The sequence below is a fragment of the Chlorocebus sabaeus genome, chromosome 13 (genome assembly GCF_047675955.1).
Source record: "Chlorocebus sabaeus isolate Y175 chromosome 13, mChlSab1.0.hap1, whole genome shotgun sequence".
Taxonomy (NCBI): domain Eukaryota; kingdom Metazoa; phylum Chordata; class Mammalia; order Primates; family Cercopithecidae; genus Chlorocebus; species Chlorocebus sabaeus.
This window is the reverse complement of record NC_132916.1, coordinates 96,026,468-96,170,646: the sequence shown is the minus strand read 5'-3', so window position 1 is coordinate 96,170,646 and position 144,179 is coordinate 96,026,468. Positions and strand designations below refer to the sequence as shown.

The 144,179-nt window shown below is 39.6% G+C and overlaps 1 protein-coding gene across 5 annotated transcripts; it reads left to right on the top strand.

The window, feature by feature from the left end:
• Positions 1-45,897: 45,897 nt before the first annotated feature.
• On the top strand, positions 45,898-115,753 carry SH3BGRL2 (SH3 domain binding glutamate rich protein like 2). Of its 5 annotated transcripts, XM_073022630.1 has the most exons (6): positions 82,784-82,905; positions 83,062-83,186; positions 86,806-86,921; positions 88,729-88,914; positions 108,565-108,645; positions 111,565-115,753. In XM_073022630.1, the coding sequence occupies exons 3-6, from the start codon at positions 86,832-86,834 to the stop codon at positions 111,574-111,576; spliced, it is 369 nt and encodes a 122-aa protein (XP_072878731.1). In that variant the 5' UTR covers positions 82,784-82,905; positions 83,062-83,186; positions 86,806-86,831; the 3' UTR covers positions 111,577-115,753. The 5 variants fall into 5 exon arrangements, with proteins under 5 accessions (XP_037858115.1, XP_037858112.1, XP_072878731.1 ...); XM_038002184.2 differs by having other exon boundaries at positions 82,779-83,186; XM_073022631.1 differs by lacking the exon at positions 83,062-83,186.
• The last annotated feature ends 28,426 nt before the right edge of the window (positions 115,754-144,179 follow it).

Below are 144,179 nucleotides of genomic sequence, written 5' to 3'. Positions count from 1 at the left end.
TATGAATTCAAATATTGCTCACTCTCTAAGGTCTAGGCTAAGTCCCTAAGAAGTATTTCTTAAGTGTTATACTTCACATTCATCTCTTCCTACCTTATATCATTGGGAAAGATGTAATTTGATTTTTTGCTTTTTTCTTTTTTTCCTTTTTTTTTTAATCAAGATATAGCTGTAAAGCAAGTTTGTCTGACCTGTGGCCCACAAGCCACATGTGGCCCAGGACAGCTCTGAATGCAGCCCAACACAAATTCATAAACTTTCTTAAAATGTTATAAGATTTGGCCAGGTGCCATGGTTCACGCCTGTAATCCCAGCACTTTGGGAGGCTGAGGCAGGCAGATCACCTGATGTCAGGAGTTCGAGACCAGCCTGACCAAAATGGAAAAACCCCATCTCTACTAAAAAATACAAAATTAGCCGGGCGTGGTGGTGCATGCCTGTAATCCCAGCTACTCGGGAGGCTGAGGCAGGAGAATTGCTTGAACCCGGGAGGCAGAGGTTGTGGTTAGCCAAGATTGCGCCATTGCACTCCAGCCTGGGCAACAAGAGCAAAATGCTGTCTCAAAAAATAAATAAATAAATAAATAATTATAAGATTTATGTGTGGACTTTTTTTTTTTCCCGCTCGTTAGCTATTGTTAATGTTAGTGTATTTTACATGTGGCCCAAGACAATTCTTCTTCCAATATGGCCCAGGGAAGCTAAAAGCAGAAACACTTCTGCTCTAAAGACATTCGTATCAGAATCATCATTTATTTTGAAAATTATTATCTTTACCTTTTACATATGAATAGGTTTACTAAATAAAACACAGAATTTATAAGTCATACTTTTAACAAGTTCTAATATGCATTAATCTCTTTTTGCATTAAAATAAATAAAATGGCTTTCTGAGATTATAAAACAGATTAACACTTAAGGCAATATAAATTTGTAATCATTTCTATGTCTACAGCAACTCTGACAATGAAGTAATGTCATGAGAAGAGGAAATCATATGGAATTATTACACTTTTCTTTCCACATGAATAGACTGGCTGTTCTCTGCCCTTCTCTACTAAGGCCCATCGTCTGGAATCATAGGCCTGGAAGCCTCAAAAGGAAATTCTCCTTTGTGGTCAGAAGGAGGAAATGCTCTCTTCCATCACCCTTCTTCACACTGCAAATGTGACTTGGAATAGAGTCCACACAGAAACAGTTTTATGCTTCTGAAAGGGTGCAGGGCAAAAAAGGTGTGGTGTGGGCCAATGGTGTCTATAACTGCAAGTTCTACCAGTTCTCAAATTATAGAATGTTTCAGAAATGCCAGGGAGCAGATTAAAAATGTAACTTAAATCTGACTCAGTTCTGGGGGATAATCCAAAAGACACATTTTTAATCTAGACCCCCAGGTGGTCCTGACATAGGTGGCTGAATGAACCCCCCGCAATGTGTTGTCATTGTACTTTCTACCTGTCTTCAACATTTTCCTACATATTCAACTGTATTATGATTATAGTAATCTCTTTCCAATTTTAGCTTATCTGGCAGAAAATTATAAATCAGAACTTTTTTCTCTATATTTTTTCTAAAACTTGGAGAATTTTTTATATAAAAGGAGTTACTCATTTGAAAATATTCAGAAAAAAAGATAATGCAGAAATAGAAAGTAGAGGGTGCCTAGCCACCACAGAGAACCTGAAGATGTGAAGTAACTGTGGACCTTAGAATGACAGTCCTGAAGCTGTTACTCCAATGGACACTGAGGACAGTTCTGGTGCCCCTAAGAACCTACCTCTGGAGTCCAAAAAGCCTAATCATGAGGCTGCAAGGGTCAGTGAAGACAAAAAGTACAAAATAAGCATGGGAAAATGATACATTTTTAATACATATGTTAATTTCAACAAAGTAGAACAATTTACCCTGCCAAAATTTTGGAGGAAGGAAATTCCAAAATTTGTTGATAAGTATGTGTTAATAAAAGGGTATTCTTTGTATTAGATATTACCATTGTAGGGCAGGAAAGACTTTCTTCTACTCTCTTAAGTTCTATGGCTGGTCTGAGAATTAAACTGATAAAAGATAAATTAACAGGAGAAAAGCATACACATTTTATTTGATGTCAATATTTTTATGTGTATATAGAGGGCTTCGTGTGTCAGAAATGAGGATCTGAAAAAGCAGTTAGATCTGACAGCCTATATGCAATTTTAACAAAGAATGATAAATTCTGGAGTTGCAATAAGACAAGGAAAAAAGAAGTTTGGGCTGGGTGTGGTGGCTCATGCCTATAATCCCAGCACTTTGGGAGGCTGAGGCAGGCGGATCACCTGAGAACAGGAATTCAAGACCAGCCTGGCCAATATGATGAAACCCTGTCTACTGGCTGGGCACGGTGGCTCATCCCTGTAATCCCAGAACTTTGGGAGGCCGAGGCAGGTGGATCACAAGGTCAGGAGATCGAGACCATTCTGGCTAACACAGTAAAACCCTGTCTGTACTAAAAATACAAAAAATTAGCCGGGCGTGATAGCACACGCCTGTAGTCCCAGCTACTCGGGAGGCTGAGGCAGGAGAATCGCTTGAACTCAGGAGACAGAGGTTGCAGTGAGCTGAGATTGCACCACTGCACTCCAGCCTGCGTGACAGAGCAAGACTCTGTCTCGAAAAAAAAAAAAAAAAGAAGTTTGGGCTAGAGCAGTAAATCATGGGAAAGCAACTAGGAAATATATGGAGGAAACTAATGGAAGAGAAGGGTTATTTTAGTAAGTTGGTACAGATTCATCTCGCTGTTAACTCCCCATCTCAGGTGATAAAAATGTTCTGCTCTTCCTGGTACAGGAAAGGCACTTTCATTCTGGGAAATGTATGCCCTGCTTTTAGGTAGAAGAGGGAAGGTCAGAGAGCCCTTCCTGCATCTGCTGCTTCTCAATTGCCTTCAGCTCAAAATAACTAATACACCAAAGTGTCATAATTGGAGGCAGCATGTTCTGATCCCCTTAACCATTTATTAATTATTTAAAGTGTATAAAATTATCAATGATATGTCCTTATTTAAGGAAGAAAAGAACAAATGATTTGCTTCCACATAGGTATTATTAACAATAATTAATAAAGTGACTGTATCATAAAGAAAGAAAAGATTAAGACATTGAACCTGAGCACTTCCCAGGAGTATATTTGGGATGGAACCAGGATCAGAATTTGGCAGCTGAAGCAATTAGGTATTAATTCTTATGTCCAAAGTCATATAGCCACTGTACCAAGGGCTGATTAGCTGCTCACAGGTTTCAGAAATGTTTGAGAATTTAAAAAGAGTTATAGTCATCCCTCAGTATCTCTAGGGGTTTGGTTCCAGGACCCCCTGCAGATACCAAAATCCAAGGATATTCAAGTTCCTTATATAAAATGATGTAGTATTTTCATGTAACCTGTACTTTAAATCATCTCTAGATTACTTAAAATATCTAATACAATGTAAATGTTATGTAGATAGTTGTTTTACTCTATTGTTTAGGGAATAATGACAAGAAAAAAGGTCCATACATGTTCAGTACAGATGAAATTATCCTCTATATATATATATACACACACACACACACACTTTTTTTTTTTTTTTTTTTTGATTCATGGTTGGTTGAATCTGTGGATGTGAAACCCATGGTTATGAGAGGCCAAGTATAATTGATTCCAAAACAGAAAAACAAACTACTAAAGATACACTAATGAACGATTCATTTAATGGTTACAAAATATAAAATACACTGATTTTATTAATTTACTATTAATAAAATTTCATTCCATTTGTAACTTAGATTTAGTTACTTGGCAAAAATTCCCAAGTATGTTTGATGATGTGTGGTAAATTAGTCGATCATTCTACAGTACCAAATCATAATCAGATCATTTAAGAGCAAAATTTATTAATGTTCCAAAATTTAAAGAAAAAAGTGTTTATTATGGTTTATGGATGCAATAGTTTCATTTAAATATATTTGCTAAGTTGAAGAGATTGGGTCTTCAGAGAAAGAGTGCCTGGGTCGCCAGAGAACTTAAAATGGCCATGCTAGGTTCAATATCGTTTAGTGCTTTTATGGTGGAAAGCATAATTGTAGTACAAAAGAGTGGAATGAAAAAGAACTACAACATTGGAATAATATATATTTATTTGGTTTTGTTTTTTGTTTGTTTGTTTTTGGGACAGGGTCTTGCTCTGTTGCCAGGCTGGAGTGCAGTGGCAATCTCAGCTCACTGCAGCCTCAACCTCCTGGCTCAAGTGATCCTCCAACCTCAGCCTTCCAAGTGGCTGGTACTACAGGCGTGTACCACTGTGCCCCACACTTTCTATACTTTCCTATTCTACCTTCTCTTCTTTTTATTCAAATTATCTTCTGTTTTTTTTTTTTTTTTTTTTGAGGCGGAGTCTAGCTCTGCGCCAGGCTGGAGTGCAGTGGTGCAATCCGGCTCATTGCAACCTCCGCCTCCCGGGTTCAAGCGATTCCCCTGCCTCAGCCTTCCTAGCAGCTGGGACTACAGGCATGCACCACTACGCCTTGCTAATTTTGTGTATTTTAGTGGAGACGGGGTTTCACCATATTGGCCAGGATGGTCTCAATCTCCTGACTTTGTGATCCGCCCCCCTTGACTTCCCAAAGTGCTGAGATTAACAGGAGTGAGCCACTGCGCCCGGCCCTATCATCTGAATTTTTTCATACCAAAGGAGTTGGTTGAAATTGGATATTTAATCTATTTGAGCAGATGTACGTATACTTCACTTTAGCCAAGAGCTACTGCTCAGAATTCTATCTCAGATTCATGAACAACCAAAATAACAACACAACTAAACACCCTGCTGACACCTGTCTAATCCTCACACTGGTATTATTATATAATGATGACGCTGAAAGATTTAAAAATATACATTTAAGAAGAGAAACTCATGACCTCATAGGTCTTTCATGTCTCTAAGTATTTTTTTATGCACAGCCCGAGAAAGTGCTGCCTTTCAGAGATAAAGATAACAATACTGATTCTACTTTATTTCTTCAGTTACCTCTGTAATAGAGATGATAAAAGATATGAAAACGAAAATGTTAGCACAATCTTGGTGTACATATGTCTATTAATATGAACACATTAAGAGGCTTTCGATGCCAGAAGGCCATATCTGAATGATTGTACCTTATTTTGATGTTGCGCTTGAAGGGGAGCGTTGACAAGGCAGTGTGATAATACCAGCTCCATTTATCTGATTCAATCCCATAAACCTTTATTGAGGACCTGCTCTGTGCCAGTCCTTGACTGGCCCTCAGTAATAAAAGGATGAACAAGACAAATATGGATCCTGTATTCAAAAAGCTCACATTTCAACAGGAGAAATAGATATAAAACAAGAAACTGTGAGTGTGATATATATTACAAAGTGAAAGTAGGAGCTTATATATAGGGGATTTAGCCTACTTTTAAGACGGTGAGGAGGTACCCATGAGGAATTAAAGTTAAGTGGAATCTCGAAGTATGAATGGATATTAGCCTGGGGTGTGGGAGGAGGCAGTATTCTAGGCAGAGGTGACAGCATATATAAATACAAAAAGTCAAGATAAAAATGAAAAGATTTATCATTTGCTTGAGCATAGAATAAAAGGGAGAGCATAGAAATGAGGCTGGAGAAGTTGGCAGGATCAGATTCTGGGGACACCATATAAGCCAATTTAAAAATTTCAAACTTAGAATTGAAAGACATGCATAACGTCCTTTAATACTTACCTTACATATATGAGGTAGGTACTATTACTATTTCCATTTTAGATATGAGGACACTGAGATTCCAAGAGTTATGTGAATTTTCTGAGCTTATGTAGCCAGTAAGCAGCAGAGCTCAGAATAAAATTCAGTATGTCTAGGTCTAGTCCACTCTCTCAATTGCATGGATCACAAACTCAAATACCTTCTGCTGGGTGTAGAACAATAAGCAGTGATTGAGATGTTTACAAATGGGTGAATTTAAACCCTCTCAATGGGTACCAGATACTACTTTATTCCAGCTCTCTGGGCAAATGAGCCCAGTGTTGCCAGACATTATGATTTTTCAAGAGAAGTTGGAAAATCTGTATTATCATGGAAATCTTAGTTTAAAATGTTGTTAACTAATGACAATTTTTAAACAACTGTATACCTTCATTGAAGGCAGTGTGGCGGACTACAAACAATACACGACTTTTCCAATTAAAATAGTGAAAATGCTAGAGATATATAAGAACTATCTTTTATGGTACATTGTGTGTTTATACAAGAAGCAGAAACTCATAGAGGCCACAAATGAAATTAAAGCAGAAACCCTACCTAGTGGTGTCAGGGGTGAGGGACAAGGTAACATGGGCCAGCTTTTCTCTATAGGATTCTGCCCAGTCCCAGATATTTTGAAATTCTACCTTGACAGCTTCAGAGGCAGGGCTGAGGAAACAGAAGGTAAAGCCTAGTCTATTTGGATGAAGAGTCTAAAAAGAGACACTTGCATAAACATGGGACCTCTAAGGACCCTTCATTGAATGGTGAGTAGGCAATAAGATAGCAGGAGACCATGAGGAAACCAGTCAATTTCCATCCTGGTGTGGGGAGGAAAAAGATACATTGCATATTAGAAAATACAGTTCAGTCTTCAGGGAGGTTTGTAGTCATTTTCCATGGAAGCTGTGTGTTCTGAAAAACCTCAAGAGGAAAATTTAAAGTAGTGCCAATTTATATTGCCCCAGGTAACTAGCAGATATAAACACAAATCCTTCAACAAAATCTCAAAATATTCAATATAGACAAAGCCATTTACAATTAACCACCTCAAATGCCAATGAAATTAAGACATGACAGCAAACAGTGACAAGAGATGGCAGAATTAGGCCTGAAAACTTCATCAGGAGGCTGAGGCAGAAGAATAGCTTTAACCCAGGAGGCGGAGTTGCAGTGAGCTGACATAGTGCCACTGCACTCCAGCCTGGGTGACAAGAGCCAGACTCTGTCTCAAAAAAGCAAAACAAAACAAAACAAAACAAAACAAACCCAAAATCTTCAGACACTGGAATTATCAAACACAGATGATAAAATAATGTTTAATGTATTCAAAGAATAGAGAAGCTTGACTATATTAACAGAAATAGTAAATATTGTAATTTAAAATGTCTTCATTTTGGAATAAAATATAGAATTTAGTAAAGCTGAAAACTATATTGTTGAATTAGAAGACAAATTTCAAGATATTATTTAGAACTGCTTTCCTTTGTCCTGTCATTTCTCTACAAAGTTATTGTTCTTGGTTGAAGATGCTATATGAGCAGGAGTTTTAAGCTATTACTTAGAGTTACTCTTTGTTGAGGCTTCTCCTGCATGATATGCACTGCAAGTATTAATAATAATGATAATTAATTATCTTGTGAATCTGTCTTTTACCATGAGGTTCTGTCCCAACTAAGTACTAAGAGAGGTACATGTAAATTTTTGCCTCCCCTACAGTGGGCAGTGGCATAGGGAGCCAGAGACACTATGTGTTCCTTTCACTTGGGCGTGGGTGCCAGATCCACTGGTGCTCCCACAGCAATGGGTAGATGGGGGCTGTGCAGGAGCTGGTACTCTCTATGGGAAAGGTCAAGACAGTTGGCAGTGTTGGTAGATGAGGCAGCAGCTTCGGTAGCCATGGAGTTATCAGGAGCTCCCCAAGAGCCATCAACTGAGGACCCTGGAGGAGTCTTAGCAAATCTGAGGAACTACATTAATCATGTCAAAAACAACTGGATACTCACATGGGAAAACAGGACATCTGATCCTACCTCACATCTTAACATAAAAAAATTAATTCCAGATTAAGTAGAGGTCTAACCATGAACAGCAAAACTTTACAAGACAATTTAGGATCATGTGCTTATCTTGGGAAGTGAAGGATTTTGTAAATAGATCTCCAAGATACAAACCACAGAGCAAAGATTTCAAAATTTTATAACACTGAGGTTAAGAATCTACTGTTCAGGCCAGGCATGGTGGCCCATGCCTGTAATTCCAACATTTTGGGAGGCTGAAGCAGGCAGATCACTTGAGATCAGGAATTTGAGACCAGCCTCATGAAGAGGGAGAAACCCTGTCTCTACTAAAACACAAAAATTAGCCGGCCATGGTAGCTCATGCCTATAATCCCAGCTACTCAGGAGGCCGAGGCAGGAGAATGGCTTGAACCCAGGAGGTGGAGGTTGCGGTGAGCCAAGATTGCGCCATTGCACTCCAGCCTGGGCAACAAGAGAGAAACTTCATCTTAAAAAAAAATAAAAAGAATCTACTGTTCATCAGGAGACGTCATTAAAAGAGAGAAAGAACGAACTACAAATTTGGAGGAAATATTGGCTACACAAGTAACTGATAAAGATATTTGGCTATATTAAAAGTTTTTACAAGTCAGTTAGAAAAAGACAAATAATCCAGTAGAAAATGGGAAAATGATATTAACAGTATTTAAGAGAAGAAAACAAATGGCCTGTGAATGTATTTTAAAATGACCAAACAATATCTGAAATCCATTAATATAAGAGACCAAAGAAAAACCATATGATCATTTCAATAGACACAGAAAATGCATTTGACAAAATTCAACACCCTTTATGACAAAAACTCTCAATCAACTAGAAGTAGAAGGGAAATTCCTCAATCTGATTAAGGGCATCTATGAAAAACAGCTTTCATCATACTTAATGATAAAAGATTGGTTGTATTCCCCTTAACATCAGGAACAAGAAAAGAATGTCTGTTTTTGCTACTTCTATTTAACTTTGTACTGGATATTCTAGCCAGGTCAGTTAGGCAAGAAAATAAAATAAATGGCATCCAGTTGGAAAAGGAAGAAGTAAAACTAGCTCTATTTGCAGATGACATAATCTTGTATTTAGAAAATCCTATGGGTTCCACTAAAAAACTATTAGAACTAATAATAAGTGAGTTCAGCTAGGTTGCAGGACATAGATCAACATACAAAAATCAACTGTATTTATAGATAGTAATAATAAACAAACAAAATAAAATTAAGTGAACAATTCCATTTAAAATAGCATCAAAGGAACAAAATATTTAAGATGAAAATACTTGTACATTAATAGAAGTACAAAATTTATACTCTGATATTACAAAACCTTGGAGAGTTTTTTGGTGGAAAGGTGGCCAAGATCTCGCTCTGTCACCCAGGATAGAGTGCAGTGGTGTGATCACAGATTACTGCAGCTTCGACTTGCTGGGCTCAAACGATCCTCCCACCTCAGCACCTCCAAGTAGCTGGGACTACAGGCACGTGCCACTATGCTGATGTGTTAAAAAAATTTTTTGTAGAGATGGGTTCTCACTATATTGCCCAGGCTGGTCTTGAACCCCTGAGCTCAAGCAATCCTCCCACCTTGAACTCCCAAAGGCATGGACCATTGCAATGTGCCACAAAACCTTATTGAAAAACATTAAAGAATATCTAAATAAAAGAAAAGACATTCTGTGTTCACAGAATGGAAGACTTAATATTGTAAAGGTGGCAGACTGTAATCCCAAATTGATTTACAGATTCAGTACAATCCTTATCAAAATTCCAGCTGGTTTCTTTACAGAAATTGACAAGCTGAACCTAAAATTCATATGGAAATTCAAAGGACCTTGGATAGTCAAAACAATCTTGAAAAAGAAGATTCCAGATGAAAATGGAAATCTGGAAAATTCATACCTCCCAATTACAAAACTTACTACGATGCTGCAGTAGTCAAAACAGTTTGGTACTGGCATAAAGAAAAACATATAGGCCAGGCTCAGTGCCTCATGTCTGTAATCCCAGAACTTTGGGAGGCCAAGGCGGGTGGAACACCTGAGGTCAAGAATTTGAGACCAGCCTAGCCAACATGGCAAAACCCTGTCTTTACTAAAAATACAAAAATTAGCCAGGCGTGGTGGTGGGCGCCTATAATCCCAGCTTCTCAGAAAGCTGAGGCACAAGAATTGCTTGAACCAGGTAAGTGGAGGTTGCAGTGAGCCAAGATCACACCACTGCAATCCAGCCTGGGCACAGAGCAAGACTCTGTGAAAAAAGAAAGAAGAGGATGGAAGGAAGGAAGGAAGGAAGGAAGGAAGGAAGGAAGGAAGGAAGGAAGGAAGGAAGGAAGGAAGGAAGGAAGGAAGGAAGAAGGAAGGGAGGGAGAGAAAGAAGGAAGGAAGGCAGGGAGGGAGGGAAAAGAAAGACATATAGATCAGTGGAATAGAATTGAGAGTCCAGAAATAAGTCCTCACGTTTAGGGTCAATTGATTTTCAACAAATGTGCTAAGATAATTCAACAAGAAAAAAATAGTCTTTTCAAGAAATGGTGCTGGGACAACTGGAGATCCATATGCAGAAGAATGAAGTTCATACCTAACACTATATACAAAATTTAAGTCAAAATAAATCTAACCTGAGAGCTGAAATTATAAAATTCTAGAAAGAAAACATAAGCAAAAATCTTCATGACTTTGAAGATGGCAATGATTTCTTAGATATGACACCAAAACGACAAGCACCAGAAGAGAAGAGATAAATTGGACATCCTTGAAATTTAAAACTTTTGTCTTTCAAAGAATACCATCAAGAAAGTGTAAAGACAACCCACCAAATGGCAGAAAATGTTTGCGAATTCTGTATCTGATGAAACATGTATGTAGGACATATTACAAACTCTTACTATTTGACAATAAAGAGACAACCCAATTTAAAAATGGGCAAAGGATCTGAATAGGCATATTTCCAAAGAAGAGGTATAAATGGCCCATAATCACATAAAAGGATGCTCAACATCACTAGCCATAAAGGAAATGTAAATCAAAACCAAACTGAGCTATCACTTCACATGGAATTACTATAATCAAAAGACAGATAAATTGGTAAAGATATGGAGAAACTGAAGCCCTCATACACCACTGGTGGGTATATGAAGTGGTGCAGCGACTTTGGAAAATAGTCTGGCAGTTCCCCGAAAGGTTCAACATAGAGTCATGACATGACTCAGCAATTCCATTCCTAAGTATATAACCAGAAGGAATAAAAATATATATCCACACAAAAATATGTACATGAATGTTCATGGCAACACTATTCATTAGAGCTAAAAGAAGAAACAATCTATATGTTGTATTTCTTTACAACATTCAAATGATGAATGGATAAATAAAATGTGACATATCTGTACAATGGAAGATTATTCAGCAGTAAAGAGGAAGGAAGTAATGGTATGTGCTAAAACACGAATAAACCTTAAAAACTTTATAGTAAGTTGAAGAAGCCATTTACAAACAATCATATCTGATATGATTCCAGTTATAGGAAATGTCCACAGTAAGTAATCTATAGAGACATAAAGTCATCAGGGCAGAGGAACTTGAGGGGGACTGAGAAATAACTGCTAACGGGTACAGTGTTGCTTTTGGGCATGACAAAAATATTCTAAAATTGTTTGTGATGGTTGCACAGCTCTGCATAAACTAAAAGTCATTGAACTGTATGCTTGAAATGAGTGAATTATAAGGTAGATTAATTATATCTTAATGAAGTTATAAAAAATAAAAAATAAAAAGTGCTCAACCTCATTCAATATCAGATAAATGCAAATTAAAAACAACGTCGTATTATTTTACTGTAGACAGGTGGGGACAATTAAGATTTTGGAAAATACTAAGTGTTAGCATGATCACAGAACAATAAGAACTCTCATCCACTTCTTAGGGAAGTGCAAATTAGAAACACCACTATGGAAAATAGTAACAACTTGTATACTCTGTGACCCAGCAAATACCCTCTCTTGCACTAAACATGAAGAGACATGTAATAATATTTATAACAGATCTGTGTTTTTTTTTTTTTTTTGAGATGGAGTCTCCCTCTTGTCACCCAGGCTAGAGTGCAGTGGCGCGATATCAGCTCACTGAAACCTCCACCTCCCGGGTCAAGGGATTCTCCTGCCTCCCCAGTAGCTGGGATTACAGGCGCCTGCTGCCATGCCTGGCTAATTTTTGTATTTTTAGTAGAGATATAGTTTCACCATGTTGGCCAGGCTGGTCTCGAACTCCTGGCCTCAGGTGATCGGCCCTATAGCAGGTCTTTTAATGACAGCAAAACACTGAGTACAACCCAAATGTCTGTCAGCTGTGGAAGGGATTCAATTGGCTAGGACAGGGAAGACATCTCATTAATTGTTCCATCAAAACTGCCTACAACAGGGGAGTTAAATGTCCTCTCCGGACATTCTGCAAATAGAAATTGAATGCTATTCACGCAGGGCAATGGCTGGAAAGAAACACCACCACAACAAACCAAATACTCTTTACACACCAGCTTTTGTTTTCACTTAGTTGGTTCAGAATCCACAGGAAATATGGGTATGATTACTCAGTATGGAGTCCTAATTAGGGAAAAGGAGTTAGGCTGGTGGGACTGAGGAGAAAGCAAAAGGAGAAAGCAGGTAAGCTATGTCCGCCTTTCTTCACGGCCCAGGACACATGGCCCTCCTCAGCAAATAACTCACAGTCGTCCTGCACCCATCTTATCACCAGACACCTGCAAGTTAGCTCATTGCAACCTTGGCACTATCAGTACTGCTGAAAGCTCTCCTCAGCACAAGCACCGTTCTATAAAATCCCCAGCAAGCCTTGGTTTCTTTGCAATCTGCTCCTCTTGTGCTGATTCTGCCCATTGCAACCTTGCAACATATTTTCTTACTTTCACTAATGAATCTGCCTTTCTTTACCTACAACTGTCTTGTAATTTTTTTTTTTTTTTTTTTTTTTTTTGAGACGGAGTCTCGCTCTGTCGCCCAGGCTGGAGTGCAGTGGCCGGATCTCAGCTCACTGCAAGCTCCGCCTCCCGGGTTCACGCCATTCTCCTGCCTCAGCCTCCCGAGTAGCTGGGACTACAGGCGCCGCCACCTCGCCCGGCTAGTTTTTTGTATTTTTTAGTAGAGACGGGGTTTCACCGGGTTAGGCAGGATGGTCTCGATCTCCTGACCTCGTGATCCGCCTGCCTCGGCCTCCCAAAGTGCTGGGATTACAGGCTTGAGCCACCACGCCCGGCCTTTTTAGCACTTTGGGAGGCCGAGATGGGTGGATCACAAGGTCAGGAGATCGAGACCATCCTGGCTAACACGGTGAAACCCCGTCTCTACTAAAAATACAAAAAATTAGCCGGGCGAGGTGGCGGGCGCCTGTAGTCCCAGCTACTCGGGAGGCTGAGGCAAGAGAATGGCGTAAACCCGGGAGGCGGAGCTTGCAGTGAGCTGACATTCGGCCACTGCACTCCAGCCCGGGTGACAGAGCAAGACTCCGTCTCAAAAAAAAAAAAAAAAAAAAAAAAATTTTTAACTCTCTTGCCACTGGCCCAGATAATTGCCATTCACCCGCAATATTTAACTCCTGAAAAACAATGCACCCTGGCCGGGCGCGGTGGCTCACGCCTGTAATCCCAGCACTTTGGGGGGCTGAGGCGGGCGGATCACAAGGTCAGGAGATCGAGACCATCCTGGTTAACATGGTGAAACCTCGTCTCTACTAAAAAATACAAAAAACTAGCCGGGCGCCTGTAGTCCCAGCTACTCGGGAGGCTGAGGCAGGAGAATGGCGTGAACCCGGGAGGCGGAGCTTGCAGTGAGCCGAGATCCGGCCACTGCACTCCAGCCTGGGCGACAGAGTGAGACTCCGTCTCAAAACGAAAACAAAAACAAAAAAACAATGCACCCTATTGTTAGCTTAGCCATGAGCCCAGATTCACAGAAAGAAAGTGAAGGTAGGGCAAAATAGGGGCTTGACAGTTGAGTGTTTTCCAGGTACAGCATGTGACTCTGTGTGGTTAAGAACACTCTGCCCCTTGCTCTGCAGAGACGAAAAAGTCACAGTAGGCAGAAGGCAGATCAGTCTCCACTTGCCCCTCACTACAGTCTCCTGCCCCACAGAACCAGGTATAGGGACAGAGGAAGCCACTGGACGCTCCATTCTCAATCTGGTTCAGAACCTGCATTATCCACATTAACCAGCCCCCACCAGCTTACCTGGAAGTGGGGAGAAAACCAAACTGATTCTTCTCATTTTCATTCCCGTCCCTTTAGGCACAGAATATAGACACTGTCTATCTTCCTTACTGCTGAGAAAAGCACTTCTTTCCTTCACCTGAAGTAGGTTCCCAGCTTCTTTTGCCACTAAATCATTTATTTTTTAAGTGTGACATTTACCCAGTTGCCCTTTCTATTAATAAATCCTCACTGTCGCACCATCTTCCCAGGTGACACTGATGTCATTGATTTGCTCCCTCACTACAGCTTCCTCTTCTAGCCGTGATACTTAAAATCGTCTCAGGAGTCCCCCCTCAAGCTCTCTCTCTTTTCTCACCATCAACTCTAAACAACTCTCAGTGTCAGTTGAAGGATTTCATGTCCTGAGTCTGCAAACCAGGATCATCTGGCAGCACTGTTTACCTAAAGTGGTTAAACCCATGAATCATGATTTTTATACAAGTTTTTCTTCCTTATAAAAAGGCAGCAGGGAACGCTACAGACCACAGATGGAAGGAGTTTTTTGTTTTTGGAAACTAAATCTTATTCTGTGCCCTAGGCTGGAGGGCAGTGGCACAATCATGGCTCACTGCAGCCTTGACGTCCCCAGGCTCAGGTGATCCTCCTGCCTCAGCCTCCCAAGTAGCTGGGACTAGGGGCATGCACCACCACACCCAGCTAATATTTTTTTAAAAAATGTTTTTGTAGAGACAGGGTTTCACCATGTTGCCCTGGCTGGTCTCCCACTCCTGGGCTCAAGTGATCCACTTGCCTTGGCCTCCCAAAGTGCTGGGATTACAGGCATGAGCAATGTTGCCTGGTGAGAAGGACTTTTAAGTGTGTCTGCAGAAATATGTATTTTTAATCTAGTAAAGTAATGCTTCAGCAATTCAAGTGGATTTCACTCTTTAAAACAAAGTTAAACCATTTTGTTGGTAAATGTGATCAGTTTAACGTATAATACATACTTATTCTCACTTGATACATTCTTCAGTTGGTTCAGCTAAAGAGGAAAAAACCCTTTTAATTTCCTACCACTTAAAGTTTATTTGGTCACCATTCATGTCCGTATTTAAGAGTTAACCTCTCATAATATACATCATTCTCTCTGGGGGAATCCCTGAAAATTCATTTTTACTATGAAGGTTATTATATTTATTTTATTTATTATGCATTGCTTGCTTTTAAGAAGTAGTTTAGATGGCTTAAAAAATGCAACTACAATAGTAAAGAAAAAAATCAAGTTCCCCACCCCCCCACCAAAAAAAACAGGAAACAAATATGCTAGCTTAGTAGCTACACTGAGCAACAGCTTTAGCTCTGAGCTTCCTAGCCTCCAAAGTAAAAAGGGAAACAGAAACCATACCAACACTTCGAATTTAAAAAACCAATTCGGTTTTATTTTGCAACAAAATTCTAAAATGAGTTTATCAAAAAGGAAACATTCATTCATTTGAAAATCTCTTTAATGCTTACAATGAGCCAAATTGTTTATAAAATACTGGGAACACAATATTAAGCATTTCAAAAATGGTCTGTGCCCTCATAGACCTTACAGTCCACTGGATGAGACAGAGAATAAACAAGTCATCAAATAAAAAATATATAATTTACAATTATAGGAGTGTACAGGGAGCTAAGAGAATAACCAGGGTCCAGGAAGACCTCCCTGAGGGGTGACATTCTGAAAACAAGAGATAAAATGTAGTTTCTACCCATAGATAAGATTCAGGGAGAACAAAAGATGTGATTTTCAAGTGCAGAAATCCGAAATGCACTTGTCAGATAATCTGCTTAGGAATGTTACAGAGGGGCAAACTGGAATGCAGGCTCCAGATTTGTAATTACTGTGCTTAAGTAAGAGCCCACCGAGATAGGGTCAAGGAAGGCACTTAATGTGAGAGTGGCTAAAGTTAGTTTTACCTAAAGAAGTATCAGAATCTGTTCCAGGAGTCCTTAAGGATACATGCCTACCTATTTGGGCTTATGTGATCTTGTCTCAATTCCGAGGTTAAGAAAAATGGTCTCATTTCGGTAACTTTCAGCCTTATAATTGCCGCATCCTCCTATGTAAGTAAACGAGAGACATGTAAGTAATGCAGTTTTATGTTGGAAACAAAGTTTATTCAGAGTCATATTTAAACTTTGAATAATTTAAAGACTGAAAACCCAGAAGAAAGTTTTCTGACATGTCTTTATTCTTTTCTAGTCTTCTGAGACAGACTGCTTAGAAGAGGAGATTGCAAGAGGAGAGGCCGAAAAGGAGGAAAACTGGGAGAGGGAGAAGGGTGAGAGACAGAGAGCTTCTGCTTAAAAGGAATATGATGTTGAAAAAAACTGACAGGCAGAAAACAAGTCTAAGTGCTGTTGCTATGGAAACACTGTACCATCTGTGTTCTTGCCTACCCTACACCAAAGGGTTATATAACCTAGTAACCAGCTAAAAATTAAAATGGACCTTACAGTGAAACCAGTTATTATTATTATTTTTTAAAAGGGTGACTCTAAGTAAAAATAAAACACTGCACAACTGTTCTTTATATCTACCTCCAGGAGAAGCTTTCTAGGATGCAAGAACAATTTCCTTTGAGGGTATCAAGAAATATCTGAAGAACTGCAATTGCCCTGATTTTTAATCCTCGAGAGGCTATTGTTTTTATTTAATTTATAACTAGGCAGTGTCACAGAAGTTGATACATGCTTTCAATTGCAATCGATTTACAATTAAACCAAAGGTAGACTAAAACACAAGGTCTGTCCTCCACAGAGACTTTTCACTTACCAAAAATAAATCTAATTTTTCTCAAGTGTAGGCCTTTGCAATCTCCCTTGCACAGAGGTGAGAATATTCTAAATTCATATCACTCACCAGAAGTAGAGCTTTTTTGTGTCACATCACAGGATCTGGCATAAGAATTGTGGTATCGCAACTGGCAGAAAAATCAGCCCTGAATCATCCCACCTACCTGTGGGCCGCAATGATACATTAGAAATGCCAGGTCATAGATAAGCAACTTTCAACTACGACAAGCAAGAATTAGGCAGGTACTGGGTTTTGCCAGCATTTCATTCCCAGGCCACTTTTGTTTTTTCTTTTTCTTTTTCTTTTTTTTTTTTGAGACAGAGTCTTGCTCTGTTGCCCAGGCTAGAGTACAGTAGTACAATTTCGGCTCACTGCAACCTCCACCTCCTGGGTTCAAGTGATTCTCCTGCCTCACCTTCCCGAGTAGTCGGGATTACAGGTGTGCATCACCACATCTGGCCAATTTTTGTATTTTTAGTAGAGATGGATTATCGCCATGTTGGTCAGGCTGGTCTGAACTCCTGACCTCAGGTGTTCCACCTGCGTCAGCCTCCCAAAGTGCTGGGATTACAGGTGTGAGCCACTGTGCCTGGCCTGACCACTTTTCAATGTTTGTAGAGAAATACTGTTAGAGTCCCCTGAATGCCAATCTAAGTCTGTATTTTCAGTTCTTCTCTGTAAATATCCTGCAAGCACCTCAAAATCCACATGGACAAAGATTAATTCAACTTTCCCACATTCTATATTACATGTTCTGCTTTCCCTACTACAGTTAAAACCCAAGCTAGGAAGTTCAAAGCCACCTTCCACTTTCTCACCTCCAAACACTTTAGCCATACAGCTTATGTGAGTTGTCTAACTTTAGCTTGCTTTTCTCTCAATTATCAGGTAGGTACCTTTCTTTAAATTTGTGGTGAAGGTCAAATGAGAAAGCATGTGGAGAGTGTTCCAAACCAGAGCCTTGACAGGAGCAAACGCTCAGGAAATGGTGGCGATTTCATGATGATCCCTTGCCAGAAGGCTGCATGAACTCCTAATCCATCTTTCTGAGGGCGGTACTTCCCCATTCTTTCCCCATGGTTATTTTCTTCTCTCTTCAGGGCCCCAGTTGTGCACAGTATATAATCACTTGTCTGCAGAAGTTTTCCTGTCCTTCCCTCATCATTGTGTGTTGAGTGTCGGGGGGCAGATAACTTGTCTTTTTAGTTCACTGGTTTCCCGATGGAGAGAAAGCACATCTGAGCACACACAGGAACACAGGGAACCGTATCCCACTACAATAGCAGCTGACTGAGATGACTAGACCTTGAACTTTGAGCAGATGCCATAATAGGATGTACCCGTGGAGGCAGGTGATGATTAGTACAATTTACATGTGAGAGGAATGTAAATTATTTTAGGTAGGAGGTGGAGTGTACTAGATGGTTTCCAAAAATGGCTGCATCAGTATCTCCCATCCCACAACTCTTTGCAAGGTGATTTTGCCACTTCTGTCCTTAAGAGGTGGAGCCTAATTCCTCTTCCCTTGAATTTGGGGTGACTTTGTTTCTTGTTTTAACCAATAAAATATGGCAGGTCTTATAGCTTCTGCTGAAAGGTTTTAAAGTTCTGTTTTCACACTCTTGAAATGCTGCCTCTAAGAATGCTGCCTTGAGACTACCACACTGTAAGAAAGCCCAAGCTGGCTATGCGGAGTAGCCACAGGCTGTAAGACCACTGTGCTATGGTTGACAGCTCCAGGTGAACCCAGCCCGCAACCCATCTGCCCTAGGTGTGTAGCCACTTGAGTGATGTCAGAAGAGATCACAGAAGAACCACCCCGGCAACCCACACAATTGTGAGGAAAAAAAAAATAAATTATTGAACTATTAATCATATAAATGAATACCTTCATAATTGGGTTTTATTGCAGTTTAGTTTCCCACTCCCTGTTCTTGAAGTTGCTTCAGGAACTATTTAGACAAAGATTAAGATCATAACTTTCTTCAGAGTATTATCCAAAACTATCTTGAATTTTTAAAGTTGTGGTAAATCTATAGTACATTTTTAAATGTGGAGAATGAATTCAATGAATGCCTAGATTCAAATTTTAAGTGCCAATATGAAATCTGTAGCATGGGAATTCAATAAGTTGGACAAACATTTTTATTATCAATTGACTGCTAGTGCAGTATTCAATATATGAGAGTCAAAATGTGAGTTTTGCAAAGAAAACTTTGAACATGTGCTGTTGCTCTAGTCAGTTTGATTAAACGCATTCAAAAGAAAAATTATCCCTGCTGAATGTATCAGGAAACAAACACAAGCGACTGAAGGCATTATGGCAGAGTTAGATACCAGGAAGCAAATTTTGTCTGGAAAATAACAATCTTGGTAGGAATTTTTACTTTGCTCATTTCTTTCTGAGCATTCAATTGTCAACTTAATTACATTGTAATTTCCAGTGAAAATAATCCAGAGGTTTCTAACTTAAAATAATATAATGAAATTGTCATGCATGTCCGTGTGAAGAGACCACCAAACAGGCTTTGTGTGAGCAATAAAGCTTTTTAATCGCCTGGGTGCAGGCGGGCTGAGTCCGAAAAGAGAGTCAGCGAAGGGAGATAAGGGTGGGGCCGTTTTATAGGATTTGGGTAGGTAAAGGAAAATTACAGTCAAAGGGCGGTTGTTCTCTGGCGGGCAGAAGTAGGGGTCACAAGTTGCTCAGTGGGGGAGCTTTTTGAGCCAGAATGAGCCAGGAAAAGGAATTTCACAAGATAATATCATCGCTTAAGGCAAGGACCGGCCATTTTCACTTCTTTTGTGGTGGAATGTCATCGGTTAAGGCGAGGCAGGGCATTTGCACTTCTTTTGTGATTCTTCAGTTACTTCAGGCCATCTGGGCATATATGTGCAAGTCACAGGGGATGCGATGGCTTGGCTTGGGCTCAGAGGCCTGACATTCCTGCCTTCTTATATTAATAAGAAAAATAAAACAAAATAGTGTGAAGTGTTGGGGTGGCAAAAATTTTTCGGGGGGTGGTATGGAGAGAGAATGGGCGGTGTTTCTCAGGGCTGCTTCAAGCGGGATTAGGGGCGGCGTGGGAACCTAGAGTGGGAGAGATTAAGCTGAAGGAAGATTTTGTGGTAAGGGGTGATATTGTGGGGTCGTTAGAAGAAACATTTGTTGCATAGAATGATTGGTGATGGCCTGGATACGGTTTTGGATGAATTGAGAAACTAAACGGAGGGGCAGGGCATTTGCACTTCTTTTGCGATTCTTCAGTTACTTCAGGCCATCTGGGCATATAGGTGCAAGTCACAGGGGATGCGATGGCTTGGCCTGGGCTCAGAGGCCTGACAGAAATTTTACAGTACTAGTAGATTAGTCATCTAAACCTGGCTCTGCAAGTTGGGAAACTGACACTAAGGGGCAAAAGGGCTCTTTCCAGAGGTGGGACATGGCCAGATGAAGTGACTGATTAAGGAAGCGCTCCCAAGCCACCTGGCACCCTGTTGATCTCTGGTGGGAATTGCAAGGCATCCAGCAGAAAAGGACTAGTTGGCCCTGCTTAGGCTTTGTGAATGCCTGAAGTCTTAGGGCAATACTTATATGAGATTTTTAGGTTTGGGTGGTGGGACATGCATGACTAACCCTTCTTAGTCATAAACACACCTATAGCTACCTTCTCTTGTATTCTCATGCCTCTGAAAAATGTATTTTCTCCATATTGAGAGTTAGATACCCTTCCTGGAAGAATTTAGATTATTCAACTATGCTTACATTAAATTTCTCGTACTATGGTGAACACTGCTGGGTAGTTACAACTGGGACTAACACAGGTACCTCAGAAAAACTGTTGAGCCCTTGGTGCCTGCCTGGCTGGCTGGCACACCCTTTAGAAGCCGCGTGCTTTTTGGTTAAAATGTCACAGGTTACTGTGCCAAGGAAATTTGATCTTCGGCATTTTAGAAATCAAAAACCCACATTTGTACTTGACACAATATTTTTTGTCATGTAAATTCAGGATAATTTCCTTTTTCAGGTGAGTTTATATAAATTCACAACTTTTGTGATTTATTCATACACTAAGATCTGGATGGAAAGTCCCGCTAATAATATACATTGTATGAGTAATGCTATTACCTACCAGTGCATTCTTTCTTTTTTTTTTAGAAAACAATTTCAGCTTTAGACATTCATTATTTTCAAAACTAAACTTTGGGCTCCAGTTTTGAGATAGACATAAATATTTTTCTCCTGGTTGTTTAAAAGGAAAACACATTTTGCTTCTTTATTAGAATAGAAACACTCCTCCCAGTACATTTTTAGAATTCTTCAGACCTTTTAAGGGATGTTACTGCTGACTTTACTACCAGAACCCCATTCGCCTTTTCCCCCAGCAATGGTTTTATGAGAATATAAATAACCTGTTTCACAACGTACCCTTTCCCACATAAGCCTTGGTTGCTTCCCAGGTCATTGTGATTTCAGTAAATGTAGTTTGGTTCAGCTGGTCCTACAATTTTCTGCAGTTTGGAGCTTCCTATCTCCCACTGATTCCCTGTAGCTTCAAAACCGCAGCCTTGCAATAGAGAATGAACAAATAAGAAAACTAGCAGTGTAGTGGCCAGATCCAGGGATGGAAAGCAGAGCCCTGGACTATTACACTCAAAACGCACAGCTGGGGAAACCACACATGCTGAGCTCCCAATGTACCAGGCAGAAAGCAGAATTCTGGGCTCTTGTTACTTCCTTTTCTTCTATTTTCATTATCACCATCTCCCTCCCTTCTTTTAACCTACAGTCCTATTGCGTACTTACCCCATAGATCTATGGCCTTCTCAGATGTTACAGCCTTTCTTCAATTCTTCCCCTCCATGCTGCCACATCCTAATCTTATGGGGACAGCCGTACCCACTGCAGATGCACTGCGCCTGTATTAGTCTGTTCTCATGTTGCTATAACTACTTGAGACGGGGTAATTTATAAAGAAAAGAGGCCAGATGCAGTGGCTCATGACTGTAATCCCAGCACTTTGGGAGGCTGAGGAGGGCAGATCACCTGAGGTCAGGAGTTCAAGACCAGTCTTGCTGACATGGTGAAACCCCGTCTCTACCAAATATACAAAAATTAGTCGCGCATGGTGGTGGGCATCTGTAATCCCATCTGCTCCAGAGACTGAGGTAGGAGAATTGCTTGAACCTCAGGAGATGGAGGTTGCAGTGAGCCGAGATCGCGCCATTGCACTCCAGCCTGGACGACAGAGCGAGACTCCATCTCAAAATAAGAAAAAGAAAAGAGGTTTAATCAGCTCATGGTTCCTCAGGCTGTACAGGAAGCATGGCTGGTGAGGCCTCAGGAAACACAATCATGGAGGAGGGTGAAGGGGAAGCAGGCACGTCTTACATGGCAGGAACAGGAGGAAGAGAGCTAAGGGGAAAGCGATACACACTTTTAGACAACTAGGTCTTGTGAGAACTCACTCACTATCGTGAAAACTGAAAGGTGGTAGTCAGCCCCCATGATCCACTCACCTCCTCCAACATTTAGGATTACAATTTAACATGAGCCTTGGGTGGGGACACAGAGCCAAACCATATCAGCACCCTCAGGTGTTTCTTCAATTGGGAGGAAGAGAAGTAGCAGGAGAGGCCTCCCTGGCCTCCTAGAGGGACAGTCCCCAACAGCACCTGGACCAAGATGTACCAGGATCATCCCTTCAGTACATCTTGCTCCTTTAATCTAGATTCCTATCTAATTGTTCATATATGAAAGTGCTATTTTCCACAGTGTAGATTCAGCATTAGCTTTCTGTAGACAAGAAACATGTTTAACCCACTGTGTTGTACAAAGGGCTTGGCACATGGTAACTGTTCCAAGAAGTTCTGACTTAATAGGATGCAGAACTTCCTCCAAAAAGATTACAGTTCAACTGAGGGCAGTAACATGGGGCATTCTAGTTTTATAAAGATTCCTAGAATGCCTCAGCGATTATTATTCAGAGGCAAAAGTGACATATGAAATCTCTGTTGCATGTTTTTCAGACTTCAACCCAGGAAGCTGGCTTCTCATCCTGCCTGTAGATGAGAACCCCCTGGCATGGTTTTTGAAACTACATGTGTCCCACCTGCTTCATTCCCCTTACCACCAATTTTGATTCATTAGATATAGGACACAGTTGGAAACTATGCAATTAAGTTGCCCAAGTGACTGTCTCATGCCGAGCAAGAGTACTCTGGGTACACTGCCCCCACAGAATGCTGAAATGCAGAGCTCTATACTAACAGTGTGGCAAAACCAATCCTTCCACACCCTGCAAAACTGCTGGGGAGGCTGTGGGTGTAGCACTCCATGGTCTTAACACATTGCCTCACAGCAGAACTGGAACCAGGCAGGATGGAGATTAAAGTTGATCATTTACACTAAACATACATTGACTGTTGGTGTTAGAGGTGCCTCCTCATTGGTAAGCAACATAATTTTCCCTTGTGTGATAAGCTCCTTTTCCATGCATGACATTGGACACTGAGATATGTATTTGAGGCTGGCGTGCTGATAGTCAAAGTAATTAGGTATCATTGGCTGCAAAATGAATTTTTCTTAAGAGGAAAATGTATGTAAAGGGAAGTAAGAAAGTACTATTTGAAAGATCTATGTTTGCCTATCTATTAGACAAACATCCAGATGAGTTTGACTGGAAAAGGAGGGATGATCATGCCTGATGTTGGCTTTGATGCAAGAATGTACCCTATCTTTCCAGACTCAGGGTCCTGACCTGTACCAGCCCTGCCCTCTTCCCTGCTGACAGGGGGCTCTCTCAATTAGAGAAGTGTCTTTCTTTCATTCCTCAGCTCCTTGTGTGTCTGGCCTCACTCATCCCCAGCCCCACAGCATGGGTAAGTCAATAGAACTATCTGAGTTCTGTTGAGCTCAGACAGTTTTGAGTTCAAAAGAAGTACTGCCACAGTTCTTATCCAGTGGCAATTTTTATTTATTCATACACAGTAGATACAATAGCCATACTGATCCAAGCAATGCATAGCTATATTCCCATTAGTTGTCAGGATTCTAAAACACCGAATCAGTCCTGTTTCAGCCTGGTTACCTTTATTATAAAGACAGTCATATTTTTAACTAATGCAGAAAATAGGCTTGTGAACACAGAGTTAGATGAGGCTGGCTAAGAGCCATTGCGTTTAACTGACCAAAGAAGGCAGGCCATTCAAATCTCATTTTTCATGTATCCTAACAAATAGATTTATTATGGCATTTTTGCATATGGAAGGCATATTTTTAATGTCAAATTGAAAAATTTTAGAAATATCATTCTTCAACCTGTTATAGTTTTAGAGAGATGCTGCTTGAGATAATGCCTGCTTTTCCACACACTGCCTTTTACGTTTGCTTCTTCAAATATTGCAAGACATTTTGCTGACATTCTTATCTGGAGAAAAGGAAGGCACACTATTACTATCCTATTTGATAGTGGTGAAAGATTCCAAAAAGGCAAATTGGGAGAATGAAATAGAAATTAGATGGAGGCCTCAGGTCCGTGGTTCCCACTAATTAGTCATATAACCTTGCATAGCCTCTGAACTCATTGAGCTCACTTTTTCTCAGTCATACTTTTTTTTGTTGTTCAACATAATTTTTGGAATTATGTGCCAATGTTTAGAGTAGAGTCAAAAGAGTCTCATAAACAAATTGCTTCAGGAGCTCATGCTTTTGGCTTGGAAAGACAGAGAGGTCTCATACCCTTGAAGCCAAAAGGAAGCTGCACATGTGCCTGCGTTACGCACAATATGGCCTGCTCTTATCTTCATAAATACTCATAGCAGTTCATAAGTCACTAACATGATGAATATGGCCCTTTGTTATAGAAACAGATGTTTCTCATTATTCTTATTAGCTGCATTAAAATAAATCACCCTAGGGTTCAGTGACGATCAAATCAAGAAGCTTGGACTTCACTTCATGGAAGACAAGCCACTCCAAAAGTAATTCAAAACGGTAGTTTCAACATTCACATTTAGGGTCAAGTTATACCTGATGCTCCGGCTCTGGCTCCTCCCCTCTTGCCGCAGAGCAGGTTGAACATTTTGGTCCATAACTGTGGTCAGTCCCATAACTTACTTGAACATCCTGGCTGCACAGTCCCCATCCTTGTCCTTCCTGTTGCACGACATCTGACAGAATAAAGCCCTGAGTTTGGGAGATAGAGACACGGTCATGTATGGCACATAGTAGGAACTCAAGACAAAATTGATTCATTGAATTGAGCCCGTATTCCAGTCTTGGATTTGGTGTGTGGTTCTGGGGAGGCAGGGGTCTAAACCTAAGTTTTCCCACATATAAAAGTAAGAAAGTTAGACTTTATCATTTTGACTATCCCTTTTGGCTCTAAAATTCTATGATTTTATTATTTTTATACATCAGCTTTACCCTAAACTTGGATCCATACTCTAATCTTCCTATGTGGGACCCAGTATACCCTGGTCCATAAAAGTGAAACTCTCGGAGTTTTGTTGTCATTTATAAACATGTACAGTATATAGGGATGTTTTGTGGCTTAAATGAAATAAGAATGTAGGTGCCTAGCAATATTTCTGACACGAGGAAGGTACCCAAAAAATGATAGTTGTTGCTATTTTCAGTGTTAATGACAGCTTTTCCTTTTAGCTAATGAAGGTTAAATCAATTGGTCTTAAGTTAACTACAGTATATAACTTTTTTTTTTTTTTTTTTTGAGGTGGGGTCTTACTCTGTCGCCCAGGCTGGAGTGCAGTGGCGCAATCTCAGCTCACTGCAGCAACCTCCGCCTCCTGGGTTCAAGCAATTCTCCCTGCCTCAGTCTCCTGAGTAGCTGGGATTACAGGAGCCCAGCACCATGCACAGCTAATTTCTGTATTTTTTAGTAGAGGTGGGGTTTCGCCATGTTGGCCAGGCTGGTCTTGAACTCTTGACCTCAAGTGATCCGCCTGCCTCGGCCTCCCAAAGTGCTGGGATTACAGGCGTGAGCCACCACGCCTGACCCTACATATATAACTGAAGTCTCTAGTTTGAAAATTTTCAGTCATAGACTCCAGTGTTGGGCAAATCCAGATTCCAGTAGCAGCTCACCCATTAACTACCTGTGTTACCTTGGATGGGTCACTTAATCACTTAGAGCCTCAGTCTTCTTTTCTGTAAAACAGGTAACACTAAGCCTCTCTTACTGGTTTTCTATGAGGATTAATTGTATTTAAAGAGCCTGGTTTAGGAATGGCTTGATAAATACCAGCTATAATGGCAAGTCCGTGATGTTAGACAAGGCTGGACCCAGACTTTTAAAACTTCACTGCCAGGCGCAGTGGCTCACACCTATAATCTCAGCACTTTGGGAGGCCAAGGCGGGATAATCATGAGGTCAGAGTTCGAGACCAGCCTGGCCAACAGGGTGAAACCCTGTCTCTACTAAAAATACTAAAAATTAGCTGGGCGCAGTGGGAGGTGCCTGTAATCCCAGCTACTTGAGAAGCTAAGGCAGAAGAATCGCTTGAACCCGGGAGGCGGAGGTTGCAGTGAGCTGAGACGGCACCACTGCACTCCAGCCCAGGTAACAGCGTGAGACTCTATCTCAAAACAAAAACCAAAAACCAAAAAACTTCGCCATGCATGGGAGAGAACAAACATGTGCAGTCAATTAAATTCTATTCTCTCAATTATAGCCTACACTGATTTCTGCCAGCATTCCCCATGATGGTTTTATTTTCCCTACCTCACCTTTATCTGGGAACTTCCAGATTATTATCACAGATCTGACAACAAGTGGGTAAGAAAATTTTAACGGATTCCAAAGATAAGAATAGTTAAGGCTACCTACTTTCTGATACAGTGCTGCTAAAATACAAACCTGGAGCATCTATGCAATCCGAACCAGTGACTAATACAAAAATCATTTTGATTTGACTTTGAAATGAAGCTTGGGGTGTTTTGGCAACAATCTTCCTCTCTAATTAAGTCCTGCCTAGGATAAAATCAATTCCCATTTCCTGAGCTCACATCAACTGAAAGCAGAAAGAGGCAGCTCAAAAACCTACTTGGTTTCAGAGAAGCCCACTTTGCTCAATGTTTAGTATTTGCCACAAAAATCCTTCAGCTATCCACAAAATGCACAGAACCAGACTATGTCTACTGATTAAGTGGGATGTGCACAGAATATTGATTTAATGAATTCAGCAGGCACTGCCCAATCTCGTTCACATGCATCTGTATCCGTCCTGGCCGCATAAAGGTCAGGGAGCAGCCCTCAGAGACACTCGACTACTGACCCTGCCTCCAGCAGCTTGTGGAAGGAGGCTTTCCCCAGGGCTCCTCGGGTTGTCCACTGTGGAAGGCCAGTCTTCCTGGGACTTTCATTCCCTGAGGGCGGGTGTGGGGACACCTCTACAGGCTGGTTAGACCCAAAGACAAGCAACATTCTGTTTAGATCACAGCTGATAAACAATTTTACCAGGCTGTCCTTTTTAGAATCAGAAATGAAAAGAATCTGCAGCTCAAAAGGAGAGAAGTTTTGAAGGGCATCTCTTCATTCTTATTCAAGCATCAAAACCTGCATCAAAATCCAACTGTTCAAGTGCCTGAAGCAGGCCTTTGTGCCTCAAATGTCTGAAACAGGGAGGTCATGACCAAGTGAAGAAAGAGCTACATTTATTTCAGTGAAACGGACTCACTTTTGAATATTATAGGTTATAGTATGTACTATCCTATAGTCCATAGTTTCTGGGGACATTTTAGGGAAATGAATAGAGTTATACCCTTTCTCAACACCTGATAGTGTTCATACTCTAGAGATAAGGCTTTTGTATAAACTTCAGAAACAATGTTTGTGTGAACTTTGAAAACCCCACCTGTCAGATAATTCGACTTCAGTTACTCTTGAAAAGGAACTTTTTTCTTTTTCTTTTCTTTTTTTTTTTTTTGAGACAGAGTCTCACTTTGTCGCCAAGGCTGGAGTGCAATGGCACCATTCGGCTCACTGCAACCTCCATCTCCTGCATCAAAGCAATTCTCCCTGCCTCAGCCTCCCAAGTAGCTGGGATTACAGGTGCCCACCACCATGCCTGGCTAATTTTTGTATTTTTTAGTAGAGATGGGATTTCACCATGTTAGCCAGGCTGGTCTTGAACTCTTAAACTCAGGTGATCCACCTGCCTAGGCCTCCCAAAGTGCTGGGATTACAGGTGTTAGTCACCATGCCCGGCCTGAAAAGCAACATTTTTTGACCTGATTCTTTTAAAGATATTCCATATTTTCCCTGAAGGAAGGTGAGTTTGGGGCTTAAGTGGTGTGCAGCAGGGGCGACTTTGACCTGAGTTTCCAGCCCCAGCCCCAGTGCCCCTGCCATGGGGCAGTGAGAGAGGAGGAGCCCCCCTGCTGTACTGTGTATTGAGCAGATATTCTTTGCATAATATTGTGGCTGAGTGATAGTCTGAACCATCCGCTTATGTTTTTTTCCAAAACGTTTTCTGTTCTCTACCCCTGCCCACTTCTCATTCTTGTTTCACTGCCTCAGGAGAGGTCCAGGGCATGATGGGTAGCAGAAGAGTTTTTAGATTCTCTTTAGAAGAGGACACAGTTTGAGGAAGAGGCAGAGGCCTGGGGACAGGAGAAGGAGAGCAAGCCTCCCTCTGGATTACAAAAGGGATTTCCCCAGGGCACTGTCCAGGAGGAGAGAGTACACTGTGGACCCTGCTGGGATCTGTACAGGACTGGGCCCTGCTCTGAGGAGGGACTAGACTTCAGACTTTAGCTGCAGAGTGCTCCTAAGGAGGACACCCTTGGGCCTTGAGTACACAGCTTGGGAGGCAGATATGGCAGATGCAGAATCATTAGACTTCCCCGATGTGGCGCCGGCACAGTATTATAGACCCAAATTATTATTGTCCTCCCAAATTCCTATGTTGAAGCCCTCACTCCTAATTGCTAGTATTACGAGCCTCTGATTCAAGCTGAGACAAACTCTGAGTCAGGCTTATTGGTGGAAAAAAGTGTATGTTTTGTGGGTCATGGAAGCCAGTGGCCACAGCAGAGGAAAGGGGTAGTTTCAGAAAGGACTGAGACTGAAACCCAGGACAGACAGAAGCCACGTACACAGAGAAGAGGAGGGCCAAAAGCCACTTTCTGATTTGGTGAGACCCGGGGAGTAGAAACAGAAAGAGCTGTGGAATTGGCCCAAGGTGACCTAGAAGTTTACTCCCTTGGAGGGGGTTCTGCTGCAGATAAGCACTTCTGAGTTCCCTCTCAGGACTCAGCCCAAAGGTTGCTTGAGTAAGTGACTGATACAGGCACTAAGCAGAGGCAGCTGGAGGACTCACTGTCAACATCCTGCAATGGACAATGCCCTTGACACCAGCACTCACACAGTCTTGGATTGATTGGTTGGAAGCATCCCACTGCTTGGGAGGCCATAAGGTCCCTTGGTTATTTTAAGTTTGGGAGACTCACAACAGATCACACTTCTGAGGGTGAGAGTGATCAAAAGGAGATTCTGTTTCAGCCAATCAGTGAGTGGGGCTGGACTACGCCGTAAATTTACAGCCTTGACTGAACTTCCAGGCTGATATTGTTTGAAAAAAAATAACAAGAGTTCAGCTGGACCATTGTCACCACAGTGATTTCTGTGAAGCCTCTTCTGCGCAGGGTAATTCTATAGCTTGATGCACCTTACTGGTTAATAAACATGCAAGCTTTGGAGGGGCACCCAGATGCAAATGTGGTTCTACTCCTTACAAGATAAAGCACTTACTAGACAAACCTCTCTAAGCCTCAGTGTTCTCATGTATAAAAGGGGAATACCTCCCTCACAGATTTGCTATAAGGATTGATTTCAGCACACCTATGAAGTGCCTAGTGTACTACTTCATAGGTATTAAATACTCCACAAATTATTGCTTTTACTTTAAGGGTCTTTGTTTCTTTCTGTATATGAGTTGTAGCACACAGTACACTATACCCATCTAAATGACAAATAATTTCTAGTTTTATATATTTTTTCTAACATTGTGTATTTGTTTATTTTAAAAATCTGCTTTTAAATCACTCCTGGTTTTTTTTTTTTTTTTTTTTTTTAGACAGAGTTTTGCTATTGTTGCCCAGGCTGGAGTGCAATGGCGCAACCTCCGCCTCCCAGGTTCAAGCAATTCTCCTGCCTCAGCTTCCCGAGTGGCTGGGATTACAGGCATGTGCCATCACGCCCAGCTAATTTTCTACTTTTAGTGGAGACAGGGTTTCTCCATGTTGGTCAGGCTGGTCTCAAACTCCCAACCTCAGGTGATCCGCCCACCTTGACCTCCCAAAGTGCTGGGATTACAGGCATGAGCCACCGCGCCCGGCCTAAACCACTCCTGCTTTCTTAAGGGTCTTATTTTGTAATAATGTGGGCTGATTTCACCTTCTTCTGTTGTGTTCAGGAGGCAGTGAGGCCTTGAACAGCTATTAATGACACTTCCTCAGCAGAGTGGCACAGCATGACTCACATCAGATGGCAGGGCAAGAACACACACAAGGAGAAACAGGAACCCATTTGCATTATAATCCTGCATGTGGCATTTTAAATACATGCCCATATGAAGCGGATGCTGAAAGGGGTGACTGTAGGAAAGGCAGAAAAATAAAGGGAGGTGAGGATCTGGAGGCAGGAGTAATAAGAATCAATATTCATTGAGATTCTTGGTTATGTGGTGGTTCTGTTCCCGGCCCTTTGTACACATTTTTCTCACTTCATCCTAATAATGACTATGTGAGAGGTGGCTTATTATCCTTGTTCACTGATTAGGAAGATACATCTCAGAGATGTCAAGTGACTTGCCTGAGGTCACACAGGCAGGCTCTACATCCACATTTTTCTGACTTCAGAACTCATTCTCTTACTGGGAAGAATAACAATGCCTCAAGGAGGCTGGTCTGGAGTCAGCACTCACCAAGTTAGGACCATACCTCTTGTTCTTTATGGTTCCATTCAGGGGTAGGACAAGATGACCTCCACGGTCCCTCAACCTGTCACATACTGCCCTTGTTGTTTTGGGAAGCTCTGCTCAGGGGTTCAGGGAAGCAAAAAGAAAGTGCATGGAGTGGTTAGTAATTCATATACAAATTTCCACTCAACTTTTGATTATGAAAAAAACAGGGCTGGTCACGGTGGCTCACGCCTGTAATCCCAGCACTTTGGGAGGCCAAGGCAGGCAGATCACCTGAGGTTGGGAGTTTGAGACCAGCCACGACAATGGAGAAACCCTATCTCTACTAAAAATACAAAATTAGCCAGGTGTGGTGGCGCATGCCCATAATCCCAGCTACTCAGGAGGCTGAGGGAGGAGAATCGCTTGAACCCAGGAGGCGGAGGTTGCAGTGAGCTGAGATCGCATCACTGCACTCCAGCCGGGGCAACAAGAGCAAAACTCCGTCTCAAAAAAAAAAAAAAAAAAAAAAAAAAAAGAAAAGAAAAAAGAAAACACTTTCATTCAACGATTATTAACATTTTATCATATTTGATTACTCTGCATTTATCTATATGTACTTCTATCTGGATTTTTGAAATTAAGTAGTAGATACCTTGAAACTTTATCCCTAAATATTTTATTCTGCATCTCCTAAGAATATGGACATTTTCTTACACAATCACAATATTATTATCACACCTAAGAGAATGAACAATCGCTCCCTATTTATATTGAAGTTTAATATCCTGTTCAGGTTAGCATTTTCTTCTCTTCAAAAGGTCCTTTACACTTTTGTTTTTTGAATCAAGACCCAATCAAGTTTTACCTGTTGTGTTTGGTGAAGCAAGTTAAACAAGATCAGTCCCTCAAACTTTGGTGTGTTTGTTTTGTTTCATGACATTGACTTTTAGAAGAGTCCAAACCAAAGTTTGGTAGATTAAGCCATATTCTGGATTTGTCTGATTGTTTTCTTGTAATGTTAGTTCTCCCCACTCTCTCCCAATTTCTCCTGTAAACTGGAAGCTCAATCTAGAGGCTGAATTGGAATTAGGTTAGCTATTTTGGCAGGGATACTTCATAGGTGATTTGTACTTCAAATTGCAACAATCAGGAGGCACTTAACGCCAGATTGTCCCACAGTGGTGACATGAAATATGATCACTTGGCTACAGTGATGACACACAGGTCCTTCCATTGTAAAAGTATGGAATTTCCTTGAAAGCAGTCAGCAATTGGTAAATAATCGGTTCCATAGGAACCTTCTATTTGATGGTATTAGCATCCATTGATATTTATGTAATTATGTAGATTATTTAATTAATAAATGTAACATGCTAATTTTCTAAATTATAATTTCTCCTTTATTTATTTGCAAGCATATCTATGTAAAGAAGAGCTTCTTACCTACTGGGGATGAATTATATTTCCTTTTAAAAAGGCAGGCTAAGTGCTTAATTCTTTCTCTTTGCTAATTTTCAGAATAAGGAGTTGCTGCAACAGTCACTTTCAAGGGTTGCAAATTAGTTTTTCTGTCTCTCTTTCAACAGTTCTATGAACTATGTGGATTTTTACTTATTCAATTTTTATAATCAGTTGCAGTCACTGATCTTGGTATTCAAATTGACCCAAATTTGGCCAGAGGGAGCTCTTCAAGCTGGCTTCCTCCTATGTCCTTTTGAGATATCCCCATCATTCTCTGGGCTTTTCTTGGCCCAAGAAAATGGCCAGGCTAGGCCAGGTGCGGTGGCTCACGTCTGTAATTCCTGCACTTTGGGAGGCCAAGGCGGGCGGATCACGAGGTCAGGAGTTTGAGACCAGCCTGGCCAACATGGTGAAACCCCATCTCTACTAAAAGTACAAAAATTAGTCGGGCATGATGGCATGCACCTGTAGTCCCAGCTACTCAGGAGGCTGAGGAGAATCGTTTGAACCTCCTTCAGGGAGGCAGAGCTTGCAGTGAGCCGAGATCACGCCATTGCACTGCGGCCTGGGCAACAGGGAGAGACTCCATCTCAAAAAAAAAAAAAAAAAAAAAAAGGATAAATAGTAAGACCAGGCACCGTGGTTCACGCCTGTAATCCCACCACTTTGGGAGGCTGAGGCGGGTGAATCACTTGAAGTCAAGAGTTCGAGACTAGCCTGACCAACATGGAGAAACCCTGTCTCTACTACAAATACAAAAATGAGCCATGCATGGCGGTATGTGCCTATAGTCCCAGCTACCTGGGAGGCTGAGGCAGGAGAATTGCGTGAACCCGGAAGGCAGGTTGTAGTGATCTGAGAATGCCCCACTGGACTCCAGCCTGGGCGACAGAGTGAGACTCTGTCTCAAAAAAAAAAAAAAAAAAAGATAAACAGTAAAAGTGCTGTGTTGCAAAGTCACTCGAAAGTCACCCATGTGTAATGCAGTTAAGATAATTTGCTTCAGTTTGATTTCAAATTTAGTTTGCTTTAATTTTTCCCTGTAATAAATTTTAATTTTTAACAGGTAAAACATGTTTGAGCCATTATATGAATTTGGGCTATATAGCTCAAATTTGAAACTATGTAAAAAACATGATTAGGAAAATCTACCATATCCATTCATATCCCCTCCACCTTGCCTCCCTTCCTCTCCACCTCCTGACCCCTCTAGGTAACCACTTATTTTGTCTCTTTTTGTTTGATGTTTTATTACATATCTGTGTATATAATTTCCTTCCCTTCCTACACAAAAGACATCAAACTGTCTTCCCTGCTCTGTGCCTTGTTTTTTTCCTCCCTAACAATATTAGCAATCTATCCTGGAAAATCCATGTAGTACACACATACCTTCCTCATTCTTCATTGTTACTGTATACTTCAGTCAGCAGTCCTATGCTGTTGTTGTTGCTATTTAGCCTCAAAACAAGTGGTTTAGTTTATATTTTCTTACTTGCCTCTATTGCCTTTGTTTATACCCTCCTGGTCCTCATCGGCATTTGAGGTTTCTGCTAAGGCTTTCCAGATGGGCAGAGGCAGAGAATGCCAGGTACAGCTGACTCCTAGAGAATTCATCACATCAACTCCACTTGTCTTTGGAGGAGATGAGGATAAGCAGGACCCTCATTGCTGCTGTTTCTCCCATTTCCAGCCCCATCACCCTGAGCTTTTTCAACTTTAGGTGAAAAGATGGAGAGGGATGAATGAGGGGAAGTGTGTGGCTTTAATACACCTTGGTTTTAGCTTCCACATCTATTCCTTTTCCTTTCTATAGTAGATATAAGTGGGAATCACTTCCCTCTTGTGCTAATTTAAAGGCAATTTTAAAAAGAAAAGAGACCTGAGATTTTACTAACACTTAGAAGTCACACCATTTGTTTTTAATGGGAAGCAAAGAAAAATATTGTACAATGAAGCTAGAGCCTCCCTTTTCAAAAACAAATGTGTCTGATCTCTCAGAATAGCTTTAAATGTGTGTATGTGAATTCTCTTCACATTGATTTTTCTCCTTGCTCATCTCCAAAGGTCATAGCACACATATTCTCCAGTTGTTGTTGTTTTTCTTTCCTGCTGTGTTCCATTTACCGTTCTCATAGAAGCCTGGTTCTGCCCTTTTTTCCCCTGGAATAATAAACTAATGTTCTTTCTTGCTGGATAATTATTTTGCAAATCTCTTTTACAAAGCTCATTTTTAGGTTGTTTGTCCTATTTCTGTCTTACTCTTTTAAAAAATGGTGGATACATTAATTTGGCTAAATTTAAAGATTTTTTTTTTTTTTTTTTTGCCTGATTTCCTTCCGACCTTTATGAGAGTGAAATGGCAAAAAGAAAATAATGCAATGAGGCATGCTTATCAGACAATTGATGCATGTTAGGTGCATTATTATTGCCTGGCTTGTGAATTACTTATGCTTTAGCACATGCGGAATAAATTAATCGTGCTCTCAATATATCACCCATTGGTCCTCGGAGGATAACTGTTTCATGGGACTTTGGAGAGTCCTGTGTGAGGGCTGGCATCCTTTTTAGCCTTTAAGTCAAGCAGAAGGTGAAGCAATGATAATTTCCCAGCCTGAAAAAAAGAGGAAGGGGTCCTTAGAGAAAAAAAGAACATGTATGGGGAAAGGAGATAAAAGAGTAGATGTGAGAGAAAAGTGGGGAAGAGGGAGAGAAGAGAATGGGAGAAAGGGAGAGGATTGGGGGATAGCACAGAGAAGAATAAAAAGGATCTAAACTATGTTAGAGACACAAGTCTGATGGAAAGAATTATCTGCTGAGAGTTGGAAGTCATGTTTTCCAATTCTGTTTCTGCACATCTTGCTATTCAGGGAATCTAAGGAATTTGGTGTAAATCAAGCACTTTGGGAAATATAGTGACTTTTAAAACTTTTTTAAACTTTTTAAATAGAGTCGGAGTCTTGCTACATTGGCCAGGCTGGTCTCGAACTTCTGGTCTCAAGTGATTCTCCCATCTTAGCCTCCCAAAGTGCTGGGATTACAGGTGTGAGCTACTGAGCCCAGCCATGTCTCTTTTCATTAGTAGCTAATAGTTGTGAGTGTTGACCTTGTACCTGGCACTTACTCAAACACTTGGCACGAATTATGTCATTTAATTCTCATCCCAAGCCTAAGAGTTAGGTTTCATCACTATCTCAATTTTGCTGATATGGAAATCAAGGCACAGATACTGCCATGGTCTGAATGTTTGTGTCCTCCCCACCCCAAAATTATATATTGACACCTAATCACTAATGTGATAGTGTTAAGAGGTGGGGGCTTCTGGATGATTAGGTCATGAAGGTATAGCTCTCACGAATGAGATTAGTGCCCATATAAAAGAGACCTGGAGAGCTAGCTAGCCCCTTCTACCATGTGAGGACACAGCAAGAAGGTGCCATCTATGAACCAGGAAAGAAGCCCTCACTAGACACTGAATCTGCCTTGATCTTGGACTTCCCAGCTTTCAGTACTGTTAGAAATAAGCTCATGTTGTTTATAAGTTACCCAACTTATGGTATTTCATTATACCAGCCCAAGCTGACCAAGACAGATGCTGAGTAATTCACCCAAGACTGCACCAAGCAAATAATTGTGGCAGTCACCATTTGTTGCCACTCATCCCCCGTTGTCTTTCTTGCTAGCAGAACCCCAGTAGTTTCAGTCCCAGGGGATGAATGATAACAGACCTTAACCCGTCGTGGCTCTCCCATTCTCCTTTTTGATATGCACTTTCCCAGCCTCAACTTGCAGATGGCCATGTGACCCAGATCTGACCAGTGAGGTATAAGAAGTCAGCTGGAGTACTTCTGGGGAAGCTCTTCCTCCCTAATAAAAGGAAATCATATTTTCTGCTTGTCCTCTTCTTTCTTCCTATTTGGGATGATGGTATGAACATGCCATATTTGAGGTTGTGGCAATCACCTTGCAACCATGAGGTGGTAAGAAGCCCAAGGAAGAGCATCATGCTGAAGATGGCAGAATGGAAAGTGGAGTGTTGTGGGCTTTGAGGACATTGTTAGACTGATGTAATAAACCTGGTTTAACCTCCCTGTACACATCTTGTTATGTGAAAGAATCAAATGTCATTATTGCTGTTGGAAATTTGTCAGATTTGACCAAACTGGCAGCTGCATAAATATCAATTAATATGGGAACTGAAGCAGATTTTGGAAACAGGAAGCCTGTCTTCATTTTAGGTTGATAGGCTGCTATTTAGTGCTGCAGAATTCATTTCCTCCAGCACCTCTCCCACCCACAACCTTGACTACAAAGACCATTGTTACTCTTAACTGAGGAATAGTGGCAAAATGTAGCAAATTATAAGAAAATAGGCACTGATGAGATTTTAATTTCCTAAACTATTACTTATTCTACTTTACTATCTAAAACTAGAACAATAATGATACGTATTGCAAGTAAACTTTAGATCAAACCTCAAAGATTCCTTTCAAAGGCCCCGGATTCTGTGTCTCTTTGCATGGTTCTCACACAACCACTCACTCATGACCTTTGTGCTTCTACCTAGGATTCCAGTTTGTGCTAGCTAAAACTGTTTCACCCCATCCCCCAACATACACCTCTCTGTTTTATTAATCTTCATATTTCCAGCACCTAACACAGTGTCTAGATATATTAGCAACTTGGTGAATGAAATTAAAATTGTCTGATACCTTCTGTATTGAATAGCTACTTGAGTCATTGGGTTTTTAGGAATTACCAGGGCATATTAACATTTTTTCTGGTTTTGAGAGATGGTTTTTAAAAATTAATTATTTCCGGCCAGGCGCGGTGGCTCAAGCCTGTAATTCCAGCACTTTGGGAGGCCGAGACGGGCGGATCACGAGGTCAGGAGATCGAGACCATCCTGGCTAACACGGTGAAACCCCGTCTCTACTAAAAAATACAAAAAAAAACTAGCCGGGCGAAGTGGCGGGTGCCTGTAGTCCCAGCTACTCGGGAGGCTGAGGCAGGAGAATGGCGTGAACCCGAGAGGAGGAGCTTGCAGTGAGCTGAGATCCGGCCACTGCACTCCAGCCTGGGTGACAGAGCAAGACTCCGTCTCAAAAAAAAAAAAAAAAAAAAAAAAAAAAAAAAAAAAATTAATTATTTCCAATATAAAGAATTGCAAATTGCTGAAGAGAGGAAGTTTGAGAAGTTACCGATAAAGAGCAAGTGTTCAACAAATAAACTGAATTGAGCAGAATGCTCTTTTAAAAAGCTGTGTGTTCTGGGCAAATGTAAACTGGTTAAAGTAAGGCATTTCACTACATTGTTCTTAGGGCATAAAAAACTTAATGAGCTTTAAAAATATGTCTGATTGCCGGGCATGGTGGCTCACGCCTGTAATCCCAGCACTTTGGGAGGCTGAGGCAGGCGGATCACTTGAGGTCAGGAGTTCAAGATCAGCCTGGCCAACATAATGAAACCTCATCTCTACTAAAAATACAAAAATTAGGCGGGCATGGTAGTGCGCACCTGTAATCCCAGCTACTCAAGAACCTGAGGTGGGAAAACTGAACCTGAGGGGCGGAGGTTGCAGTGAGCAGAGATCATGCCACTGTACTCTGGCCTGGGCAATACAGTGAGACTCCGCCTCAAAAAAAAAAGTCTGATTTACAATCGGGGGCAATCAACATGGGAAAGACTAAATGCTGTCACTGACTGCTTCGTTTTGTCCTAAACTTCATGATACCTGGGTCGGATAAGGGCTTCTGAGTAGGTTGAATTTATAGGAAAGTGTTCCCTGACATCAGTGTTAAATCTATTTCCATTTAATGCAAAAATGCTTTCCCCTTGAAGCTGCTATTTAAACACAAAGACTCTCATTGCAGTACAGACCAGAGTGATATCTGCAGTTTGAGTTGCCTTTGAATATATTAGATGGAGATGGACACAAAGAACTGAGGAGAAGAAGTGGTAAGCTAATGTTAAGGTGTCTGGTTTTTCTCATCTCTGATTTTACTTTCAGGAAAAATTAGAGAAATTTGAAGGTGAAGACTTAATTGTTCTTTTTAAACTCTTTATGGCTTAAGGTGTTAAAAAGCACTAAAGGCAAATGTTCATAATTTCCATTCAGTAGGCCTTTCAAAATCACAGGAAAAAGAATAATAAAAATATGTATGCTACACAAACAATAACACTTTATGTTTGTTTAACCTGACTTTTCCATTTTCTCTAATTGTATCTATATGTAAACATTTTCTTATACTTCTATTGCAATTACTTTAAATGGCCTTTATGCCTAGCATAATGAGAAATTATAATGAATTCTAAAAACTCATTAGCAGTGTATTTATGAGGAATCAAAATAGTTTCTGAATTCAATAATAACCTAAATGCAAATTTTATGTTTATTATAACATGGTAATCATTTACAAAGTGGTGAACTAATAAAACCAAATACAGAGTATTGGAAATCCCTGTAACTTGTGTTGCCTAGAACTATTTCAGCAATAATCAACAATGAATCTTTATTTTGTTATAGTGTTGTCATCTCCTGACCTGGAATGCAATCTGGGAAAAACATAAATATATCGTCTATACTATATATAGTATATCATATATATATCATCTATACTATATATAATATCATATATTATCATCTATATATTATTATAATGGTTAATATATATCATCTATATATTAATCAAAAACATAAAAAATCTATAATTAATATTTTTGATTAACATATAGATGATATATATTAACCATAAAAAGATGACTAGGAGAGTCTTACAAGATTAAAAAATGAAATAAAAATAAAGAACAAAAAACAATATCTGATCTTTTCCTTTAAGCACAAAGCATACTTGTAATATGTTCAGTATCATCTTCTCCAATTAGGCCATAATTTCCATGAAGGTAGGGACTGTGTTTAATTTACTGCGGAATCCCCAGCATCTAGTATAGCATCTGGCAGAAACTGAGTGAATATAGCTGCAAGAAATGAACTGCACACAAGGGCTTCAGTTATCCAGCGGTTACCCTACCAGCAGATCTCAAAGCTTCCTTGTTATTGCTGCAGGACGGCAGCTGTGCAAGTCATCTCCCTTCCATCTCTTCTCTTTTTCAGTTTGCTGAGTTTTCAGTAGGAATAAGGTGCTAAGGGAATGAAAGTGCTTTTTGGGTTTTGGGTATTTTTTCCTGTCAGATAGGATAAAGAACCCTATTGGTTGAGGGGAATGTGAACTGATTCAAGAATATGTCCTGGGTGGGCTCCATGGCTCATGCCTGTAATCCCAGCATTTTGGGAAGCCAAGACGGGAGGACTGCTTAAGCCCAAGGTTCCAAACCAGCCTGGGCAACACAGACTCTGTGTCTACAAAAAAATTAAATGAATAAACTAGCCAGGTGTGCTGGTGCATGCTTGTATTTCCAGCTACTCAGGGAGCTGAGGTGGGAGGATCTCTTGAGCCCTGAAGGTCAAGGCTGTAGTGATCTGTGTTCGCACCGCTACAATCTAAACTGAGCAACAGAGCAAGACCCTGTCTCTATTAAAATACATACATACACACACACATACACACACATATATATACACACACACATATACACACACATATACATACACACACCCACACACACACACATAATTTACCGCCATTCCTTAATCATGAATGTTGAAAGTTCCATTTAATTCAGGGATTGGTTAGTATGGTTCCTGTTAATTAAAATTTTATTTGATCAAGAATAGACAGAATTGGCCTATGAAACAACATAAAGCAGTAGATAAATTCTCTTTTTATGAAATTCAAGCTGCATTATTTGACTTTATTGCTGCTTTATTTCACCAATATTCTTTTTATCTTAATTATGGCCTCTAAACTTCAATAACATCAAAAAGACTTTGTTAAGTACTTTAATTGAACATGGCACTGTATAAAGAGGCTTATACAAAACCAGATACTTTTTATTTAGAAAGTTAAAATCACATACATGAAACAAATATTTATAGGATTTATATGCTTTGTGCAAATGCAGGCCCTTTCCTGATTTACTTTGCATGATTAATAATAGATAACATTTATGGAGTCCTAACTATGTGCCAGGCATGGTGTCAAAAAGCACTGTACATACATCATCTCTATTAAGCCCTGCAACAACCAGGAAGGTAAGGAAGATGAGGTATTGGCAAGTTAAACCAGCTGCCTAAGGTCATATAGCTGTGACATTAATGCAGGTGTAGCTTCCCATTCTTTAACCCCTCTGGCCTACCCCTTCCCTTAACCTCCTCTCCCGCAAATCTATCACCCACTGACAGCCAAAAATGCTGACTCAGTTTTTGAAATAACAACCACTTGGAATTGGAAAGGGATTGTGACAAGCATGGTGTGGGCACTGTGAGGTCCCTTAAAAAGTTAAATCCTTGGGGAGCCAGGTAATACTAGTTTAAGAGCTGTTAAGAACGGGGCAGCCCTAACAGAACAAAATTATCAGTCAGATTCAGTTCTATTCTAAAATTAAAATCTGGGCCAGATGTGCTGGCTGACACCTATAATCCTAGCACTTTGGGAGGCTGAGGCAGGAGGATTGCTTGAGGCCAGGAGTTCAAGAACAGCCTGGGCAAACATAGCAACACTCTGTCTCCAAATAAGTAAATAAATAAAAATAGAATTGGGATGGTTGGGACTTCAAACTGTTTAAAAGAACTCTTTATTTAACCTGTAGATAAACCTTAATGAAGGATATTTATGTGACCTGATTTCCTTTATAGCTTGCTCTCTCCCTCTACCATCAAATTTCCAAAGAGGAGAGATGAAAGATATATCATTGCCTCTATTACCTCATCAAGTTCCAGTCCTCAAGACACTGCAATCTGGCTTCTGTCTCCGCTCCTCTACTGGAAGTGCTCTCACAAAGGTCAGCAATGATAATAAACTATTACCATGATAACAGCTAGTGCTTCTTGTGGATTTATTGGGTGCCAAACCCTGGGCTCAGTGCTTTACGATGGAGAGAGAAACCTAGAGGACCACAGGGCTGTGCCTGTAGATGGTGAGTTTAGTGAGCAAACCTGAGTTTAGTGGGCTCAGTTTTTAAAAATCAAGCCAACATTCAAAAACCAGAATACTTCAGCTACAGTCCTCATGGTGCCCACCCTTTGCACGAAGTGAATATATTTGCACTTGGATTTTCCTCACCTCCCTAATCAATGTCACCTGCCTGACCCCTAAAGAAGCATGATTTACTACCCACGCTTTACATAGGTATTCTGGTCAGGATTTAATAGTTGAAAGAAAACAGACCCACTTAAAGTAGTTCAAGATAAAGGAGGGGGATTATGAAACAGCAACTCAAGGGCAGAAACCACGGCACACTTGAATTCATGAAAACTAAGACTGGAAGCAAGACAACTGTGATCCTCCTTGTTAGTGTCTCAGCTTCTCACCACATAATGACTCCATTTCCCTGGGCCACAGACTAGCTTCCTCTTTTTACTCATTTCAGTCCCTTAATTGCCTTAACTTGCTCAAAGCTTCTCATCCCAACCTTATCCCAGCCTCACACCATCCCCCTTTATTCTATTGCTAACTGCCTTAGTCTTTAAATTTTCTAACTATAAATTCCTAAAAGAGGAATTTGAAGGACCTGCATATATTTTCCAACCTGGTCACATATGTTGCAAATTACAAGCTGCAATAGGTCATGCCGGGGGAAGTACACAAATATGGCCCAAATATTCCAAATATCTGTGACCAGGTAGCCTGAGACTTTCCTTTAGAAGGGCTGTGGGTTGACAGGCACTATATGGCATAACTTAGATAATATCCTAAGGGTAGTTAATTCTCATTAGAATATTGATTGATAGCCATTATTTATACCCATTTTATAGACAAGAAACTTGAGGCTTATGGAGGTGATGAAATTTGCCCAAGGAAAGTCTCTATTTTCAATATAATCTTTCTTGATTTTCAGGCTAACATTCTTAGATAGTCTCTACATTTTGAAACTTAAAATTCTTCTCTTGGTTTCTGTGACAGTATACTCTTTCAGTTTTGTACTATTCTGGTTGCTCCTCTACTATTTTTAATTCCTTGTTCTTCTTCCAATTCTTAAATGTAGGAGATCTCCAAGGGACTCTTCATGGCTCCTTCTTGTCTCTTTCCATATTTTCTTATTAGGCAAAATAATAGGCTTCTGTAGATTTAGATAGAGTCAGACATCATGATTTCTTAACTTGGGGTTCTTGGATCTCCCCTCACCACCAGCCTAAAGGGACTTGATAGAATTTAGGGGGTTCATGGACTTGAATGAGAAAAAAAATTCACATCTTTATCTTTTCACTAAACTCTAACTGAAATTTACCAATTCCTTCAATTATGAATGTAGTTAATAAGCCTTTGTAATAGCAGTAACACTGTGACTTTGCTACCAATAGAAATCACAGGCATTTTCATATTTTCCAAATATTGCAAATATCTCAAAATTTTATCTTTTCCCTTTACTACTTCAAAATCACAACGGCCATTTGATCCACCACTCAATCTTAATATTTAACACATTAATAAAGAATCATACACATTATCATGTCAAAATTTTAACATTTTGGTAATTGTTTTGCAATACAGTTTCCTTTGTAATCTTATACTTTCAAATTTTCTATATTTAGAAACTTTTTTTTTTGAGAAACCACTGATAGATTTCATCAGACTACTAAAGGGTCCTTGGCACTTCTCTTACTCCCACACAAAAAAATGGTCAAGAACCCCTACTTTAAAACATTCTAGCCATATGGTCTATCCGGACTTGTAAAGGCGATAAAGTCCTAGGCAACACAGGAGCCACTTTCTTCAAGCCTAATGACCTGCTCGATTTTCTTAGTCTTATCTTTCAGTTTTGACTACCCGCTCTATCTGTAGACCTTATTTGTCAGATTGGCATCTAATACTCTCTGTGGTCTGATAACCTGGTGTTGATCTTGGACCTCTATCTTACATCCTAGATTGTGTTCTGCTCTCAGTCACTCTTCCACTTTGTTTACTGACTCTGGGTCTCAACTCCATAATGGCCTTGCTGTTTTACTGGATTGCTAACACATTTTCTCCTGCATACAAGGTCGAAAAGTGAACCTTTTCATTCAGGGTGGAAAAAATAGAGGATTCTTCTTGAAGTATAGTTCTGACAATATCCTTCTGTTCCTCAGAATGCATTTGGACACAGACTGCTTATGAACTTCTCAGGGCACTTTTGGTTCCATGAAACAAAATCTATTTCAGGTGGCTTAAGCAAGATGAGGAACTTACAGATACAGGGATATTACACAGCCCTCAAGAGCAGGGATAAGGAACAGGTTGAACAGGATCAGAGATTGGCAAACTTTTTCTGTAAAGGCCAGATGTAAATGTATTAGGCTTTGTGGGCCATATGACCTCTGTCAGTCTACCATAGACAATACCAAGAGGAACGTGTTTCAATAAAACTTTATTTACAAAACAGGCAGCCACGTGCATTTGATATGCAGGTCATAGTTTGCGGACCCTTAGATGACAGTATTGTCAGGACTCTTTCTAAAACTTAGAGCTATTATCTCCAACTCTTTTTTACAAATTCTCTGTTGTTCTCTTTCTACTGACTAGCTTCTTCAGCTTCTCTGATTCTCATGTTGGAAGTTCTGAGCTTCCATGTCACAAATTCAAGCTCTCTTGTTTTCCCAGTTCCAATTCTGAATCTTTAGGGTGGAAATGTTGCTTGGCCTTGCTTGACTCACGTGCTCTCCTAGATCAATAAGCTGTGGTCAGAGGGTTAGGTCCTGCTGTATGAACAGGGCTTTGGGGACCCTTACAACCTCTAGGATCAGAGGAAAGGAGCAGAAATCCCAAGGAGCTGAGCAGATAACCCAGTGAAAGTCCTTTGTTGGTATTCATTCAAACCTACTTTTTCACATTGTGCTCTACTAGTCCCCTCATATTCCTTTCTGAAGCAAAACCAACTCCTTGCTGTTCTCCTCACACCCTGAATAGTCTCACCCTGCGTCCTCCCTATCTGCAGACAGATAAATCTTTAAAGTACCTTCTACAATGGCCACCTTTTTCCTTTACATCCACACAACACTGTATTGGTGCAGTGCGTCTTGTTCTGTCCCTATTTCTGTATCTGCCTTTTTGTTTCCCAGACAATAGGTGCTCTGCTGACAGAGAAATGACTTGTTCAACTTTTATCCATTCTTGTACCTTTCACGGAGTAGGTTCTGAGTTCCAATTATCTGAGTTTAACAATATCTTCATAGCTGAATAATTCCAAACTGAAGAAAATGTTGACTTTTATAAAGACTTGCATTTATATAGGAATTATGGTATCTACTTTTAAGAAAATTACTTTCTATTTTATAAACATGCATTTCCACATTTATGGTAGCAAAATCAAAGTACATTTGCCAAGAGATACTAAAGACAGCAAAGCTTCTATTTAAAATTTTAAACACGAAGAAGAAATAAAGTCCCATTAGGATTGTCTCTTCTATTATTGAAGGAAATTTAAAAAGATTCCTACTACAGAAATGGCTTTAAGAAAAGCAATAGGAAAGGTTATAAACTTGAAATATTCATAACTGCTCTAAAAAGTACTTCATAATGATTGCTCTTTGTGCAAGAAATTTATCAAAGAGCCACAGACCTCATCATCTAATTTCTTACTTTTTCTTAATTAACATTGTTCCCAGACCTCTGCTAAACTCCCGTGTTGAAAGGAAAGAAGTAAATACAGTACAGCAGGGAAAACTGGTTCCTTTCAACAAAACTGTGAGAGAGGCTTGAGCTTTTGTCAAACAGAAAGCACTTGATAAAAAACTATTCCTAAACTATTAGCAACTATATAAAAGCTTTTTATTTAACAGCATCCTCCTGGGAAACTGCTCTGGAATGTGCAGCGGTTCTGAAAAAGGCACAGATTTGGCTGAACTGTAAATATTAGGTGCACAGAGGTGAAGCCATTGTGTAGGGTAGGGGTGGGGCGGGTGGGGTCCTGATTTCCAATGTTGATAAAGGATTCCAATTTCGTTTGGTATTTTTTTTTCTACTACAATTACAGTTTTGCTAAGAAAAATAAAATATTGGTTGTGCTCCCATGTGGGTTTCTAATTTTCAGTGTGTACAGACAAGAGAAGACCTCTCATTTACCCAAAATAATCACCTTTCTGCAATCTCCAGTGCTACTGGACAAACAAGAGAGCCCTACCGTCCACACCTCCCGAGCACCCGGCTGGCTGATCCCGCCTCCTTCAGGTAGCTGGGGTTAGCCCGGTACTCCAGCGGCCGTCAGACGATGTGTGCCCGCAGCACGATCGTGTCTGTCGGCATTTCTGGGTGTGGATGCTCCAAACCAGTAAACCACAATACAGAACCCAAGCTTGGACTTTGAACCAAGCCCTTTTGCCTAGTTTGCTTTTTCCTCGTCAAGCTAGGATCCTTGCCAACCCAACTCACAGCTTCTCCCCAGGTTGCAGCTCCCCTCCAGCCACTAGCGCGTGTTCGGGATCGAAGCGCAGTCAGGAGGGGAGCTCAGTTCACCAGCCACTCCAGGGAGAGACGGAAACTACAACTCCCATCACGCCCCGCAGCCGGCTCCCTCCTCCTCCCTCTCCTTCCCCTTCAGCCTGCGGCCGGGCGGCGCTGGGCTTTTATCTGCGGACCCGGTGGGAGGGAGCCCGATCCCAGCGATCTTCCCCGACGGCAGTTCTTTACCCGGAGGCGACCGGCGGCTCGTAGCAGGGTTCAGCTCTGCGTCCACGCCAGCCCGGAGCCCGGGGGCAAGGGGTCTGTCCCGGGCGCACCGAGAGGATGGTCATCCGCGTGTTCATCGCCTCTTCTTCGGGCTTCGTGGCGGTGAGCGCGGTGGGGGCGGGCAGCAGGTTGGGGTCGCGGGGCGCGGGTCCTGCGGGAGGCGCGCGGCGCTAGTCACTACGCGTCCTTGCGTTCTGCGCGTCCGCCGGCGGGAGCCCGCGCCCGGCAGGTGATCCATCACGCTCCAGCAACAATGAACAGGGCGGGGAGGAAAGGTGGGTGGGGGACCCCGGCCTCACCCAAATGCCCACCCTGCGTGGCCTGAAAGGCAGACAGCGCGGCCTGAAAATGGAGTCCGAGGGAAGCCCCCAGCTCCTGTTGTGTGGCGTGGAAATTTGGGGAACGGGTTGTTCAAGAGCTTCGGGGGTCCCCCCTTCCTCTAGTTTAGTTCTTCCCGATTTGGGACCTTCAGACTGGTTATGTTTTGCACGGGAGCCTTTTTGGCTGCTTTGGTTTGTTAACCTGGCTCCTGAATGAAACAAGTTTAAGTGGGGATTGCTCTCTGTCCTCCCTTCCTCCACCAGCAAATGCATTTGTTTAGTTTTATACCTGCGCAAAGAGAATGGTACAACCAGGTTTGTCCTGTTGTGCTAGGATTGTTTGCTTTCACTGTCATGTTTTTCTTAGGGTGCCATAAATATTTTTGCATCTTTATGTAAATGTGTGTATATGCACGCATTTTCTTTCCACCTGTAATGCTTTGGAAATTTTATCCTGGGGATCTATGAATTGTGGTTTTTTAATTTAATTATTTTTAACTATTCTGTTTGGTGGATGTTCTTGAATTTTTTTAGAAAGAATTTTTTTTTTTTTTTTTTTTTTAAAGAGAGGAAAGTTAAATAGCTAGAGATGTCAGACTTTAAGGAAAAATTCAGTAGTTAGTATATTTGACAGCCCACTGAGGGACATAGCACATGTGTTTTACATGATTATTGAGACTTGTTTTCCTTAACCAAGAGTTCAACTACAGATTTAAGAACCTCCTTGGTGACATATATAATCAAGTAACATCAAAAAGTGCATTGTAGATTGCTTAAATTTGGTCTGGCCAATTGTCTGCCCAGTAGCTTAGTCAGATTGTTCCAAAATTTGTTTCTTAAGCGGGTGGAGTGGGGGATGGAATAAAATATTGTTTAAAAATCCTTGTAAACTAACTGAAGTTTTTTATTTAAAAAGAAACCAACACGATCATACAAAGTCCCTCCACCCCCATTTGCACTAGAAACAATAGATGGGAAAATGCAACTTATCCTTATGTGCAGGCATATTGGAGTCGTCAGACTTCTGACAGTTTCTGGTGTTTCTAGCTATTTGGGTTGGTTAGTCATCCCTGCCTTTTGTAGGTTTCCCTACTGAAGCCACACTTCATGTGTTTACAAACTGGCACTGTTTCAAGGGTAGACTTGTTCGAATGCACTCCTTACTAAGAATGCTACAGAGCTCTTGGTTTCACCACCGAATTGCATGCTTCAGTAATTGTCCCAATAGCAATATATTGATTATGGAAGAAATGGTTTTTATCCTTTCCACAAGAGATAAAGCCTAGGCTACTTTGAGCAAGTCAGACAAAGTCAAGGTAATGACTTGGCTTATTCTATTAGTAGGTAGTATATTGAGATAGTTTTGGTACTCCGCATCTTTGTTTCTTCAGTTCCATTAGCAAATATTTATTGCCTGCCTGCTGTGTGCCTTTTTAACTTTTAAATTTAATGTTTTGTGTTTTGCACATGGAGCTAAAATTAAGAGACTTAAGTTTTAGTGTGGGCCCTGACTAGTGCAGTGTAAGCTTGGATAAGGTGCCTCATCTCTGCCTGAGTTTCTCTTCTGTAAAATGAAGGATTTTCATGAATAACTCAGAATTGCACGCTAACTTTAAAGTCTTTTGACTTCACCAGGTGAGTAAATGTGGATGAATCGTTATAACAGCTTCTTTTGCTTGAACAATATACCTACCTGTTAGTCTCAAGGTGAATTTCTTTCCTTGGGCATTTTACTGTGAAGGCTCAGATCCCCTCAATGCCCTGCCTCATAGCATGTGTTCTGACATGGTTTCGTTTGAGCTAGAAGACATACGCAGTTACCACATGCTTACAGACCATAAACACTAATGATCTATTTTAATGTTCTGCTGTTTGACGACACAGTCTTTTCAGGTTTTAGAAAATACTTGTTCATTGAGTCTCCTCAATGATATCTTGTATCAACACACAGTTATTCATTGAGGCTCCCCAATTGTAGTTTTATCTCCTATATCAGTACACAGTTTATCTGTAATATCCATACTTTTAGTGATGTTAAGATTATGTTAATATGTAAGAATAATAATTTCTAAGAACTAATGAGGATATTTAGGTCAATTCTTGGGCTGGCGAGGCTAATGGGGCCAGTAGCATTAAGCTGTATTAAGCTTTAGTGGCATAGCCATGATGTGTTCCCTCCAGCAGTGTTGGGTTGACTGCTGATAGTGTTTCATTTGGTGCCTAGCCGTGGCCAGCAAGTGCATGGGAGAACAAATAATTTGATTCTTTAGTCAGTTTGGTTTTAGCTGAAGTTTATTAAACCACAAGGAAGGGATGTGACCAGAATTCGACTTAGCCAAGTCAGTCCCAGGATTTCTAAAAAGATGCTCTGCTTCAATCATCGATAGATTTAAACCGTCTAGTCAGAGAAAATCATCCTATTTTCTTCTGATTCCCCTAAGTGCTCCAGCTTCAGCAGTTGGAATAACTAACACCAAGGGATGATTCCTCTTTTGTCTTCCCTGGCTCCAGGAGAAGTCAGCTTTTACTAGGAAACAAAAGCAGTGCCACATTATTATGCTATACATACCTGAAAATCAGATTTCTTACGCAACTGACCATGTTGCTATTCGTTCACATTGTATTATAGGGAAATTTTTTGTTCTCAGTTCTAAGAAAATAGTATATTCATAGAAATGTCATTTTAAAATTTAGTTTATTCCTGAGGTATTACTGAAAGAGGAAGTCTTAGTAACTTTGTCCAGGAAATATGTGAATATGACTTTTTACTTTAAAAACATTGAAATCGGTCAATTATTTCATTTACTCATTCAACAAGTATTTTCTAAGAGTCTGCTGCTTGCCCAGCTCTGTCCTTGGTCTTGTGGGAAGCCAGAGAATAGAGGGTGTGGTCTGTGTCTCCAAGGAATTCACAGATGGGAGATGAGTTAGGAAAGGTAGTAAAGTACAACCTAAGGACACACGCTTCTTGCAGGAACATTCTTACCAGAGATAGAAATAATATAGGAGGCAGAGAGATGCATTGCAGGATGTCAGATAAAAGGAAATGTGCCAGAAATCATAAAATATGCATGTGGGAGCCTTAGGCAGATGGCAGGGAGAGGAATTGAGTTAGATTTGGAGCCTGGGAGAGAGTTCTTGAGCCCATCCTGCTCAAGCTGGAAAGGGGGAGCTTTGGGTGGGACAGGGTAGACTCCTGAAAGAAGACTGAAAGAAACCGACGATGACAAACTCTGTAGTGCTTAGCATCTCAGAGATGTCTTTAGTTTCTGTAGCTTGTCTGCTGCCTGGAGCCTTTTGTTTCTCAGGGAACATGGAGCTGCTTGGCAGTCGGGGAGCCCTGGTTGTGTGATTTCAGAAGAATCTTTACCTTCCTACTTGCCTTGACTAACATTTCTCAAAAAGTAAATAAAATCTTTTACTCCTCATTAAAGTTCCTGGGCTCTGTTAGAGTTGGAGGGAAACCTAAAGATATTTTTAGTGAAGCCCAACCACCTCATTTTTTAGAAAAGGAAATTTAGGCATAGAGATTAAGTGGCTTTCCCGGAAGCCATTTATGTCCAGTCAGTGCAGAGCTGAGATTTCATAGGAAGCCAGATTCTTGATGCCTGAATGCATTCATTCATGCATTGAATGATTCATGTATTCATCAGACAGTCACTGAAAACTTACTTACCCAGGCTCTGTATTAGGTGATGTTAGGTACTAGGCATATGCGATGGTCAGAATACACATAGACTCTGCCCTCATGGCATAAATCGGTGCTCTCTCTCTCCCCAGTTCAGAGACTTGGGATGCAAACTGTTTAATCAAGGAAGAGTGAAGGACTGATGCTGGCTTGGGAGATGTTTCCATGGGGCGGGGTGAAATGAGCTAGACATCAGTATATCCCTGGATGTTGGAGAGCCACCATCACTGGGAGCAAAAGATACAAAGGTATTGGAAGCAAAGTAGGAAATCACAGATAGAACCTCAAGTGAGGGTGGGTGTGGAAGGGGAACACATGGAAACTGTGCTCAGAGTTGTCTTGCTGTTTGCAACTGTAAAAAGTGCATACCTACTGCTTTGGGTCATTTATGACTATTTTATACACACAATTACCAGGTAAGGTGCTACATCCTCATGAATGTATTCAGTGAGGCCTCCCTGTGTAAGGACACCTCAGAAAAGAGTTCTAAGGCAGTTAAAGTCAGGATGTGATCATGTAGAATAGAGTGGGTATTAATTCCTGAGTTATTCTAATAACGCGAATGAGAGTATAAATGGCCACTTTAGGATCTTTAGTTCATTGGATCCTCACTGACACACGGCAGGGTAATTATTAATATTTATTTCCATTTTCCAGAGGAAGAGACTGGAGCAAGCTGACCAGATTGAGATCCTACTTAGTAGGTGGGGGAACCTTTAATCAAACCCTGGTGGGCAGGAGGCTTTAGAGCTGCTAGAATAGATGTTCTCCTTGTGGGCTCTGTAGCATCCTGGGGGAATGAGAGTATCAGGGGTACTTGACATCCTACAGTGTGGGGGGCAACCCCATACAGAGAACTGCCCTATCCAAAATGCAAGTGATACCCAGTGAACAGAAACAGGGCTGAAGGACATAGGCAGAGGAGGGTGTGGAGTGAGGTTAGGGAAGGATTGGGAGCATACAAGTGATCAGAAGAAGCAGGAGTAAGTTGGGGGCCCAAGGAGAGGATGTGGTGGTGACGGAAGGTCAGGGTGAGAAAGTTTGTATATTAGTTCTCTAGGGCTGTCATTAACACAATACCAAAAACTGGGGTGCTTAAATAACAGGCATTTGTCTCAACATTCTGGAAGCTGGAAGCCTGAGATCAGGGAGCTGGTGGGGTTGCTTCCTTCTGAGGGTGTGAGGGAGAGTCCTTTCCGTGTCTTTCTCCTAGTTTCTAGTGGTTTGCTGGCGATCTTTGGCATCCCCTTGTTTGTAGATGTATCACCCTCATCTCTGCCTTCACATTTGTGTGGTATTCTTCCTCTGTGCATGTATCTTTGTGCCCAAATTTGCGTTTTTATAAGGACACAGCCATACTGAGTAGAGCCTACCCTAATGATGTCATCTTACCTTGATAATCTGTAAGCATCGTATTTCCAAATAAGGTCACATTCATAGGTACTGGGGGTTAGGACCTCAATATATTCTGGGGAAGATACAACTCAACCCATAATAGCATGCAGCATGAGGATTGAAATAAAAAGACAGATTTATGGAGTTTTTCTCATTTGATTGGAAAGACTGGGCCACATTTCTTGACACTTAAAGGCAGCAGCGGGATATTGAAGTATATGGAACTATAGTCTATGTATGAGGCCCTTTGCTAGAAAATGGGATTTTTTAATATCCCAAGTGAAGATCTAACCTCAGTTTTTCTAGTACATTTTAGTGTTTCCCAGATTTGATGTGCTTTTAATCCATTCTTCAGTAACATTTAAACTTAAAAATCTAATCAAGGATATGGACTCCTTTATGAAATTAGGAGCTGTTTACCCATTTGTATATGAATATTTTAAGCATTTCAATCTACTTGAAGAAACTAATTGTTTTTTAGCAAGATAAAATAATTTATTTGAAAATCAAAATGTGGCTGGGCACAGTGGCTCATGCCTGTAATCCCAGCACTTTGGGAGGCTGAGGCAGGTGGATCGCGAGGTCAGGAGTTCGAGACCAGCCTGGCCAACAGAGTGAAACCCCCGTCTCTACTAAAAATACAAAAATTAGCCTGGTATGGTGGCGGGTGCCTATAATTCCAGCTTCTTGGGAGGCTGAAGCAGGAGAATTACTTGAACCCAGGAGGTGGAGATTGCAGTGAGCTGAGATTGGGCCATTGCGCTCCAGTCTGAGTGACAAGAGTGAAACTCCCATCTAAAAAAAAAAGAAAAGAAAAGAAAAGAAAATCGAAAATCAAAATGTATTTCACTTACAATTACAGAAGAAAACAAATCGAGTTGATCAAGAACTATGTCTTTGAGTGCAGAGAAATTGATGGTATTTTATTTCCCTGAAATTCTCATTGACCCATTTATTCAAAGAAAAACATATATGATAATGTGTCAAAATTATGTACTATTGGAAGGAAACTTTAAGATAAGCTTTAGATTCTGGAATGCAACTTCAAATTCTGCAGATGTTCTTTTACCCGTTATAAGTAGCATACAAACTATTTTTATTAAGAAAATAGAAGAATTAGAAGTTTTTTAAAATGACACATAATTATACATATTTATGGGGTATCTAGTGATATTTTTGTATGTATAATGTATAGTGGTCAAATCAGGGTAACTGACTTATCAGTCCCGTCAAATATTATTTCTTTGTGTTGGGAACATTCAAAATCTCTCCTAGCTATCTGGAAATATCTTACAATGCTATAGAATGCTAGAACTTACTCCTCCTATCTAGTTGAGAACATGTATTTATCTTTCTGTCTCTGGCTTATTTCACTTAATGTAATGTCCTCGGGTGCATTCATGTTGCCATAAGTACAGGATTTTATTCTTTTTATGGTTGAATAATATTCCACTGTGTATATATACCATATTATCCATTCGTACGTTCAACACTTAGATTGATTCCATGTCTTGGCTATTGTGAATAGTGCTGCAGCAAACATGGGACTGCAGATCCCTTTTTAATATACTGATTTCCTTTCCTTTGGATAAATTCCCAGTAGTGGGATTACAGAATCAAATTGTAGTTCCATTTGTAGTTTTTTGAGAAACTTCCATACTGTTCACTAGAATGGCTGTACTCATATACTGCTTCCCACCAGCAGTATGTGAGTTCCCCTTTCTCTGCATCCTCATCAGCATTTGTTACTTTTTGTCTTTTTGACAGTAGTCTTTCTAACTGGGGTGAGATGCAATCTCATTATGGTTTTGATTTGCATTTACCTGCTGATTACTGATGTTAAGAATTTTAAAAATATATTTGTTGGCCGTTTGTGTGTCTTCTTTTGAGAGCTATCTATTTAGATCACTTTTCCAATTTTAATTGGTTTTTTTTTTTTTTTTTTTTTTTTTTTTTTTGCTGCTGTTTGGGTTCCTTGTATATTCTCAATATTAGTCTCCTGTTGACACATAGTTTTCACCTTTTCTCCCATTCTGTAGGTTGTCTTTTCACTCTGTTGATTGTTGAGGAAACTAAATTTTGACATATATTTATAATATGAAAAACAAGGTGGTTTGCACATTGCAGGAAGTCTCATGTAAGATGGTGTGAGTGTTGATTTTTTTCTGTTTTTTGACTTTTAAAAAATCAAAAATTGAAAAGGAGAAGAGCTATTGATGGTGAAAAACTCAGCAGGCAACAGGAAGCAGTGTGAGATATTAACTAAACAATATTTCTTCCTTAGTTATTTTTCATCTTTGATTTATAAAAAGTTCTTAAATGAAATGTGTTTTTTTCTATCAAATTAGAAATGGGTGACAGAATAGAAAAAAGTCTAGATGCATAATGAATGTTTCACTTTCTAAAGTAGAAATTAGCGTGACTTACTGATCATTATATATGAAAGTTTAAAATATTTTGTGCCAGATGCAGTGGCACATGCCTATAATCTTTGCACTTTGGGAGACTGAGGCAGGCAGATCTCTTGAACTCAGGAACTCGAGACCAGCCTGGGCAACATGGCAAAACCCCATCTCTACAAAAAATATAAAAATTAGCGCGGCATGGTGGCATGTACCTGTAGTCCCAGTTACTTGGGGGGCTCAGGCAGGAGGAGTGCTTGAACCTCGGGAGGTCAAACCTGCAGTGAGCCGAGATTGTGCTACTGCACTCCAGCCTGGGTGACAAAATGAGACCCTGTCTCAAACAAATAAACAAAACCCCAAAACTATCACCACCACCAACAAAAATACTTTAGTTTGAAATGCATATTTAAGAATGGGGTCTAGAAATTATTATTTCACCTGCTAAATGTCAGTTTTTTTAAAAAGTCACCCTCCAAGCTCCAAACTCATGAGACCCTTTTAGGCTTCAGGAGTTTTTCAGCAGGAATTGCTTTAAATGGGTATTATTTTAGCTGGAGAATTAGTTAGACATTTAAGTTCTGATTTAAACCACACTCCTGTATCATTTTTTTCTGTGATTGATTTTATTTTATACTGTTTATCCATGATGCAAAAAAAGAGGTTAGCCTTAAAAATTTAGTGAACATTTTCTTTCTTCTGTGAAATGGCAAATGCTTGTTAACTTTTGTGGGGACTGTTCTACCTCAGGTTATATACAGTTGTCTTTTGAGGGTCCTCCTTCTAGTTTTAGCTTAAGAACATATCAACAAGCCTTTCTGTTTAGTGTTTTTTAGACAGTGATGAGTATGTGCCATGGCTTAGATTTTGGGGGCACTGGGATGGCTGGGAGGAGTAGGGCAGGAGGGGAGGAACTGGAGATCTGGAGATTGGAAACCTGTACCAGCTGGAAACTGCACAGCCCAATTTAAGACAGTGCAGTTTCACTTCTGTCTCTCTCTCTTAATAGGCTTATCTGACTTCATCTGTCAGCACTGGCTAGTTTCTCAGGAACTGGACTGTGGTAATTTAAAGGGTTAGTATTGCTATCTCTTTTATATTTGATTGGTTTTATTTTCTAACTCTAAAAAAGAAATAAAGCTTGGAGGAGCACTTAATTGAATGTTTCCCTTCTGGCTCATGACAGCTTTGCGGTGGGATGGAAAGCTGAACTCAGGTGCCAGCATGTAGGTGGTTGGGGCCCCACCTCCCTACAAACTTAGGCACTTTTAGGCTGGCACAGCCTCTGGGACAATTTGGGAACAATTTTGTTGGTCACCTTTGTTACTATTGACAGCTTATTCCCAAGGGGATCTGACTCTTCTGAGCTGGAGCAGTATTTGGCAGAACTCCAAGGGGTTGTTTCTTGGAGCTGACCCCTGAAGTGGAAGGTACCCCAGCAGGGTGTGCCTGCTTTGCTGTGGGGTCTTGGTGGGCCCTCTGCCAGCATTGCTTCTCAGCTCCTGGAGCAGACAGGGAACATTGGGTGCGACTGAGGGCAGGGGTTCTAACTACTTCAGGAGGTGTTTTCCAATTCCTACTGGGTCATGGCTCACATCTGAAATGGCTTTTGTCATCTTCAGTCTAGTGGCTTTGAGAGTGGAGGACTGAGAATAAGAGACACACAATTAGGTGACTTGATTGACAGGTCAGTTCAGTGGTATTTGGTAAATGCAAATATAGTTAAAGTCAGCAGCTATTGCTACATACCGATCTAATATTAAAAGCAAAACAAAGCAAAACAAAAAACCCAAAGAGCAACAAGCATAGCTTTTGAGTTAACTTGTTTTCCTTCTGCATGTTCCACAAGGCGTGGGAGTGTGGTCTTCTTTATTCATGACATTCCCATGTGAATTAAAGCTCAGTGGTTCTCTCTCTTGCTCTTTTGTGTGTGTGTGTGTGTGTGTGGTTTGTTTTAAATCACAGTCTCTGCTTATCTGTCACTGGTTCTCTTTTAATAATTATGTTCATTGGCACAGTTTCTTCGAATGGGAATTGGCCATCTTTATAGGCCTGAGCCCTCCATTGATGGGAGTTTAGATTTCACTGTTCTTTTATGATAAACGAACTGCTTACTAGCCAAAATAAATGTTTGGGTTGAATATGTGCTGATTTCTTTAATTCTGGAGTCAGTTTATATTCAACCCGTGCACCTACCTCTCTGTCCTGGCTATGGGAATCCATCATTAGAGAACAGTGTTATGGTTAAGGCAGGGGCTGAGTCCACATCCTAGCTCTGCCACTGATGAAAGGGCATGACCTTGGACAAGTAACCTCAGCCTCTTCATTTGTAAAGGTGGGATAGGAATGGTATTTTATGCATAGAAAAGCTCTTAGGAGCTTTGAATGAATGAATGATTCTGCATTCGGCATTTAACTGAGTGCCATGACATAGTGAGTACTCAGTGCATGTTACCTACTTTTTCTATGTCATAATCATCTTCAGTAGTAGTAGTGATAACAGCATAACGATAAAAAAAATCATGATGACCTTGAACTGTGTAAGTTCTTTAATCATCCAAAAAGTATATACAGTACATACTACTTACTGGGCTGAGGATGCATACAGGTATAATTTTAGGAGAGATTTTAGTAAGTTTAGGTGTAAAGGGTTTTCTACTTAAATATATGAAAACATAATTTGAGCAGGCCATTCCCCAAACATACCATTTAGAGTTCTGCTGTAATGTTTGGATGTTTTATAGGTACATGGCATGTTGTACATGAGTCATTCAGATCATATTTTCACTCCTCAAAAAGTGCTTACTACTATGCACATGGTCACTATTCTTTGCTATACATAATACAGTCAGCCCTTGGTATCTGTGGGTTCCATATTTGTGGATTCACCCACGTGTGGATCAAAAATAATGAGAAAAAAAGTGGACAGTTGCATCTATACTGAACATGTACAGACTTTTTCTAGTCTTGATTCCCTAAATAATATAGTATTACAACTATTTACACAGCATTTACATTGTATTAGATATTATAAATAATCTACAGATGGTTTAAATTATACCATACTTTACATAGGTTATATGTAAATACTATACGACTTGATATAAGGGGATTGAGCATCCAAGGATTTTGGTGTCTAAGGGACACTGTTTTCCTGCTGATCCCAGTCAAGGCTCTCCAGGAGAGCCAGGAGAGGGGTTTTGGAGCCTTGACTGGGATCAGCAGGAAAACAGTGTGATTGATTGTTGATGCCTGCCTTGGTACCAGAGGGAGGACTAGGGCTTATGCCATGTATTTGCCATCCCTGCCTTGGACTTCATGTCTTTAGACTCTGTCTTTCAGATTCTTGTAACTGATAAAGAATATGTTGAGTCTGTGAGTAACAGGGAGAAGGAATATGAAACACCAAGTTGAACTGATGGATATCCTCTGCAAACATCATACCTTGTCTGTCACCCCAAATTTGGTGGGGGTTAGGGGCAGTGAGGGGCCAGGATTTCTGTGTTTAATGAAGATGAATGGAATTTCCTAGAATCCTGACTGTGAATCTGAACACTGTGAATTTTGAATACGTGTGAAACATAAGTTGGGCACTTTCAGATCTGGCAGATGGGCAGGTTGATGATGGTAAAAGCAGTAAGGGGGCTTTGTGGAAGATTGTGGGAGACAGGAGAAGGAAAAAGACACCTGGAAGAGGGGACCCATTGTACTGAGCCTTGGAACACTGAAAGGGCAGCTGAACAGTTACTCTTTACCTGTGTCCAGCAATGTGGTACAATATTTACTTTATGTTATTTCATCTCTACAATTGTCCTACAAACTATGATTTATTATACTCATTTTACAGATGGGAGTGTTGAGACACAGGGTAATTAAGTAGCATGTCTAGGATTATTCAGCTTAGTGGTAAAGCCTAGATTCAAACCCTTTTCTTCTGATTTTGTGCCTGGTACTTTTTATATTGCACCACATTGCCCACCAGAAGAGCCCCTGACCAAGAGACTGGTGAGAACCTGGGTTGTGCTATCGCAGCAAGCATGCTAGAATAACAGTGTCTGAACTCAAGCTGTAATAAAGAGAGGGAATTGTGCAGACTCCAGGTTCCAGGGGTCTCCACTCAGCTGCTGAGCTGATAATTGTAGGCATGTTGTCCTTAGAGCATGTGAAAGTAATGGCTTTGCTTCTTCAGAGACTGATGGAAGCTAAGAGGAGTATGATTTAAAATTGAAAACGAGTATTTTGTGATGATAATAATGAGTACCATTCACATGTGCAGGCAGTACTAGGGGGCTTGTGTATGTTATTTGTATTCCTTAAAGTAACTTGGTATAGTAGCTGTTCATAATTACCCTGCCCCCTCTCAGAAGAGTAAGAAGCCCAAACTTTAAATAATTTGCCTTGTCATAGAACCCAGAAAGTTCAGATAACCAGATCGGTACCATCTTCTTCCTATAGGCCATGTCTCAGAGGAAGACTTCAGAAGTTAAAGGAATATGAGAACAGGCACTGCTCCATAGAGACTGTTTAATGTTTTGTTGGATGTCCTGAAACTAAATATATGATTTCCTTTGAATGTGGTTCTTTTGCTGTGTGTAATAAAGTTGAATAGAACCAACTTGATGGGTTGAACTGGAGGGAGCAGGATTGGCTGGGAGGGCAATAGGTAATATGGGGAAAGAAAGGTTGGCCAGGATGGCTGTAACCCAGAGATCGGGTCATAGGCAGAGATATTTAATATATTGGGGCCTTTTGGGCAACAGATCCATAGGGACAAATGGTTGCTGTGGAGGTGTGTGCCCTCCTCCTTTACATCTTGAATCCTAGGTTACTAGGAGAAATGTTCTCTATGGGCTGATTATTCCCCGTTGTATGCTCTGCACAAAAGTGTTCTTGTTAGTGGAAGGAGTTTATCAATGTATTGCAGCCTACTGAGGGAGATGAATGCAAGAGAGGGAGTAGAAAGTAGGAGGCCAGAGTTGGAGCTGTTGGTGGCAGGGAGGGAATTGAGGGTCTGGGGGAGTGTAGACAGCCTTCATCTGTAAAGGGATTCAGTCAGCACACATGGGTAGGGAGGAGGCCTGCAGGAGTGGTCAGTGAGGCTGCTGTTTACACACTTCATCTGTCCAGTTTAATTGCTCCGAGATCATTATGCTTTGTTTCTTGTCAACCATCTCTCTAATACTAGATTATTTATACGCAAGTTATTGAGAGAGCCTCATAAGCTTGGTAGATAGAGTAAATTTGTGTGATACAAGGGCAGTGATGGGTAAAAAAAATGTAGACTCTGGGGCAGAAAGACCTGGGTTTGAATTATGGATCTGATACTCTAATGGGCAAGGTGGCGAAGCGTGCCTTTTTACTTCTCTGGATTTCAGAAAATCTACTTGTAAAGCTGTTGAAGCTTAATGAAATAGTAGCCATTATTATTATTGAGTGTCATTTAAATTTAAGTTGGCAATAATTTTCTGATTTTTTTCAACTTTAAATGAGCTATATAGATTTAATTAAGAAAAAATAATGTTCAAATAATCAGATAATAGGTCCTGAGTTGGCCGGGCGCAGTGGCTCACACCTGTAATCCCAGAAGTTTGGGAGCAGAGGTGGGTGGATCACCTGAGGTCAGGAGTTGGAGACCAGCCTGGCCAAAGTGGTGAAACCCCGTCTCTACTAAAAATACAAAAATTAGCTGGGTGTGCTGGTGGGTGCCTGTAATCCCAGCTCCTTGGGAGGCTGAGGTAGGAGAATTGCTTGAACCCAGGCTTGGAGTAGGTTGCAGTGCGCCTAGATCGCGCCCCTTCACTCCAGCCTGGGTGACAGAGTCCTTAGGAACACCCCAAACTGTCATTGTTTATTAAGGTTAGTGTAGGCTGGAAGTCACAATCTGGTTTCAAGTCTGAAACACCCTCTTTTGAGTTAACACACCATTTTAAATTCTTTTGAGCAAATATTTTAAATACTGGGAGATATCTTTCTTAGACACAAGCATAACCTGGATTTCCCATTCTTCTGAAGACATCTGAAGATTACTTGATCCTAGCACCTCACTCCATCATGGCATCATGGCATCTTGGCATGGATCCACTGGAACTGAGTAGTGATACCCCCTTGCCTTGGGGCCTGTATCCTTGGTGTCTACACAGCCCCTCATCATTCTTTCCATTTTCCCAACTCTGAGCCATTTGTTGCTGAGCTTGTATATTCTTTTGTCTTATAATAGAAAGTACTTCTTGGCATCTATGTCTATCAAAAGTGGGAAACCATAAGATTATATTGAGAAGGCTATATGTTTCAAGAAGAATGGGAGCCAGCAAAAGTTTGTGCGTGTGTGTGAAAGGAAGGAAATACTAGTTTTAAATGGTTATTAGTTGTTTGCTGTCTTCATTATTTTACATTATTTACTGTCTGACTTCTGTTGGCATTTGAATATTTGACTCTTTAGGGAGGTTGACTGCAGTGGGGTTAAAAAGTTCCTGTCTGTTTGCTGTATGCTTGGTGCTAGCATGGTGTCAGCCTCTAGTCACTCTGTAATCTCAAAACTGCCACTCTGAAGTTATTAACTCTAGGGTGGAACTGCCTTGAAAAGCTTGAAAATAGTTGATCATACCCTAAACCAGGGTTTGTCAACAGTGGCATTATTGACATTTTGGGCTGGACAACCCTTTGTTGTGGGGGATTGTCTTGTATATCGTAGATATAGAGCAATTTGCCTGATTTCTACCCACTGGGTGCTAGTAGCACCCTTCCTCCTGGTGTGACAACTAAAAATGTCTCCAGACATTCTCCAATGTCCCCTAGGGGGCAAAATCACCCCTGTTTGAGAACCACCACTCTATAGCATCAGAGGAAATGGTCTCAACCTGAGAGGACTCAGATAGCTTTAAAACTGGAAGGAACTGAAGAGATCATTTAATTCCATTTCCTCTTTTGATAAGGTATGACTGTTAAATGACTAGTTCAAGTCTACATTGCTTCCAAGCTCAGGATCCATTGTCTAATACTTCTAGAGCAGTGTATTGTGGAGCTAGAATACTGCATTGGAAGTTGGGAGGCTTGGAATCTGGTTCTGGTGGTGCTGTTTCATCAGCTTTTTGTCTTTGGACAAGAAACTTGGCTTCTCTGGGCTTCAGGTTTTCTGTTGTGTTGTTATTGTTGTTTCCTAATTGAGATATAATTCACATGCCATAAAATTAACTTTTAAAAATTGTATGTCCCAGTGTGTGTGTTTTTTTTTTTTTTTTTTTGGTGTGTGTGTGTGTTTACCAGGTTGTGCAATAATCTAATTCCAGAATATTTTATCACCTCTCTTCATGCCCATTAGTAGTCACTCCCCATTCTCACCTCCCTCTAGCTCCTGGCAAGCACTAATCTGCTTTCTGGCTCAATGGATTTGCCTCTTCTGGACATTTCATGTAAATAGAATCATAAATGAAACCCTTGATGTCTGGCTTCTTTCACTTGGCGTAGTGTTTTTAAGGTTCATTCATGTTGTAGAATGTATTAGCACTTCATTTCTTTTTATGGCTGAATAATATTCTGTGGTATGAATATACCAGAGTTTGTTTATCCATTTATCAGTTGATGGATATTTGAGTTGCTTCTACTTTTTGGCTATTTTTAATAATGCCGCTCTGAACATTTGTGTATAAGTTTTTGTATGAACGTATGTTTTCAGTTCTCTTGGGTATATACCTAGGAGTGGAATTGGTGGTTTGTATGATAATGCAATATTTTGCATTTTTGAGGAGCTGCCAAACTGTTTTCCACAGTGGCCATTTCATTTTACATTCCCACTAGCAGTGTATGAGGTTTCCAGTCTCTCTGCATCGTCTCCTACGTTTGTGATTATTTGTCTTTTTCATTATAGCACTTTTAGAGAATGCAGTGGTACCTCAGTGTGGTTTTGATTTGCATTTTCCTAATGACTAATAATGTTGATTTTTTTTTTAAGAAGTGGTTGTGGTTATTTTTTTTTAAAGATTTCTTCTAGCTCTGAATTTCAAATTTTTCTTCTATTCCTTGCACAGGCATATGAATAACAGAATTGAGTCTTTAGGGAATATATATTTTGGAAATTAATTGGGTTAATCAACTCCTATGTATTTATGAATATCTTCTGTTGTCCAGTGTTCAGCCATGTTCAGGATTCAGAATGAGTATATGGCATGATCCTTCCCCCCAAACAACTCTTAATCTTGGGGAGCAAAGATGAACATAGAAAATTGGGACAACACAGGCTCATATGGAATATAATCCTAAATGTACTCATCCTGTAGCTAAGTCAGGAGGGCAGGTATATCTATTTGGATGAGGGCAAAGGAAGTCATCAGAACGAGATAGAAAAATAGCAAATCTCGAGTTGGGAAGGTGGCTGTTTTTAAGATTCTAAAAAATTTTACTTATTTAAAAGACGCCAGTGAAAAGTTAAAGGACCTAAATATTTTGTATTTATTGTGAATTGGAACAGATGTCGCTTTCCCTGTTCTTTTTTGTCAAATAAATGAATTTGATTTGTATATCCACGCTGCCCTTTGTTTTAGACTTAATGACCCCTTTTTTCCATTTGTGTGTGTTTCCTGTAGCATGAGAGCAGGACAAGTGGCCACCCTGTAGTTAATTCCACAGCAATGTTTTAATAGCGAGCTTGGTTCTAAGAGATAATTAACACGGATGAAATGATTAATAATTCACCTTTGAATTCTTTTTCCATTAAAGGGAAAAAAAATCATCCTGTTAACAAGATTAAATCTTGTGTGTTAGGTTCAGAAAAACTTCACTGACCTTTCAGAGCTTACAGCTTCAAGGCCTAACTTTTTGGTCTGGCATTTTGGGCCCTATGTGATCAGATTCTGACCTACCTTTGCAGCATTTTCTCTCTCTAGTCTTTTGACTAATATATATATATATTTTACATATATAATATATATATTTTGACTGACATATATTTTATATATGTATAATATATATATATATCAGACTTCTTTTTGCTTTTTCTCTAAACTTCCTGTCCCTTTCTCATGCTATTTCTTTTGCCTTATTGTGCTCACTTTGCATTGCATCTGGTAAGATTGCCTCATTTCTTCAAAGCCAGTGGCATTGCTGTTTCCTGATGAAGGTTATCCTCTCCCCTTCCTTCCACCTTTGCCCTCCAAACTGAGCGCCTTTTTCTTCCACCTCCCTCCATGCTGTAGATTGTGGAATGTTTTCTCCTGGCCTCAATGCAGTCAAGGTTCTTTGAGTTCTTAGTTCTTCAGGGTCAGGGACCTGTTCTGTTTATCTTTTAATTTCCCCACATTTCCTTTTAGAGCACTTATCACATAGTATTTTATTGAATGAATGTTTCTGTGTTTTCCACGTCAGAGTAAAGCTAATCAAGAATTTATGACCATGCCAAAGAGGAACGGGATTAGAGTGTAGCTAGAAGTCTACTTTGGAAAACATAAAGGCTGTGAGGGACACAATTTATTTTATTGCTGTTAAATAAGTGGCAGGAAGAATCTTTTGTTATTAAAGATAATTTTATTGTAGAATTCTATTTCGATATCAGAATTCTAGAACTATGTAGAATGAAGCAAGAGACCTGAAAGGAAGCAGAAGAGCCACTGAGAGGTGATTGGCTCTTCATTCTACATTCTTCATGGCAGAGGGCCACCCTGTAGGACCACCTCACCCAGAGGACTGTTAATGAAACAGGCAGAAGTCGTCAAAGCCCAAGTGATGGAAGTCATAATGGGAAGCTCTGAGAAGTGACACTCCCTTCTTAAGGCAGAATTGGAGAATTCCAGAAGCATAGTTTTAGACTGTGTTTGGCGTAGAGTGAAACAGCAGACTTTTACATTTGAATGGACTCTAGAAATGTCAGTACACCACATCAAAGTACAACAATAGACCATCATGAAGATTCTGACTCTAGAACAGGTTAAATCAGGTTTGGCATATTTTGGTTTCATGTCTCTGCTTTACAATGCAGACACATATTTGGTATATTAGAAAGATTTCTAAACAGAAGTAGTTTAAAATAAAATATAATAATAAATTTGTGTTTGGCAGGGTGAGCTTCAAGTACACAGAAAACCTTAATTTCCAATTCCAGGAGAAAGTAGGTTATTTGCTCCTAACTCTGGCCCCTACATTTGCAACTCCTTTTTTGCCTTTCATCATCTCTTCTTTCTACCTTTTGTTATAATACTTACAGACTTTCTGTTCCCATCATCCTAGGAGCTGTGCTTTTTATGTTTCTCCTTTTTATGTTTCTGGTGCTGTGCTTCTCTTCTTTGTCTACACATAGGTGTAGCATTTTAGCCCTCCCCATGCACTTTCCCCTTTGATTGCCCTGGCTCCATAGGCATGCCTCTGTTAATGCCAATTTCAAATCGAAGTTACTTGTAAGCAAGCTCTGTCTCTTCCCTTTAGACTTTGCACTGCATCAAATTAGAGGCTTTGTTTTGTCACCTGTGTTTCTCTAGTTCCTCAGGAAGTGTCTAGCACATTGAAAGTTCTTGTAAACATCTGAGTGAACCTCTTGACCTTTTTAAAGGGTTTTGGTTTGTTATTTTTAATGCTAGTTCTTATGTACTCTCTCTCATACAGACACACAAACACACACACACGCACATACACACAGAGTTACCCTAATTCTCCTTTGTTAATTTCTTTACTTTTTCTTTGGAGTCAAGATGGAATGGAGAATTATATGGCTGAACATATAGAGAAATTTGAGGTAGAGAGACCAGAATTTGGAGGCACACTCCAAGTTGGACATTTTTCTATCTGGAATGCAGGAATTAGGATCATCTGAGGGAAGGGCAAGTGCCTGTAGAGATTTCAGAAAGATACAAAAGTTCCCAGTGGCAGTTATGTAGGACAGAAATAGCATTGAGTCTCCAGCCAAAGGTAGATAGTTGGAGTTTTCAGTAGACAAGGAAGCTAACGTTACTCAGTAACCCAAGGAGGGAGGAAAGTGCCAATGAGATGACCAACTCAAGACAGAAGGTGAGTCCATAGAATGCAGGTGTCTTAGTTCATTTGGTTGCTATAAAGGAATACCTGAGGCTGGGTAATTTATAAAGAAAAGAGGTTTATTTGTCTCACAGTTCTGCAGGTTGTACAAGAAACGTGGCACCAGCATCTGCTTCTGGTGAGGGCTTCAGAAAGCATCTATTCATGCCGGGCATCACATGGAGAGAGGAAGGACATGAGAGAGAGAAGGGAGGGAGGTATCAGGCTCCTTTTAACAGTCAGTTCTCAATGGGGAGACAAGAGTGAGAGCTCATGCACTCTGGTCAGAATGGCATCAAGACATCCTGGAGGGATCTGCCCCCATGACCCAAAAACTTCCTGCCAGACCCCACCTCCAACATTGGCAATCAGATTTCAATGTGGGATTTGAAAGACTAGTATCCAGGCCGGGTGCGGTGGCTCAAGCCTGTAATCCCAGCACTTTGGGAGGCCGAGGTGGGTAGGTCAGGAGATCGAGACCATCCTGGCTAACACAGTGAAACCCCATCTCTACTAAAAATACAAAAAAAAAAAAAAATTAGCCGGGCGTGGTGGCAGGCGCCTGTAGTCCCAGCTACTTGGGAGGCTGAGGCAGGAGAATGGTGTGAACCCAGGAGGCAGAGCTTGCAGTGAGCCGAGATAGTGCCACTGCACTCCAGCCTGGGCGACAGAGCAAGACTCCGCCTCAAAAAAAAAAAAAAAAAAAAAAAAAAGACTAGTATCCAAATTATCAGCAGGTGAGGGCATCCAGACTTTCCCTTAAGTATATCAATTTATGCCTACTATGGAAATGTGAACTGATTATGTAAGTATAAATAATTATATAAATATATAATATGTAAATAACATATAAATATATAAATAATTATGTAAATATATAATTATATAATTATTGTAATTATGGAAATCATCCTGTTCTTTATTATTTTTCAAATGTAAATAGAAGTAGTTTATAGATAATCTGTTAGGATAACTTTTCACACAAGTGAGGACTGACTGATACAGAAATTAGAACAACGTATTACAATATACACTGTGTTGCAGAGTGGCGTCTACGCACATTGATAAAGGCATGGCCTTTGGCTGGAGTCCTGCAATTCTTGTCTATAGAAAATACTATCCTCAGCAGGATTTCCTTCTTACTGCAGAGGGTTTTGACTATTACAGCAATTTTTGCTGTAGCTGCTCTTCTACAGAGTATCCTCTAATTAACAGGAAGCACGTGTATGAAGAGTTGTTTATAATTTTCAGAGAGAATCTCATCAAACAGTGGCATTGTAAATTCATATTTTATGCTTTGCTGACTTTTTTCTTTAGATAATAAACATACAGTCTTGACAGGAAATGTAAAAACAGTAAAATCCAACCCCCTGTATCTTTCATTCCATGGTTCTGCTAATGTTTTAAGGCTTTACATCACTAAGTACTACAAGTTGTTTTTTTTTTTTAAATGCAGACTAAAAGTAGTTTGTTATACACATGTTGATGGAGAAAGTAGTTAGAGCCACTTGTATCACATCAAACAGGGGAATAAATCAGCTGCTGGGTATAAGCAGCCCCTCTGAAGCTACCCGACCGAGACCCATGGGGGTGCAGATGTGATGTGCACATTGTCTTCATCCTCCAGAGGGGTTGATGGTTAAGTCAGGGAAAGAGGCACAGACACATGCAGCTGTTATTAAACAGTGCCAGGCTGTATGTTATTAAATGCTAGATTGTGGTGACCATGGGCATAAATGGGAGTTTGGTGAAGGAGATGATTCTAGAGGGCAGTGGTTAGTATAAATCAGGGTTTCCCAGCCTTGGCATTGCTGACATTTTGGGCTAGATAATTCATTACTGTGAGGGCTGTTCCGTGCATTTTAGGATATTTTAGCAGCATCCCTGGCGTCTGCGCATAGGTGCCAGTAGTATCCTTCCTCCAAATTCCCTCAGCTGTGACCACCAAAAATGTCTTCAGACATTGCCAAATGTCCCCTAGGAGGTCAAAATAACCCCCAATTAAGAACCACTGGGTAGGCTTAGTTGAGTGCAGTGTGGATTTGAGGCTGAGCTGTGAAGAATAAATAGAACTTGGATAGGAAGTATGGACAATATGGAGGGGATTTTAGTGGAGAAGAACCTTTCAAGTGAAGACTCAGAAGTGTGTCTGCAGCAGGGCTACTCAAAGGATGGTCCATGAATTGAACTGTGTTACTAGTGTGAGTACTGCAATTGAGGGTAATCATTTAGAAATTTGTATAGCGACTTTACTGAGTAATTTTATCAACTATAATAATGAAAACTTCAGGTTTATAGCTTGTCTTCGTTATTTAATTTTTTTAGAAATTAGTTTCTTGTTTTATAAAAGTATCATTCTGCAACAGATTAGAACATTAATATAAGAATGACAGCAAACTGGTCCTTGGCCATGAGACTTTGAGAGAGGCTGTCACCAGATTGGGTTTCAGGTGCACAGTAGGACATAAGGTAGGCTAGGTATGGCCCAGATGGAGCATGGAGTCAGAGTGGTTTCTGAGATCTCTCACGGTGCCTGACATCTTAGGCCTGGTACTCAATGAATATTTTTCAGGATGAATCAATGCTTAGAAAACCTCCAAGCAGAGAAGAATGGACCTAGCAGTAAGGAGGGGGGACCCAGTGGATATTTTGGGTTGGGGGTGACTTTTAGAAATGTATTTTTTTTAACAGCAGGAACTATAATTTAATCACATCATGTAACACTATGTAACATTCTACATTTTTGCCTGCTGATACGTAACATAGTTAAGTTTATTACAAACATTATTTCCTAAGGCTTATGGTATAAATGTTCCTTTTCAAGTATTACCACTTAATAGTGTTTAATCTACAATGTAACATTAGGTAAGTCAATGATAAATGTGTATAATGCAATACACTGTGCCACATCTCCCTACCCTGTGTTAAGGTATTATTAACAAAATCAACTGAGAAAAAAACAAGACAACTATTATAACTGAAACAAGGCTATGAACATCGCAGATTCATGTCTAAGTAGATAAACAGCATTTCCCCTTAACATGAAGGTCATTTTGTCAAAGAGACTCCTATATCTTTAGGCTAGCATTGGTTTGGCAGCAGCTAGTCTTCAGGACAAGATAAAAATTTCAAGTGAAAAAGACAATGAGTTACTCTGAGAAAACATCAATCCACATTACTAATAAAAGAAGCAGTCGCTGGTTTCACCTTAGCATACAATTGGGTGTGTTCCCTTTCACTTGTGATTCATATTAATATCATTTTGTCTGTCTCTGTGGTTTCAGTCTTTCAGTCATCTGATTACCTCCATTTAGGAACCTTTCTAATTGCTTACCCTGGAACCATCATTATTCAAAGCTGTAACTTACATATTTTAGAACTTACTGTCAAATTATGTGTGTCCTGGCTGTTGGGATTTGTAAATAGTCTAATGTCTGGCATAAAGTAACTTTTGTGATTATTTGGCAATATTTATAGCTGTCCCTTAAAGAAAGGAGAGTACATTTTGGTTCATTAACGTTTTCTGTGAGTAGAAAAAGGTCTCTGCCCTTGGCACTGTTTTCATAGTGAAGTTAGTGGGTCTGTGCTTGAATTAGCAGTGAAGTGAGGAAAGAGATGGCATATGGAAAAGAGTAATTGAAAGGAGCTTAAGAAAGAGTGAGCATAAACACATGAAACCGACAAAGATTTGGAAAGCGCCCCAGAGATGGCGGCAGCAGGTTTTGGGGTAGAGAATGGTCTGGGTGTTGGCCAGGGTGACTGAGCCATGTATGTCACATTGTCCAGCTGGCTAGCTCAAGCTTCACTTGATGGTGATCTCAGGGTTCTAACAGTGGTAAGAAGGAAAGCCCCAAGTACTTTTCAGGATTCTTTTTATATCAGTCTTGCTAATCCATCAAGGTTCAAGGGATGGAGAAGTAAACTCCATCTCTTGGTGAGAATAGTTGCATTGTCACAGTGTCAGGGTATTTGTGAACCCTTTTATAAGTTGCCGTAGTGTGTGAAAGAAGAAATAATTTTTTCATTAGTACTCCAAATCTTAAAAAAAATTCTCCAAATCAATTGCTACTTATTTTTAACATAGCTGATGTGAAGTACTGTGGCTTACAATCCTATTTTATTCATTTATTTATGAGATATGATTGTATTCACTGAAGTTTTGAGAAGGAAAGGTAAGACTATTTGGTGTGGCATTACCACACTGTGATTTATTTTTGCTAAAGATCAAGTGAATTTTCCAGTGAGCAAATGGATGGAATTTGTGTGGGATTTTATTTGACAATATGTGCATTGTAGCTCAGAGTTCAGAATCTTTGTTTTGATTTTTACAAATGCTGTTTTAGTTCCTGTTCTGTTTTCTTTTCTCATAGTTTCTACTCCTTTACGGACAAACACCGATGGTGAACCCCCTAACTTGATATGCTTTTGTCGTTCCATCTTGGTCATGATTTTGTTGGGTTTGTTAAGCCAAAGTTGAGCTGAATTAGACCCACCGAATAAATTTATGCTTCATCTTGGTGGTTCTTCTTGGCTGTATTATTGTTCTACTCTCCCTACAAGCTTCAAGAGGTAAAGGAGAAATGTTTTGATAGATGTTTCTTTGTCTTCCTCTTAGAGAACTTGATACATACCTGGCCAAAGGACGAAAGAGCAGGTGGGATTGGTAGTGTCATGTACCTGCTTGAGGGGGTTGGTGTTAAGATTCGATCCCTTTTACTTTACTCCTCTCCAGTGCAGATATCTGATTCTATTATGGCTTGCCTCGAGGATCTATCTGAGAACACTGTTACAGTTCTTCCTTGCCTTACATGGTTTACATCCCAGCAGGAAGGTACACTTTAAGTAACCTATTACTTAATTCATTAAAACTGTAATTAGTCTTACAAAGGAGGAATTAATGACACAGTGAAAATGTTTACAAGCCAAGATCTTACCTAACCTGGGTGTCTTTTTTTTTTGGCGGGAGGTCGGGGATGTGGTCTCACTTTGCCACCCAGTCTAGAATGCAGTAGTATAATACCTGGGTGATTTTGTCAGGGAAGATTTACTTGAGAGGGTGACCTTAAAGCTGAGGGCATAAGAGGGAGCATATGAGTCAGCTAGGTGAAGCTGGAAAGAGGTTTCATGGGCTGCTGACTACCTTATGGGAAGTTTTGATTTAGGAAGGATGGTACAATTGAGCAGATGAAGGGAGACTGCCTAGGGTTAGTGTAGAGCAGTGGCCCCTTAAGCTTGATTCATGCATTACTTGGGAACTTGTTATATTTGTAAATTCATTTTTTTAAAAATAGTACTATTGAGATATGATTAGCATACCATTTAAACTATTTAAACTATACAATTCTGTGGCTTTCAGGATATTTGCAGAATTATCAGCTATTACCACAATTTAAGAACATTTTTATTACCCCACAAAGAAATCTCACACCCCTTTATATGGGTCCCAAGCCCCCCACCTTTCTCACTCTAGCCCTAGGCTACTACTAATCTGCTTTCTGTCTACAGGGTCACCTATTCTAGACATCTCATATAAATGGAATCATATGATATGTGATCCTTTATGACTGACTTCTTTCTCTTAGCATGATCTCAAAGTTCATCCATGTTGTACATGTATCAGTACTTCATTTTTATGACTGGATAATGTTCCATTGTTTAAAGATATGAAATGCAGATTCTTGAGCCCCATTCCAATCTTCCTGAATCTGAAACTCTGGGGGCTATTCATCCTTCCATAATGTGTGCTTTAACAAGCCCTCCAGGTGACCCAGATTCACCCAAAGGTAGAGAGCCACCTGCAGAGGGAGTGGGAGAGGGCAAGGAGTTGGAGAGTTGGGCACTTCTTATCACTGCCTGGGCCTGGTTATAGACTTTTTCCTTCATCTTAAGGATACCGAGAAGTTACTGAAAGGTTTTTAAAGCAGAGGTGTGAAACCATCTAATTATGTTTTTTAAAGAAACTCATTTTAGCTTTTTAGTGTAAAGTGGTTTAGGGGAAATCTAGCTAGAAGAAAATGTAGGAAGCTCTAGAGGAGACATGAGGGTTTGGGATGGGCCAGTGGCAGTGAAAATGGAGAAATGTGGATGGGTTCAGGAAAAAATTTGAAAGCAGGGAGGTCATGACTTGGTGGTTAATTGCATCATCAAGGTGAGTCAATGATGATGTCCAGGTTTCTAGATTAAGCTAGAATGGATGGTGGTGCTATCACTAAGATCTTCTAAATTTCCTAGTTTTCTGATACGTAAGTAATTCTTAGTCACCCATTCTTCCTTCTAGAATTCACTCTTCCAGGCAATTCCTAGAGGAAACAGTGGATAGCATTTGAATATATACATGTGAAAAATACTGTTGGGAAGATGTATCACAACACATCAAGGACCATAAGTACAGTTGGCCCTTCCGTATTTGCAGGTTCCGCATCCTTGGATTCAACCAGCCATGGATGAAAAATATTCAGGAAAAAAAGAACAGTTCAACAATAAAAAAATACACATTTAAAAAACAATACAGTGTAACCACTATTTACATAGCATTCACATTGTATAAGGTATTATAAATAACCTAGAGGTGATTTAAAGTAGAAGGGAGGATGTGTGTAGGCTATATGCAAATACTACACCATTTTATATCAAGGACTTGAGCATCCTTGGATTTTGGTATGGGGGTGGGGGGAAGCTGAAACTAATTCCCTTCAGATACTGAGGGACAACTGTAACATAAATATGAATGTGTATGTACACACACTGAACCTGCAGTAACTATATATTAAAATAAAGAATATACATGAGAAGGTGGGAAATAAAGGTGTCACCAAATTGTTTAGACTTAGGGGTGTGTGTACAAGGCTTTTGAAGCCTGATGAATTTGCATACTTTAGAGAAAAGGGATGGAGTGTTTTGATGAAAGGAGCGAGAGGTTTGAGGTTGCAGTCAATTCTGAAAGGAATGCACAGCAAGATTAGATTCCACGGTTCTGAAGATGAGATAAACATGGAAATGGCTGATGAGAGTAGGACCAGGAGACTGTGGAACTTTTTCTTTTTTTTAAATCAAGAGCCAAGGAGCAGTATAAAATTCTGAAAAGGCAGTGATAAGCACTTGAGAAGAACACGCTTGTCTGCTTTTAAATGGGAGAGAGTAGGACAGTAAAGAAATTCTTGGAGGTATTGGCATCAGTGGGATAGGAAAGGGACTGTAGCAATTGGGGAAATAGGCAAGATAAAAGGAATAGTAGAATTTCCAGTATTTGGTAGCTGAAGGGAGACAGTGAAGAAGAAAGAAAAGGGAGATGACTTTGTGGTTACTAGGAAACCAGAAGAGGACATGGCTCTTGTAGCTGGTGGTGGAGGAGTCGTAGGGAGAGATGGCTGTGGAAGATACTGATTTTAGTTTTTTAACATGAACAGGTAATTACATGGAATTAAAACTGAAACATAGTTTTGAGAAATGAAGTTATTAAATTTGAGGGACTTGTTAATTTTTTTAAATTTTCTTTTCTTTTCTTTTTTTTTTTTTGAGATAGAGTTTCGCTCTTGTTGCCCAGACTGGAGTAGGATGGCACGATCTCCACTCACTGCAGCCTCCACCTCCTGGCTTCAAGCCATTCTCCTGCCTCAGCCTGCTGAGTAGCTGGGATTACAGGCACCCGCCACTGTGCCTGGCTAATTAATTTTTTAAATTTTAATTCAGTTCTAGTATTATCCTACTTAGCGATTTTAAAATTATACAAATAGTTAAAAGCAAACTTTGTTTCATTAATATATGATCTGAAATGTGAAGGCAATTGAGTAACCTATTCTGAAAATACAGTTGCCAGTTGGAAAATATGTACAGATAATAATTTGTTAGTGGTGGATTAGATTTGATTCAAGTTAATAGGAAGAAGCATCCAGCTACGGGCAGGGCAGTAGTAACCTCTCTTTGATCTGTTCTAAAATATTCCTTTATACTTAAGAACAGTAGACTGTAAATTCTGACATCTGCCGAAGTTTCAGTTAAGGAACTAAATGAAATGATTGGATTTATTTAATTAAATTGTATTTATTTCTTTATTTTTTATTATACGTTAAGTTCTAGGGTACATGTACACAATGTGCAGGTTTGTTACATAGGTATACATGTGCCATGGTGGTTTGCTGCACCATCAACTCATCATTTACATTACATATTCCTCCTAATGCTATTCCTCCCCCAGTGCCCCCACCCCCCGACAGGCCCTGGTGTGTGATGTTCCCTTTCCTGTGTCCAAGTGTTCTCATTGTTCAATTCCCACCTATGAGTGAGAACATGCGGTGTTTGGTTTTCTGTCCTTGTGATAGTTTGCTGAGAATGATGGTTTCCAGCTGCATCCATGTCCCTACAAAGGACATGAACTCATCCTTTCTTACGGCTGCATAGTATTCCATGGTATATATGTGCCACATTTTCTTAATCCAGTCTATCGTTGATGGACATTTGGGTTGGTTCCAAGTCTTTGCTATTGTGAATAGTGCTGCAATAAACATACGTGTGCATGTGTCTTTATAGTAGCATGATTTATACTCCTTTGGGTATATACCCAGTAATGGGATCACTGGGTCAAATGGTATTTCTAGTTCTAGATCCTTGAGGAGTCGCCACACTGTCTTCCACAATGGTTGAACTAATTTACACTCCCACCAACAGTGTAAAAGCATTCCTATTTCTCCACATCCTCTCCAGCATCTGTTGTTTCCTGACTTTTTAATGATTGTCATTCTAACTGGTGTGAGATGGTGTCTCATTGTGGTTTTGATTTGCATTTCTCTGATGACCAGTGATGATGAGCATTTTTTCACGTGTCTGTTGGCTGCATAAATGTCTTCTTTTGAGAAGTGTCTATTCATATCCTTTGCTCACTTTTTGATGGGGTTGTTTTTTTCTTGTAAATTTGTTTGAGTTCTTTGTAGATTCTGGATATTAGCCCTTTGTCAGATGAATAGATTGCAAAACTTTTCTCCCATTCTGTAAGTTGCCTGTTCACTCTGATGGTAGTTTCTTTTGCTGTGCAGAAGCTCTTTAGTTTAATTAGATCCCATTTGTCAATTTTGGCTTTTGTTGCCATTGCTTTTGGTGTTTTAGTCATGAAGTCCTTGCCTATACCTATGTCCTGAATGGTATTGCCTAGGTTTTCTTCTAGGGTTTTTATGGTTTTAGATCTAACATTTAAATCTTTAATCCATCTTGAATTAATTTTTGTATAAGGTATAAGGAAGGGGTCCAGTTTCAGCTTTCTGCATATGGTTAGCCAGTTGTCCCAGCACCATTTATTAAATAGGGAATCCTTTCCCCATTTCCTGTTTTTGTCAAGTTTGTCAAAGATCAGATGGTTGTAGCTGTGTGCTGTTATTTCTGAGGCCTCTGTTCTGTTTCATTGGTCTATATATCTGTTTTGGTACCAGTACCATGCTGTTTTGGTTACTGTGGCTTTGTAGTGTACTTTGAAATCAGGTAGCGTGATTCCTCCGGATTCATTCTTTTTGCTTAGGATTGTCTTGGCTATGTGGGCTCTTTTTTGGTTCCATATGAACTTTAAAGTGTTTTTTTCCAATTCTGTGAAGAAAGTCCTTGGTAGCTTGATGGGAATGGCATTGAATCTATAAATTACCTCGGGCAGTATGGCCATTTTCACGATATTGATTCTTCCTATCCATGAGCATGGAATCTTTTTCCATTTGTTTGTGTCCTCTCTTATTTCCTTGATCAGTGGTTTGTAGTTCTCCTTGAAGAGGTCGTTCACATCCCTTGCAAGTTGGATTCCTAGGTATTTTATTATCATAGTAGCAATTGTGAATGGGAGTTCACTCATGATTTGGATCTCTGTTTGTTATTGGTGTATAGGAATGCTTGTGATTTTTGCACATTGATGTTGTGTCCTGAGACTTTGCTGAAGTTGCTTATCAGCTTAAGGAGATTTTGGGCTGAGACGATGGGGTTTTCTAAATTTACAATCATGTCATCTGCAAACAGGGATAATTTGAGTTCCTCTTTTCCTAAGTGAATGCCCTTTATTTCTTTCTCTTGCTTGATTGCCCTGGCCAGAACTTCCAACACTATGTTGAATAGGAGTGGTGAAAGAGGGCACCCTTGTTTTGTGCCAGCTTCCAAAGGGAATGCTTCCAGTTTCTGCTCATTCAGTTTGATATTGGCTGTGGGTTTGTCATAAATAGCTCTTACTATTTTGAGATACGTTCCATTAATACCTAGTTTATTGAGAGTTTTTAGCATGAAGGGCTGTTGAATTTTGTAGAAGACTTTTTCTGCATCTATTGAGATAATCATGTGGTTTTTGTCGTTGGTTCTGTTTATGTGATGGATTACGTTTATTGACTTGCATATGTGGAACCAGCCTTTGATCCTAGGGATGTAGGCGACCTGATCGTGGTGGATAAGCTTTTTAATGTGCTGCTGGATTTGGTTTTCTAGTATGTTATTGAGGATTTTTGCATTGATGTTCATCAGGGATATTGGTCTAAAATTCTCTTATTTTGTTGTGTCTCTTCCAGGCTTTGGTATCAGGATGATGCTGGCCTCATAAAATGAGTTAGGGAGTATTCCCTCTTTTTCTAATGATTGGAATGATTTCAGAAGGAATGGTACCAGCTCCTCTTTGTACCTCTGGTAGAATTCAGCTAATCAGTCTGGTCCTGGACTTTTTTTGGTTGGTAGGCTATTAATTCCTCAGTTCAGAACCTGTAATTGGTCTATTCAGAGATTCAGCTTCTTCCTGGTTTAGTCTTGGGAGGGCATATGTGTCCAGGAATTTATCCATTTCTTCTAGATTTTCTAGTTTATTTTGCGTAGAAGTGCTTATAGTATTCTCTGATGGTGGTTTGTATTTCTGTGGGATCAGTGGTGACATCCCCTTTATCATTTTTTATTGAATCTATTTGATTCTTCTCTCTTTTCTTGTTTATTAGTCTTGCTAGTGGTCTATCAATTTTGTTGATCATTTCAAAAATCCAGCTCCTGGATTCGTTGATTTTTTGAAGGGTTTTTTATGTCTCTATCTCCTTCAGTTCTGCTCTGCTCTTAGTTATTTCTTGCCTTCTGTTAACTTTTGAATGTGTTTGCTCTTGCTTCTCTAGTTCTTTGAATTGTGATGTTAGGGTATCTATTTTAGATCTTTCCTGTTTTCTCCTGTGGGCATTTAGTACTATAAATTTCCCTCTAGAAACTGCTTTAAATGTGTCCCAGAGAGTCTGGTATATTGTGTCTTTGTTCTCGTCGGTTTCAAAGAACATCTTTATTTCTGCCTTCATTTTGTTATTTACCCAGTAGTCATTCGGGAGCAGGTTCTTCAGTTTCCATGTCTTTGTGTGGTTTTGAATGAGTTTCTTAATCCTGAGTTCTAATTGGATTGCACTGTGGTCTGAGAGACTGTTGTGATTTCAATTCTTTTATATTGGCTGAAGAGTGCTTTACTTCTAATTATGTGGTCAGTTTTAGAATAAGTGCGATGTGGTGCTCAGAAGAATGTATATTCTGTTGATTTGAGGTGGAGAGTTCTGTAGATGTCTATTAGTCCACTTGGTGTAGAGCTGAGTTGAAGTCTTGGATATCCTTGTTAACCATCTGTCTCATTGATCTGTCTAATATTGACAGTGGGTTGTTAAAGTCTCCCATTATTATTGTGTGGAAGTCTAAGTCTCTTTGTAGGTCTCTAAGGACTTGCTTTATGAATCTGGGTACTCCTGTATTGGGTGCATATATATTTAGGTTAGCTCTTCTTGTTGAATTGATGCCTTTACCATTATGTAATGGCCTTCTTTGTCTCTTTTGATCTTTGTTGGTTTAAAGTCTGTTTTAACAGAGACTAGGGTTGCAACTCGGCTTGTTTTTGTTTTCAATTTGCTTGGTAGATCTTCCTCCATCCCTTTATTTTGAGCCTATGTGTGTCTCTGTATGTGAGATGGGTCTCTTGAATATAGCACACTGATGGATCTTGACTCTATCCAATTTGGCAGTCTGTGTCTTTTAATTGGGGGCATTTAGCCCATTTACATTTAAGGTTAATATTGTTTTGTGTGAATTTGATCCTGTCGTTATGATGTTAGCTGGTTATTTTGCCCATTAATTGTTACACTTTCTTCATAGCATCGATGGTCTTTACAATTTGGTATGTTTTTGTAGTGGCTGGTACTGGTTGTGCCTTTCCATGTTTAGTGCTTCCTTTAGGAGCTCTTATAAGGCAGACCTGGTGGTGACAAAATATCTCAGCATTTGCTTGTCTGTAAAGGATTTTATTTCTCCGTCGCTTACGAAGCTTAGTTTGGCTGGATAGGAAATTCTTAGTTGAAAATTATTTTCTTTAAGAATGTTGAGTATTGGCCCCCACTCTTATCTGACTTGTAAGGTTTCTGCCAAGAGATTCGCTATTAGTCTGATGGGCTTTCCTTTGTTGGTAATCCAACTTTTCTCTCTGGCTGCCCTTAACATTTTTTCCTTCATTTCAACTTTGGTGAATCTGACAATTATGTGTCTTGGGGTTGTTCTTCTTGAGTAGTATCTTTGTGGTGTTTTCTGTGTTTCCTGAATTTGAATGTTGGCCTGCCTTGCTAGGTTGGGGAAGTTCTCCTGGATAGTATCCCGAAGAGTGTTTTCCAACTTGGTTCAATTCTCCCCATCACTTTCAGGCACACCAATCACATGTAGATTTGGTCTTTTCACATAGTCTCATATTTCTTGGAGGCTTTGTTCTTTTCTTTTTACTCTTTTTTCTCTGTACTTGTTTTCTCACTTTATTTCATTAATTTGATCTTCAATCACTGATATCCTTTCTTCCACTTGATCAGATTGTCTATTGAAGCTTGTGCATGCATCACAAAGTTCTTTTGCCTTGGTTTTCAGCTCCATCAGATCATTTAAGGTCTTCTCTACACTGTTTATTCTAGTTAGCTATTTGTATAATCTTTTTTCAAGGTTTTTAGCTTCCTTGTGATGGGTTGTAACATCCTCCTTTAGCTCAGAGAAGTTTGTTATTACCGACCTTCTGAAGCCTATTTCTGTCTACTCGTCAAAGTCATTCTGTGTCCAGCTTTGTTCCGTTGCTGGTGAGGGACTGAAATCCTTTGGAGAGGTGCTCTGGTTTTTAGAATTTTCAGCTTTTCTGTTCCAGCTTCTCCCCATCTTTGTGGTTTTATCTAACTTTGGTCTTTGATGTTGGTGACCTACAGATGGTATTTTTTTGTGGACGCCCTTTTTGTTGTTGTTGTTGCTACTCCTTTCTGTTTGTTGGTTTTCCTTTTAACAGTCAGGGCCCTCAACTGTAGGTCTGTTGGAGTTTGCTGGAGGTCCACTCCAGACCTGCTGGCCTGGGTATCACCAGTGGAGGCTGCAGAATAGCAAATATTGCAGAACAGCAAATATCACTCCCTGATCCTTCCTTTGGAAGCTTCGTCCCAGAGGGGCACCCACCCGTATGAGGTGTCTGTCAGTCCCTACTGGGAGGTGTCTCCCAGTTAGGCTACACAGGGATCAGGGACCCACTTGACGAGGTAGTCTGTCCGTTCTCAGAGCTCAAACACCATGCTTGGAGAACCACTGCTCTCTTCAGAGCGGTCAGACAGGGACACTTAAGTCTGCAGAAGTTTCTGCTGCCTTTTGTTCAGCTATGCCCCACCCACAGAGGTAGAGTCTGTAGAGGCTGTGGGCCTTGCTGAGCTGTGTTGGGCTCTGCCCAGTTTGAGCTTCCCGCCGCTTTGTTTACCTACTCAAGCCTCAGCAATGGTGGCTGCTCCTCCCACTGCCAGGCTGCTGCTGCTGCCTTGCAGGTTGATCCCCCTGCCAGACTGCTGTGCTAGCAACGAGCAAGACATGGGGCCCACCACACAGGAGAGAATCTCCTAGTCTGCCAGTTGTTAAGACTGTAGGAAGAGTGCAGTATTTGCGTGGGAGTGCCCTGTTTTTCCAGGCAGAGTCTGTCATGGCTTCCCTTGAGTAGGAAAGGGAAATCCCCCGACCCCTTGTGCTTCCCAGGTGAGGTGAAGCCCCGCCCTGCTTCGGCTCACCCTCTGTGGGCTGCACCCACTGTCCAACCAGTCCGCATGAGATGAATCAGGTACCTCAGTTGGAAATGCAGAAATCACCCATCTTCTGCGTCGAACACACTGGGAGCTGCAGACTGGAGCTGTTCCTATTCACCCACCTTGGAACGGACTTGTGATTGGATTTAATGTTTAGCTCTTTTAGCATGCCAGGCACTGCACTAAGAACTTTATGAACATTATGACATTTAAATTTCATAGCAGTTCTCTATGCTGAATTATTATCTGTATTTTACAGATGAGGAAACCAAGGCTTGGTAGAATAAGTAACTTGACCAAGGTGACACAGACCCACCCCTTTTTGACTGTTCAGGACTAGAACATTAATAAAGCCAATTGGCCCAATTGAAGATCAGGCTGTTGCCTTTGGCATCACTGTCACCATGTTCAGTCCAGCAGAGCTATATGTTCACAGACCAAGCAGAGTCCCACACAGACCTCAGTGTTCTGCTTGCAGCAGCCAGACCTACTTCCCATTCATCAGTCATATAAAGGTTTTTGTTAACAGTTTGGTAGTTGAAATCATGCTATGTTCCGTGATATCAATTAGCTATTCCAGGAAACCAATGGAAAGATGTTACATTAAAATAACTCACTGAAATATTTCATTTGAAAGACTTTAGGAGACAAGATTTAGAAAAATCTGTGTAAAGTCCCTGTGTTTTAGTACTGCTAGGTAGCCTACTACTAATAACCATTTTTTATCATTTAAAAAGTCGCCCAGGCATAGTCGCTCACACCTGTAATCCCAGCACTTTGGGAGGCTGAGGAGGGCGGATCATGAGGTCAGGGGCTTGAGACCAGCCTGACCAACATGGTGAAACCTCATCTCTACTAAAAATACAAAAATTAGCAAGGCATGGTGGCGGGTGCCTGTAGTCCCAACAACTCAGGAGGCTGAGGCAGGAAAATCGCTTGAACCCAGGAGGAGGAGTTTGCAGTGAGCTGAGATTGAGCCACTACACTCCAGCCTGGGCAACAGAGTGAGACTCCATCTCTAAATAAATAAATAAATAAATAGTCAGCAAATTTGAAACACTTACATATTTTATTTTGAAACACTTACATCTTTAGAACACACCTGAATCTCCAATGTTAGAATATATGTTTTAATACATTAGCATAAGTACTCAATATAATTCATACATGCAATAAGATAACCATGGAGATTTTAGAAACAAAAAACATTCATAATACAACAGAAACATCCTTCCCCAAAACATTTGTTATTATGGCAACTATATAAAGTATACTTCTAAATGTTTACTCCCTGGAAGGTTCTGTGAAAAATAAAAGTCTCAGTGTGATGAGATTATGGTTTTTTTTAAATTAAAAAATTTCAAATAGGAAAGATGATTTACCATATTATAAACATGTAAAAAAAGAAATCAATGCAAATTGATCAAGAAAACAGGACCAAAAATATTGACTGGTTAAAAGAAAACTAAAGTTAAAAGTATGAATTCAAGCTTAATAATATTTATTTGTTTAATACAAATATATGCCTATGTAGTAAGTGCCAGGGACTGTGCTAGTGATACATAGATGGAAAACCACAGCCTTTTCTATCGTTAAAATTATATTGTTTTATAACATGTACTGACAGTTTTTCAAAAATTGACCTTTATTTTGTAATCTGTTTTTCTGACAGTAATTCTATAAAACTCAAGCTTCAGTCTTTTGTAAGTCAGCCTCTTTATCCTTGGCTTGGTAATTTGGTATTTACTTTCTAGTAAGATAAACTGAAACAGAAACTGGAGACACTGTACTTTATGTATAATCTCTCATTTAGTTAAGCAGCATTAGAACATTGCCAGTTAGCAAATGGCATCTTGGGGGTTACTCTGAGACACCCCTGCTCTACTCCCCAACAATGAGGCATACTGCTGAGGGTTTCAGTTAGGAATGTATTCATTTGCAAGTAACAAAGAACCTGTCTAACTTGAGCTTGAACAGAAGTGTTTCAGCCTCTCCTGGTAAGTCTAGAGGCTGAGCTTGTTCAGGGCCTGCCTTGATGGGATTCTCTTGGCTTTTTCTGATGCCTGTCACCTCAAGGTGGAAAGGCTGCCCTGCACCACTAGCCCTCACATCTGGATGCCACTCTGGAAGAATGAGGAAGGGCAGGGAAAAGAGGCTTTAGCATTGTAATCTGTCGGCTTCAGCAGGAAAGCCAAGCTCTGTCTAGAAGCTCCACCTAGCACACTTAGGTGAACATCTCACTGGCCAGATCTGGGTCATGTGGCTGCTTCAGCTATAAGTGTGACTGGGAAAACTGGAGCTTTAGTTTTTTAGGCTTCACAGGGGAGATCATGAATGGCTTTGGTGTCTAACTAGGCTAATGTCTGCCACAGTACCTTCTGCCATTTGCATCCTCTTTTATGACAGCATAATGCCTAGTAAAGCCAAGAATGGGGTTTTATTTAAAGAATTTGCCATGAAATTAGGTATATTTTTGGTGCCCTACTCAATCACTGGAAAGTTCCTGAGGTCTTTGACAAGGGAAAGAGCCTCAGTCCTTTCCTCCCTTTTTAGTTAAAAGGAAGAATCATTTTAGGGCCTTCTACCTTCCTTAATCCAGTCCAGGCCCTCCTTTGTACATTTTGTCAAGCTATTTAAAAAAACCTCATCTTTTCCCTTCTATTTTCTCTCACTGTCTTTGACTTTTTTCCATTTGAGATACATAAGAGGTCCTAATCAGTCTTACGTCTACCCCAGGTCAGAATAAAGAAAGCCGTGTGTTTGAAGTGTAAAAGCAGGTGAAATAAAAAACCATTGTGTTGAATATCTAAGGCCTTTGAAAGCATTCAGAAGTTGCTATATTTTTGATGGAGGCCACTTCTAGGGCAGAGATAGAAAAGCTAGTATGTTTGAGTAAATGAAACAATTGAGCAGGTGCCCATTACTGCTTAGGCCTTTTCTTAATTTTCCAGTGAACCTATGGAAAAAAGATAGTTGAGTTCTGTTAAAAGAAAAGCTTTACGCAGATTATATTTAACAGGGTTTCGTTGAGGCAAGAATATTTTGAGAATTGGGCAGCCCCCGAACCAGCATAGGTTCAGAAGGACTCTGACGCTGCTTCATAGTCACAAAGAATTTATGTACAGAAAAAGGAAGTTAGGTACAAAAACGGGAATAATCTAATGGAAGTAAGATTGGTTACAGCTTGGCGTTTGCCTTGTTTGGACACAGTTTGAACAGTTGCCTGCCTTAATTGGCTGAAATGCTGTGATTGGTCCAAGAGTAGGTTACAGGCTGTTTACGCATCTGGTTAGGTTACAATTCACTATGGATGGAGAAACCTTTAGGCTGAACTCAAAATATGTAAGGAGGTAGCTTTAGGCTAAGTTTTCTTTCTTTTTTTTTTTTTTTTTTAATCGAGACAGAGTCTTACTCTGTTGCCCAGGCTGGAGTGCAGTGGCACGGTCTCAGCTCACTGTAACCTCTGTCTCCTGGGTTCGAGGGATTCTCCCGCCTCAGCCTCCTGAGTAGCTAGGATTACAGCTACTCAGCCACGACAGCCAGTTAATTTTTGTATTTCTAGTAGAGACGAGGTTTTACCATGTTGGCTAGGCTAGTCTCGAACTCCTGACCTCAGGTGATCTGTCCACCTGGGCCTCCCAAAGTACTGGGATTACAGGCATGAGCCACCACTCCTGGCCTTAGGCTAAACTTAATTTAGCAGTTTATTGCACAGGTTTGGAAACGGAAGTTAAGAGAGAAGCCAAGTAATATCTCCAAGGCTACCCGTCTGTCAGGGTCAAGATTAAAACCAGGACAATCTGGTTCTAAAATACATACTTTCCGTCCCCCAGTTTTCCTCGTTGTCCTCTGTGGCTCATTTGTCTTCAGTTAAACTTGCTTTCCCATTATCGTTCGTATTCAGTCTCAATGTTAAAAAAAACTCCTATTCAAATTGATTATGTCTCTTTATTTCCTAGTGAGTCCCAAGGTCCCAGGGTGCAGCATTAGCTATGTATACCCTGGAATTCAAACATGACTAGACGTGTCTGGAAGCCTATGGAAGGAATCTGGCAGGGGCTGCTTAATTATGTAAGTTAACTGGCATCTTCCCGGGAAAGAAGTAATCCTACAAGAAGAGAGTAGAGGCATGCAAGTTTACTTAGCAGTCAGTGTCACAGAGTAGGGGGTTAAGGCTGAGTCACGAGCAAGGTAATTATTTAACCTGTTTTCTGATCCAATCCCTAGGGACTCTTGGGGCCAGGAGGTTGCCAGTGAAGGTTCCAAGTGTCTTCACTAAGATTTCCACAGGTCATTGAATGTTCACGCAGAGTCAGGAGACTCCGCAGCTTACTGCCCAGGGCCCTGTGGGGGTGAGTCATCAGGGCTTGGGTGCAGGCATTGGGGTCCTCAGGAGATTCATGGATCTGGAGTCAAAGGGTAAAGGCTTATACACTGAGTGGCCAAGAAGGCTGCTTCAAAGTACATTTGAGGGAGCAGTTTGCTTCAGAATTCCTGAAGTTAGTAGGGGGACATGCTTGAGGGTGATAGAGTACTAAGGTAGTAATGGGAAGCAGATTCAGGGAAATACCCACACATCTGCATAATTCTCAGTTGCCATATTTGCAAATGTATCAACAATTTAATAAAACCATTTGAGCAATACAAAACACTTTTTGTTTCGTTATGCACTTGCAACTATTAAAATTAACTGACAGTAGAATTTATGTAAACATGCAACCACGTACTACCTTCTTTTTAAGTCATTGTCAAAGTTAGAAGCAAAGTTTTTTTTTCGCATTAGGGTCTAGAGACTCTTCTGAATTATTTCGGCTATGTACAGTTAGATGTAGCCTCCTAAGCACAATGCTTTTCAAAATTGTGCTGCTTTGGGATTGAGAAATGCTGTCATTTGATCCACATTCCCATTGGGCTAAATGTAAGTTACATTTGTTCCTAAATTAAATTACTCACTGAGTTTGAATAGTTTCTCTTGAACATCACCTGGAAATCTTGGATGTTCAGGACTGGAATAATTCTTGAATCATCCATTCAGTTAATATTTATTGAGGGCCTCCTGCACGCTGGTCCTTCTGCTTCCAGAATTGACGTTGTAGAGAGAGAGGTGAGAACAAAAACAAAGGGCGTATAAATAAATAAAATTTTAATAAATTTAGGCAATAAACCTTCAGCAAGGTGGTTTGAGAGGGCTCTTTGAAGAGGCGATACTTTTGGTGAGCCCTCAGGGGTAAAAAGAATCAGCCCTGTTGTTGGTTGGAAGGAAAGTCCCCCATCTCACAGGCCCTTCGACCTGTGAACATCTTGTCTAGTCATTAACAAACGTTTAATAAAAGCGACAAAATCTCCTGGCCTTGGGGAATTTATATTCTTTTTTTTTTTTTTTTTTTTTTTTTTTTGAGACAGAGTTTCGCTCTTGTTGCCCAGGCCAGAGTGCAATGGCGCAGTCTCCACTTACTGCAACCAGGTTCAAGTGATTCTCCTGCCTCAGCCTCACAAGGGATTACAGGCATGCGGCACCACGCCTGGCTAATTTTTGTATTTTTAGTAGAGATAGGTTTTCACCATGTTGGTCAGGCTGGTCTCAAACTCCTGACCTCAGGTGATTCACCTGCTTCAACCTTCCAAAGTGCTGCGATTACAGGAGTGACCCACTGCACCCAGCCAGGGGATTTATATTCTAGTGGGGGAGATGGACAGACAAATACATAATCTATACAGTCTGTCAGATGCCGAGTGCTGTGGTGAAAAATACAGCAGTGAAGGGGGAGTAGAGAGTTCTGGGGTAGCTGGTAAAAGTGTAAAATCAGGTGGTCAAAGGAAGGCTCACTGAGAAAGGGAACTTTGACCCAGAAATGAAGATTTGTGATCTAGCTCAAAGGTTGGCAAGCCTTTTCTATAAAGGGCAGCTAGTCAATATTTTAGGCATTGAGGGACCACACAGTCTCTGTTGCAACTTCTCAACTCTGCCATCGTAGGGAGAAAGCACACATAGACAATATGTGAGTGAATGGGTGTTGCTGTGTTCCCATACAGCTTTGTTTATGGACACTGGTGTTTATATTTCATATAACTTTTACGTGTCATGGAATACTATTATTCTTTTGATTTTTTCCCCCAGCTGTTTAAAAATATAAAGATAATTTTTGGCTGCTGGCCATACAAAAACGGTCAGTGGGCTGGATTTGGGCCTTGGGCCATATTTTGCGCACTCCCAATCTAATGCAAGAGATTCTGTGTTCCCTTTAATTGCTTTGTATGGTGTATAGTAGTGTTTGAATGTTAAGGTGAAATGCACTCTTCATCCTTTTAGATAACCTGCCTGTTCTAGTTCCAACATGTTGGCTGTTGCTCTGTAGAGTAGATTAAGAAAATTCCTCTGTTTATCCAGTGATAAATATTCACTCACATATATTAAGTTTATGTCTTACAGCTTTTATTGCCAGGCTCTACTGTGCAGTAATAACTTTTATTTTCAGTCCTTCATCATAATACAGTATTTCTGAAGTCATTTCAAGTAGCAATTAAGAATTGCATTTGGGTGCAGGCTATAGAAAACTGGATGAAGAGTGGCTTAACTTATTAAAGGTTTATTTGTCTAATACAGAAAGGTATAGAATAGGTTGTGCATGAAGAGACTGGGTGGCAGCTACAAAATGTCATTAAGGACCCAGGCTACTGTCTTTCTGCTTGACCATCCTTAGCATATAGTATTTTCACATACTTATGGTGTTTGTTTTCACATTTGTGAAATGATTTCTGCAGCTCCAGGCACCATATCTGCATTTCTACAAGTAAGGAGACTAGAGAAGGGCAAAAGTCTGCTTTATGTTTTCTTTCATTTAACAGAAGCCTTCCCAAGGACTGTCTGCCTCACATCTCCTTGGTCAGAACTATATCATGTGATTCCCTCTAACAGTAGAGGTGTTTGGGTAAACATGATTTTGTAGCTGAGTGCATTGCTTTTCTAAGTAAAACCAGGCTTCTGTATTTAGAAAAAGAGGGAGATTGGTTGCTGGGTAAATAACTACCATTGTTTTGCTTTCAAGGGTGCTTAAGTAAATAAAAAAAAAAAAAACAGGTGAGTTGAAGGTACCTTTCACCCATGGATAAAATGACATAAGATGAAGCCAGGCACAGTGGCTTATGCCTATAATCCCAGCACTTTGGGAGGCCGAGGCGGGTGGATCACCTCAGGTCGGGAGTTCGAGATCAGCCTGACCAACATGGAGAAACGCCATCTCTACTGAAAATACAAAAATTAGCCATGCGTGGTGGCACATATTGGAGGCTGAGGCAGGAGAATCACTTGAATCCGGGAGGTGGAGGTTGTGGTGAGCCGAGATTGTGCCTTTGCATTCCAGTCTGTGCAACAAGAGCGAAACTCTGTCTCAAAACAAAACAAAACAAACAAAAAAAATGACATAGATGAAAGCAGTGACTGTTGGCCCACAATTTACTTCTCTTCTATTTGCTTAGGAAATTGCTTTTGATATTGATTGTAAGATGCATTTCATTTCAGAAGAGTTGAAGTGTGGGGAGAATAAAAAATTCATTGTGTGAAGGAAATGATTGTGTATGTTATGGTTATTTGGACTCTGGAATTAAGCCCAGCACATGAAGTGCCCTTGATGGCTTCCTGTTGCCTCATGGGAAGCCTCTCTGTTACCTGGGCCCCACCTAGTAGGCTGGCCGGTGTCTTCCTCTAAGTTCCTGCTTCCTGAACAGCCTGCCCCCGCCACCCTAGGTTGAGTGCTCCCAGTTCCAGGTCATGTTCACCTCTGCAGACCTGACAAACAGGCTGTGGTAGTGTGACACATCTTCCTTCCTGATGCTAATGTCACAAACATCCACTTGAAAACTTCCTTCTCTGGGTTAAGTTTCTCCTACCTTGTTATTTGGGTGATTTGCTATAGTACTAGCTAATTTTCTAAGGTTTTAACTGTTCTGTTTTTTTCATTTCTTCTTTTTAAGCATCTGCCCTTTCTTATAAGTGAATTATGGAAGCCAGTGACTCAACAAAATGCTTTGAGTTCTGCTTCATGTCACATTGGGAAAACGTGATTTGTATAAAACAGGGCATCTCTGTGGTATGTACTCTCATCCTCCAAGCTGTTCTGTGGAAGCTAGGGTGCCACCTCTCTCTCATTGCAATACATTTCTCTGTTTACTCTTTTGAATATTAACACATTTATTATAATATTCAAAACATTTTAAAGTAAAACTCTTGCTCCCACTTTGTGTCCTTACCCAATTCCTGCTCCCCCAGCCCTTGGATAACTGCTTCCGTTAGTTTCTTATATGACCTTCAAGAATTTTTTAAAACAATATAATTACAAGCAAATATAAATGTGTTCTTATTTTTCTCCATTTTTTTTTAAAGTGACCTTAGTCTACATATAGTTCGGCTCCTTGTTTTTCTTTTTTTTTTTTTTTGTTTTGTTTTGTTTTTTTGAGACGGAGTCTCGCTCTGTCGCCCAGGCTGGAGTGCAGTGGCCGGATCTCAGCTCACTGCAAGCTCCGCCTCCCGGGTTTATGCCATTCTCCTGCCTCAGCCTCCCGAGTAGCTGGGACTACAGGCGCCCGCCGCCTCACCCGGCTAGTTTTTTGTATTTTTTAGTAGAGACGGGGTTTCACCAGGTCAGCCAGGATGGTCTCGATCTCCTGACCTCGTGATCCGCCCATCTCGGCCTCCCAAAGTGCTGGGATTACAGGCTTGAGCCACCGTGCCCGGCCCCCTTGTTTTTCTTTTTAACCTACTAATATGTCTTGGAGAGCTTTTCATAACAGCGTTAACAGTACATACAGAGCTTCTCTTTTTTTTCTTTATAAGCTGCATAGTGTTAAAGTGATCTCTTTAAAGCACAAACCTGGACATGCCTCCTGGTCATCAGATTGAAAAAATAGAGCATACATATATTGGTTTGGCACATCTGCCATTTCAGGTGTCTTCTGGGGGTCTTGGAATGTGTCCCCCATGGATAAGGAGAGACTACTGTGTTATTATTCCATTTCAATTAGTTAATAGGTACTCTTAAGTTAAAGAAAACTTTAACATTTTGAAAACTGCAGATGGATTTGCAGCTCCTCAAGAGCACATCTGACCCCTAGTGACTGAAGAAGGAAAAGTGAAAGATCAGAGGAATGAAAAGGGTTAAGAAACAGAGTTCAAAGTAAGATGATATTCGTTGTTTACTCTCACGTTAGAAGTGAAGAACATTTTTCTCCTGTGAATTGATGAAAGGATGCTTTCATGGTAGTGGCTACAGCTGTGGAATTTCTGAAGAAGGCTGCTGAGGGGAATAAAAATGTTGCTGCTGTCATGAATCAATGAAATGTCAACATCTCAGATAGGCTATACATGGTTTTCAGATGGTTTTGGGCAAAGGGAGCTTTTATGACTATAAGTGTCAACTTCTTGCAAGGGTGCGGGTGGGGTTGGGGGTGGGATGGGGAGTGGTTATGGCCCACTGAGAACTAAGTCACTCTCTCATCTCATAGTCCATTCTTTCCAAGCCACCTGAATTGTGCTCCAGAGTTCTGGGCAGTCTAGGTTGGAGAAATGACTGTGTTAGTGGCTGGGTGTGGTGGCTCATACCTGCAATCCCAGCACTTTGGGAGGCTGAGGTGGGTAGATTACTGGAGCCTAGGAGTTTGAGACCAGCTTGGGCAACATAGAGACTCCATCTCAAAACAGAACAACAACATCAAAGAAACAACTGTGTTGGGACTGACTTAGTCCTCCACTGGGTATCTAGTGAGTGGACAGTGTGTGTGGACACCTACATAAATCACCTCTTTTTATGTATCAATGACATAAATCTAGTTCAGTTTGGAAGTATATACCTACTGTTTCAGATAAGGATTTCTACTTATTTGTTTGTCTTCTCTCTTTAGATAAAGAAGAAGCAGCAAGATGTGGTTAGATTTCTGGAAGCCAACAAGATAGAGTTTGAGGAGGTGGATATCACAATGTCAGAAGAACAGAGGCAGTGGATGTACAAAAACGTCCCCCCGGAAAAGAAACCCACTCAGGGCAACCCCCTGCCCCCTCAGATATTTAATGGCGACCGATACTGTGGAGTAAGTGGCTAGACTGTTATCATGCTGTTTCTTTTTATTATTCAAAACACATGTCACTTAGAGTTCAGGTGGGTTTTTCCAGTGAAGAGTGTGACTTCTTCACCCAATGCCCATTCAGGTCCACAAGTCTAACAGAGGGTGAAGTTGAGAAGGGATTTGAGTCCGAGGTGGTGGACTGTGTATGTATGTGCAAGGGTTGTGTGGTATGTGAATGTGAGTGCACATGTGTCTGTCAGTCTGAGGTCTGTCTTTGCTTTGGGAACAGGAGTAGGAAGGGAAGCTCTGTGTGTGTGTTTGTATGCATGTATGTATGTGTGTATTCTGTTCTAAATTTTGAAGCATTAAAAATAATCATTTTATTATGAAATTATTAATCAAATTATTTTTTGATTAATACATTTTAGGGGGCAGAGTAGTAGAGGGGAATAATTATCTTTGAATATCCCTTTATGGTATAAATAACTGCTAATAGCTGATTGTAAACCAGAGTTCCATTTCTTATGATAATGAGCCAGAGGGATGATTAAGACTATCAGTGCACCTCATATATGAACATATATCGGGTGCTTTCCTGCTGCATGTAGCATAGGAGAAGATGAAGAAGTCACTTTCATCTATTTACCTACTTTCTTACTCCTTAGGTTAAGAAAAATAGTTGAGAAACTTCTGTCTAAAGGTTAAGTTAGGATTTGCCTTTTTCCATATCTCTTGAGTATCTAAGTCAGTGTTTACTTTTGGACCTGTCCTATAGTTATTTAAGGAGGGTCTAAAGAAGAAGGAGCCACAGAGCTGAGGTGCTTGAGATGAAATAAATAGCTAGGCTGTAATTGGCATGGAGGAAAGGAATAACAGAGAGCCTTTGGTGGCTTCAAGGAAAACAATCCCTTCCCCCAGTGTGTAATGGAGAATGAGTAGTTGCAACATAAAGCCGTGTGTAGATTATACAGAGAATTCTTACCTGTAGCATCCTAAGGAGAATCCTGAACATGGCGTTAGACATAACTTTGAGTTCTAGTGCTGCCTTATGTCGGCTGGGACAGCTTTGGAAAGTTACTTATCCTTTTAAAAGCCCAAGTTTTCTCATCTTTAAGCAAGGGATAATATCTGTCTTACTTTGTGATAGTTTCAAAAGCATTTCTTAAGTATATTATTATATAACAATGAAGACTATTATTTTATGGGGTTTTTAATATCATTATTTTATATTTTATTGAGAGAAGTGTGTGGTAACCAAGGATGTATTTTATTCATGATTAGCAAGGATATAAAATGTACTCTTGTGCCTGCAGACCTAAATGATGTAATAGCTGAAAATGTTTGCAAAGTATACAGTTCAAAATAAAATAAAGCTGTAAGTCAAATAGTGCTAGAAGGCTTTAAACAAAAATCTAGCAATTTTCTGTCCCTCAGACTTCGAGGCTATGAAAATGCTTTTTTTTTTTTTTGAGACGGAGTCTTGCTTTGTTGCCCAGTCTGGGGTGCAGTGGCTGGATCTCAGCTCACTGCAAGCTCCACCTCCCGGGTTTACGCCATTCTCCTGCCTCAGCCTCCTGAGTAGCTGGGACTACAGGCGCCTGCCACCTCGCCCTTCTAGTTTTTTGTATTTTTTAGTAGAGACGGGGTTTCACCATGTTAGCCAGGATGGTCTCGATCTCCTGACCTCGTGATCCACCCATCTCAGCCTCCCAAAGTGCTGGGATTACAGGCTTGAGCCACCGCGCTCGGCCGAAAATGCTTTTCGGGTTTTAGGGTAAATGCTTTTAGGGTTTAATGGTAGTTTCTGGGTACAGAATTCTAGGTTGGAAAGGATTTTGATGATATTGATTCAGTGTCCCTTAGTTTTCAGTGCTACAATTGAGATGTCTAATGCCGTTTTCTTTGATTGTTTATATGTTTTTGTCAGTTTTTTCTATGACAAATTTTAATCTCTTATTCATATATGTATTCATCACATCTTTTGGTGAATTAGTCTGGTACGAGCTATTTTTCATTCATAGTGCTGAGTGCTCAGTATGCCTTTTAAGAAATTCTGTGATTGCTGATTACGTGTGTTCTTATATTATTTTTCCTGAAAATTTTCTCCCTACTTTTTCCTTGCTCCCTTTCTCTTGAGTGCCTATTAATTTGGATATTGGATTTCTTACATTGATTTTCTAATACTTTAGTCTTTTTTTCTAATGTCCTCCTATTTGATTTTTCATCTTTTTGAGAAAGTACAAAATCCTTTCAATGAATTTTTGCCCTTTTCTCTCCATTTCTTGCTATGTGATTCTTTTTAATAATATCGTATTTCCACTAAAGAAATATAAGATCTTAACTAAAGATATTAAATATGATTTATTTGAAGTTTTCTTCTGTTACTGTGTTGTTCCTGTTTTCACTGATTTTTTTTTTTCACTTTGTTTTGGTTGTTTTTCTCAGGTGGGGTGGGCTTTCCTTAGATGTATGTTGATCCTTGTCTTTTGTTCATGTAAGAGGTGAGACTAGGAAGCTCACTAGAAGCTGTGTATGTGTCTTATATGAATGCAGGCTTGTTTCCCTGTGGGATGACTCAGTAGCCTGTTAGCATTCTCATTGCAAATATTGATAGTAGTATCTTTTCTCAGTAGGTCTTTTCTCTGGAAAGATGGTTTAATCTTTCCAAAGTAGGAGAATGGCCGTTGAGTCTCCTACTTTGGGAAACTGCCTGGCTATTGGAGTTCTGGACCTGTAGGGTGAGGGAAATGGAAGGTCTCACTCTCTAGCATGCAGATTTTCACTTCCTATCCCTGTTTTCAGTCTCTCTTCAGTGCCCATGTGTATACGTGTTTTTTGCTTCCCTGAAGTCATGTTTATTAATAATGTATTAATATCTTCTAGCTCCTTCGAGGAGAGTGAGGCATCCTGGGATCTAACTGCTGCTTATACAGACTTTCAAACAATTTTTCTGTTTTCTGCTTTTGCCCACTCACCGTATCTTCACAATAGATGATGCCTCCAGTTCCTGACCTTTTCTGGAGCCCTACAGCTTGCTTCTTGTTGATAGTACTTCTGCAGACATAGAGTTTTGACCATTCTCTTTTTCCTAAGGTCTTTCACCATTTCTCTTCCCACTTGCTGCTTATTTTGTGGTTCAGGCCTTTAGATTGAATCTCCCAGCTCTATTTTGAAAATCTTTGTTGTTTTGTTGACTTATTGAGAAAAAGGAGGTAGAGACATCTTTGTTCTATCATCATAAAATCAGAAATGTTCAGTGCTGTTTGAATAGAGGAATATATTGAATGAATAAAATAATAGAATGTAAAATACAGTTAACCTGACTCACCTTATTTTTATCTTTTTATGACTTCTAGCTCTCTATGTATCTTTGCCCTTTGGAGTCTGTGGAAATTTTTTCAAGTAGACTCTCTGGGAGCTGGCTAGAGGTTTATATTGTTTATTGATTAGACTGTGCCAGGTAAATGGCATCTTCTCTGCTTGAACAGTGTTAGTCCTGTGGTGGTGGTCACGACAGTTGTTGGCGTACGCACTGTCATCATAGTCTGTTCTGGCGAGAGTTTTGAGACAGTGTCGGCTCTTATCAAGGTTAGGTAAATTTGACTTTGACACAAGCATTAGAGGGCAACTAACCACAGGCCTTGTTCATCTCACCTGCTTCTGTACACCTTGCTTTACCTAGTGATAGTTTCTGACTGGTCTCATCTGGTTGGTTAACCTGTGGAAACCTACCACATTGCGAGTGACATGATCCAGAAAGCTTGTACATTCTTATTCTGTTTCCTGGAATTAGAAATTTATTACTTTATTTTAACCTGGATAAGCCAGGCATGTGAGACATAGAGTAAACAGCTGCTAAGCTACTTGGTAACCAGTGTGGACAATTGCCCTCTTTCTCATTTAGCAGTTGAATATCTTGCCTTTTGGAAGGAGTTCCCCACTGAATGGAATCTCCCTGGCATGACCAGTTTTTTCTACCCCAGAATTTGAACATTGAGGGGATGATGTAGAAATACAGGGTCAGTTGGAGGTTGGTTGTGGCAGTGGGTGTCCAGGGGGGATAGGGCCAACCATAGCTGTGGCTGGTGTCGTTATGGAGCTGATCTGGGGTGTGGCATGAGTGTATTCTTGGCTACCCAGACAGAGAAATTCCTTCTGTTTTCTGAACTGGTCCTCTAGTTTTGACGTGGAGTCTTGCCAACTCCCTATGATACCTCCATAATTCCTTTCCCTCACAGTTGCTAGTGTCTTTCTCAGTTATTTGCATCAAGAACTCAAACTGGCACAACTTATTCCTGTTGATTCCCTGGAGTGGAATCAATTCTTACTGCGAGCAGGATTCTTCTTTCTCTGAGAATGTGGGTGACGAGATTCTAAAGGTAAAGGATCCAACACTTTGGCTTTTATGATGACTTGTAGTGTCTGATTTGGATTTTAGAAAGCTCTGGGCCTCATGGCCAAGGTTTTAACCCTTTGTTCTCTCTCTGTGGAACTGGCATTTGTGCAATTCATCAGAAATGAAAACTTACCCACTTACACTAAAGGAAAGTACCTACTCCCCTTTCATTTCTTTTCTCTCTCTATTCAGCAAACAGATGATTTGGATTTCTTTATATATTTTTATTATTTTTAAAATTTTCTTTATTGTGATAAAAACATATAACACCTACTATCTTAAGCACTTTTAAGTGTACAGTTCAGTAGTATTAAATATATTTACATTGTTGTGAAACAGATCCCTAGAACTTTTTCATCTTGCAGATCTGAAACTCTATATCCATTAAACAACTCCCCTTTGCCCCCTTCCTCAGCTCCTGGTGACCACTATTCTACTTTCTCTATATAATAAAGTATCTACTTTAGATAGTTCCACTAAGTGGAATCACACATTACTTGTCTTTTTGCAACTGGCTTCTTTCACTTGGCATAATATCTTCAAGGTTCATCCATGTTCTAGCATGTGACAAGATTTCCTTCCTTATCAAGACAGCATAGTATTCCATTGCATATATTTGCCACATTTTGTTTATTTATTCATCCATTGATGGACATTTGGATTACATTCACCTCTTGGCTATTGTGAATAGTGCTGCTATGAACATGGGTGTGCAGATATCTCTTTGAAACTCTGTTTTCAGTTCTTTTAATTTTTAAAATTATTTTATATTTCTTTTATTTTAGATACAGGGAGTACATGTACAGGTGTGTTACATGGGTTTATTTCACTAAGATAGTGAGCATAGTACCCAACAGGTAGTTTTTTGATCCATATCCGCTTCCCTTCCCACTCTAGTAGTTTGCAGTGTCAATTGTTCGCATTTTATGTCCATGGGTCTTCAATGTTCAGCTCCCATTTGTATGTGAGAACATGCAGTATTTGGTTTTCTGTTGGCCATTCTCACTGATGTGAGATGGTATCTCATTGTGATTTTGATTTACATTTCTCTGATGATTAGTGATGATGAACATTTTTTCGTGGTTTTTTTTTTTTTTTTTTTAAATTTATTTATTATTATTAAACTTCAAGTTGTAGGGTACATGTGCACAACGTGCAGGTTTGCTACATATGTATACTTGTGCCATGTTGGTGTGCTGCACCCATCAACTCGTCATTTACATCAGGTATAACTCCCAGTGCAATCCCTCCCCCCTCCCCCCTCCCCATGATAGGCCCCGGTGTGTGATGTTCCCCTTCCCGAGTCCAAGTGATCTCATTGTTCAGTTCCCACCTACGAGTGAGAACATGCGGTGTTTGGTTTTCTGTTCTTGTGATAGTTTGCTAAGAATGATGGTTTCCAGCTGCATCCATGTCCCTACAAAGGACACAAACTCATCCTTTTTTATGGCTGCATAGTATTCCATGGTGTATATGTGCCACATTTTCTTAATCCAATCTGTCACTGATGGACATTTGGGTTGATTCCAAGTCTTTGCTATTGTGAATAGTGCCGCAATAAGCATACGTGTGCATGTGTCCTTATAGCAGCATAATTTATAATCCTTTGGGTATATACCCAGTAATGGGATGGCTGGGTCATATGGTACATCTAGTTCTAGATCCTTGAGGAATCGCCATACTGTTTTCCATAATGGTTGAACTAGTTTACACTCCCACATCTTTTTCGTGGTTTTTTAAAATTTTTTTTAATTTTTTGGCTGCTTTTATGTCTTCTTTTGAGAAGTGTCTGTTCATGTCCTTTTAATGGGATTATTTGTTTTTTGCTTGTTGATTTAAGTTCCTTATAAATTCTGGATATTAGACCTTTGTCAGAAGCATAGTTTGTGAATATTTTCTCCCATTTGTAGGCTGTTTACTCTATTGATAGTTTCTTTTAAATATATATCTAGAAGTGAGATTGCTAGATTGTATGGTAGTTCTATTTTTAATTTTGGGAGGAATAGCCAAATTATTTTCTATAGCAATTGTACCATTTTGCCTACCAAGATTACCTACCAACATTGCAGAGAGGTTCTAACCTCTACACATCCTCACCAACACTTGTTATTTTTTGTTATTTTTAGATGGTATCTACTCTAATGAGCGTGAGGTGATAACTCATTGTGGTTTTGATTTGCATATCTCTGATGATTCGTGATGTTGAGCATCTTTTGAATGTGTTTGTTAGCCATTTGTATATTATCTTTGAAAAAGTATCTGTTCAGGTTCTTTGTTCATTTTTAAATTAGGTTATTTGATTTTTTTTGTTTTTGAGCTGTTGGTGTCCTTTATATATTTGGATATTAATCCCTTATCAGCTATCTGATTGGCAAACATTTTCCCCCACTCCATAAGTTGCCTTTTCACTCTGTTGATTGTGTCCTTTGATGAACAAAAGGTTTTAAGCTTAATGTAGTCCCGTTTGTCTGTTTTTGCTCTTGTTACTTGCACTTTTGGTATCATATCTGGGAAATCATTGTTTGCCAAATCCAATGTCATGGAGCTTTTCCCCTGTGTTTTCTTCTAGAAGTTTTATAGTTTTGGGCCTTGGGTTTATGTCTTTAATCTGTTTCGAGTTAGCTTTTGTACCTAGTGTAACATTAGGTTCTAACTTCATTCTTTTGCATATAGATACCCAGTTTTCCCAATACTGTTGAAGAGACCATCTTTTTTCTCAGTGAATGGTCTTGGTATGCTTGTCTGTTATTTGACCATATATAGAAGGGTTTATTTTGGACTCTCTGTTCTGTGCTATTAGTCTGTATGTATGTCTCTATGTAGTATCACACTGTTTGATGACTATAGCTTTGTAATATGTTTTGAAATCAGAAAGTGTAAGTCCTTTAACTTTGTTCTTTTTTGAAATTGTTTTGGCTCTTTAGGGTCCGTTGATTTGCCATATGAATTTTAGAATGAGTTTTTTTTCTATTTCTGCAAAAACTGCTGTTGAAATTTTAATAGGGATCATGTTGAATCTGTAGATTGCTTTGGGTATTATTGACATCTATAATATTATCTTCTAATCCATGAACATGGGATATCCATTTATTTGAATCTCCTTTAATTTTTTTCAGCATGTTTTGTAGTTTTCAGTGTACAAATCTTTTGCCACTTAGTTAGGTTTATTCCTATTTTATTATTTTTGATGCTGTTGTAAATGAAATTGTTTTCTTAATTTTCTTTTTCAGTTATTTATTTGCTTTATATATTGCCTCTTTGTAAATAGTTTTTTTTTTTGAGATGGAGTCTCGCTCTGTAGCCCACGCTGGAGTCCCAATAATGGGATTAGGTTCTTCATGCTTCAAAAAAGATCACAAATGCACTTAAAACATATGATCCCAAGACATTGTTCCCAAAAGTCTTACATAAACACTGCACTTGAGAACAACTGCAACTGTGTACACTTAGTTGTGCTTGGGCTATGCTTCTGAGCCTCCACAAATGGTAAGAAAATGCTAACACATCTCCTTGTCTCCTTCCATGACAAGATGATTATTATATGTGTTGCTGATAAAACCAGAGTTGGGTTTCTCAGTACCGGGGGTGCCCAAAGTCAGAGAATAAAGACTGCCCATCTGCCCAGAACATCCACTTGACTTGAAGATTTTCACCATGTTGCAAAACTTAATATTTTTAATAGCAAAACAAACACTGGTACTATAAAGACACATGCACACGTATGTTTATTGTGGCACTATTCACAATAGCAGAGACTCAGAACCAACCCAAATGTCCATCAATGATAGATTGAATTAAGAAAATATGGCACATATACACAATAGAATACTAGGGAGCCATAAAAAAGAATGAGTTCATGTCCTTTGCAGGGACATGGATGAAGCTGGAAACCATCATTCTCAGCAACATATCACAAGGACAGAAAACCAAACACCACAGGTTCTCACTCATAGGTGGGAATTGAACAATGAGATCACTTGGACACAGGGTGGAGAACATCACATACCAGAGCCTGTTGGGGGGTAGGGGGCTAGGGGAGGGATAGCAGTAGGAGAAATATGTAATGTAAATGATGAGTTGATGGGTGCAGCAAACCAATATGGCACACGTATACCTATGTAACAAACCTGCACATGTGCCCTAGAACTTAAAGTATAATAACAATAAAAAAAACTGGTATATTATAGGTAAAGATGTCTCATTTCCATTAAGTTTTAAGATTAAATGAAGGTTCAAAGGAATTTCACATTTGTGGGGCCTGCTTCAAAATCTGTGCTTCAATCCTCTAGATCAGGGATCAAGCCACCTGGTAAATATTTTAGACTTTGAGGGCCACGTAGTTCTCTGTTGCATATTCTTTTCTGTTTTGGTTTTTGTTAGTTGCTTTTATTTTGTTTTCCAACCTTTACAAATGCAAACATCCTTCCTTTTTTTTTTTTGAGATGGAGTATTGCTTTGTTGCCCAGGCTGGAGTGCAGTGGCACAATCACCACTCACTGCAGCCAGGTTCAAGCAGTTTTCCTGCCTCAGCCTCTCGAGTAGCTGGGACTGCAGGCACACGCCACCATGCCTGGCTAATTTTTGTATATTTGGTAGAGATGGGGTTTCACCATGTTGAGCAGGATGGTCTTGATATCCTGACCTTGTGATCCACCCGCCTCAGCCTCCCAAAGTGCTGGGATTACAGTCATGAGCCACCGCGCCTGGCCGTAAACATCCTTCTTAGCTCACAGTCCCTTCCACCGTCTGCCCCTGCTTTGGACATTCCATTCACATTTCCCTCTGCCTTTTGGAGTTCCTTAGTGGATATATTTGAGAAACACTGGATTGGCTGTTTCCCAGGTCTCTGTCCTGACAATTGAGTGTGTCATCTGGTAGAATGGAGTAGAACAAAACAATGGACAGAAATTTTGACCTACCTCGTAGCCTGTCTGCAGTAATAACGTGTTACTAGAGTTCTGTTTAGAATCAGTGAGAAGAAAAAAAAGCAAAAGTCCAAAATTGTAACTATTATCCACAGGAGATTGTGCTCTAGTTTGAAGATATGGATGTTATTTATTTAGGGCTAATGGCTACATCTACTATATGATACTTAAGGGAAAGCCCTAAAAAATCACCCTACACTGATCTTCCTTACCTCATATACCCAGTTGATTACCAAATCCTATGATTTTTACAGCCTCCATAATTCTGCCGTTTTTCTCTCAAAGCTCAATCCAAAGGTGTGTTGTTATTACACTTTCTGTAATTAACTAGGACTCTGGTTATTAGTTCCTCTCCCCCATGCCCAGCAAACTTGTGCCTTATTATTGCTATTATGATAGTTACAGGTTTTTTTCATGTCTTTGCCTTCAGTTGGTTTCCAAGCACCATGTGCTCACCTTTACCCTATTTATCTTAGTATGTGGTATCCATTAGATTGCTAGGAACACAGAACATATCTAACAAACATGGTTATATGAATGGGTAAATACCTACACAGGTGTTTTCAGCTCAGGAGGTAGCCAACCATTCTGCTGGGACATGCCTTGTCAAGGTTCTGAGCATTTGCAGTATGTAGTTTGAAGTCCGTTAAGCCAGACTGTGCTGCATTCTCATTTTATTAATAAAGTTCAAAGCCAGATTGTTAAAAGCAATCTTCATGAATCTACTTTTAAAATTTTACGATGAAATCCGTTTAGAAAACTAACTCTGTTAGAAGCTCACCTATCCTACAGGTAGCATTTTCTTAGGAACATTTATCTGCATTTGAAAATCTGTATTCCAAGGCCTTCTGTCTAAAAGATCAGTTATCTAATCAAGGAGAATCTTCTCCATCAGATTTTTTTTTTTGTTTGTTTTTGTTTTTGTTTTTGTTTTTTTTTTGAGACGGAGTCTGGCTCTGTCACCCAGGCTGGAGTGCAGTGGCGGGATCTCTGCTCACCGCAAGCTCCGCCTCCCGGGTTCACGCCATTCTCCTGCCTCAGCCTCCGGAGTAGCTGGGACTACAGGCGCCCGCCACCTCGCCCGGCTAGTTTTTTTTGTACTTTTTAGTAGAGACGGGGTTTCACCGTGTTAGCCAGGATGGTCTCGATCTCCTGACCTCGTGATCCGCCCGTCTCGGCCTCCCAAAGTGCTGGGATTACAGGCTTGAGCCACCGCGCCCGGCCTCCATTAGATGTTTTCCTGTAAATATTCCTATGTGGCAACTTTCCAGATACCAGGAGGGGAAAGTTGAGTAGTAGAGAGGGTGTGATACAAATTCCCCTTTATGGTTGATTGCTGGTCAGCTGCGTGCCCGGAAGCACAGCGATGTAATTAGATATTCTCTGCTGTTTTATCTTTTCGGTATAACTCTAGCTTTTATTCTTCCGTCTATAAATGTTTAATCTCCCATTTTCACCTTCCTGAGTTGTTTGCCTTAATATTCTACAGTGATGAATTCCTGGGATGTGACTTTCATAAAAATGATGACTTGTGCTGTGAATACTGAAAGCTTTCATCCAGACAGTTTGAGGCCTCCCCAGTTGCATGGCTAGCGGTATATCTTAACTAATATCCAAACTGGTGGTTTTCTTTCTGTTTCAAATTCTCTCTCTTTCTGAGCCTTATGCAATTGGAGTTAATGAAGAGAGAACAAAACTGTTAAGACAATCAGGACTTGTTAATATCAATGTCAAGAGAAAGGGTCGAAAGTGAAAAGTTGGTTTTCCTCTGCTCTTCTTTAATGCAGCTTCGCTCATTTCCCCAACATGTAGCCTTTTCATGAGGCTCGCTTTGTCATTTTTCTAAGTTATTGCCATTCATGTATTAATATCTCTATCCCTTGATTTTAAATATTGGATAGTATTTACTTTTTCCTTTGAAAGTTGAAGAGAAATTGACATTCTTATAACTTCTCTCATTTCTCCCCCATTTTGATATATGAATACGCATACACACATGAATTGCTAAAGTATATGTCACACTGTCTTCTGTAACTATAATGATTATGTAAATGTATATGTATATTGTTATAATTATATAAATACTATTCCCTACAGAACTGCTTAGTGTGAGCAGCCATAGATAGAGGAGGGTATGTAATCTTATGTTACTAAATCCCTGTGGCTTAAGGGAGAATGACACAAATGTCAATATCCAAGGGAATCTCTTAATACATTTTAACCTTTTCATTTCTTCCACTTCACATTTGTCTGGGAAGCCTATGAGAGAAATAACTTTTCCTTCTTGTATTTTTTTTTTTTAATTTGCATGGACTATGTCCTGAAAATAATTTTGTTAACATAGTGTGCCTACCTAGTAAACCTTCTGAATGCTTTAATTTTTTGTAAGTCTTTCATTCTTAATTGATCATTTTGTTTAATATGAAAGACTAGATTTAAAACCAAGTTCCCCCAGGAAGCGTTATTCCATTTTCCATATTCTTTGTATTGATTGGAAGACTTCATGTCTGCTAAATTAGATTCTTAAAGGTAGGTTGTTTTGCTTCTCTTTTAGAGAAGGTTTTAGGGTTTTCTTGGAGCTCTAGAATTTCATCAGTATGTGCCTTTAAAAAAAATTCTGCTCAGCAATTAATAGGACTGCTCAATCTGAAAATTAATGTCTTTTTTTCACTGGAGAGCAAGTTCTGTTATTTCTTTGCCCCCTTTTCCCCCCTCACTTCCATTGTCTTTCCTTTTCATCTTCAGGATCTTTTTCCTTTTGGATGAAGTTTTACCCTTATGTTCTGACTTTCAATACTCATGACTTACCTAATAATTTCCATCTCTTGGTCTTGATATTCTACATTCTGAGAGGTATTTGTAACTTTTATCTTCTAGATCTCTAGCCTGGTTTTTAGCTCTATGCTATCCTGCTTTTTATTCTTTTTATCTACTTTCTAATTTGGCAATCAAACTTAATTTTCAGGAGCTCTTTTGTTTCTTACTCCTTTAAAAATAGTGGCTTGTTCTTGTTTTGTGGATGCAGCATTTTCTTTAATCTCTCCAAGGATATTAGTTAGAAAGCATTTTTTTTTTTAAGTTTTGTATATTCTGTAAGTTATCTCTGTGTTCTCCAGCGCTAGTTCTAGTTGTTGGTTTTTCTCTTTCTTAGGAGCCCGCTTGGCTTCCCCCAGTAACTCACAGGCCTGCTTTCCTTTGAGTAGGAAGGTTAAATAAGACTGTGAAAGAGAGTGGGGGCAGCACGAAGCAGACTGGAACTCCTCAGGTGCCCATGAAAGAGCCACACCCAGGCAGCAATGGACTTCAGTGCGTGTCCGTCCAGGGTGAACTTCCTTTCCATTTTTCCCTTTCTGTGTCTGATGGGGGGTCCAGGGTAACCACAGACTCTGCTGGCCTCTCTCAGGTCCCTGAAGCCTCACCAGGAGTTTTCAGCACATAGGCAGCGAGTGTTCTTTGGAGAGCACTTCTCTGGAGCTCTGGCCACACTGGGAAAAAAAACTGTCTAAGCGGTTACAAATGTACTTCTTTTTACATTGATTGCCCCGCTGTAGTCTGCTCCAGATTGTTGTGTTCATTGTCTCAGGCTTGTGACTGCTGTGTAGGCTCCTTGGGAAGGACTGTTCTTCTGTTGGTTTGGGCTGTGGTTCCCCCTGCTGTGTTTTCTCTGTTTGGTTGCATTTTATATATTCTGGGTATTTCTTAAAATTGTATGGCTGGTTCCTGTTCCTAGGTTTTTCCCCCTCCAGTTTAAATTGGCTCTTGGGTAAGAGGGGAAGTAGATGTATTTGCTTACTTTGTTGTCTTGAACCTGTATGGTCAGAACTATTAAACATGAATTAGGAATTTGAGATTCTCACCTTTGGGTTTGCTCATATTTTGGTATTTGGCAATAAAAATTGCCAAAATGAAGCTGTTTTAGATAACTGCATCTTATCTATCCTGCCAGAATTGGACTTGTCTACTGTTTTTTGATTTCTATAGCAAGATTTCATAAAGTATAGCACTAACAACCTTTATCCACTAAATCAAGAAATTCTGCTTAGAGGCTACCCTCCGGCTTGAAAGAGAATTTGAGAAGCAGCCGCTGTTCGTTTTAAGCAGCTGCAGCAACTCCCGTAGTCTTAAAAAATTGCTTTTTAAAAAATATTCTTCTTTTGGGTAAAACAAATTTACTTTGGCTCATTTAGAACTGATTGCTGCTACACCATTTCCTTGTTTTTGTTCCCTCCAGCCTTCTGTTTGGTTATGTCCTTGGCATGAAGAAATAATGTGGGCCTGTCACTTAATTGCGATTGTCTTAGCTGTGGGAAGCAATACAACGTATCAGAGTGGCTGCTGTGGGCTTTCTTAACTGTTCTCTCCAGAGACACTGAAAGGGCAAAGAACATTAAGGTGTTTGTCTCAGATGCTTGCTTAGTCTATAATGGTCTAATCGGAGTGCACAGATAATGTCCTTAGGTAAGCTTTGTGGAGGAATGAAACTGTTGTTAACTCTACCTCTTGTAGATTTTATCATGAGCTTAGAAATGTCTCTAACAGTGGTTTTCACTTGAACATAAACAGAAGTATAGGTGATGAGAGATTTCAAAAAAACAAAAACAAAAAACCACAACAGTTTAGGTTGCTATATTCTTAAAATTACAGCATTTAGATAAATGTTCCCTTAGTGAGTTTGAGTAGCTTGGTTATGCTATTATCTATACAGTTCAGAGATTTTTCTTTTTGTCAGCAGTTGGCATTAGAAACAAAGTGAATTTTTTGTCCTTTGTCTTAAGTGGAATGAAAATGTACCAGCTTCTGAAATGGGCAATTTTACCTTGAATATGATTTATGTGGTTATATCTTTCTGCAAAGTAAATATTTAATAATCATCATATTCTGTAATTACAAAAGGTTGATTGTCCTGAAATGTGCAATCTCAAGATGTAGATGTACACAACACTTTAGGGAGAATGCCTTAGACTATAAGGAATTCAGTGAGCCTATTTGGAAACTTTATGTGAGTTTTAAAAATACAATGCTTTCAACCTTTGTAGTAGGAATCCTAATGTATTTTTTAAATAGGTATAAGCCTGACAAGTAAAACAAATTTGATAAGACAGCAGATTTTTTTCTTTTATTTAGGAATGCTTAAGAATTTGTATCTTAATAGGAAGTAGTTTTAAGTGTTTTAATACTGTATTAATCTTAAATTATTTCACATGCAGTTTAACTTATCTCTGTCATACCTACTTTTTGCTTAAACATGACAAAGAAAATATTAATAGTTTCACTTTATATTTACATACTTTAGGATTCATTAGGCCACTCAAAAGCTTCTGAATGTTAGAAAGTAAATTTTTCACACAATTCTTTAAAACCAGTAAATAACAGAATAGAAATAGGATTTACTTGATTGTTACTAACATGATATACCTAAAACATGGCATGTCATTAATTAACAAATGCAATTCATCTATCTACATGACAGAAATTATTGGTAACGTGGTGTCTGTTGGGTACTAGTGTAACACTGACTTTTAAAAATTATTGTCTTTAAATCATTCTCTTTTTTAAGCTAATTACCAAATTTTATATTTGTCATTTGGAAGGAGTTAATTACCTTAAATAAAAATTTCTGCTCTTTTGGGTGGATCCCATTCAATTTCTGGGTAAGAAGCACCCTGCTGGCAATACTAATAGGGCACTTAGTTAAAGGTTCATAACATAAAAATAACGCTTGTAATTATTATAGGAGAAATACAGCTTAAGAGAAATTTTTCTTTTCTAAAAGTAAAAAATGTTGCCATTCTGAGATTTCTAAACATCTGACATTTCTAAATACCTTTCTTGGTGACTGAAACTTTAAGAATGGTTTCAGTTTAATATGGACAAATGGATTATTGATAATGTTACGTATTTTCTCTACATGAGAGAAAATGTTATATATACATTTTTTTTTTTTTAATTGAGACAGGGCCTTGCCCTGTTGCTCAGACTGGAGTGCAGTGGTGCAATTCTAGCTCACTGCAGCCTCAAAATCTGTCTATTTTATAGGTGTTGTTTTGTATATATGAAACTTGCATGTGAGAATTTACCTTATTTCCGATTTCGTGATTTGGGGCATTGGGGTCATTTTAAGATTAAGGTTTTTAATTATAAACACTGAAACCTGAAATATAAACGTTAAGTCTCACTGTACCTTGCCTTTTGCTCTTTTACATGCACGATATTTTCGTGTTACCACTTAAATCTTCTGAAAGTAGAATTCATACTACATTGATAGAGATTGACTGAGGCATTGCTTCTTATGTTTTCTGTTTCAGATTTCATGAACTTTTCATTCCTGCATTTCACACTGACATTAGAGTTGTTTGTTTTTGTTTTGTTTTGACACAGTTCCTCCCTCACTCTGTCACCTATGCAGGCTGGAGTGCACTGGTGTGATCATTGCTCACTGCATGTAGCCTTGAACTCCAGGGCTCAGTTGGTCCTCTCACCTCAGCCTCCCAAGTAGCGGGGGCTGCAGGCACATGCTGCCATCCCTGGCTAATTTTTTAATTTTTTGTAGTGATGGGGTCTCACTGTGTTGCCCAGGCTGGTCTCAAACCCCTGGCCTCAAACAATCCTCACACCTCAGCCTCCTAAAGCTCTGGGATTACAGGTGTGAGCCACCCCAAATGACCATGTAAAAGATTTTTAATCACACAGAGACAGATGGTAGCCTTTTAAAACAAAAACAGGGACAGCATTTTGATGACCAAGTTACTAGCCCTCAATTTTTTCTTCTCATTAATATCTCTTCCCTTACCTATTCAGTTAAACAAGACGGGGCAATTTCCAAATAAATATCTCTAGGAACAGGAATACCTAGGCTGGGCTTTATACCTGGACACAGCTAACGGTCCGTTTAGGAGCAACTCTACTGGATTCTCCTTTGTTTTGTAGAATTCTGGAGTACCAAGGGATTTCACTAGTATTCTGATACAGAAAGAAAGAAAGTCTGAGAAGGTTAAATGAGTTGATCAAGGTCATAGATAATTCATGGTGGTTTGCTGGATATCACATCCACGGTTGACTAAACATACACACCACTCAGTTTTCCAGAAATGAATCTGTGGTTGCATCAGACAGTGGTTGGTGCAGTAGAAGTATAAGACCCCTCTTGACTGGGCGTGGTGGCTCATGCCCGTCATCTCAGCACTTTGGGAGGCCGAGGCAGGAAGATTGCTTGAGCCCTGGAGTTCAAGATCAGCCTGGGCAACATAATGATACCTCATCTCTACAGAGAGGTGATCTTTTTGTAGAGGAGGTTTTCTCTAAAAAGAGGGATTATCTCTACAATAATTTCTCTCATGTACATAGATGAATTTTTTGATTTTTTTCTACAGAAATTGAAAAAATAGCTGGGTATGGTGGTACATACCTGTGGTCCCAGCTACTTGGGAGGCTGAGATGGGAGGATCACCTGAGCCCAGGAGGTGGAAGCTGTGGTGAGCTGTGAACACACCATTGCACTCCAGTCTGGGTGACAGAGTGAGACCTTATCTCAACAACAACAAAAAAGATCCTTCTGCTCCCCAAACCTGATGAATTAGAGCCAGGCCATATAGGGCCTTTCACATTACATTAAGGATGTTAGTCTGTATCTTACAAGGAGTGAGAAGTCTCAAAGGAAAGGATTTAAGCAGAGGGTGAGATCAAATCTGTTTTTATAAAAATCAGCCTGTCCTCACTTTCAGAGAATGATGGGGTGGAAATAGTGAGATTAGACAAAGGTTGATAAGTTGGGGTGCTGTTGCAGAAGTCTAGCTTAGATCAGGTTGGTAGAGACCAATGTGGAAAAATTGAGAGGCTTAAGGGACATATAAACTAGTGGTTGAGGGAAGAAAGGAGTCCTGTGATGTGTTGATATCTGAGTTACAGGGCCCTGTAAATAGTGGTGCCATTTTCTGAGACGTCCAGTTTGTGGAGTGGAAGATCATGAACTGTGGTTTAGACCTGTTGTGTTTAAGAGTCTGTGAACAGTTAGTGGCTTTTATGGAACCAGAGCTCAGAAGAGAGGTCAGGGCAAGAGATGTGAATTTAATCAGGGCTATGGCTATGAATGAGCTTCCCCAGGGAAAGGCTTTCAGCTGAGTAGAGGCTGAATATGGTTTAGAGAGAACAGGTATACTAAGTTACATACAGTGGATATCTTAAAGGATGGAACAAATCTAGCTGTAATTTAGCCCTCTTCCTCATCTTACCACATTCAGTATAGTCAACAAATTGTCAGGTAGAGAAAGTATGTTTTGAACAGAATTATTTCTTGAACTCCCATGAGGGAATTATTACTCAACTCTTTGGAAATAGCTTCATTACAAAGAATGTAAAATTTTCAGTCCATGAGATTTTGCCTGTATTTCATGTCAAACTTTGACCTGTTTTTGTGGCATAGTTAGGATCATATTTTGTCTTGTAAGAAATTACAAATTTTCTTACAAATTCCATGAAATCTCTACATCCTAGAGCCATTAGGAGCCCCCAATTGCTCAGTGTCTCATGTAGTTTCTCAAATATTACATGTTGAAATTGAACTCCAGCCTTCCCTTCAAATTTTTTTTCTCGTCTTTTTCATCAAGCCAGAAAGTTCAGAGCCATTTTAATTCTTATTTCTCCCTAATCACCCCCATGAAATCCACAACCAAGGATGATCATTTCTACCCCCAAAACGTATCTGCAGCCCGTCTGCTGCCCTCTGCCATCACCCCGGCTGCCATCATTGCTTACTGCAATTGCCAAAGTACTCCCTTTTTTCCCCTGCTTTCCTTTTTGCTGCCCTTTTTCTGAGCCATTCTCCACACAGTTATTTAGGTATTTTCTTAAAAGAAACTAGATCATTTGCTCCCTTGCTCAAAACCCTTATAAGATTTCTTTTGGTACTTAAGATAAAATTCAAGATCATTTTCTTGGTTTACAAAGCCCAGTGTATGTTGATCCCTGTCCACCCTGCCAGCTTTGTGCTTCACTAGTGCTGTTCCCTGCCTAAGAATGCCCCCGTCCCAGTCCTTCACTTGGCTAACTCTATGCATCCTTCAGATGTAAGCTTAAATGCCAGTTTTCAAAAAAGACTTGGCCAAATCTCTCTTTTCAGACATGTTGCTCCTTCTTGGCTTGGTCAAGGAAGGCCTTTCTTTAGAGCTGATCCTAAATGACAGAAGGAGCAGCCCGTGAAAAGCCTGAGGCTCCTGCCTTCCAAACCAGGAGACTCAATTACTAAAGCTTTTGGAGAAGAGGATGTGTACACAGAACCAAATAATTCAAAGATTTTTTAATCAGACAAGGCGTGCGTTGCAGAAAGCGAATCTCTACAAGTTTAGATGCCGTTGGCTTGGCTTAACAATGGATTCATTAGCGCTCAGTGACTCCAGCACACGTGGTGCCCCATACTTGGTTTCCTTTTGGACAGGTTCACGGTCAGTGAAACATGAACCCAAATATCAGTTCTCTCACTTATTAGCTGTCAATCTTGGACAACATATTTCTTTGCCTTGAGCCAGTCTCTAACCTGGCAGCCTGTGGTGAAGATTAAATAACATAACGTTTATAAGACACTTAGCACAAAGCAAATGCCTAAATGACTGTGATCATCATTTGCTTACATTATTTATCCTTAGGATAAAGTTACCAAATTACCAAATTTTAAGACTGCTTTACCTATGATAAATGCAAACTTTTGAAAAGAAACAGTTGAACACATTGACCAGAATTCCTTGATGCCTTCTTGTGAAGGTAGGAAGAGAAAAATGATTCTATGTTTGAGGCGAAGGTAAATATTATAGAGAATATAGTTTCCTTTAGTTTTTATTTGATCTTTTTATTCCCTCTAAGGAGATGGTCTCAAAGAATGTGGAAAACTTCAGAAGCAGAATAAGACACACTTTCATTGACACATGGAGACCTTTACAGCTTTGTTTACCCAGTGATTTTTTTCAAAGCCCTAGATAACAAAATATCAAGAGTGGAATTGGGAGGCAGTCTTCCATACTGAAGACCTAGAGTAAAATCTTAGGTCAGAGTGATTCCACACAGACAAATGTTAGTTTGGCCCACAAAGGAAAAGGAGTGTGTTCCTATTTCATTTCTGTCATCAAATGTTTTACATTTTAATCTGTCATAGGTTTTGGATTAAAAACTTGTTACATTCTTCATCATACTAAAATAAATTTTTATGCGCAAGCAGACTAATTCAGCAGATTTATTTAGCTTTTCCCTGATCTGGACGGAACAATGGTACGTTTTTTACTTCCATAAAGAATTTGTCCAAAGCACCAAATATAAAGATAAGTGTTTGCTTTCGTTGGTTTATTTTCTCCTTCCCTTTTTTTCTAGGATTATGACAGTTTTTTTGAATCCAAGGAAAGCAACACAGTCTTTTCATTTTTAGGCCTGAAACCACGGTTGGCATCAAAGGTAGGTAAATCTTTTCTTAATCTTGTTTTAGAATTCATCTCTTTTGAGTTGTTCTTAGAGATGTAGAGTGATAGTATTAGAGGAATGCATATATAGTTTCTTAGATTTGGGGGTTTTGCTTCCTCTCATGTGTAATTCAAGACTACCCAGTGTTAAAACAAACAACAGAGGCTAGTTTTGGTTTTTTTTTCCCCCAATTTTTCAGTCATTGCTATAAATAAGAATATTACCTTATTTCTAATTTATACCCCATTCCTCCAAGAAGTTAAGGTAGCAAAAACTAGTAGGTGCTTTCTGTTTAAAATTGCAATTTTTTTACTGTACATTTTTTGGAATAGCAGACTCAGAGTCTATTTAAAGGTGTTCTAAATTTACTCTCATTGGAGAAGAGATGGTCTATAATAATAAATGGTCAACCTTGAAAAAATCTTCAATTCCTTAATCAAAATATTTTGAAGCCACTTTATTAAGTCATATGTCTTAGAAAACATAAAGAAGCCAGTATTTTCTCATGTTTAGAACCAGAAATGATGTGTGTTATCACAACTTTATTAAGCTTGTAGATTCACTTTCAAAATAAGAAAAAACATTTCTTTATTAAGGTACTATTTTGATATTATTTCTTCTTTTAAAACACACATTTTAAAATTCTTTCTGATTATGAAAGTAGCCTAGATTCATTTTTTTAAATTGGGAAAATATTAAAAAAGGGTAAAATAAAGAATTAAAATCATCTCCCAGAGCTAACCACATTGACATTTTTGTGTATTTCCTTGCAGTCTTTATATACATAGTAATTGAGGTTTTGAGTGTTTCAAATTGAGACTGACTTCTAATATGTCTATTTTTAACACAACTGAAATAAAAGTACCTTCCCTAGAACTTCGATGTCTGAAACTAATAGGTCTTTTGAGGCTACCCAGGATTTGTACCATCTCTGGCATACCTGTAGGAGGAAGGCAGGGACCCTCAATAACATAAATTATACACCAGCATCTGCAGTGCATAGCCAATGTGAAATCTTGCTTTGTTTTTACACCAGTAAGTCCACAGATGGTTGTGGGTGGTTTCCATGCACATGTTTTAAGCAGAGGCAAAACCCACACATACCATATTTAAAGGTTCTTAAAACTATTTTTATAAAGATGAAACATTTGAATACTTGTTAGGAAAATTAGAGTGTTTTTATAACATATTTCATCCAAAGATATTAAAAGTCCAGATTTATCTTCAAAGAACTGTAAAAAACTAGGATGGGGTAGTCTAATGGATACATAAATCCAGTGGGCATCATTGTCTATGCAAAACCTTTTAAAAAATATTGTTTGTTCCCATTTTCCCCAAATATGGAAATTCTTTAGAGACTGTGGGCTGACTTTTTTATTTTTCAAAGAAATGTATTTTCTCACTAGTTTCTCAGGAAACCTATGGTCTATGAAATATACATTCTCACATGGTTTGTGGCCATAGTACTAAAGTTGATCTTGGTGTCACTGAAGTTAACTTGATTTCAGGGGACCATCCCAAAGGTAGTGAGGACCCTGGACACCACCCCCATTCAGCCCACCATTTTCAGGGACCTAAATCAGTTGTACCTGGGCAGGAGTATCTGGGACCAGAGTAGATGTCCATAGCACAAGGTCTGTGCCACTCTCCATGAACCATTTAGGGCTTTAAAGGTTAATAGCAATTCATACTTCATCGTTGTATGAGAGAAGTGAAAATATCTTCAAGAACAATTTAGCATTTTCTCTCTTCTGATCTGTTATTTTTCACCTTGGTAGTGATTCATCATATAGTCTACAGTCTAAAGCTTTGAAAGAGTGTTCACAGGTTTAATGTACTAAAAGATGAAAGCCCTCTTTTCTCTTTTCCTTTCCTACTCCCTGTGTAGTATACACACATAAAAAACACGGCAAGAAAGCCTATCAGGAAACATAAAGACATCATTGGCACCTATAATTGCTCTTACATGATAGGAGAGGACATTCACGGCCCCAACAGGCACAGGTGCAGTGTAGGCTCTGACTGGGCTGCCCTCCATAGTGGGAGGGGCAAAGGCAGGCTGGAGGTCTCTAGATGGTGGCCTACAGGCCACATTTGTGCTGGATATGTTATTTGTCCTGTGAAGAGTTTTTAAAAGTATGTAAATGTTAGATGGTATGGAATCCCTGGTGGGGGTGGTGGGGTGATCTCAGTTTCCCTTGTGGTTGGCTGGAGCCCACAGTGGCTGGCCCATCATGATATCCAACTAATTCTGAGAAAGGAAGGCTGTTTCACCAATAATTTATAGGTAGAAAACCATCAAAGTTAAAATTTAGTAGACCCCAAGAAGGGCCTGTCGTAGAAGATTGTATTTTCAGATCCCTAGCTTTCAGGGGTGATATCCAAAGTAGGTAACAACTGGTCCACATTGGATGCTGACCAGCCAGAGCTTGAACAGACACAGAGGCCCCCTGTGCCAGGTGTCAGCTCTTTATCCATTGGCTCAAGGAGGAGGGTGTGCAGGGGCGGCAGCTGGGAGATTGGGGCAGCGGCTCTTGACTAACAGGTATGGTCATACTAGAGTGGTTCTTCATCTTGGGTTGCTATTAACGAGCATCTCTGCAGGCCCACTGAGCAAGGTAGCCCCCACCCAGCCATCCACAGGTGGAACAGTACCTCTGAGAGGAATCTCAGTAGGTTATTGAAAACATGCAGCTTTCTTTCCACTTTTATATTTGGCAGGTCGGGTGGTGTGATTTAAATCTGGGCTCTGATGCTGAAACCCAGGATTTGCTCTTATCAGTCACATGGAGGTGATTTGTTATGATTTCCAGCATCTCTCTTCCTGACATTTAAAAAACCCCTGCCAAGGGTGAATTTTCTTGTCGATGTAATGCAATAACTGACTTTTTTTTTTTTTTTTTTTTTAAATAGGCAGAACCTTAGAGAAGAAGAGTGGAAGATGACGGAGATGCATTGTGAAGCACCCCCTGGTACTCAGCACACACATGCTTACCTAATGCATCACTGTGACAAAAGCCACACGCATTATCAGTAACTTTGCTTGCCACGGAAAAGGTGTTTTTGAAAGATGTGGATATAATGAGAATTGCATGATTGCTTTAAACCAAATCAGGTGGTGGATTTTTTTTTTTCTTATTTTATTTGCCTGCAGTTGCCTCACTCACCTGGAAATACACACCTGTTACAGGTGTACTTTCTTAATGACTGAAAGATAAATGGGTGGCACCATCAGAGAGAAAATGTTGGATCTGCCCTAGGTTATAGTAGATGCTGGAATTGCGTAAACCCACTTATCTTTAAGCTGCCTGGATTGCATCTTTGAAATTTGTCTGCCAAGTTGTTAGAATCTTTGAATCAGAAGGAAAAAAAGCAGCGCTGTTTGACAAAGGGTGTTGAAGATTTTTGCTGCAGAATCACTTACAAACATCACGGTTCCTGTGCTTTGTAATAACACCTGGTGAAAAAGTTAGATATACTAGATTTGTTTTAGTAATGGAAACTCTTACCCCTGTATATTATCCAAGCTCCTACAGATGTTTCCAGAAATCACTGTTGTAACATCAAGTGATCAGAACTAACTTACTGGGATGACAATAATTCCTATTTGAAATACATGCTTCTTTATTTCTTGCAAGGGGCAAGTTTCATCCAAATGCCGAAGACTGCTTGAAAGATATATTTTAAGTGGTGCACTAATTAGATAGTAAATTTATAGGAAAATTTTCTGACAAGTATCTGAAGGCATTTTCAGCTCTAGCAATTTATTTATAATACATAAGTATTCATATATTTTTTAATGCAGCTCCCCTAACAGGCAGCTGCTGCTTCTATTTTGTGAAGGGACTATATTTTTTGAGAAAGGAAAATCTCAGTTAGATATATTTTGTGAACCCTTGATTAGACATATTAAAATATACCAATATTGTAGTAAAATTTAATTTTTCCTTATGTTACTTTTCATTTGCCTCTAACTTTGCTTGCTCATATTTCTGGCCAATGTACAGCCTCATATTTTTCAGAGTAATGCAGATACTTGTTCTCATTCCGTATGTGAGCACAAGTAAGTTTTCAGAGCAACACATGTGAGAAAGAGAGTAACCCGGAATTGTACTTGTCAAGAAAAATCTATACTCCTATTGGAGTGGATGCTGATAAACATTGAACATATCTACTTCATTAGAGCAGAGGGTTTTTTTCTGCATCCTTGTTCTTATAATAGGGATGCTTAATTTTTTTTTTTAAACTAAAAGAGTTTTAAATTGCCAAACATGGGAACAGCCTTGAATAGGATAAATTTTCAGAGGACTGCCTAAAATATTTTATTCCTAGCATCCTGATTCTGGACTTTTCATTATAATCTGAGCAGGAAATTTATAAGAAATTGAAAGAGCAGAAGAATTACAGTCCTGTCACATGTGCCCAGCACTCCGCCTCATGCCTTGCTACATGTAGACTAGTCTAAAGAACTTGTTGAATGCTAAGGCTGAAATCCCAACCTGAGATTTGTAGTCCAGGATTACAACCAGAAGGAAAGTATGACAAATTTTTACTTAACTGGAGCGGACACGTGATCCACAATTTTATCTTCAAGGGAAGCTGCTGTCAAATTACGGATATTACTGGTTAGTTGTCATTAAGATCCAGGTCAGATTCCATTTGGCAAATCCCAGGGACTATCCAGGAATTTTTTTTTTAACTGGATATTGTGTCTGAGTATGTGAGTCTTCTGATAAAACTTAGAATTTCTTTTTAAGCAGTTGTAAAAATTGTCATGTTGTAATTCATTACTCAGCTAACATTTAGTCTATTCTTGCTAGTGCATGCCAAGAACCAACTTGGGAAGGTTGAGGCTTTGCAAGTTCACTGTTGGGGTTATGGGATCAATACCATACTTGCTAGACAAAGCTACCCAGATTTGTCTTATATTATAATTTTTGAGTTAACCACAGTATACCTATCGTGATTATAGTAAACAGACTAGTGGGTAGTAACGCTAAATTGCCATCACAGTTATGTACCATCTCCCCATCCCATTTTTTTTTTTTTTTTTTTTTTGATCAGCAAAGAAATACAGGAGACCAGCCTCGAGTGGTGCTGTACTTGTTAATGAGATAGGCAGCAAGCAGCACAGTGTGTGGCATTTACATGGTACCCGGGCTCCACAGAGTACCGAGATGTTGCTCTCTGGGACCACACTTAGTTCAGAGAATATGGGGTCCTTACTTGTATTCTTTTATCAGCTGATTTCAAAACATATAGTCATAATTTTCTTGTTCCTTCTTTAACTAGCTGCCTTTAGATTTTGATAATCACAGTCTTAAAATACTAGGAACAAGTGGATGGGAATTGTAGGCATAGATTTCATATCAAGGGCATTTCAAGACAGAATTTGTATTTCCTGTAGTAGGCTTGTTGGAGCAAAGGAAATGTGCTGCTAAAAATCAACTTATGCCATTTTGAAATTAGATAAAATACGGAGTGCCATCCTGCTAGGTGTGTACAGACCAGAAGAAAATTTAGTTGGGAAAATACTTGTTTTTCCAAATTCTGGTGTTTTATTACAATCAAAGAAGAGAGAAAAGCAAGGTATTTTTTCCCCTCAGACTCTAATATATTTTAGATTTGTTTCTGTTTTATAGATTTAATTCAACACTTCCACATAGATGTTTTTATATTACATGAATTTAATAATAAACTAAACTTATTTTTTGTCTCCTGTTATTGAAAAGTACCAAAGCTTCCTTCTGTTTTGTTTGTTTGATTTTACTATAGGGTTTTGCCTTTTCTAGAGATACTTTTCATTTAACAGCTTTTGTTAAGTGTCAGGCTATACTTTCCTCTGTATAATTATTGTTTTCAGATTTCAGTTTTTATGTGTTTGTCTCTTAAGGCATTGGTGAAATCTCAGATTTTATATTCAGCATAAAGGAGAATAAATTCCAGAAAGCACATATTCTGAAAATGGAGTGTTTGTTCCCTACCATTTTTCACACTTCTCTTAATTTTAGTTCTGTTTAGTTGAGAGGCTGTGATTTTACTCTTGCCTGTGAACCTCATGCATGAAAGTGGCACATTAAATTGTAAAAATACAAACAGATCGTTTGATCATTCAAGGAGCCAGGCATGAGGTCCTGCACGAAGGTATTGGGAGGACACCATAGATTCATCTCAGACAGTAATCAGGACCGAGGATGGAGTTAAATCACTCATCCCCTGAGTTGGGTGAGGTGGTTCAAATGGATGACTGTGTGATCTCCTGAGTACACTGAAGCGACAGGCTGGTGGCTGTGTTCCCCGAATTGGGTACAGAAGACAAGGGCAGAGTGGCCGTAGCCCCTATTACCTTTGTAGCAGCCACATCAGAAAGCAGAAGAAAACAGTATTTCTGAAGGCATTGTCTGAGGTTGATCTCATCACTGAACAATTTCAAGCCCTAAGCACCAAAACAGAAGGAGGGCAGAAGAAGGGATCAGAGGGAACAAGCTGTAGGTTTGCAGAAATGTGTGAAACCAAAATGATCACTGCCTACTTGTGACTCAAATCTTCAGAGTTTTCCTAGTTCTTCTAGAAATACAAGTCAGGTTTGTTTGTTCATCCTTTCTGTCAGCATGGATCAAGCCCCTAAAATGTGGTAAGTATTGTCAGAGCAGGACAATATCTCTACTCTCAAGTATGAGGGGAACAGAAACAAAGCAGCAGTTTTAGCCGGGGTTCAATGATAGAGTGGAGGTAAATTAAGAGCCTACAGGCTGTGATTCACCATTTGAAACATTATACGTATTTTTTTGTTATAAGCCATTTGAATTTTTAAAAAATTTCATACATGCAATGGAATATAGATATGTATATACACATATTATATATGCTAAAGTATAAAGAGTAATAATAATGATAATAAGCAAACCCCTGTGTGCCTACCACCCACCTTATTGCCTTTCCTTTGAGGTACCGTGTGCTCTTTCCTGAACCTATCTCTATCCCTGTCTGATAGAGGGAGCCCCTATACTGAACTTTGTGTTGACCATAGCCTTCTTGTCCTTCATTGCCTTATCTCCATGTATGTATCCTTAAAGAATAATAAATGGAATTAAACTGAATGTATTCTTCTGTCACCTCCTTTTTATGTTCATTGCCATCGGAGTTTTTTCACTGCTAAATATTATTCCATTATGAATATATTACACGTGTTCTCTTCTCCAGCTGGTGCTTATTGAACTGCATCTTTGTTTGAAATAGAAAAAGGTAATGTTGCTGTGAACATTCTTTTATGTGACTTCTGGTGTACATACTCAAGAATGGATGTATACTTGAATAGAATCGCTGGTTTGTACAATAAAAGCACATCATCAGTTTTAATAGATAAGGCCAAATTGCTTTCCAAAGTGCTAATTTATGCTCCCCACCAGTATACTAGAATTTGCAGCACTCTAGATCTTTTCCAATGTTTAAGATAATCAGAGTTGCATTTTTGCCAAGCTGGGGAGTATAAAATGTTACCTCATTGTGGTTTTATTTTGTAAATTTTTGATTATTAGTAAGTTGAACATGTTTTATTATGGGAATTCTTATTTCTTTTTCTTGGCAATCACTCTTCATGTCTTTTTGCCTACCTTCCTGTTGAGTTTTGTTTTAATGATTAATTTTTAAAGTTTCTTTATATTTAATCTTTGATTGGTCAACATTTATTTAATCATTAAAGTGAAGAGAAACCAGAGTTAAAAGAAAACTTTTCTGAGGCCATTTCCAGAAATATGCTAAGCATGTGAATCTTTATTCTATTTGAGGAAAATAAAGTTAAATACATACATTTTTTCTTGTGTGCTGTTTTTTACCTTATCAGCATCAGTCAAGAGTTGACTTTGGGAACTCCTCTGTGCTCTGGAAGGGCTTGTTCTTTGAAGCCATTTTAAAGCTCATCAGTTCCAGTTATTTCATAATAAATTAATGCTATTAATGTTATAATTTAGTTTTCTGCTACAGAATTTTACCAACAAGAAACCTTTATATAGACTGTTTAAATATGCACATCTCCTTAGTATGTCACCATATAATGGGCCTATAGCAATAGGCCAAAATGATGTTACACTTAAATGAACATTAAAAATGACTTATTTAAGTAATAGGAGATTGTATTGAACCCATACCCAGTTAAATAATCCTTAGGCTGAGTGAGGTAGATCGGCATCATGCTGAATATGACCCAGTGTATTGTGGTGGCGGCATGTTCCCATGGGTAAGCCAACTGGCAGGTAGAAGAACAAGAAACTTGAATGCAGTCTTACCTGCTGGGCCCCTGCTAATTGAGAGCATGACATTTTTGATAGACTGAGGACCCTGGCTGGCATTTGAAAGCATATTAACTGAAAAGTTGGTGTTGCTTATAATGAATAGGACAAAGATTTAGACCTTTTTGTAAAATAGCACTCCACACTGTTGTAATATACATCATTTGTGGCCCTATCATAATAAAATCCATTATAACGAAACTTTCCACTAAAAAAGCTCCAGCACAAGAATCTACCATACTAATGTTATAGAAACGAAAGCTCTATAGTTTAGAACAGTGCTATCCAGTGTGGTACCAACAAACCATATATAGCTATTGAGCACTTGAATTCTGCCTAGTTGACTCTGTGATATGAATGAAAATATATTCCAGATTTTGAAGACTTAGTGTGAAGGGAAGAATGTAAAAAACGCATTAATAATTTTTATATTGGTTATATATTGAAATAATATTTTAGATATATTGGGTTAAATTAAATATTAAAATTTCTTTTTCCTTTTTGTTAAGGTGGACACTAGAAAATTTAAAATTACATATATGGCTCGTGTTTTTACTGGACAGTAGTGTTCTGTACAAACCTCTTTACCTGAATTTACAATAGAGAAATTAATACCTTTAAGAGGCTTTTTGGGTTTTTGCAAAATGTTACCTTCTTTCCTTTGTGATACTGAAAGGAAATGTGAACATCTTCAGGAACATAATTTTCTAATACTGCTGCCAAGATAAATATTTTTCTCATTTTGCTTTTTTGTCCCTCTAGGTTGAAGCACTTTTTGTAGTGCAAGACAAGTTTTCTTTTTTTTTCGTGGAGAAACAGAATAATGTTTGTTTCTCATAATATGTGACATCTCTTTATGTGTCTAGTCTCTTGTTACTACATCATCGTATAAACTCAGTCTCTTGTTGAATTGGTTTCTGTGAACTAATTCATGTGGCATTTTGTATTTTTAAAAATACATTTTATTGTATATATTTAAGGCATACCACATGATGTTATAAGAAACATATTTGTAGTAAAATGGTTACTATCATGGAACAAATTAATGTATTCATCATCTCACATCGTTACCCATTTTCCCTCCTTGTGACGAGAGCAGCTATAATCTATACCTTTAGCAAAAATCCTGAATAGAACATGCTGTTAACTACAGGCCTAATGTTGTGCCTTTGGATCTTTAGGCTTGTTTATCCCACATATTTGCTACTTTATATCCTCTGACCTACATTTTTCCACCTTGCCCCCCCAACCCAGACTTAATAACCACTGTTTTATTCTCTCTATATTTGACCTTTTTTTTTTTTTTTCCAGTTTATCCATGTTGTGGCAACATTATCTCCTTTTTTAAGGCTGAATACTATTTCTGTCTGTGTGTGTGTGTGTGTGTGTGTCTACACACATACACTATAGCTTATCTATAATAATGCAACTGCAACATCTCTGTCCAGTTTCTTGTTGCTCTATCGTCTTATAAAGTTGATGTTTCCTGTTGAATTGGTCTATGTCTGTGAATTAAATCATAGTGGCATTCGTGTATTTTTTTCCTTGCTTTAAGAAAGGGAACTTAATGAACCACACGGATACCATTTACAATCTGCAGAACAGTGATGAATATTAATAGGGTTTAGTCCTAAATTTTCTAAAATGTTAATTCTTTGTATCTATAAAACTCAGTTGAGCCTGTAACAATATATGAATAATCTGGCCAGGTACAGTGACTCATACCTGTTAATCCTAGTATTTTAGGAGGCTGAGGTGGGAGGGTTGCTTAAGGCCAGGAATCCAAGACCAGCCTGGACAACACAGCGAGATACCTTCTCTACAGACAATAAAAATGTTAGCCAGGTATAGCGGCACACACCCATAGTCAGGAGGCTACTAGGGAGGCTGAGGCAGAAAGATTCCTTTAGCTCAGATGTTTGAGGCTGTAGTGAGCCATGATCACGCTATGGTACTCCAGCAGGGACAATGGAACAAGACCCTCTCTTACAAGAAAAAAAAAGAATATATGGATAATTTGCCTTTTAAAAGTTTCATTCTGGGATGGACGTGGTGGCTTATGCCTTTAATCCCAGCACTTTGGGAGACCGAGGCGGGCGGATCACCTGAGGTCAGGAGTTGGAGATCAGCCTGGTCAACATGGTGAAATCCCATCTTTACTAAAAATACAAAAAATAGCCGGGCATGGTGGTGCACACCTCTAAATCCAGCTACTCTGGAGGCTGAGACAGGAGAATCGCTTGAACCCAGGAAGCAGAGGTTGCAGTGAGCCGAGATCGTGCCAGTGCACTCCAGCCTGGGCAACAGAGCAAGACTCTGTCTCAAAAAAAAAAAAAAGTTTCCTTCAGGCATTATTGCCAAAAATTAAAAACAGAATTATTTTTAATTCTGTTTGATTATTAAGGGAAAATTCTTCCTTTCCCTGCCCGTTTTTTTTTTTTTTTTTTTTTTTTTTTTTTTTTTTAATACAGTCACACTCTGTTGCCCAGGCTGGCGTGTGGTGGCACAATCTTGGCTTACTGCAGCCTCTGTCTCCCAGGTCCAAGCAATTCTCATGTCTCAGCCTTCCAAGTAACTGGGATTACAGGTGTGCCCCACCACGCCCGGCTAATTTTTTTTTTTTTTTTTTTTTTTTTAGTGGAGACGGCGTTTTGTCATGTTGGCCAGGCTGGTCTCGAACTCCGGACCTCAAGTGATCTGCCCGCCTCAGCCTCCCAAGTGCTAGGATTACAGGTGTGAGCCACTGCGCCTGTCCTGCCCAGGCTTTTTAACCATTTCTTTTTGCTATTCTCTTAGAAAAGTAATTGTGGGGGAAAAACCAGTATTATTTTTGTCATTATAATTGATGGTAATAGCACTCATTAAGTGGAGGAATTTTTTTGCATAATTGTGTTTGGGATCCTTTCCTGAAATAAGAGTGATTGTGTTATACCCTTGCAAGCCCAGGAGATGCCAACCATCTCTGTGTGGTGTAGTTACTTCACGTGTTGCTTTGGATCTCATCCTTTGTCATTCTAAAGAATTGCTATATACACCTGTGTGAGATTTAGCTTTTGGAGATTTAGCTTTTGGGTTTGCCTGTATTTATTTATCTTGTCCCAGATAAATACAGACAAACATTGTTCATGATAATTTGATTTAGTTTTTGATATTATCATCCCATTGTTTACATTCTCTTTTATTCTCTTCCCTGCCAGTCTTTTTCATGTCATGTACTAATAACATCACTAGGTTGAAATATGGATTCTGGGCCCTGACAACCCACAGCTTGGCTCCAAGACTGATTCTGAGATCAATAGCTGGGCTAAAAGACCAGCAATTTGGCATCAACTTTGTGACCCTAGCCCAGAGGAATCCTTTTCTCCCCCCCTTCCTGTCTTTAGTGGTGAACCACTCTTAAATAATCTGCTGCTAGCCATGTCCTAACCAACTAGTATGGCTAACAAAAGTGATGACAACAGCACTATTTTCACTTCCCAGACGAGGAACCAGAAGGAATAACTCCAACTGCTGCCTCCCTTACTGTACTGTTTTACATACCTAGTAAATGTTTATTATTAAGCTGTATCCTAATCATAGATGAGGAGCTGAACACTGACAGTTTATCCATCCTAGTCATAAGGGGGCTGTGCAAACAGAATTTTAGCAGTTACATATTTAGCAGGTTAAATCCAGCATTTGGACTTGTGGACGGCTTCTGAACAACAACATCAGGAAAGCCCTGCCCTATCATTGACCCATTGAGGGCACCAGACTGCCTCTAAGTGAAAACATTCCAGAGTGACCCAGTTCTCTAGAGGCAACTTTACCCAAACTCCAAAACATGTAACCAGTTACATCTGCAGTGAGGTTGGGCATGATACTGCTGGAATCAGAAAGATGCAGGTAAAATGACAAGTGGATGCTAAAGGAATTTAGGTGGTGGTGGTGTCTACCTGAAAAGACAGCTGTCTGCCTGAAATACCACATTTTAGAAAGTGGATTTTAAGTGCTGATGAAGATCTGATTTCTACAATGTTTTCACCATTACTGAAAACTGCTTATTGGTCTCCCTGACGCAAATGGCCCTTTTATCGGTAATATTTTCAATACCTTATAATTTAATTCGAATATTTTTCTGATTGAAATAGCATCCTTTGCATCAACAAATAAGCTATCCAGCCAAAGCCTGAGAATTTTGTGCTAACAAGTCATTTTTCTTCTTTGTACTTTGGTTTGTGTCTTTTACATGATGAACATCTGAGAAAGGAGAAAATAAGCCTTCTCTTATTTCAGTAAGGGCATAATCCCAGTCACCAGTTTAAACCCAAATATATTGTTATAAAAAACAAATCCATTATCTCTTGTCTTGTATTAAGACAATTTTATGGAGTGTGTTGATACTGAGTATTATACTTGCTTACATTATATTGTTGAAGAAAGTGTAGCACTCTGTAACTTACCTGTGAGCATACATGTTCACTGTTGAGTGTCTCAGGAGCTGCTTTTTTTAGGGTTTTTTATTTTGTGCTATTTAATTTGGGTCAGCTTTTGTATTAGTTCGTTTTCACCCTGCTATGAAGAAATACCCAAGATTGGGTAATTTATAAAGGAAAGACTCAAAGTTCTGCATGGCTGGGGTGGCCTCAGGAATCTTACGATCATGGCAGAAGGGGAAGCAAACATGTCCTTCACATGGTGGCAGGAGAGAGAAGTGCCAGCAGGGGAAATGCTAGACACGTATAAAACCATCAGATCTTGTGAGACTCACTCTAACAGGAGAGCAGCATGGGGAACCACCCCCATGACGTAATCACCTCCCACAAGCTCCCTCCCACAACACATGGGATTATAATTCCAGATGAGATCTGGCTGGGGACATAGAGCCAGACCATATCAGTTATGTAACCCAAAGAGAGCAATTACTTGTATGTCCTTTTTTAAAACTTGTATACAATAAATTTGCATATAAAAACTGACTCTACAGTCAAATGAAATACCTGGTTCATTAGTATGTGTTTAGTCTATCTGATCAATCTATGGCCATGTACTGAAAAGTCTAGTTTTTCTCTTATGTTATCATTAGAACTTTGATTCCCGTCACCTTTTCTGCTGACAATTACCAGTTAGAAAGTTTGAAATATTTTTTGTCAGTCTGAGACCAATTAGGAGATAAACATCACACCATGATTTAAACGGGGCAAGTTAAATATAAGGAAATGCTGAACGCTGATAAAAGAGTGACTACCAGGTATAAGAAAACTCTACATTTTTTCTTAGGGGTGAGGGAGACTATGCAACGAAAGACAGACTTGGAAGGGATGCTGGGCTTCAGACTCCTTGTAGAGTTATATTTGCAGTCCACTGGATGGTAGAAAAGTTCACTGGGCAAGCAGGAAGCAACCCTCTAGAGTGCAGGCTGGGGCCAGGTGAGCCTCAGGGAGTGGCCGGGCTTGCAGAGAGAAGGGGCGTCAGTGCAGACAGGAGGTCTGGAGCACATGGTATTCACATCAAGAGGGCTGTGTGAGGTTATCATCAGGCCAGACCAGAGCTGCAAGGTTCCCGAGAGGCCACGTGTTCTGGGCCCCTGAGCTGGGGCAGAGCTACCTACACTGCTGACATACCATGCAGCAACCAGACACCACAAGACAGCCTCCCTCCTGCAATATCCCTTCAGCGCGCTCCACCACGAAGGCTTCACGTTGTGCTCAATGTGAAGAAGAAAATTTTAAAAGATTTCTGTCCATGATCACACACAGGTATTGAAGCATCAGTTTGGAGCTAAGATGCAATAAACTGGAAACAGGTACATGTCATAAAAGGATTCTGTAAAAGGATTCTCTTAGGGAATTTTTCGTCTGGAATTAGTCATGTTCATTAACAGCAGAAAGTTATCAGTGTTTTGTGAAGTGTAGGTAATTTAAGTGAAAATTTGCTTTACAGGAAATACTGCTGCCTTGCTATCAAGTATCCAAAACTTCATTGTGGGAAGCCAGCAAATGAGTTATTAACCAAGCTAATGAGTGGCTTATAAGAGATATAACTGACAGGAGGATGCAAGGTTGGGAATATAACATGGGCTTCTGGCCATCCTTACTTTGTGGGTCTATACTCAGTTCCATAAAGCTGTTGAAATTTAATTTCAAGGAAAAAGCATGGTGCTGAAGTGCATACTTAATGCTTATAAAAATGACTCTTCATGTAATCAGTTATTCTGGTGACATACACTAATCTATTTTTAGAGCTTTGGTCTTAGCCCAACCCTAGAATTTCTCTTTAATTTCAAAACAATAAATACAAACAGCCCAATGGTTCTATAAAGGACATAGCTATTGGCTGTCTTTTTGTTTTTAAGTTACTCCTGTGGCAAATAGGAAATTGAAAAAAGTTGTCTGTAGCTTCCAACCTATTCATTCATCCTAAAAGGTCTTACTTATAATGGAAGACAAAGAAGGTGCTTAGGAAATAGGAGGTGCCAGATCCAATTAAATCCAGTGATTCTGTGCATTCCCAGACTCACAGTCCATGGTGCCTAGTGATTAAGTGGGTGGTGATAGATGGGTAGATGATCCTGCCAGACATTTTCCCTTTATTAACTTTAAGCAAGGCTGAAGTAAAAGAAAAATTAATTTTACTGAGAAAGTAATTGGTTTCAAAAGTGGCTTGTCTAGAACATGCCATTTCTTACCAGTGTCTCTCCGGCTTGATGCTTGAGCCCTTGGTAGGTGCCTCTTTTCTGTTTATTTTCTCATTGATATTTGGGGTTTTTCCTACCATCAAGACATGTTTATCAAGTCAAGAGTAGCAAATAGGTATTCACAGTAGTCCTGCTATTCTGGACTTCGTTGGGAATGAATATGAAAGTAACTTCCAGTGTGGCTCTGTCATATTAGGAGCTTATTATGCAGTGTTTACATCATTGTGATGTGGCCAAACCCACAGTAGCAAAGAATCTGTGTTGGCGAGGAGGCTGCACTAGAGGCCTCTGGACCCATTTAATTCATAGGCTCTATGCTATGGATATTGCAGATGTCTACAAATCAGCGCTTAGCATTGGTGTTAGTTCCAGGAGCTAGTTAACGTCACCCCATAACCTCAGAATTTGTCAGGCATTAATATGGAGGCTAGGGACAGATAGGGAGATCTGGGACTATTATTTTACAGATGTATTAGTTAACTGAACATTCTGGTTTCTCCAACAGCCAAAAGGAAGTGTTACTGCTGGCTTACAATGAAAGCAGACCAAATCATGAGACTATTTATTTTTATTTTATTATTTAACTGCCCACTTATTTCCATTTGACTGATGTTCTCTGATATTCATACACATTTTTTAACCCTTAACCAGCACAGTCAGTTCAGTCACTAATAGCACCTCTGGGTTGTTTCCCTGAGAAAAACTCTGGCCTGCATGGGCTCCTTATTAATTTCAGCTCTGAAGTCAGAAATCAACATGAATTGCTTGCCTGACAGAAGTCTGACAGTTTAGCAGTTACTAGATATAGCCCTTAATATGAGCTAACTGCTGTTCAGTATTTTTCTTGGGTAGAGCAAGTGGGTGGATGATAAAAACAGCATGTTCTCTCATCTTACAATAACCTTGATTATAGTCAAAGTTCTTTGCCTAACAATAACTTTGGTTATATTCAAAGCTGTCAGAAAATGACTGCATAAATATTAAATGTAAGATTTGGAAAACACTCATTTTTAGATACGTGTGTGTGTGTATGTGTTAGTACATATGTACATATGTAAAGGGACATTAGTCTTAATTTTTAGTTCTACTAAGTCTCAGTTTAAAAAAGTGAGAGGCGGGTGTGGTGGCTCACGCCTGTAATCACAGCACTTTGGGAGGCCAAGGCGGGTGGATTGCTTGAGTCCAGGAGATCGAGACCAGCATGGGCATTGAGGAGAAACCCCATCTCTGTAAAAAATAGAAAAATTAGTCATGTGTGGTGGTCCATGCCTGTAGTGCCAGCTACTTGGGAGGCTGAGTGGAAGGATCACTTGAGCCCGGGAGGACAAGGCTGCAGTGAGCCATGATTGCATCACTGCACTCCAGCCTGGCAAGAGTGAGACTCTTGTCTCGAGAGAGAGAGAGAGTGATGCAAGGACTATCTTTAAATAAAACATTATTTCCAGTTATTCAGGTCTCAGCCTAGGCTATGAAATGTGACCTACAGCATCCATCGGAAGTAAAATGCAATAATTACAAATCAGTGTAACAGGAAGAATATCATGCAATGTCATGGCATAAATAAGGACACATAAACAAAGGAAATAATTCTAGCATAAAGAGGAAAAATGGGACTGACGGTTTTTGTAAAAGCTTGTCGCATGTTTTCAAATCAAGACAGGGAAGTCTTCCAAATTTAGCAATGTGTAGAAACATTCTCATGAAATCAGAAAAGGGGGTACTGGAGGGCAGGTTTTCATCCTTTCCAAACTCTTCTAAGTTCTCCCACCCAACGCTCATTTCACATTCAAAATACCATACATTTACATTTATAAATTGAAATTTTAGAATGCGAAAGGACCAAGTGTTAGTGACTAGTGAAGTTTCAGGGTATTTCCAGAACTCTAAATGCATCTGCCCTTTAATGTTTGCTGCCACTTGCTTTCAAAAACCCAAATCAACTCATAGTTTTTTCCAAAAAAATGCATGCAAATCTAGTGGAAGGGAAAATACCACACACACACACACACACAAAAATAGTGCTGTATAAAAAAACCAATTATTTGTGTGATTATGGAACTGGGTGCACCTTTAACAAATACTCCTGATAGTCAAGCAAATCCAGGATGTTCTAGTGCTGACATGGGAAACAGAACTAAAGAATAAAATGTGAAGTAATCAGGTATATCATTTACTCTCATTTAGTTAGAATTTTGCTCAAAAAAGTTGAGCTAGAATGGAACAGAGGAAAATGGCGAGGTTCTGTGATTAAATATATATTTGCTGTATAATCTTGAAAAAATACTAAATGTGTGGCACATACGTAGACAGCCGAGTGCCCTTTGATAACAGGACTTGAGTCGTAGCGACACCTAGAGGCCTCATCTCTGAGTACAGTTACAGGGTGGGCTTTGTGTTGCATTTTAACCCTCACCGTGGTAAATAAAAAGACCTGTGAAGATAGCTGTGAAAATAAAATCTACCCTTTAAAAAAGTCGATTATAGTATATGAGATTTATTTATGTTAAATTAGAAATGAAGGTCTGGGGAAGGAGAAGCTGCAGTATTTCAGAAAGTTACTTAAGTGAGTCAGGAAACCTGGGTTCTGGAAGGAGGTGGGCGTTCCTCTCCTTTTGTTAGGGGGAACAAGGAGGGAGAGATCTGATGGGGGGCAGGAGCCCATGGCCAGAGGCATCATGCTCCAATTCACATGATTGCAGTGCTCATTCTCAAGGAGTTCTAGAGAATTTTAAAGTAAATCATAAACCACGTAAGATTCCCTATAGCATCAACCACAGGATTTTGCATTGGTTAGCTATAGAAAATATGCACATAAACATGACTTTGCGTTTTGGTGGACTGCTGTAGTGTGGAGCACACTGCTGTGCTAGCGGGGCCAGCAGAACGCTGGGGACAGAAGCCCTGGGGGTATGAAAGGTGCCTTTCTTGTCAGGTCTGAGAGCCATCACCTGGGCTTCCCTTCACCTGGGCTTTCCATGCTGCTCAGGGAGATAGAAAATAACGACGGAGAAGATGAACCCAGCGGCACTTTTCTATTCATGCGTTTTGCAAAAGAACATTCATCTAGCACCATATTGGTTTCCTATACCCAAACTTAGTGGCTTAACACAATGAAAATATGTCTTGGAATTCAGGAGGTCAGAAGTCTAAAATGAGTCTCACAGACTAAAATCAAAGTGTCTGTAGGGATGCTTTCCTTTCTGTTGACTCCAGCAGAAAATCTATTTCCTTTCCTTTTCTAGCTTCTAGAGGCTGCCTACAAGCCTTGGCTCAAGGCTGCATCACTCTGACTGACACTCCTGCCTGCCTCTTAAAGGGACCCCTGTGATTATATTGAGTCCACCCACATAATAATCCAGAATAAACACCCCATCTCAAGATCCTTAATTCCATCTGCAAGGTCACTTTTGCGCATGTAAGGCAAGGCATTCACAAGTGCCCAAAATTGGGATGTGATCTCTCTGGGGGTGGGGTTAGGGGTCGGGGAGGAGGGCACTGGCATTATATTCCACTTACCACAAGCGTTATATAAGCCAACACTTAACCAGGCACAGGAGATATAAAGTCCCTGCCTCTGACGGGATGGGACTGGGGATCATGCAAATAAATCAGATTTTCCAGCAGTGCAAAAGACTATAGATAACTCAGGAAGAGGCTAGCTCTGCTGAGGCAATCAGTTCACATACCCCAAGCAAGTGACATTTGACTGAAGTCTGACAAATCAGGAAGAGTTAGACAGATGGGTGGAAAGGGAGTTTTAAGTAGAACAAACAGCATATGCAAAAGTATAGAAATGTATAAAACAGCTCAGCAGTTTCCATGATTAATGAGATACTGGATTGTGTTGTTGAAAGTGGCAGAAGATGAAACTGTACCTAATGGCTCAACTGTGTTAAGAGAGATTCTTCTTCCTCTGATAACAGCTGTTCTGGCTCAGAAAAGAGGAGGTTCGTTTTCTCTTACATAAACATTGCTTCCCAGTGTTCACGGTGTTGGAAATTCTGTTGAAACCTGGTCAAACAGCCAAATGTATTTTAATCTACCTTTTTATTAGCCACTTCCAATGATAAAAGAAAAAGGAGCTATAAAGCTAGAAAGAAGATAAGCAATTGATGATGCAATGAAATTATTAAAAGACAATTTCTAGAGAAAGATGTATAATATATTTTTCATAAGACTCTTAATATAGTTCTGTTCTCTCACCATTGGCCTCATGAAAATTTTAGTGAGATTTTTATTAAGAAAAAAAGATCACCATGATAAAGACCCAAAGGTGAATTGTTAAGAAATGTGAAACAAATGTGATATTATTATTGAACCGTTTCATACTAACAGCTTGTAAAACATCTATTTCTCTGTTATTAGGGAAATTTTATTTGATTTTTATCTTTTGAATACAGACAGATCTACAGCTGGTGCCTATTTTCCTGAATGACAAAAGATATAAGAAATGTGGCTAGGAAACTGTGAGGTCAATGAATTCAATCTCCTGACCTACTCAGACCCCTTGCCTGCAAAGTTGGTGAGAGGCGTTTCGTAAGGAAAGCACAAAGTTTAATAAATATCTGAAAGCTCACTTTGTGCCAGGCATTGTGCTGGGCCTGCAGGAAACAAAGAGTGTAAGATAGAGTTTGCCCTCAAGGAATCACAGACTAGCTGCAGCGTAAGGGTGGGGAACAAATATGTGTAAGCAGCTCCGTTATTGTCTATGTCAGATGATATAATTGAAAAATGTCCAGGATGAAAGTGCTACTAAAACAGTGGAAGGACACTTACCTAATTCTATCTCGGAGAGTCTGCCAGAAAGGTCTTGTTAGAGGAGGTCACTCTTTTTTTTTTTTTTTGAGACGGAGTCTTGCTGTGTCGCCCAGGCTGGAGTGCAGTGGCGCGATCTGGGCTCGCTGCAAGCTCCGCCTCCCGGGTTTACGCCAATCTAGAGGAGCTCACTCTTAAGATCAGTCAGGGTGAATGAATGAATGATCAACCAACTAATTAATCAATAGAAGGAAGTTTCCTGGGGAAGCAGGCTGGGAGGAGAGTGCATTGGTCAGAGGCAATAGCATGTGCAAGGGATGGAGGTGGACTAAAGGTGACACATGATAGAGTCATCACAGATGCATTCTGGGCAATGGACTAGATTGTAATGAGCCTGGTATTCTATACTATAAGATTTGAAAATTAAGTTATAAACCCCCACTACTCAAAGTGTGGTCCAAGGACCAGCAGCATCACATGAACCTTGCTAGACTCCACTCCAGGCTAGAAGCACATTTTAACAGGATCCCCAGGTGATTCAGGGTCACATTAATGTGTGAGAAGCGCTCCTGCAGATATTGAAAAGCACTGATGGATTTAAAGTAAGAGTATCAAACAATCATATTTGTGTTTTCAGGAAATCACAGAGTTTGGCAGTGAGAAGGGAAGATGAGCTATGGGAGAAGGTGATGTGGGGAAGAATAAAGGCTCAGAGACCATTTAGAAAATTAATTTATGGATGATAAGAGTTTGAACTAGGGTCATGGCCATGGAGATGTCTTACTAACTCTGGAAGAAATGGAGAGTAAAGGACTCAAATGTTCTAGCTTGGTTGATAGATGCAATTTTCCAAAACAAGGAGCTTAATGAGGCTCCTTTCGGACATCCTGAGATTGTTTGAAGCACAGGTGAAACAGTCAGGTGGATAATTTCACCACCAAACAGCACCGTGACTGACAATTCAGGAAGCTCTGGAGAACAGAAAAGGAAGTAAAATCTGAAGAATTAGGAGAACCAGTAGAAAGCATTGTATGGAAAGCCAAGGGGAAGAAAGTCTTTGAGAAAGGTCAGGTCAAATGAACACTAGAGCATATCCTTTAGATTTGACATTCAGGGAATTGTGGTAGAATTCCTTAATTATTAATGTGCCAAAAAGTCAGAAATAATTACTGAAATTGAGCAATAGTGAATAGAAATGGAGTAGGGCCAGTGGTAGCCAGAGAAAGTTACTAAAAACAATGTAAGTTGGGACATGTATAATTCTAGTAGCAGGTGTTATTTTTAAGGACTCTCATGGAAGCAGGTTAGCCACTTAAACATGAGGATGCTCTGGCAGAAATCTTATAAAAGCCCACTGAAACATGGGGAGCCCAGAGATAAGGTAAAAATTGAGAAAATTGAGATCAGAGATGCTTGAGGCTCTATAAAGATTTCCAGAGAAGGAAAACAGATGAAAGAAAGGAGTGAATCTTCTTTTTAAACTGGTCATTTAGAACGACATAAGTTTTGTGCTGGCTCATTAAGAACAGGTATGTGGAGTTAAGCCTTCTTACTGTCTTATACAACTAACATCTTCTCAGTCAGCTGTTCATGCTACAGTGTATTGGAAGCTCTCTGCATTTCACTCCTAGGTGTAATTCTTTAGTGTATTAGAAACTGGGTAGGCTTCATTAGGTTCTTAATTAAGTATTAATTTATCATATTCTGTGAGCTACATTGAGCTGTTTTTAAAATCACAGTAATTTACTTTTTACTATCTTCAAAAAAATGTATGCTTCCAGGGATCTTCTACCCCGGAAACAAAGCCCACGGGAAGGCCATCACCTAGAAACGTTAAAACCTCACAGACACTTGGGTAACTAGTTGTGTCTAATTTTACCTTCTGCCATTCTAGAATAACTCATTCAAACTTAATTTGAAAATATTCTTTCTGTTCCCATAATTTTTGTGTTTCTTGTCTTTTTAAAGTAATTAAAATGAAAAACAAGAGACTAATTGCTATACTTGTAGGAGTCTTTATTTTTATGCAGTCATTGTATACAATAATTTCCTCCTCTAAACAAAGCACACTGAACCTGAAAGATTTTTTAATTGCCTGCTAATTGAATTAGTTCAATTGTTGGCCCTACAGGGAGACCTCCCATACATGGTCTTTATTCGTTTAACTCTATTTGTTTCCTGTCATCATTCCCAGTTTACACACTTCCTTCCCACTTGCATAGTGTACATAATTAGATTCAACTGGTACTGAATCGAGCTTCTAGCCTCTTTCTTTAAGCCTACCCCACTTTCCGTATCAGTCCTTCTCATTGGGCAGCCTGGTGTCCACTAAGAGCTCCCATCACCAGCACCTGTTGCCAAAGATCACTTTGGTTATGAGATAAGTGGGACCAACCCCTTTTCTTAAATTCAAGCAATGATAACAGAATGCTGATTTAAGAACTGAAGTCAACACACCAGGCATGGCTGGAACTTGATGCTCCCCCTATGTTGCCAGAGTTGTTGCTCTCCAGCTGCCTGCCTGCATCTGGGTCTAGCTTTATTCCACAAAGAAGGTCTTACATGCAGAAGGAAAAATGACTCCAAGTTCTCAAGGTTTTTAAAACTAAGGGCCACATACTGAGTATCATGGAAAACTTTAGACAGCCTGGGTCACACGCCCACTTTACAGGACAGCCTATCAGAACCACACAGAGTAGAAAAGGATAGCTCCCCAAAAGAAAAGTTAGGGGACTATTGCCAGATTACAGAACCAATGCTGGTCAGGTGAAAATCGCAGGTGTCTTTCACATTCCAAATAATGAGTGAATCTAGCCACTTGGAGATTCTCTGAAAATGATCAAGAAAAAAAAAAAAAAAAAAAAAAAAGCAAAGTAAGAAGTGATAAAACCTTGTGAAAAGCTGAACTTTATTTAAGACAATCAGGGACATGAATGACAATGTAAAAGAAGATGATAGCATAATTGATCACAATATGATACCAGAAGTAATGTGAACAGAAGGAGAGTAGTCCCCATAGAAAAGAGGAGACAAAGAGCAGAAATCTGTCGGTGAGTCCCAGAAGGGATCCTAACAGGATGATGGAAATGTTGTGTTTAACACACTAATTGGGCACCTGCTATGTTCTACGCAAGTGGCTTTCAAACTTTTTGACTATGAGCCACAGTGAGAAATATATCACATATCAAAATCACATAAACACAGGCACAACACACTCCATATAATAAAACTGTATTAAATGATGTCTACTCTTTTATTGTGCAGTGCTCTTGACACCTCTCATTCAGTTTCGAGGCCTGCACTGCTGAAGGCTAGACTGTGGAACATGATTGCTGCGGTGGCTGAACCCTGGCTGGCCCAGTCGAAGAGAGCAGATGGCATCCCTTTTCCCAGCACTCTCAATTTTCTACAAGGGCAAGTGATTGAGTGCCTGGAGGGAGAGGAAGGGTAGTCTGACAGATACAGACTGGAGTTCTTGGTGCCAAAAGGACAAAAACCTGGATTCCACTTTATTACTACTTTTTTGTTCTCGTAGCAATCATTTTACTTCTCTAGGCATGTAGACTCTCTACGAAGACAGCTGCCAATACATTTTCCCACCCCGTACCTACAGACCACTTCCCCTATCAAGAGGGAATGTCTCTTTTCCCTCCCTTAGAATCTGGCTGGCCTGGTGACTTACTTTGACCTGTCCAATGTGATGGAAGATCTAATTTTAGGCCTGGGCTTTATGAGACTTGGCAGCCTTTTCTTTCACTGTCTTGGGGTCCAACTACCATGTAAAGGAACTCAGGCTAGACTACTGCATAGTGACAGACCACGTGGAGAGACCCAGCCAGCCTCCCCACACAGAAAATCCCAGCTGACACCATGTGGAACTGACCTGCCCAGCCGAGCTGATATATCCTGCAGAATCATGAAAAATTATAATAAACTGTGGTTGTTTTAATCCACTAAATTTTTAGGGTGGTATGTTTCACTGCACCAAGTAGTGTTTCTCTTCTTACTCCTCTTCTCCGGCAGCAGGCCTCAGAACTCTACCCCTCCATGTGTTGGAGGATGGCAGAATGGAGGAGGAGATAATTCAGCAAAGCTTCCCAGGTAATCCTGATATTGCCTCTTGCAGTTAAGTTTACTTTGGGCTGCAAATAATAGACAAAGCCCAGTTACAGTGGCTTAAACAATATGGAAGTTTATTTCTCTGTTGTGCCAAAGCCTTGAGGTACTTTGTAAAGGAACTAGTTAGAAACAGCATAGAGTGCCAGGATTTCTTTCACTTTGGTCAAGAACGTGCCTTTCCAACATAGTAATTACATAACTTTATCTGCTCCCAAATTGGAATTTGCTGTTTCAGATTACTAAAGTGATGCTTACTGTTTTACAATTGCCCACACTAATTCTGAGTACAGGTATTTGAGTTTAGCTTAGAGCACCTTCAGGGAAGCTCTTGAAGTTTAGTTATGACTTTCTAGTCTCAGTTTCACTGACCAAGCTTGAAGAGATTAACTTATGATAAGTAATGTTTTTTGGAGAAACCAAGAAGTCTGTGGTGGGTTAATAACTAGCAGAGATGAACTTAATCGTGATTGTTAAGTTTCAGGTCTCCTCATTTGCAATCTTCTTTCAAGGCTAGGGAGGAAGCCCTAGCAATATACTTACATGATCATATGTTTGTGTAAAAGTAACCTTAAGACCAGCTAAGACTGTTGTCTCTTTCCCTTCTGATGTAATCTGTCACCATTTCTCATGTGTCACTATGCTGGATTGGCCATAGGTCAAAATTTGACTAAGGGGAAGTTGAATTGGGAATACTCTGAGTTTGAGAAGTATTTGTGTGGTTCACAGTCCCTTCTCTGTGTAGGGAAGTGGTTGCTAGGTGTGGAAGAACTTCAGGAATACGCCCACTGCCCTCTGTGCTGACTCACAGCGTCACGGCACAATGATGCAGAGCCAGAAGTGGAATCGTGCCATGAACACGATCAGCAGCAGCTGCCAGTGAAGTGTACAGACATGGAAGAAAAAAGAAAAGTTTGTAACGTGCAGAGCCATGAGCTAGATTGTAGAAAATTCTTCTAATAATCAGTGTGTGAAGTTGTACACAGAAAATTCAGTTTTCATTGATGTTCTTTTGTCAAAACATAAGTTCTCTTTGGTCAGGAGTATAGACAATAAGTGGCATATATAATTACAAAAGCACTACATACCTTTTTCCATTTTTATTGGAATTTTGCTAATAAAATTTATTGGAATTCCTGTGTTTGGAAGAACAAACCTGTAGCAAATCAGTGAGCATATCTGTATGTGACGTGACGTGTTTTATGCATCCCAATATATTGGGTTGCATCTTAGCAATTCGAAGGCTGTCCTGACATAGTCTGGTGGTTCCCACCAGAATGACCCACAAAATTAAGTTCTGAGAATGCTATGAATTGGTCACTGTGTATGAAAACTTGAAATGCCCTGAAATCTTACAACACATGTATAAAAGAAATTTGATAGAAGTTTCCTACAAATATACAGGCCATTCCCAATAATGAGTTGTGAAGTTAGAAAAAAACTTTTCTAAACTATGAATAATTTTTAAAAGTTCAATAAACTATGCTAAAAGAAAGAATAAATTATTTCTATTTTCTCTCCAAATTGGATTACAAAGTAATTTTCATATGAAGAGATGATCAAAGGACATACTATCAACACTGTAGAAAAAGATATTACATAGATGTGTTAGACCTTTAATTATAAGAGCCATGTGAATTTTTAGATTTGGCAATGCTGTTTTTAAAAATTTATAATTTGTTGTGATATATTTTCTCATTCTTACAAAAATTTATTTTCATACCTAACTTTGTATTCTGAATTTTCTGTAAGTTCCAGCACTGATAAAATTTAAATCCACCCACGAAAACTAGAAGAAAATCTGGATCAGTTCAGTTAAATAAGAATAACTTGTTTTTCCTAAAAGAGTGAAGCTTTATGTTGTGATGAACCACTGTGATGCTAGCATTCAACGATAGTGTTCTCTGGACCTGCAGATATATTTCTCCCAGTGCCATAGGACACAGGCTCCCAAGTGGTGTAGCAAGTGTATATCTTGGCATTGTCTGTCTACTGGAAGCATCATTTTGTAATATTCTATGAATGGTTCTAGTCTCTGATAGAGACAGTTTTATTCTCTGTTGAATTCCACGTTGTGTCAGTGAGCAGAGACCCCCTGCACCAGGTCCACAGTCAGCCATCTCAGTGGTCTACACTTGCTAGCTAGAGGGCCACAATGCCTTCATTGATGTGGGTTGTGTTGGGCACTTCTGCCATATGCCATGGTTTCTACTTCTGGACTTATTTGTGTCGAAAACACATGTTCCTTGAATAGGAAGATGGTGCTTCTTTTTTTCCCTAGCCAAAAAACAAATGTTAATTAAATTATGTTTAACTTTAAATTCCAACTACAGGCATTTCTTTACCCCATAAATTGTAGACTTTGCTGTGTCTACCTTCATTTTCCTGATTTCCTGCTTTAAAATAAACATTTCCCTCAGAGCAATCCAACTTTAAGCAGAAAAGAGAGAGACCTTTAATAATCAAGTACAACGATTACCCAAATAAGTTCTCCTCTTCATTTGCACCTATATTCCCTGGATAGTATCCCAACTCCAAATATGTTAGGTTGTTTAACAAGAAAATGTTTTATGTGCTGTCCTTTAATTAGAGTTCAGGAAGTGGTACTCCCAACAGATGAGTAAATATATTCCTTTATTTTCACATTGTACAATTGTTGAATTTATGACATTGAAGAATGTACCAAAATTATTCACTACTTATTAGTATTCACTGTAGAAACTGACCTGAACTTCATGATTTAAAAAATAACCTTCTTAAGCACCTGAACATTTAAATGTGTTTTATTTTCATCTGAAAGGTAAACAAATAATTTTTCCATGCTAGCAATTTGTCTTTTCTCTTGACATTTTTTTTTAATTTACTTTTGGAAGAGTTTCTTAGAATTTCTATAATCTAACTCTGATTGCCTAAAGAGCCACATTAAAACGTAATAGGAAGAATTTAATGCAGAAGTTTTTTTTTTTTAAATGCACAATGAGAAAGCTTTTAGATTCACTTTCTGAAATAAAGCAGTTACCTTTTATTTTTAAGTTTAACCATTATCCTTCCCTCTCTGTTGGCAGAAATACACCATGTGATATTATACAACTATGTCTCTATTCTTCATAGAATTTAGTTCATTTAGTAGTATAATCCCTCCATTCTACAGAAGTTAGCCTAGAACCATGTTTCAATTTCACTGGTTTCAATACCTGTCCATTCAAGTGGTTGTGGATTGATTAGCAAAAGGTTTAGATGTTTTGGACATCTCCTTAAATAGAAAACTGAATAGTTCACATCTTCTCACCATCCATACTAAATTTACTTGTACATGGAGGCGATGCATTATAATGCATCATGAAGTAGTAGTTTAAAGATTTTGTTTACTTTTTTCCTAACAAGACCATTTTATCAAGCATGCAAGATCAATTTGATAATTGGTTATTTTCTATTTCATACCTGTAAGAGCCATCTTAATCATGGAATAGGTTTCATTTATTATTACTTTTCTCCAGTCATGTTATTCTTGTACAAGTATAAGTGAATTTATGTCAGTGTTGACAAGCATCCCCATGTAAGATGAAACTGGCATTTGGGTGAGTCATTCCTAGCCAGACTGATTTACTCTAACTGGGGGGGTCATTGACATGGCAGTAAAAGTCTTCTTTAAAGCATCACCTTTAAGATTCATTACTTCTAGTAAAAACTATACCCAATGCTAAATCTGTTGGAAAAACTAACAAAAATATTCTTCTTTAATTGATTTAAAACATTTTTTGCTGTATTATATGAGCCAGAATTTTTAGGGTTGGTCACCAACTTGAATGGTTAAAATCTGGGTCATAAAGACAGTGTAAAAACAGTAGCATCTGGCCAGTATGAAGGCTCATGCCTGTACTTCCAGGACTTTGGGAGTATCCCTTGACTTCGGGAGTTCAAGGCTGCAGTGAGTTATGATCGCACTACAGCACTCCAGCCTAAGCGACAGAGCAAGACCCTGTCTCAAACCAACAACAACAACATCACAACAGTAGCATCTGCCATTAGCCATTTTCAGTGAAACGGGAGTCTTTACACTCCTCGTATAATCTTCATGGGCAGGTGGTTATGGACCTTCATGTGTGTGTCCTTCTGATGGTCTTCTCCCACCCTCAGAGCTTCGATTACCGTTTCTCAACATACCAATGAGGATGTGGTCTCCTATGGGCCACTGAGGTTGGTGTAGCCACTATGTTGCCCTAAAAATTACCACACTAAAATTGAAAATGCTAGTTTAGGTCAAAAAAGAAGTGCTGTCTGCTTTCTGAAACTTCCCTAATAGTAAAGATACTGGGTTTGATTCACTGTTAAGTATTACACTTCTTCCACATTTTCTTCAAAATTTCAGAGAGAAGCTCTGGAAAAGCTGTGTCAAGAGATAATATCCTGAGCTCCACTTAGAATGCCTCTCCCTGTTTCAGTCAGGGTTGATGGTTTACTTAATTTGTCTGGGCTGCTGTAACAAAATGACATAAACTGGGTGGCTTAAAAACCACAGAAATTTGTTTCTTGCAGTTCTGGAAGATGGGAAATTAAATATCCAGGGGTTGGCAGATTCAGTGTCTGCTGAGGGTGTGCTCCCTACTTTATAGATGGTGTCTTCTTGTTGTGTCCTTATATGGGGAAAGACAATGCAGCTCTCTCTGGGGCCTTTTATAATTTCATAAGGACTTGAATCCCATCTATGAGGACTCCATCCTTAGGACCTAATCATCTTTCAAAGGCCCTACCTTCTAATAACATCATCCTGGGGGTTAGGATTTCCACATCTGAATTTTGGGGAATGCATTTTTAGACTATAACAATGTCTTTAGCAAGTGTCCTGTAAATCTCTCTCTTCTGGAGCCACTTTCCCTTTTATTCTAATCCTTTCTTTGTCCAGTAGATTAGGGAACATCTGTGGTTCCCCAGTTGTATAGGACACTTTTTCTGGTGAGCAAGTAACCTGGTCTAGTGCTTGTACCCATCGTCTTTTCAAAGATGTTCATCAGATTCTTTTGTAAGTAAAGTACTGTGATGTGCCTAAATTTACAACACTAGCTGCACAATTTCCACCTTTATTGTTCCTAGTCCCTTGCTATACCTTACTCTCAGGAGCTCTATTTGATGTTTCCTCTCCTCTCTTATAAGGGCTAAGTTGTATACTCTGTTTCTTACTGCTCATCTCTCTCCTACTAGAATACCATCAGAATTTTCTGTTTCCTTCATGCCTCCATAACTCTTTCCTGTGCTATTGCTTTGATGAATGCCAATTTCTTACTCCTTTTCTTTGTATAAATATGCTAAGTTTCCCCATTGTCAATTGGACAAATCCTTCATCCTGGCTTTCAGAAATCTTCCCAAACCCCCATCCTTCCCTGTCCTTCTCTGCTCCATTTCCAGACTCTCCCCACCATACCCATCTGCTTCAGCCTGGCTGACTGCTCCTTTTTTGGAGTGTTTCTCTCTCCCATCCTATGCAGACCCATAGCTTCTCCATTTCCTCACCTGTGATGCCTTTTTCCCCACCCCTTGTTCTGATCAGTCTTTAAGCTTCAATCCGATTCCCCCTTCCTTCTTTAGGAGGCTTTTCTTGACTACTTCTGTGACTTTTTACCTCACTCTTTTTCGAACAGTTCTATAACTTGTTTCCAGAATTTCTCATTTGTCACTTGATAGTCATCAATAATCTAATATGTTTTCTTATTGCTCCAAGGAGATTATACATTTTGAAAAACAGGGTCACCATTTCAGCTTCTCCTCCTTCTGTCCTGCTGACTTTAGCACAGGGCCTTCCCATGAGGGGCACTAACTAGGTGTCCGTTGAGCAAATGACCTGCAGCATCTGGAGGTGGACTGCTCTGTATCAAAGATGGGCATTTGTTGTCTGCTGCCCAGTGGACAGCTTGTCCTCTTCCCCAGGCTGGAGGGGGTGTGCAGCATGTGAGTGGCAGTTGCTGGTTCAGTTGGACTGCTTGGCATACTTGGAATTTGCCTGCTATGCGGAGGTCACCTGGCCCCAGCTGCAGCTCAGTGATAGTCATGTTAGTTATTTTGGAACACGTGGTCCACTAACTCCCATGTGAAGTATTGTTTATCTGTCTCCAATATGTACTCAACTTCTTTATCCTACTTATTACTAGTAGGAATTATACCTCACACTCGTATAACAAAGTGCTTTCATGTAGATTTTCCCATTTGAACGTCAAAATAACCAGATGAGGAGTGAAGATCATATGATGTTGAACTGATCCTCAGAAAGCTGAGATGATTAATCGGCATAGTTCGCAAAGTTTTCTGTTTATCTGTCCAATTTCATACTATCATCAAGAAAAAAAATTTAACAGTTTGGGAGAGGCATGGTGGCTCATGCCTGTAATCCCAGCAATTTGGGAGGCCGAGGCAGGTGGATCACTTAAGGCCAGGAGTTTGAGACCAGACTGGCCAACATGGCAAAACCCCTTCTCTACTACACACACACACACACACACACACACACACACACACAAAAGTGGGTATGGTGGCACATGCCTGTAATCCCAGCTACTTGGGAGGCTGAGGCATGAGAATCATTTGAACTTGGGAGGCGGAGGTTGCAGTGAGCTGAGATCGTGCCACTACACTCCAGCCTGGGCGACAGAGCGAGACTCCATCTCATTAGAAAAAAAGAATTAGCAGTTTGCATTTGATGTAGAGTTTGTTGTTTTTTGTTTGTTTGCTTTGTTTTTCCTTCTAATTCTCTACTCCTCCTCATCTCTCATCTTCTGAAAGCTTCCATTGTGTTCTGGTTTCACATGAAGCAGGAATACCATAGTGCAGCCCATTCCTTGACGCAGTGTTTTGTGACAGAGGCAGTGTATCCCTAATCCAAAAATTTGAAATCCAAAATACTCCAAAATCTGACAGTTTTTGAGTACTGACTTGATGCTCAAAGGAAATGTTCACTGGAGCATTTTGGATTTCAGATTTTCAAATAAGGGATGCTGAATACAATGTAAATATTCCAAAATCTGAAAACATCCAAAATCTAAACCACTTCTGGTCCCAGGCATTTCGAATAAAGGATACTCAACTCCCGTATCTAGTATGCACATCCCTGCTGTCACTATTGGTGATATCGTATAGAGGTTGAAAAATTATTTCTATAAAGGGCTAGAGTATAAATATTTTAAGCTTTGGAGGCCATGGGGTCTTTGTCATACCTGCTCAACTCCTCTACTGTAGCATAAAGTCAGCAGTAGATAATACGTAAACAAATGAGGTGACTGTTCTAACAAAAGTTTTATAAACAGTGAAATTTGAACTACCTGTAAGTGTTATGGGTCATTAAACATTCTTTTTATTTTACTTTTTAGAATAATTTAAAAGTGTAAAAGTCATTCTTAGACTGTAGGCTTTGTAAACCCAGGTGGTAGGCCAGATTTGGCCTGCAGACTGTAATTTGCCAACCCTTGAAACAGTGTATAAAGTAGAGCCTAGACGTCAACCAGGGTACTTAATTAGAGACAAAACGGGGTTGAGCCCAGTTCCACCACCTGTGGAATTTCAAAGCTGTCCCTAAGTTTCCTGTCTGTCTTTGGTGGACATATGCTCTTACAGCCTCCTGCATCTCCTGGCTCCTTCCCCCTTAGGTCAACCCTCTTTTCTACACCTTGCTAACCCTCCTAGGAAACACATGCTCTCCACTGAGCTCCTCGATGAAGTCTCCACCCACACACATCTTCTTAAAACAAACTACTGAAGATTTCAAAGGATGAGTTTGTCACCGAAATCCAGGCAATGTCTAATGGAACTGTGACATTATACTTCTTACAGTGTCTTTCTATCACTTCACCTCTTTCTTGTCCCCCCACAAATAAGATTTTGTGCTCTTTAAAAGGACTGGCTCAACTTATTGCAAAAGCATTATCTTTTCTCCCCTTTCGAATGTTAGACAGTCATTTATTCATTCACTCAACATGTGTTTATCGAACATCTAACACAATGCTGTCCGAGAAAACTTTCTGCAATGATGGAACTGTGTTCCATCAACATGTGTTTATTGAACACCTAATACAGGACTGTCCAAGAAAACTTTCTGCAGTCCTGGAACTGTTCTTGATCTATGCTGTCCAAGACAGTAGCCACTAGCCACATGTCACTCTTGAGCACCTGAAATGTAAATATAGTTTAGTATTCCTTACGTAAAATGCTTGGGACCAGAAGTGTTTTGGATTTTGGATTTTTTTTAGATTTTGGAGTACTTGCATCATACATACTTATCAGTTCAGCATGTTTAATCTAAAAATTAAAACTGAAATGCTCCATGAGCATTTCCTTTGAGCATCGTGTTGGTACTTAAAGTTGCACATTTGGCGCCATTACAGGTACTAGATTTTCGAATTAGGAATATTCAGCCTGTAGTGAGACTGAGGAGCTAAATTTTAAACTATGCTTAATTTTAATCAACTTAAATTTAAATAGCTACACATGGCCAGTGCTACCACTTTGGGCAGCATAGATCTACTAGGGGCAGGCCACTTAGATGCCCGTACAGGCTCTGTAAATGCTTAATTCCTAAAACATAAGACAATATTGGGTCTGGGCCCTCATTGCCACTGTGTAGGATTTAATTAAAACTCCACAGTTTATCATGGCTGCCTTGTAATCAATAACTTTCAAAGCTTTCACTTTTTACTCCTGTCAAGTAGCTGAAGATAGTACCTGGCTTTTTTTGTTTTTTGTTTTTTTGTTTTGAGATGGAGTTTCACTCTAGTCACCCAGGCTGGGGTGCAATGACGTGATCTCGGCTGCTTCAACCTCCACTTCCTGGGTTCAAGCAATTCTCCTGCTTCAGCCTTCTGAGTAGCTAGGATTACAGGTGCATGCCGCCATGCCTGGCTAATTTTTGTATTTTTAGTAGAGACGGGATTTCACCATATTGGCCAGGCTGAACTGACCTCAAGTGATCTCCTGACCTCGAACTCCTGACCTCAAGTGATCCGCCCACTGAGGCCTCTCAAAGTGCTGGGATTATAGTCATGAGCCACTGTACCTGGCCAGTACCTGGCTTTTAAGTTTCTCTCTTTTTTTCACATTAGCCATATGCAAATGCAAAGCTTCTTTTCCCTCAAGAGCATATTCCTCACACAAAGTACATCTTCAGCCATGTGTCCAAATGCAATACTGATTCTAGTTGTTTAATCGCTAAGTGCATAGACACAACAGCTGGTCTTCGTTCTTAAAGCTTCTCTATTTAGGCTTAATATTTCATCTTAAATGCTTTAATAGTTAACATGGGATGATCCATATGGAAACTATCCTATGGAAATACTGGTAGTTTGCCTACAAGATTATTGATCAAATTGGATTAGGAAGGCTGTGAAATAGTGCTGGACATTTCTCAGAAATGTCGATAGATACTTAATCACTGTCAACAAACATAATCTTTCTTTGGCTATAAAGCCAAAAGAACTGTCACAAGAATATAATTAACCCGTATATTATTGCAAAGCTGGAATCATTGTTGCCTGGCCACTTGGTATATCCTGCCAGAGGATGTGATATTCAAATACACATGCATCTTGGGGAAACCTGGATCTACAACCCAAGAGGCTAAATTAGTGTTGGGATTCACTACAAACCTGTCAGTCAAGACCAAGATGATGTCTAAAAGGGCCAGTGTATTTGGGAGACCAGTTCATTCTAGGCTTCCCTAGTTGTTTGAGTCCCTTAGCAAGTTATGTGGATGTGAGGTTGTCAGCATCTTCAAGATAAGAGATATCAAGAAGAACTTTCCAAATTAAAAAAAATAGATTGGATATAAAACTACTTTGGACCTTGTAATGTAATAACCACTTAACAAATGTTAGTTCCCTTTTTTCCCCTTTGCTTCCTGGCTTTTGGGACTTCAGTCCTTAAGGAGGTACCACCTCTGTAGGAGTCCTTCATCAGGGATGCCATGACCAGACCACCTACTTCCATGGAATAGAGGTACCCTAGAGGAATTTGGGAGCAGGATGGAAGGAAAATCTAATTCTGTACAAGCTGCTCCAGGCAGTGTCACAGCACAGCAAATGCAGTTCCTCTCTACTGTAAGTACTGTAAACCCAGAACACAAAAAAATTCTTATATGGAGTGTTCCAGGAAACATGAGCTCAAACTAAAAACCACTAAATGCCAGAATACGTAAGCCACCATAACCAAGAGTTCGCAGAAACAGTGAACTGAAGAATTAGAATATAGATTTGGGAAACATTTGATACCAGAATATGAAATGTTAATGTACTTTAAAATTATTTAAAAGTACTGAAAATATGAATGGGACCAAGAGAATTATAATATGGCCAAGCAAGTTAAAAAAATAAAACTTACAGAAATAAAAATATATAATGATTAAAATGAGAAACTCTGTTAATAAGTGAAATAGCAGTTAGACCTAGCTGAAGGGAAATTTGTAAACTGTAAATTAAATCTGAAGAAGTTACTCAAAATGAATGATAGAGATAAACAAGATAAAAGAAAGGTCTGTAGTAAGGAAGCTTAACTATATTCAGTTAAGAGTTTCAGAAAAAGACAATGGAATAAAGAAAGGTAATATCCAAGAAAATACTGGAAATTTTCCAGAATTGTAGAAGGGTTCAAATTCTCAGGTCCAGGAAACCCAAACAAATCCCAAACCAGATAAATAAAGTAATTGTTTACTTAGACACATTGATGTAAAGTGACACAGAAAAGTTTATAAATGTTTCTAGGAAAAAACGACAAATTATGCTAAATTAGACTAACATGTTAACTTTTCAACAAAAATCAAGGAAAGCTAGAAAACAGTGAAATAATATCTTCAAAATGCTGCAAGAAAATAACTACCAACTTTTAGAATTTTGTGCTCACAGAAAGTATTTTTTCAAAAAAATGAAAGCAAAGAATATTCATTATAAGTGCTGTACATACAAAATAAAATGCAATGTCTAAGTTAAAGGATAATTTACAAATTGTTCTCTATAACCACATGTTACTTCTATAATCAGAAATCAAAACTTCACTCATATGTGTAACACTGTCAGTAAATAATGTTGTAGATTAAGATAAAAACTATTCTTTCATTTCAAATTTCTATGACCAGTGCCTAGCATAGGACCTGGTACAGGATAGATGATCAACAAATATTTGTTGACTGACTGAACATTTAACATCATTAACTATTTTCCATCTATTTGACTCTTCCCATTTAAGCATTTCATTTTCTGCTTATATCAGGGCTATGATGTATCAGGGCTATGATGTATCAGGGCTCTGATGTTCATCTACTAATGGCTAAATTGATTTGTCTCAGGTAGGAGAACTAATAAGAGCTATTTTAAATAAATCTAATGTCAGTTCACACTGAAACATAGTTGCTGGTAATGCAAAAGGGATTTCAAGTCCCATCACATAGTTAACAGGGCATGTTCAGTTCCATGAGCGTCAATAATATCTATGGCAGTGTAGAACTGGAGGATACTGCTTTCCTGAGGGAACAAAAGATTTTAAACTACATTTTGGCATAAGCTCAAATAAAACTTGAAGAGCAATAGGTAGTATGGTGAAGAAGACACTTCCTGGTGATCAAGAGAACTGAGTTCAAGCTCTGCCTCTCTCTGACTCAAAGCTGATCACCTTGACAATGAATCTAATTTACATCAGTGAACTATGGCTCTTTTTTTTTTTTTTTT

Coding starts and splice junctions, on each gene's coding strand:
- SH3BGRL2 (XM_038002184.2), top strand. CDS start 86,832: ATGGAAGCCAGTGACTCAACAAAATGCTTTGAGTTCTGCTTCATGTCA. Junction 86,922..88,728: donor TAAAACAGGGCATCTCTGTG/GTATGTACTCTC, acceptor TTCTCTCTTTAG/ATAAAGAAGAAGCAGCAAGA. Junction 88,915..108,564: donor ATGGCGACCGATACTGTGGA/GTAAGTGGCTAG, acceptor CTTTTTTTCTAG/GATTATGACAGTTTTTTTGA.